The sequence below is a fragment of the Nothobranchius furzeri genome, chromosome 16 (assembly GCF_043380555.1).
Source record: "Nothobranchius furzeri strain GRZ-AD chromosome 16, NfurGRZ-RIMD1, whole genome shotgun sequence".
In the NCBI taxonomy this organism is placed as follows: Eukaryota; Metazoa; Chordata; class Actinopteri; order Cyprinodontiformes; family Nothobranchiidae; genus Nothobranchius; species Nothobranchius furzeri.
Window position 1 is genome coordinate 42,325,118 of NC_091756.1, and position 123,354 is coordinate 42,448,471.

General features: G+C 42.4%; 2 protein-coding genes and 2 long non-coding RNA genes across 5 annotated transcripts; 1 reads left to right on the forward strand and 3 right to left on the reverse strand.

The window, feature by feature from the left end:
- Nucleotides 1-11,027: 11,027 nt before the first annotated feature.
- On the reverse strand, nucleotides 11,028-12,320 carry LOC107387791 (uncharacterized). Its single transcript, XR_001573245.3, has 2 exons — nucleotides 12,029-12,320; nucleotides 11,028-11,566 (listed from the first exon to the last, which is right to left on the reverse strand). It is a non-coding gene; the product is annotated as an uncharacterized lncRNA (long non-coding RNA).
- An 11,091-nt stretch (nucleotides 12,321-23,411) lies between these two features.
- LOC139063427 (uncharacterized) lies at nucleotides 23,412-24,145 on the reverse strand. The gene is made up of 3 exons (XR_011516786.1): nucleotides 23,857-24,145; nucleotides 23,713-23,782; nucleotides 23,412-23,594 (listed from the first exon to the last, which is right to left on the reverse strand). It is a non-coding gene; the product is annotated as an uncharacterized lncRNA (long non-coding RNA).
- A 28,498-nt stretch (nucleotides 24,146-52,643) lies between these two features.
- oat (ornithine aminotransferase) lies at nucleotides 52,644-72,023 on the reverse strand. 2 transcript variants are annotated; one of them, XM_015962973.3, is made up of 10 exons: nucleotides 71,816-72,023; nucleotides 65,702-65,929; nucleotides 65,399-65,623; nucleotides 65,215-65,310; nucleotides 64,959-65,086; nucleotides 61,921-62,043; nucleotides 56,559-56,687; nucleotides 56,344-56,457; nucleotides 55,548-55,692; nucleotides 52,644-53,674 (listed from the first exon to the last, which is right to left on the reverse strand). In XM_015962973.3, exons 2-10 carry the CDS (start codon nucleotides 65,910-65,912, stop codon nucleotides 53,514-53,516), a joined length of 1,332 nt encoding a protein of 443 aa, XP_015818459.2. In that variant the 5' UTR covers nucleotides 65,913-65,929; nucleotides 71,816-72,023; the 3' UTR covers nucleotides 52,644-53,513. The 2 variants fall into 2 exon arrangements, with proteins under 2 accessions (XP_015818459.2, XP_054605235.1); XM_054749260.2 differs by having other exon boundaries at nucleotides 71,784-71,819.
- A 1,996-nt stretch (nucleotides 72,024-74,019) lies between these two features.
- On the forward strand, nucleotides 74,020-119,236 carry lhpp (phospholysine phosphohistidine inorganic pyrophosphate phosphatase). Its single transcript, XM_015962972.3, has 7 exons — nucleotides 74,020-74,365; nucleotides 74,551-74,738; nucleotides 75,009-75,162; nucleotides 75,273-75,336; nucleotides 75,427-75,519; nucleotides 78,599-78,690; nucleotides 118,825-119,236. The coding sequence occupies exons 1-7, from the start codon at nucleotides 74,214-74,216 to the stop codon at nucleotides 118,919-118,921; spliced, it is 840 nt and encodes a 279-aa protein (XP_015818458.3). The 5' UTR covers nucleotides 74,020-74,213; the 3' UTR covers nucleotides 118,922-119,236.
- Nucleotides 119,237-123,354: the final 4,118 nt, after the last annotated feature.

Here is a 123,354-nt window from a genome sequence, read left to right on the forward strand (position 1 = left end):
GGCGGTGACTGGAACTTTTGAGGTGAGGACTGGAACACTTGAGACTGGAACTTTTGAGACCGGGGTGGGGACTGGAACACTTGTGGAAACTGAAACACTTGTGGGGAAACTGGAGACAGGAACACTTGTTGGAACAGGAACACTTGTGGGGAGACTGGAGACAGAAACGCTTGTGGGAACAGGAACACTTGTGGGGAGACTGGAGACAGGAATGCTTGTGGGAACAGGAACACTTGTGGGGAGACTGGAGACAGGAACGCTTGTGGGAACAGGAACGCTTGTGGGGAGACTTGAGACAGGAACTCTTGTGGGAACAGGAACGCTTGTGGGAACAGGAACGCTTGTGGGGAGACTTGAGACAGGAACACTTGTGGGAACAGGAATGCTTGTGGGGAGACTTGAGACTTGGGAGACTGGAACACTTGAGACTTGGGTGTTTAGAACACTTGTGGGGACTGGAAGACTTGTGGGAACACTTGTGGGAACTGGAAGACTTGTGGGAAGACTTGTGGGAACACTTGTGGGAACTGGAAGACTTGTGGGAAGACTTGTGGGAACACTTGTGGGAACTGGAAGACTTGTGGGAACACTTGTGGGAACTGGAAGACTTGTGGGGACACTTGTCGGACCTGGAAGACTTGTGGGAACACTTGTGGGAACTGGCACATGACCTGGGAGGAATAGACTTAAAGGACTACCAACATAGGACACATAATGGACGCAGACAAAGGACACATGAGGGCGCTATGAGACACAAAAGGGGAATCTATAGAGGGATGGAGGACATAAGGAGACACATGGGGAAGACACAGACGCAGACCATGACACCACCGCTGGAGCAGGATGAGGTGCGACCTCCGGGACCACCGCTGGGACAGGATGCGGTGCGGGTGGGTGGAGTTTGGACGGAGTTTGCTGGCGACGTACCGGCGTCGTCGTCGGGTGGAGGTTGAGATGGTGTCTACAGGAACAGGCAGGGGGGCTGCCAGAGATTTGGGCCCCGTGAAAAAATATCAAGTTGGGCCCCCTGGGGGCTCGTCCATAGCTGGAGCTGGGGTTCCACCCTCCCAGATTTGAAGGGAGAAAAAAATATAATATACATGCTTTATATTAGTGTTTCAGTTTTGCTTAATTATGTACGTCTACATGAATTCTTACTTATTTACATATCATTTTCACCAGCAGTCTCTCATTAAACGGTGAATTTCCTTCAACAGAATGAGCAATATCACTGCTGGAAAAAGCAGGAAATGCACATGCTATAAAGGTGTTAATCTCCTTTTCCCTATTACTCCCTTAAAATTTGTGTATTTATTCTAAGATTTTATTTGATGATAAAATTCAAGTTTGGATATCTAATTAAATTTCCATGTTGTGTCAACGATTTACATAACTTCATTTTCAGCTGTCTTTCCTCTTGAAATCAAGTGTTTCTGTATGACTGATAAAAATTAAGGATTCACTGCTGACAAGGTGACTTCTTTGTTTTTTTTAACCCAGTCATTAAAATTAATGCACAACAGGGAAAATGCAGCACAGACTCCTGCAGGATATTAGTTGTAGTTCTTCATCATCAATACTAGATTTCATATTTTATTGTGTTAAATGTTATATTAAGTTTATTTATTACAATTATTAATAGCTTTTTTTCACTTTTGCTCTCTGATTAATTATTTGGAAATGACTAATTTTTGGTTTGTGTTCTAAACGCTACATAAACAAATTACATCTTGCAAAACCTCCCATAATTCAGTCAGATTCAAAACATTTCATTTCAAGGTATTTAGTAGATGAAGAGGTTTTTTTTTCTTGTACGGTGCCTTCAAAAAGGTGCTTCACAGTAATAATCTCACAGTAATTTATGTTACATTAACAGACTAAATAACAATGCTTCAACCTGCCCAGCATCAAAAACAATCTATTAATTTTTACTGATTGATATTTATAATTATCATTATGTGGACAAACAATGTGTTTATCACCAAAAATAGCCTTTTTATATTCCTTTGTAATAGTACTGATACAGAAGAGAGCCTTAAGTGATTCCCACAGACCCCCTTAAATGAGGCTGCTAGCTAACATGCCACATTGCTCAACTTCAGGTTCATTGGGTTGTGAGGGGACACCTGCTGACATATCATCAGCTGCTGGTTCTGGTAGGGACAAGGACAACAACCCATTTACCACAATTAGATGAAACATAGTTCCTCTCACTGTGGATATCAGAGCTAGCAAACAGGTTGAATTTAACCACTCACTAACTAAACCCATCTTTCTTTGAGAAAAACTGTGTGACATACTGACGCCCTCTCTTCTGCCTGTCCTCTTTCTCCTTTCATTCCTTCCTTTTCTGTGACCCAGACTTTGTTTTTGCAGACATATTTTTACTGCAGCCTTGACACACTCTGCTGTCTGACTGCAAGCCTCGCGTGCTACGCGCCCCTCGGCCAGGTGGACTTTACCATTTTATGCCGTTGGGGGGGGGATTAATTAGTCAAAATAAAGTAGGGACCTCTGAATGAATATACACTTCATAAAGCTAAAAGATTGTTTGTTTAATGTCTTAAATGAGAAAAAATACTGCAAAGTAAAGTACTTGTGATTTTTAAACTTAATTTTTTTATTCGACTTTGAAACTTTTTTGGGCCCCGACAGCTGTGGGCCCTTAGAATCTTCCTAATCTTTCACCGCTTTACGGCGCCCCTGGGAACAGGGGAAAAGGAAAGGAAACCGGATATAATGGGAGCAGGAGAGTAATGATGACTCGGGACAGACAGAGTAGATATGGACAAGGTGACTTGGTGTCCCGGGGGTGTGGAGTCTGAGGTATGAGCAGGAGATGAGCAACGGCCAAAGGTCTCCTGCAGATGCCTGGCAAACTCCCAGAAGGACACCGATCCGGACGGACGTACAGAGATATAGTCCATAGCCCACACCAAGGCGTTACCACCCAGATTCGATATCATAAAGGAGACTTTGTCATGATCCGAAGAAGCCAGGTCCAAGTAACGAGTGCAGGCCTCGATATAAGTCCAGCAAGTCTCTGGGTCTCCACAGTATCTGTAGTGGAGAGTTGTTGGTGTAGTCCAGGATTCTGCTGGATCCATGACAGGTCAGATGAAAAGTTGAAAAAAGAATAAACTCCCAAGTACTGTGTCGGCGTCAGGTCTAATTTTTGGCCAGATTATTCTGTCACGATCAGAACTCAGAAGACCTGTGAAGACACCAAACACAGTAAAAAGTAGATAAAAAGTCTTTTATTTGAAGTGGAGGTGGGCAAGGCTGAGGCAGGGTCAGGAGGAAGCATGGCTCAAAACCATCAACATGTAAATATTGGACAATGGGTTTCCGTAGGCTCCAATAACACGTTTTTGAAGAAAAATGGGAGGTGGTTACCACCGCCATTTTGACCGTGTCACAGGTTCCGTCAAGCCCAGACAATTCCACAAAAGGGAAGAGAGGTGGAGCTGAGGGTGGGGCTGTAAGGCTGGGATCAACTGACGACACCCGATTGAACTAGCTACAAGCTAACCTGAAGCTAACCCAAAGCTAACACGGAGGTGGGAGCTAAGCTAACGGAGGTAGCAACCTAGCTACAATCGGAGTTAACTGTGCACAACACCAGAGCTTCTGAGTCAGGGGTACGCTGGGCTGACCGCTGGATAAAACCGGGTGGAACACAGAGGTCTCCCGAAAGCTGCTGAAAGCCGGCAGCCCACGCAGCAGACAGAAGCCGCGATCAGACAGAGATGCGCCGAGCTGCGGGGAGGGGAGAACCGGGTGGAAAACCTCGGTCCCCCGAGAGCTCCACAAGCCGATAGTCAGAACCCAGCTCCACCAACATGTTATATTTCAACCCATTTTCTAAAGTGCAGCATTATGTTAAATGCACTGGGTTTTACCCTATTACATTTAAATTTCACGGTTAAACAGTACATGTTAAAATCTAAGCTCAGCAGTGACCTAAAATAAATAAATATAATTTTACTTACCGAAAAAAATGAAGTGGAGACTCCTTGGACGCTCTATCAGTGCAATTAATGCCACAGCAAGTCATTTTGTCCAACAATTGCACAAAAAATATCCAAAAAATGATACACAAACACAGAGACTCAAAATCCCTGAACAGTTTCCAAGCCAGACCGAGGCTCTACTGAGGCCTTTCCATGTAGCTAGCTCTGTGGTCACGTGGGTCTGATGCTCATTAATTATACAGAATTTTAGGCTTTTAATACTCAAACAGAAGAGTGAGAAAAAAATTGAGAGGGTGCTCGCTGCAGAACTACAAAGGCGGAGCTGCACCATAAGGTGGAGCTGCACCAGAGTCAGCCCCGCCCATTCACGCAAACTCAGCCTAGCCCACTGACTTCCGTTTTTGTTTTTCAACTTTATCGCAAACTAACCTGACTCTCATGAATTACGGCTGTTACTAGTTTACAGTCGTTAATGCTATGTTCTATGCTTCAATTAAACAAGATAAATATAACTTGCTACATGACAAAGTCTGAATATATCCCGAAATGAAAAGGTTTCTTTTAGCGAATATCTGCCCACAGCCGCTCCAACAAAAGTCCTGTAAAACAACTTTTGACATTATTATGTGAGTTCTGGTAGTCCAGTGGCAAGATTGTTTGACTTAAGTTTTGCTTTCCCCTCAGCTGATGCTGGTTCGGTTCTCGGTGGGGTCGGCAACAATCTATTTTGCCAGCTGAAACATTTAATTTGTTCATATTTTAGTTGTAATGTTCATTTTCAGCAAAATATTTATGTCTCTACAAGTTCTTTGAATTTGGTCGTTCCTAAACAGCATTTTAGTTGAAACTCTGCTCACAAATGGACTCACACTGGCTAAATAAACGAATGAATAAATAAAAAAACACATTAGTCATTATATGTTAAACGGCATACCAATAAATTGTTGTAAACATAGTACTGGCAAGTATGTCAACCTGACACCATAACCACTACACCACCACATCTTATAATACTTGTGTGGCGTTGCATGTTATTGTGCCATCCAGTGTGTCTTTGTAGACGGGATGTATGATTTTTCTGGCGGTGTCTCAGTAGAAGTCATTTCAGAAATAATTTGTCAGAAAATTCACAGAATATCCAGATTTGAGAACCAAGACCAGACCCGCTTCGGGGGAGGAGACCAAATTGAAGCTGAGATGGGAAGAAACTGCATGAATGAGGCCAAAAATGGCTTTGGCGTGTTTCGTATGAGGAAATGACAATATAACATGATTAAAAGTTCCAAAAGTTAGATTTTTAATTATATGGAACCTTTACAAAAACTGTTCAATTCACTTCTCAACTCCGTCCCCAATCCTGCATTTTTTAGCTATAACACCCTCTTTGGTTCCAGAATGCTATAAAGTCTGACAACTGGAAGGAATTGGACTGACTCTGATAGAATGGGCGGGGCTGATTCTGGAATGGGTGGGGCTGACTCTGGTGCAGCTCCACCTTCTGGTGCAGCTCCGCCTTTGTGGTTCTGCAGCGAGCACCACTTGAAAAAATTCACCCCCCTCAGAGTTGTCATGAGTGTAAACTAGATCATTTAAACAAAAAACATGTTTTGGTACCAGGCTGTAAACATGTTTATTGTGAAATTGGTATTTTTAACATGGGAGCCAATGAGGATTTGCTCGCTTCTGACACCAGCCCCCAGCAGATGAGGGTGGAACTGCAATTTTTGGTACTTCCGGGTTGGCCTCAATTTTTGAGCCGCATTGTGGGGGCTTGGTCTAGAAGCAGACTGTTGTTCATCATTGATTGTTTTTGTGGACCCCCCCCCCCCGCCCCCCCCCCACACACACACACACACCCCCACACCACCCCCCACCACCCTTGTCTCTTCCTGTCTCTTTCGCCTCTGTCTCCGTGTCTGATCGGAATTACAAAGCATTCAAAAAACTATAACAATAAAGTTTTAAGTATCAGGCGTGACATTAAAAGCAGAAGCTTTGATGCTCCACCTGAGAGTAAATCTGTAAGGCTTGTCACCAGCATTCAGACATTAATTCTGTTTGCTTCACAGCCAGACAGGACACGGTAAAAAATAATAATAATAAAGAAGCTAATGCAGCAGGTAGGTGTAGGAGACTATTTTCATGTTCAGCCTGCATGAAAAACTCACCGTCACCGATTCTAATCAGAAATTAGCATCAAACTGGTTTTTCAGTGAATCAGACCTTTAAAGTTCATCACACAGCCGGCAGCTTCCACATTTATATGCAGCATCTTATGCATTTCTTTTTTCATTGGAACTTAAATGCATCTGACAGCACAATCGCCGCTGCCTCAATTTGTATGTTGCACATGATGTTTCAGTTCTCCTCTCGCTGAGGTCTCCTCAGAGAGTCAGTTCTTTATATGGAGCATATAGGCCGGCTGCTATTATGATCCAGCTCAAGTGCATTATGGCCCAGAGCTGTTTGAAAGGGAGTCTTACTTTATCTGCAGCAAATTACATTGACACTCATCCAGTTTCTGAAAGCAGCCAAGATTGCCTGAAGAGGTTTTTAATTATGTTTTATCTCTACACTGCATAACAACAACCTTTTGGGGGGGGGGGGGGGGGTGTAAAAATCAATGTAGCAGTATTTTGTATAATCATCTATTTTAATTTGTTGTCAGGCAGTCTTTAGTTACTGATACATTGATTTCAGTGAAAAAATAATCATATTTAAAATTACTGCTCATAAATTAGAGGGACGTTTTGGTCATTTTGAATGAAGATGAAATGAATGAAAAGCTTTATTTGTCCCAAGGAAGGGAAATTAGAGTTTCAGTACACACAATTCAGAGGTCAGACATACTGGGCAAGACACATGACAAGAATTGGTGACTGTGGTCGTTCGCAACCACAGGGGCGACGGTGGCACGGGAGTTAAGTGCTCGCCTTGCAATCGGAAGGTCGCAGGTTCGAGACCCGCTCAGTCTGTCGCTGTCGTTGTGTCCTTGGGCAAGACACTTAACCCATATTGCCTGCTGGTGGTGGTCGGAGGGACTGGTGGCGCCAGTGCTCAGCAGCCTCGCCTCTGTCAATGCGCCCCAGGGCAGCTGTGGCTACATTGTAGCTCATCCCCACTAGTGTGTGAATGTGTGTGTGAATGGGTGAATAACTGATTGTGTTGTAAAGCACCTTGGGGGGTTCCAGGACTCTAGAAGGCGCTATATCAAATACAGGCCATTTGCAACCGAGTTGCGCTACCTTAATAGAGAGAGAAAAGGATAACATGAGGAATGGATTCGGGAGGAGAGGAAAAAAAAGGCACTTCACAGCTGCTCTCCCCCCAGGAGGGCAGCTTTGCTCTGCGAAAAAAAAACACCTCAACAGATAAGCAACAGATAACACAACACAACATTACAATAGGAAGGCAGGGGGGGGGGGGGGGGGGGGGGTTCACTGCATCTGTCTGCATTTCAACCTTTGTGGGGGTTGTTGTTGTTGGCATCTTGAAGGCTGCCTTGGTGTCAGATTTGGATAACAAGACTTTGTTTGGGTCAGGCAGAGATAATTTTCCTCTCTGCCTTCAGTCTGTAACTGGTCATTCCAGTCCTTCAGTGAAGCCAATTTAGGTCTTAAACATCTCCACACGACCTGGTGACCCTCTCCGAGATGACATCCATTTTGCGCACTAACACCGGTAATGCAGCTAGGACATTGTCCAGTTTACGATTCACCTCGAGTAACGTCCCAGTCTGTGAGGTCTCCGCCCGGGCAATGCTTCCCGTGGGTGCGGGTCGCCCTCCAATCGCTCTCGTCTTCCCAAATTTCCAGAAATCCAGATATCCTCCCACACCAATCAGAAGAAATCCAGTGATCATCAGGCCAAATATCCACATATCTTCGACGTCCTCAATGGACAGCTGAGAGAGACATACAATCCTCCACACCTTCCAGGAATCAAGCGCATATCCCGCTGCGTGTGTCCCTTGCGGGCAAGTGGGAGCCCCCTCCTCTGTTCTCATCGTGGACAAGACTTATCAATCTCGTTGAATGACCAATTAATTAAATCCATTTCTAAAAAATAGGGATTTCCAGAAGAAATGCAGAGAAGTGCTCTGTAGGCAGGCAGGACGAAGAGCCTTGGGAAAAAAGATAAGGGAGCAAAAACAGAAGTGTCTGTACTCTGCGAGTGACGGAAAAAGAAGCTTCCTTTTCAGTTGGACCACTCCTCCTTATCACCTGCCTGATTCCACTCGCAGCAACAGGCTCTCGCTTATCTTTGTGCTTCTTATGACTTTGTTTATTAACCCCATTGTTTCTGGCATGCGAGAGCTTGCAACAGTATCATTTGATTAGCTAAAATTTAGTGCATTCAAATCAGCTCTAACCTAAATTAGATGAAAACAACTCTGATCTTCTGATTTTGCAACAATTCATTAATGTGTTATTTCAAAAAAACTTCAGTGGGTATTTTAGCAAAAATTTGTCCTGTTGGACTTGAACCCTGCATGATATTGGATTTTCATTGTTGTTTTGGTGTCTTTCTGAGTAAAAGTTTGAAATGCTTCCAATCTTAACCCCTATAGAAAACGTCCGGATCAGCCTATGTTCATCTAATCACATTTACATGTAGTGCTGTGCTTCTCTGCCCACATAAATATCACCAGCAGCTAAATGTTGCACTTCAAAAGCATCCAGGGTTTAGAAATGTCTTCATTTTCCTGCATAAATAACTTTGTAATGCAAACGTTTTTTAAATAACACCAATATTAACCACTGTGAAATTTAGAAGATTAGGCTGTAAAATGGCTACATTTTGCAGATGCTTTTATCATAAGGGATTTTCAGTTAATCTATGCCTATTTTTGGCCTGGGGAGGAAAACAAAGTCCTTGGAGAAAACCCATGCATGCATGGGGAAAACATGGTAATTCCATGCAGAGCACCAGGAGTCAAACCTGTGGTTTTTCCCATTGCACCACCACTGACGATCCATTTATATTGTAGCGAGCGTGCACTTTTAGTGGTTCCATTAGAACCTTAGAATACGCTGCTTTTTCAGGGTAATGAGGCCGCAGGCAAGTTTTATTGTTCAGACCCTGCTTTGGACTCCCTAATTAGAACTTGTTTTCTATTTTAAGGTGGAATGGAGATTGCCGTACTTGTTCTTCTGTGACAACACACTTTCCTTTTAATTTCCCGTTATTTAATGGTTTTAAATACTAGGGCGGAAGTTCACTGGAGGCCTTCCAGCTGACTATTATTTGGGTCCTATCAGGATTAATTTGCACCTCTGTCAGCATATGTGGGCGATGGAAACTAGAAAATGATTCCTCTTAGTTGATCAGGCTAACATGGATTTATCAATTAATCTAATTAATCCACCCTTTGAAATGGTTCCTTCCCACGCTAAACAGAGACTTTTTCAGACGTGCAGAACAGAGCCTGTTTGAACCAGCTAACCATTATGGTTTATAACCCTTAGGATGTCCCGCTGCACGAGGGAGGAGGAGAGACTAGCTCCCATTACCTAAGGTATCTTTTCTTAATCTGTCACAACCTGAAACAAGTCCTGAAGCACAGGAACAAGCAATTTAAGGTGGCTTACCTTTTGCTACCAGATCTGGTCGGGGCTCCCACTCAAAAGCTAAAAGAGACCTTTGGACCTTTTGAATTGAGAACGAGGATTATTTTTCCAAAAACTTTATTTCAAAATTTAAAAAATACAAAAAAGAGTAAATCTAAGATTAACAAATCCCCTTAGGAGGATGCTCCTTCTAAAAATCTTCCTGAGAATAACTGCTCTTTCTTCCTGCAACTGTCGCTGCTACTTCGTCGACTTGTGTCAACTCTAACTGTCGCACTCTCCATCTCTCTAACTGCCCTTTATATATCATTCTAAAAACCAAGCAAAACATTTTCCATAGTGAAGCAATATCTCAACCAGTCTTGAGACAGCCAAACAATGTAATTATTTGTCAGTTACATACATCTTTTTATCACAAGATGGCAAAACAATGTGATTATTTGTCAGTTACATATCTCAGTCAAACACAAGACAGCCAAACCCATATGATCGTTATATTTGTAAGCTGGTTTCAGCTCCACCCAAAGTCCACAGCTCCCCCACGGAGGACTTTCACATCCTGAGATGTCTCTTCAGTTGGCCTTCTTCTGTCCCGCATCCTGTGCAACTTCCTTTTCAGTTGGACCACTCCTCCTTATCACCTGTCTGATTCCACTCGCAGCAACAGGCTCTCGCTTATCTTTGAGCTTCTTATGACTTCGTTTATTGCCCCCATTGTTTCTGGCATGCGAGAGCTTGCAACAGTATCATTTGATTAGCTAAAATTTAGTGAATTCAAATCAGCCCTAACCTAAATTAGATGAAAACAACTCTGATCTTCTGATTTTGCAACATTTCATTAATGTGTTATTTAAAAAAAAACTTCAGTGGGTATTTTAGCAAAAATTAGTCCTGTTGGACTTGACCCCTGCATGATATTGGATTTTCATTGTTGTTTTTGTCGTAATATATTTGCAGTAATTTATTTGCTGTGATCTTTGGACTCCATTTTTTATCTTCTTTGCCAGATTCTTTGGACCCCATGACTTTATGTCTTGCTTTGTTAGTTCTCTAGGAACTTGTCTTTTTGTCTGATCATTAAAAAAGTTTCACTTTTTCCATAGTTTGCTGTGTTTGGATCTGTACTTTGAGTTTCAGTTACACATTTTGTAGCTGGTGGTTATTAATATGCTCGTAAATAGTGTGTAATGTGAAACTAACAGCAATGTAATGGTTTGTTTAATAAAAATTATATGAACTGCTAAGAAGTTTTGAAGATGGGAGCAGATTTAAGACTGCAGAATAAAATTTGGTCTTGGCCACATTTGAACCAACTGTTTTAAAATAAACTCTGTTTCTCTTAACAAAAACCAACCAAAACACTTTCTCAAACCAGCAAGAGTAACAAGAACATTATAATAGTGCACATTTCAAGTCAATTTAATCTTAAAGTTTACTGCTGCCACAAGCAAAAACCTTTTGAAAGTTAATAGAGACAAGGTGAGAGATATTGAATTTAATGGTTTTATCAAAAACACAAAGTGTTGAAAAACGAGACAGTAAATGATCTCTAGCACTGACGCAATCCTGTGTTTTAAAAGCCCATCAGGGTGTAAATGTTTACGCAGACAAGTTGCAGAGGTAAATTATTTTCTTTGTGACAAGATAAGTGAAGCTCATGAAAGGAAAAGAGACCACTGCAAAGAGAAGAGGGGAAAAATAAAACCAGAAAGTGCAGAAATACTAGGAAATCAGAGCAAGATTGAAGAAAGACCCGAACAAAAGAAAGGCATAAGTGTGACAAGCGTTGGCAGTCTTATGGAACCAGTCGCAGCACGGCTCCTGCTCTCAGCAGCACAGTGACGGCATTGTCCATCGTTCACATCCTGACAAAGCTGGGGTCCTTTATAGTCCACGCCATCCCTCCACCCCCTCCCCACCAGGGAGGGATGTTGGACTAATGCTGCCCACACAGAGTCGGCAAATTTCTCTTCTTTTTCTCTTCAGGGACCCTTTGTGTTTCTTCTAGCCCCATGACACCTTCTGCTAAAAAGAAAGAGATAAGCATAAGCCATGACGACTTTTTCTCTGCTTGAACAATAAACAAGCTTACATTTGCTCTGAATGGTACAAAAGGACAGAATGCACAAGGGTAGAGGTGTGATTTCTTTTTAAATACATATATGAATCAGAAGATTTCATGTTTTTTTTTCATTGTGAATGTTTGCATTTAATCGCAGCAGATCAGCATTCACCTTGCCTTTCACCAAACTGTTCCCCACCAAGCTGAAAGTCCCCTCCAAATACAATGTATGTCGTGTCACTAAAAATTTTTATCTAACAAGATGCAAGCGTGTTTTAAAAAGCCAATCGTCCTTCCCTATCTCAGCCTTTAGCTCGCACACCTCTGTGTTAAATCGATAAATAAAGGAGGCGAGGAGGAAATTTAGCTTAAATTCCAGAGATTAGCTTTTACTGGGAAAATGTCAAGGTGGATAACATTACCTGCTATCTATCAAACTTGGCAGCCAGTGAATTTGCTATAAATGGGTGGATGCGAAGAAAAGGCAAGAGAAAAAAGGCTTTCCTCAGCACGGTCACTTTGGTGCTTTGGTGTTGTCCCCAGCTCTCTGTGTGTGCTCTGATTCAACACAGCAACACGAAAAATGAGCTGCATGAGGAACAATAGTGAGGTTGTTTCTAAATCTATTTTGTTATGTGAGTGCATGCACAAGTTCCTGAGCAGCGACTTTCAGGGCTTCCGAGGAGAAGTAAGCTTTTACATCATGCATTTGGCGGCAGATGCACACAATGATTATTTTAAAGAGGATATTCACTGATTTTTACTTGTTATTTTTTAAATTATGATCAGTCACTCTGAGATTCACATGCAGGCTGAATGTGAAAATATTTCCTGCTTAATCACTAAGAGAAAATAAACAGGGACAAACAGGAATTGCAGTCTGTGCCTGAAACAAGCCGTTAGAAAAGTCCCAGTTTGTGACCAGGGTGTCACGTTGATGGGCAGGAGAATTGAACCCAAGATGCAGAAACACCAGATCACGCAGACAGGAGCGGAGGTAAAGAAATAAATGCTTTATTCTTGTAAGGTGAGGCTTAACCCACCGATTAAAAACTAAAAAAACTGAAGTCTCAAAAACAGGACTCAAGACAAAAACATGGGAGGACACAGAACAGCTCAGACAAATACAATGGACCAACAAATACTGAAGGACAAGACAAGGCCTATATACACAGAGAGGAGCAATTAGGGAAACAGGCAGCAGGTGTGTGGAGTGAAGGCTGGAGGGAAAGCAGGTGCATACAATTATCTAAATGGGGAACAAAACCAGAGGAGGGCAGATAAACCTAAAACTATAAAACACAGAAAACTAAACTTAGGGACTGAGGACCAATATAAACAACCAATAACTAGAGGGGTGAGGGCTGAGGAGAATAATGGGACACAAGAGGAAAACCTGGAGTGGGAACTGGAGGGGCTGGGGAACAAAGGGACACAGAACATGACACAGGGCCGGATTATCCAATGGGCGTGGGCCCAGGTGGCCACACCCACTAGGGGCCAATGTGAGCAGTCCGAGGGGAAATAAAGGAGGTCTAACAGATAAACATTTGCAAAACATTAATTACACTACAACTACTCAGCTACTGAGCACGACAAACACACACACACACACACACACACACACACACACACACACACTTATTTTACACTCCACTCTTTGTCTAAGTTCATGCGCCTCTCTCACGCCTGCTCCGGCGTCTCCTCTTTGAGGACGGACAGTTGAGTTAAAGCACTCCAGCTATGCGTCCTTTGCCCAGCCACAGTAACATTCAAGTTGTGCCAAAGAAAAAGAAAATCATTACATTGTTTCATTTGAGAGGGAGTTAGTGCAAAAAACTTGATAAACATATTTTGTACCAACAAAAAACTAATATTAAGAAATGTCTCCTTAAAGCACATCTTAGAGGTCCAATCTTAATTATAAAATTAAACCAACCTGTAATATGATGGTTAAATTATTGATGCAACATTAAAGGAATTAGATACTGTCGAATGTGCAGTCTCTGCAAAAGGCTTTCAGTGCAACAAACCCTCAAACATTTAAGACAATATCAGGATTTTTGTGGAAAGTGTTAGTCTTTTAACTTCTTTTTTGTTTTACTTTCTGTTTTTTCGGACTCTGTAAATTATCAGTGTCAGGTTGGGGAAAAAATGTTATTGTTGCTGTATATATATATATATATATATATATATATATATATATATATATATATATATATATATTGCAATCTACAATATCTTAAAAAACTTGAAGAAGATTTGCATGAAAAAAATCACCGTAGAAGATGCTGTTTAATTATCAGTAAGTTAAACATTTAATGTGCTCATAAGACATTAAAATGGTCTTAGATATTTTGTAAAGTGTGTAAAATGAACTTATATATGTGAAATATTTAATCTGACACATTTGCAGACAAGCAAAGCACATCACCTTCATGTATAATTAAGTACAATGATTCTTTCACTACTCTAGTCTCTGATCATTTGACATCTGTTCACTTGGTGAGGGTGATAGTGAGGGTGCTTATTCGTGAAATTTTCTAAAGCAGCAAAAAAAGTTTAAAGCCGTTAGCCAGTTGTCCAAACTGGTCAAAGTCTGACAGGAAAAAGAGAAAATGTAGGCCTTTAATTAAACCGATCATGCAGAAAAATAAGAAAAATATGGAAAGAGACCAATATCAGGCACTTAGCAGCTATGTGAGACAGTCTGTCATAGCCTGAGCTGTTTTTTTATTCCCCACTGGAAACACAGAAATGAGATAAGCTTTCCCCTTCCCCTTCAAAAAATGTACAAACAGAGAGAAGATGTCAGGTTATGCAAAGTCTGTGCCAGAAGTTGGCAGTCATCTCTATCACCAATTGCAGCTGTCATGGTGGCAGGAGGGAGGAAGCTGTTCCAGGTACACTACAGTCCTGTAATTTCGTCATCGAACTTCATCAGTTTTCAGATTACAGCATGACTGCAGCAGCCTGACCCACATCTGCAAACTCACTGTTAGGGAATTGGAAATTCTAGTGCGTAATTTAAACATTGCTCTTCATCTACAGTCATTGTGTTGAAAAACAACAAAATAATGACGTTCGTTTGGACCGTCAGGTCTCCTAAAACAGTAAAAGCCACTGACAAGTCTATGTTTGCTGGAAAGCCACCAAACACATTTCATTCCACCTTCTGCCACATAAAATCCTCCATCTGACACGCTGCGATGAGAGGAAGGGAGATTCAGCGTTTGTCACCAAACCACACCAGGGGCATACTAATATCAGCTCAGTCCAGCATCTCTGCACGCTTGGAGGGATAGGCTTGATTATGAAACATTACAGAGCCTCCCAGGCTGCTGACAAAAAACGCTGAACTCTGAGTCCCAAAGGTGGCTGGCCGCTTGTTTCAGCCTCTTCGCTGTCTGATTGCTTGTTATTCTGCCTGAGAACCTTGTGAGTGGAATGGTGCTTCTCTCATTTAGGTGATTTTAAATGCCAAGCTGTGTATCATTTAGAGATGGTCAATTTTCATCTGCTGGCTCTGTGTAAGGTACGTCAGACTGACTGATGGGAAAAATGTACAACCATTTATGCTTTTAAAGAGCAAGTCACCCCCAAATCAACTTTTTTTTCTGAAAAACTGTATAAATGCATGTCTAATCGTGCTGCAGACACGTGTAGTCAATAGTTTAGCACTTTAGTGCATTTAAGTTAAAAATAAAATTTTCTGCCTAAAACTGTCAGTGTTTGTCGCAGGAGGTTTGGACCCAAAATGCAGAAATCCAGAACACACAGGCAGGAGCGGTTGAAAAAAAAACTAAAATCTTTTATTTAGGAAGATAACCAAAAATCCAAAGGGGTGGAGGCCAAAACCTAATAACTAAACTCAGGCAAAAAAAAAAAAAAACTAACAAAAGCTCACTTAATGAGCAGAGACCTAGAGACGAGTAGGGAGGGCCAAAACAACGCTGACATAAGACAATGGACCGACAACAGACAGAGACGCAGACAGGGTTATATACACTGGGGCATGATGGGAGGCAGATAGGCTGCAGGTGTGTGGGGAGAGAAACCAAGTGAAAGCAATTAACTAATCAGGGAGGAAACTAACATGACCTAAGAGTTACCCCTTCTTTCCACCAGAACCGTCAGCAGAGCGAGTCGGCCTCGTCTCAGGAGCAGCATGTCGCGGCCCTTAAGCGCCGGTTCTATTTTCTACGCGCGATGCCTCTGAAACGGGTCAAGTTTGACATTTTTGGGGAAGGAAAGACAGGAAATCGGACGTGGAAATGGAGCGAAGCTTCTCAAGATTTTCAGAATAAAGAAATGTACTGCCTTCCGGTTGCTTTACTTTAAAAAAAAAGTTACTAACTGTGCGGCCTCGTGAGAAGTTATCACCTAGCTAGCGGTCTCCTTTGTTTTTCAGGTCCGTATTGGCGGTTATAAAACGGACAGAACATAAAAAACAAACCTTTTGGAGCCATGTTGTAGTTTCCTCCTGCTTGTTGTTGTGTTTACTGACGAAGTCACCCGTGTGACTTTGTGCTTTGTCAGTGACAGCTGCTCCCCTGCTGCTTCGCGTCTCGTGGGAAGGGCCAAGCAGCGGCTTATGCGAGCAAGACGTGCTGCTGCAGTAACGTGCTGCTGACGGCTCCGGTGAAAAGAAGGGGTAAAACCTAAAGACAAGAAGAGCAGCAAATATACAGTAACTAGTATTCTAAGGGGAAGGAAAACTACAAACACCGGTGGGAGAACACACTAAAGAGACTAATAAAAATGAAAAGCTGAACCTATAAAAACTGCGGAGGGGTGACTGGGGGAGACCGAAGGAACACAGGACCTGGGAGGGATAATCTGGAGGGCTGCAAACATAAACCTATAAACACATGGATCTAACTAAACCTAAAAGACAGAGGGCAAAATAAACCACTAATAACCAGATAGGTGAGGACAACTAACCTAAAGACAACTAGGAAAACCAGGGAGTGACTAGGAGGACACAAGAGGAGAGCCTGGAGTGGGAATAGGAGGGGGCTGGGGAACAAAGGGACACAGAACATGACAGTGTTGTGCCGTTGTCAGGTAAAAACTCTGCACTGCATTCGAATTTAAATCTGCCCTCGCTATTGGCTAAGAGGTACCCTAGGACGTTAGCTGGTACCATAGGATGTCACAATGTTGTTGTGAGCCTGTGTGTGTGTGTGTATTTGTTAGCGGCTCTGGCCTGTCGGTCTGCTAGGCAAGAGCATTTGTTGCATTTTTCAAACAGGAAGTGGGAGTGGAGTAATACTCTGGTAGGGGGTGACTTGCTCTTTAAATTCTATCCACATTCTTTTCTTTACCCTTTGCCTCAATGTATCCTGACACTGCGCTACCCGTCGTAACAAATTTACTTCACTGAGCCTTTGCACAGATGCTATTTCAGCTAAAATTTGTTATCATCCATTCTTCAAAACAAGCTCTTGCGTTTTTAAAGATTTAAAGACAGAGTTCACATTTTTTCTACACATTTGCTGATGACAGGATTTAGAATCTTATGTCCTGATATTCGGACATCTTGCCTCTGATTGGCTAACAGCAACACGACTCTACCACTGTCCTGTTTTGATTCTGTCTTTTGTTTATGGTTTTGTCTTTGTCTTGTGCGTCTGGTATCTGCCCTGGGGGAGGGGGGGGGGGGGGGGTTGTACTGTCATGTTCTGTGACTCTTTGTTCCCCAGCCCCTCCTGTTCCACTTCAGGTTTTCCTCTTGTGTCCCATTATTATCCCCAGCCCTCTGTAGACTTCCCTCAGGTGTCCTTCTAATCATCCTCCATTCCTAGTCAATCTTATTTTAGTCTTCCTCATCCATCTAGTTATTTGTTTCTTTTTTGCCCTCAGTCTTTAGGTTTAGTTTTGTGTTTATAGGTTTAGGTTTATCTGCCCTCTGGTCAAGCTCTTTCCCTTCACATTTTGTTAATTGATTCCACCAGTTTCTCCTCAGCTCACACTCCTCACACCTGTCACCAGTTTCCCTGATTACCTCCCTCCTGTTTATAAGCCTTGTCTTGTCACTCAGTGTTTGTTGGGTCATTGTCTTATGTGTTGCGTTGTTCGTTCCCCTCTCGAGTCTCTCCGAGTCCATGCTCATGTGTGAGCTTAGTTAATTTTGAGTTTCAAGTTTTTGAGTCTTAGTCTTATTTTGTGCTTGGGATTTTTTCAGCACAGCCTCCTGAAATAAAGGAATTGTTTTTTCTTAAAACCTCTCCAGCCGTTGAGTCGTTCTGGGTACTTCTGCATCCTGGGTCTAACTTCCTCTCCTAAACGTGACAACCACTTATTTTGTTTTCTTTGCAACGCTGATTTTTTTTTTAATCTTCACAAATAACGCAAGCCTGATGGAGTTCTGCTGTGTGGTAGAGTTGCTAATGCTTAGCGTCTACTAGCCGAGATGTGCTCTGCTGTTTCCTGGACACTAAACCAGCAACAGTCTTCACCACTGTGACCCAATTTGTGAGTTCACGAACATTCATGAACTTAGACTGAAGTTTGTTGTCACTGAACCAGCGTCTCGGTACAACAAGATGAGTTTCAGAACAACCCGTCCAAGATTTGACATACAACAACATAACATGACATAATATAACAGAATAAGGGTGACCTGTGGGCAGGCACCTTTATGACGCCAGTGATGAAAGGGAGTCTGATGTGCTTGTTACTTTGCTGAAGTTTGCACCTCCCTGGGGCTTTTTGACCCTAATGGGCATCCATTGTGAAGGTCTTACTCCAACACAAAAATAATGCTTGCTTGCAACGATTTAGGCATCTACTATCCCATATCGTCAGGAAAAATACACACTGTCACTTTAAAGCACAGCAGTAACCTTCCCGAAGCTCAGGGATTTTTCCAATAGACTCTGACAGCTCCATAAATTTCCAATGTAACAAATAATTGCCCACTCCAATCAGCAAAAACCCAGAAATCATAGATCTAGAGCTACATGAGAGAAACTATAAGTGAGACTAGATGGAAGTGGTAAAGGCCCTTGTTTTCTTACAAAATGAGTGAATACTTCTTGGTGTGTCTCCCTCCTTAATAAGCAAAAAACTGAAGAGTGACAAATAACAGGTGATATGAATGTGCTCCAGTCAAACAATCACTGGCAACATTTGTTCAAATGTGTGTACAGAATTTCACATATTTGATTGTTCTGCCAAACTGACGGGGGAGAATCTGCTGTCATGTCAACTGCTCTTTAAATTATTTGTGTGTGTGTGTGTGTGTGTGAGAGAGAGAGAGAGAGAGAGAGAGAGCTTGCTCCTACCTCCCATGTGTCAATAGGGACTTTGAGAAAAAAAGCATCTTCCTTTTAATTAAAGCATCACCTTTAGGTTGTGTTTTAGCTATCCATGTCATTGCCTGTAAGCCCTGACAAATGTATGCTGGTGAAAACATTTTACTAGTACTACACCTAACTAGATTTATGAAGTAATATCACACCTACCAGTGCAGGAATACACTGGTTCAGTGCTAACTTGGTGTTAAGTTAATCTTCAATGCTGTAATTGTTATATAACTGTTTCTATTTTATTCTGACCTTTTTTTGTGCAGAGAGAGTAATCCCCCTTGTAAAACCAAGAAGTTTAATTGAAATGATTCATTTCTATTTTTCCAATTATCATTGAGAACCTTTGGGTTTGAATTTAAATGCAAGCGAGATCACAGATACAAGCAGCCAAAATGAGTTTTGTCTGCAGGGTGTCTGGGCTCTCCCTTAGAAATAGGGTGAGAAGCTCGATCATCCGGGAGGGGCTCGGAGTAGACCCGCTGCTCCTCCACATCGAGAGGAGCCAGTTGAGGTGGTTTTGGGCATCTGGTCAGAATGCCTCCTGGATACCTGCCTGGTGAGGTTTTCTGGGCACATTCAACTGGGAGAAGTCCTAAAGGAAGACCCAGGACACGGTGGAAGTACTATGTCTCTCACCTGGCCAGGGAACGCCTTGGGATTCCCCCTGAGAAGCTGGTCCAAGTGGCTGGGGAGAGAGAAGTCTGGGCCTCTCGCCTTAGGCTACTGCCCCCGCGACCCGACTTCGGATAGGCGGATAAAAATGGGTGGGTGGATGGATGGATATATATAGATATGTGTGTGTATATATATATATATATATATATATATATATATATATATATATATATATATATATATATATATATATATATATTATAATTTTATATTATATTATAATATATTTAAACAATATGGTTTAAGATGCTTTACAAAATGTGCAGCAGTTTTCTATTTTTGTTAATAATTTTTTTTATTTCGTAATCTCACTCTTTAAAAGACCAAATGTGCCGGTTTATCTTCCCATCCAAACACAGTCATTAAATCCTCTGTGCTTACTGTGAGCAGATTTATTAAACGAAATTTGACGTTCCTCATTAGCAGCTAATTATCCCAGACAATGAACAGGAGCAACATTACAGACTCATTTCACCTCGGGCTGGTGATGAGTGGAGTTTATTCACCCTTGGGCCAACAGCAGCATTTTCCACACAGTGCTGCAATGTGTCAGCTTCAATAGAATTTACACTGTGAGTTATCACACTAATTTAATGCGCCTTTGATGAAAGAATCAGCCCAGACATAATGTTTGCAGGGCTCGGCTTGCCGTATAGATGCTGCTGCATCCCACATATGAGTGCAGCTTGAAGTCCTGATTTGTTTTTGATGACTTTGAGAGCTTTTGCAGCAGCTTGCCTATTATGAGGCTGTTTTCTTGTCAGAGCAGCGTAACAGTGTAGGTCACCTGTCTTCTGTCTCTGCTTACTCACAAACCCGTTTTCCCTTTTGCTTCTACGCTGCAAAGAATGGTGCACCAAAAGTAAAGTAATACAATAAACAGGAGAACTAATTTTTCATCACGTTTATTTAGCAACATCCATGCAGCTAGTTTTATTTACAGTCATGGTCCCTTAACGGTGGAGTCCATTGCATCACCTCCCACTGCTGAACCAACAAATCCCACATTAATCTCATTGCACCTCTCTGCTTCTTCATCATGTAAATTTGTATCTAAACCTTTTACGGTCTTTCCGCGCACCATAGCTGAAGATTTTTACAGCCCGTCTTTACAAGTCTTTACAATCCAGTAGAAGCTGAGACCCACGTTCCTCCAACATCACCTCCTGGACCCACGTTCCTCCATCATCACCTCCTGCTTCCTGCTGATTCCTTCTCTTCCCTTACCTTAGCTCCCACTCTGTAAACAGTGAGGCTTTGTCTGCAGCGGTTGTGGTCAGTCTGTCAAAGTAAAGTCCTGACAAAGCACCAGTTTTTATAAGGACTCAACTGAGTCAGTGGACGGCTACTTCGGTTGACCTTTGGAGACCGGAAAACCTGGAACTGACACTGTCTGCAGATTATGTGTCCTCCCACAAGCGCTCTGATCACGGAAATACTTTAAAGCCACAAGTTGAGGCATGTGCTCATTTTGCTGTGGTTCCTCTGTTGTGATTGGTGCATGTGAGCACATACTTCCCACTGCAGCGGGAGCTCCTTCAACTAAAATCAGTGGAAATTTGACCCAAAATGACCTCAATCAAGGTTAGATTCAAGAAAGAGGAAAAATATGGAGAGAAAATAACTAATTTAAACATTCTGCTTGGAGCTGAGGCATGATACTGCAGCACATTTAAATGGAAAAGCGCTGATACACATGGCATTTATAACAAAGAGCCTGGTATTAACATCTGTGTCTTAAAATCTTACATTTTCACACTTGTAATTCCAAAATTAACCCATTAAACATTGACAAGCATTTCAAATCATTGACAAAACTATGCCAAATGCTGAAATTGTTGAGTTATGATAAATTCAAGCTATTAAAAATTCTCCATGGCCACACTCTTTTGTCATGGTCTGTGTCTGTGTCTCCCTCATGTGTCTCCTTGTGTGCTCCATTTCCCCCTAAGAATCCCCCTTATGTTCTCTTTGTGTTCCTCATGTGTCCCTTGGTCTTCAGCCCTCCAGATATCTCTCCCAGGTCCTGTGTTCCTTTAGTCTTCTCCAGTCACCCCTCTGCAGTTTTTATAGTTTCAGCTTTTCATTTTATTAGTCTCTTTAGTGTGTTTTTTTCCCACCGGTGCTTGTAGTTTTCCTTCCCCTTAGAATATTAGTTATGTGGTTGCTTTTCTGGTCTTTAGGTTTTACTGGTCTTAGGTTTTACTCTTAGGTCATGTTAGTTTTCTCCCTGATTAGTTAATTGCTTTCACCTGGTTCTCCCTCCACACACCTGCAGCCCATCTGTCTCCCATCATGCCCCAGTGTATATAAGCCCTGTCTTTGTCTCAATGTCTTGTCAGTCCATGGTGTTGTTCTCAGTGTTGTTTTGTGCTCTATGTGAGCCTTTGTGTCTCGTCACCAGGATTTGTGCTCTAAGTGAGCTTTTGGTTCTAGTCTCCAGGTTTTGTGCTCTATGTGAGCTTTCGGTCTCCTGTGGTTCAGGACTTTGTTTTTTGGCTTCCTGTCCTTTTTTTGGGGGGGGGGGGGGGGATTTTTCGTTCATCATCTTAAATAAAGGGATTAACTTTTAAACCACTCCTGCCTCGTGTCATCTGGGGTATTCTGCATCTTGGGTCCTAACAACCTCCTAACCTACAACGTGACAAGTTTACATGATCTCTGCTGAGAATCTTTATAGCAAGGGTGCCCAATCCTGGTCCTGGAGGGCTGGTATCCAGCATGTTTTAGTGGTTTCTCTGCTCCAACATGCTTGATTCAGTGGTTGAATTACCTGTGCAGCATCTTGTCAGTCTCCACAGAAGTTTGTTAAAGAAGTGGTAATGCCCCCCTCAGAGTCTTACTCCACCCACGTATCAATTTTAAAAACTGCAACATTAGTAGGCGTTGCCTGGAGGACCGAGAGGGCGGAGCCACGGCAGTGACGAAGACGATGGCTAACTAGACGATGCTAGCTCCCTTCACTCTGAGCAGTTAGTAGAAGTGGAGGATGTTTCTTCCCCTCCTTACCCAGACACTCGAGAAGAAAGGGACCAAGTCTATTTGGAGGAGACAAGCGGACCTGAGCCTTATTGTTTTGAGCTTGTGAGTTGCCTGAAACTAGCGGAACCGACCCAACAGAATCAGCTCTGAATGGTAAGTAGCCGTTAGCCATAGCATTGGATTAGCTGCAGGGTTTGGCTCCACGACCCTAGAGCTAGTATTCAGCATGTTTTAGAGGTTTATCTGCTTCAACACACCTGGTTTTAATCAGCAACAAATAGCTGAGCTGCTTAACAGCTAATCTAACCTGTTAAAGCAGGAAACCCACTGAAACTTGCTGGATTGCAGCTCTCCAGGAGCCCTGGGCTCAAGTTACAGTCTGCTGCATAGAAAGTTATGAAACTACCCCATGAGAAAATTATTCTGTAATGTGTTCAGCCCACTAAAACTGCCCTGATTTCATTATTTATTTACTGATACTAGCTGCTCTTTTGGTTGTAGGTGATCCTCTGGTGTCTGCAGCTGGTCTCCTCTGCTGGTGTCGTCAGGATCAGGAGCTTCCAGAAGAATGTGCCTTTCAATGACTCTTTCCCCCTTATTTGTTACATTAATTAAATAAATCTCAATTTATATATTTCCTGTTTTTGTTCATGTCCATAAATACTTAAACATGCTTGAAATTAAAACGAGCTTTTAACAGTGAGGTGCTAGTTTAATTTATCACAATAGAGCTAGTTAAACATGCAACAATGTGATAATTCAATTAATTTAATTTATAAATATCCATTAAAATATCAAAACAGGAATCAAAATGAGACATTTGGCAGCACAAAAAACTTGTCAAACACAATATTTATTATAATAATTGTAGGCAGACAGGAGACAGAGCTGATGGAGGTTCTCAGTCATCGAAGGATGGCTGAAGGCTTTCCAGGAACAGGAGATGTGGTGTTGTCTCTTCTCTCTCCATTCTGCCAGATGAGCTGATAGGTTACAGGTGTTTGAGGACAACCTCATGCTGTCACAACCAGATAACAGGAGTTATCAGGTGATCAGCCAGGCTAATGATGAGATGCAGAAAGAAAACAAATCCAGGACAGTGTACAGTAATAACAATAATATGTGGTGTTGCTCACCTTATGTGCTCTTATAGAGTATTTACGTGTGCCTGCCTCATGGTGTAGAGTCCATATTTTGCTGAGTGTCCTGCAATAATGCAGGTTATTAGTTAATTTACGTTTGATAGCAAAAACAAAATATTTAATGTAAAAGTTATTTACCAGGTGAATCAGCTCACACGTCACCACCAAGTGTCATAGGGCCAGAATCAGTAGCCTCCTTCATGATGTCATGATGTAATCACATACTTATTTAATTGTTAATATCTTAAGAATTCTGAAATGTTTTAATTTGTTTTTTACCTTGAACAGTTCACTGAGCTTGCACTGTCACTGAGGTGGAAGCTGGAATCAACAGCAGACACCTCACATCTTGGTCTTTTCAGGGGTGTGGACGCTGCTCTGGGACTTTCTGGAAGATTAATTTCCGTCATGGTCCCTGTGTCACAAGACACACTGAGGGTGTGAGCTCTATTCTGGGAGGCAATGTAAAAAACAAAGAAGTAGCACATTTATAAATGTTTAAAAGAGCATAAAATCACGTGTAACAATAATCTGTAAAACAAATTAAAACAAGAAGGTAATAATAAAATGCTTACATAGAAGATTATTAAAAATAATTCACCTTTGCTATGCTGGTAAGGCTTTACATCAGCCTGGACAAGTGCATTCTGACAGCCAGTGTCTTGGGTAGATTTAGCCTGAAAAAAAAAATAGAAGCACATTGTTGTTGGAGTTTATAAAGTCAGATAATGTACAAAAGAAACATATAGGCGCTTTATAACATTCCTAGTGTTTTATCGTTATTATAACGTAAAAGTCAGTCACATATGATGTGGAGAGCCTGAAATGCGACCTCCTGAACAGAATTCCTCACGGAACCAGGTCACAAGCTGGATTTCACGCTGTAATGCTGTCTGTCAGCTAGTGCTGCATTAGTTAGAGCCACTGTTGCAGAATTACCGACTGACACAAAAACAACCCGAATTTTCTCCGAGCCTGACAGTAATAGTCATGTGGACCTTTTCGTCGGCCAGGGCTTCGAGATATGTTCCGATTCACCGCTGATTCTAACCTTACATCCCGTTCCACATTTTGTGAACTTGACAAATCTGCCCGAAGGCAGCGCAGGCTGATATTAGCTAAATGGAGTGAACCACGTCTCTCAAACTTTGCATTTAGGTAGGGAATTGTCTTTTGAATTGTCTTTTGTTAAAACTTTTATTTAGCTTACTCACCTCAGACTGGAGCCCGCCATGGTGGGGGAGCAGAGTCGGTGGGCTGCATCTAAATCGCGGAAGAGCCACGGTGGGCACAGCCTCCCTCTTCAAATGGACACGTGCAGAATCGCGGGTAAAATGCTGGTTGGAAACTACAGCACCAGGTGGGAGCTGAATGTTTTCCAGACACCGATTGCGCGCAACCACTGGCGCCTAATTTCTAAGTCCAGCAGAAAGGAGTGCAACCCCACAGAGCCACCGCAACCACACTACACTACACCTTCTCACCATACTAACACGATATGGAGCACTAAACCCGAACAACTTTCCTAATTACATTAACAGCCAAACACTAACTAAATTACACTATCCAACATTCAAGCTAACACTAAATAAGTATGTATAACACTAAACGCTACGCTAAAGACTAGGATATGCTAATGCTATATACTAATACTGAACTACGGCTATCCATCCTACACTCGCTTGCAAATCCAACTCCCAACTCGCCACAAGGCGTGGCCGAGACTCTCGTTGCTTTTATAACTTTGACACAGAGCTGCTACGTAGTACTCTACTGGTTTACGTAGTATCTTACTCTTTAGCCATTGGCTAGAATTTATTCAAAATGACTCAAATCCTATGTTTTAAGCTGAAGGTGGCGCTATACTGTGGTATTTAGGCAGAATTTTTAATTTTTGTAGAAAATGCACCGAAATGCTAAAATAATGAATACACACATTTAAAACACTATTAGACACTCATTTATACAGTTCATCAGCAAAAAAAAGTTAATTTAGATGTTACTTGCTCTTTAATCGCCTGCTGACTGAAATCATGAGTGTTGAAGCAGGGTTAAACTAAGGCCCTGTCCACACGTAGCCGAGGATCTGCCACACAAAAATGGCAGTGCCTGGCCCGGGTTCGGGGGCCTCAGGTAGACCTTGGCTCCTCTGCCGTTCCATCACAGGGGAGGGGGAGGTCCAGGAGGGGGAGGACCCAACCTTACCTGGATGTCCCATGTCTTATATATTCTGGAAGTTGTGCAAATGCAGGGGTGGGCATAGATATTCTGCTGGGATGGGGCTGGGTTGATGCCCTCGGACTCAGTGAGGCTCTGTAATGCTGCTGCTTTGGGCCCTGGCAGGATGGGCTGGGGTCTCCATGCCCTGGGTGGCAGTTTGACAACAGAGGTGCCTATTGGGGCCAGTAGGGGAGCTGGCTCCCTGGAGGGCTAAGCCCAACCAGCCATTCCTCCCCATCCCCGCATATTTCTCTCCTCCTGCTCCCTCACATCATCACACAAACATACGCATAGGACCTTGGGGGGTGGGTAAGTCAGGGAGTGCGGGTATGGACCCCATTTCCGCATTCCTGTGGCAACCTGCCCCCCAATTTTATTTGCACCTTATACACTTCCACTGACGACATTCCACACAAACACACACTTAGGGCCTTGGGAGTGAGCACATTCAACGGCATTTGGCAGGGGGATATTTCAGCCTCCTCCCGAGTGCCGGTGCCCACTTCCAGTTTTAAGCCGCACTTAGACACTGATGGCTGAGGGTGTAAGTGGGGTGGTGTGGTGGCATCAGCTGGTATATGCCAGATGATGCCCGCACTGCCCACTCACCACAGCCATGGAATACACCTCATGATCACACAACACTATATTGGAGCAGGCGGAGGGAGACTAGGGGTCTTAGCCACCTCTGTTGTTGCTAGGCTTCCTGGGGCTGGAGGCTAGGAGGGAGATATGGCCATCTGGTTGGGGTCTGGGGTGGTGGGTTGCTGTGCTCAGCGTTGGGCGGGGGAGCCTGCTCATCAGCACCCCAGCAGAAAGGGTCAAACTCTGGTTACCGGTGATGGTTGTACCCAATGTGCAGCAGTACCGGGACCAGAGTGAATAGGGTGTGTATGGGGAGCATGAGTGGGTGTCCGGCGTGCATTTTTGTAAGTCTTGGGTTGTATGTGCATGTGTGAGCATGAGGGAGGGAGCGTGTGACTGTGTTTGTGTATGACTGTATATGTCAGGTGGGGCCTTTGGGTCCTCCCCTCTCCTGGAACTTCTCTTGATGATATAGATCTTTGTCCCCCCTCCCCCTGCCACACCTGGTGTGGGGGCTTGTGCCTTGGTCTGCCTGAGTGTTCGTGGCAACCGGGTCTGGGGGTTTAAAATTTTGGCATCTGCCTGATAGATCCCGGTGGCTGCCTGGTGGGGTCTGGGTCCCTGGGCTCTGCTGGGTCCCCGGCGGGGGTGGTCGCCCCTGGGTCCCGGGTTGCTGGGTCCCGGGCTCGGCCGGCTAGGGGGTGGGAGGCTGCGGGCGGGCCTGTAGGCTTGCCGCTGATATCTCCAGGGACTCTGCCGGCTGCTGGTTGTGGCCCCCCGGGGCGATCCTCTGTGCCTCTCGAGGGGGGCGGGGGCCTTCCTGGTTGCAGTCTCCTTGGGGTTCCTGCGTTCTGGGGCAGCGCCTGGATCTCTGGGACTTGGAGCTCCCCCCGTCTCCTGCGCATCTTTAGGGGGCGGATCTGTGGTCCCTCACACTCTCTGTTGGACTCTATAGAGAAACCTTAAATAAACAAGCTCGTGTACACACACAGGTGCTCATATGGTGCTCTCAAAAGTATGGGCTTGGGCACGTTAAACACAGGTCTTAAGACTATGGTGGGCACTTAATGCATTGTGAGTTATTATCATGATTCTTCAGTTAAGCAATGTTGATTATATATATTTTTTTTCATCAAGTTGACGCAGTGATATGTAGATCTTGTTGTATTGTTGTTGTGTCCCTTTTTTGTGTCCTTTTGTTTTTTTGTCTTTTTCTGCAGGTCTAGAAGCAGACTCTTGTTCATTATTGTTTATTTTTGTGGAACCCCCCTCCTCTCCCCACCTTTTCTTTTCCTTTCACCTCTGTCTCCGTGTCTGGTCGGAATTACAAAGCATTCAACAATAATAAAGTTTTAAGTATCAGGCGTGACATTAAAAGCAAACGCTTTGATGCTCCACCTGAGAATAAATCTGTAAGGCTTGTCACCAGCATTCAGACATCAATTCTGCTTGCTTCACAGCCAGACAGGACACGGTAAAAAAAAAAAAAAAAAAAAAAAAAGGATTTTTTTTCACACGAAAATGGATCTTTTTTAAAAACTCATCATCCCCCCACCCCCCACCCCCCTTGAGTGCTCATGCATCTTCTCCATGAGCTTGTCTGGGACACAGAGGGATGTTACATGTCCTGCGGGTTCACTTAGAGCCTGGATCCATCCTGACCTCGGTGTCTGACCTCTTCACCTCGTCTCCTGTCCAGGCTTGATGCACTGCAGTGGTTCTCTGCATCAGTCACAGGCTGTGCGCTCAGGCCCTTGCGCTTTGCTGCAGGTGTGTTGACGTAGGATTAGGTTAGAGGACCTGTGTGTCACGGTGTAGGAGGTGGAGACGATGGACCATGTGTGGTTGAGCTGAGCAGGAGGTAAAAATGCAGGCTTCAGAAAAGTAAAAATGGTTTAATGGCAGGATGGGATGAACAGGACACCGACCAACAACAACAACAACAAACTGACAAAGGACAGGGGCAAAACAGGTGGTTTAAATACAGAGGGCTAATTAGGGAAACATGGGCAGGTAAACGAGGGACAGGTGAGAACAATAAGGGCAATCACGGCAGGAGAGGAACACAGTCAGGTTGGGCAGGGGCAGATTGTGACAATACTCCCCCCTTAAGGGCGGATACCAGACGCCCACAAGGCTATACAAGAGGAGACAGGGACTTGACATGACTGGAACAGGGACTTGACATGACTGGAACAGGGACTTGACATGACTGGAACAGGGACTTGACATGACTGGAACCGGGACTTGACATGACTGGAACCGGGACTTGACATGACTGGAACCGGGACTTGACATGACTGGAACCGGGACTTGACATGACTGGAACCGGGACTTGACATGACTGGAACCGGGACTTGACATGACTGGAACCGGGACTTGACATGACTGGAACCGGGACTTGACATGACTGGAACAGGGACTTGACATGACTGGAACCGGGACTTGACATGACTGGAACAGGGACTTGACATGACTGGAACAGGGACTTGACATGACTGGAACAGGGACTTGACATGACTGGAACAGGGACTTGACATGACTGGAACAGGGACTTGACATGACTGGAACAGGGACTTGACATGACTGGAACAGGGACTGGAGCAGGCGTGAGACCCAGGCAGAGGCTGCAGCAGCACAAGACCTGCAGGCATAAGCCCCACAGCGTGGACCAGGAAGTGGACGAACGGCAGGAGCGATGCGAGGGAACCCAGCTCGGCGGCAGGTGCTCGACAACCGGTCAGAGCAGGTACACGGCACGATTAGCTGGGTCTCAGGCAGAGGCTTGGGTGCAGGGAAGCAGGAGAAGAGCGGGGAGACCAACCCTACCACCCCGGAGAATGATGGCATGCGTAGGGGGTGTAACTCCTTCAGAGCTCCAGGATCCGCAGCTTCCATGAGACAAACGGGACGGGGGCAGAAAGCAGGAGAGGAGAAGGGCTCGACCACCGCAGGAAACGAACTGGATGCGCCGAAACCCACCCAGAGGCTTGACCACCCCGGAGAACAGGTAGGATGCGCCAACACCCTGGGCCAGAATCTCCTTCTGCTAAAGGACAAAAAACAAAAATAAATCCTCCAGGGAGATTTAGAAATGCTCACCACAGGTCCCGGTTTGGTCAGTTCATTCTGTCACGGTGTAGGAGGTGGAGACGATGGACCATGTGTGGTTGACCTGAGCAGGAGGTAAAAATGCAGGCTTCAGAAAAGTAAAAATGGTTTAATGGCAGGATGGGATGAACAGGACACCGACCAACAACAACAACAACAAACTGACAAAGGACAGGGGCAAAACAGGTGGTTTAAATACAGAGGGCTAATTAGGGAAACATGGGCAGGTAAACGAGGGACAGGTGAGAACAATAAGGGCAATCACGGCAGGAGAGGAACACAGTCAGGTTGGGCAGGGGCAGATTGTGACACTGTGTCGATGTTGTTATTGATTTTAGCCAAGTTCTGAGCCGACTGACCCACAGCAGCTTTGTGGTTTTTCATCAGCTCATTTATGTCCTCCTGGTCCTCCTCTATCCTGGACTGCATCTCATCGATCTCCACCTCCATGTGCAGCCTGGCCTGCTCCAACATCTGGATGGTTCCAGCCTGCAAAACGGCTCTTTCGTTTTGGCACGGCAGAAGTACAAGTCCTTCTTTAGAGTCTTATTGACCTTTTTGAAGAAGTTTCACAGAGTCAACCATACTCTCCCTTGGAACTGGGGGCTGCAACAGTGTGGCAAGGTGGAGCAAGTAACTTGCTTTCGCCTGTCAGTTTTCCTTTCCTGCATACGGAGAGTATGGAAGCTACACACAGTCTCATTCATGGTTAGCGGTATTTGCAGTTAATGTGGGATTTTCTTCAGAGTAGTAGAGCATGAAGTTGCACACTTAACAACTTGTGTTGAAACCAAGCACTGTAACAGTCAGGTGAGACATGTTATACCACTTGTTGTTGAGAGGTAAATGGTGTTTGATGTAACGTGATGAAGGAGCAATTACCATTATATACCAGTATTTAACCTCTTTCCACAGTTGCCTCTGACAGTGCTCGGGTGCATGAGACAGCCTCAAGGTCATGCATTTGCTTCTAAACTGTTTACTTTCCAGCAAGAGAAGAAAGAAGATAAAAAGACTCTTTTCTTTTATTAAATCAAAGAACTCTCTTTTTAATAAAGCTAATCAAAACAACTGTTAGTCAATAATACAATGTGACCGATCTGTGAAATCACAATGTTATGATTAATATGTTTTAATAAGTAATATGACTTAATCTAGTTCACTAGACACACTGACACACGTAATGAAAACAATCGCATGACACATTGCTGTACTGATCCAATCAGAACCTTCCTAGTCTGAAGCGTGGCAGTCTCTGTGGTGTTTATAAATCTGCCAGCTTTGATTCGACCAGAATTCAAAACATCCAGATTAATAAAACCAGTTCCAACGCCATCTTAGTTCAGTTCTCAAGATCTCACTGCAGTTCACCGCATGCTAAGCGAAGTATCGGACCGGCCATCTGTACTTCCCTTTTTAAGCTGAGAACCACCAAGCTGGAAAAGTCTGTTGCATTTTACCAACAAAGCAACGGTTCCTTTCAGAATAAAAGCTGAACTCACTGACCCAAGGAGGATCCCCTTTTGACTCTGTGAACCACCTGTCGCTTTTTACCTGGAGACAATCCAAGGACTAGTTTGTCGTGCTGTGACGCTGTACCACTGGCTCCAGTACCGAGAGGAGGGTCCGTGGACCTGACGTTCTGGATCCGTGACGGAGGTCTCATTCTAAGGGTATGTGTGGATGCGACAATATGGCGTCTCATGTGTTTTTGACTACTCTGGTCAACTCTGATCATAGTTAGGCGCAAAAACAGACTTGCTTCCCCGGATACGAGAGTTCTGAATAACACTCATTCACACACAACATCCACCTCACACCTCATTCAACAGATACATCCATCATTAGTAGAGTTAGTCTTGCTAAATTGTTTAAAATTTAGTAATAAATCATCTTAAACATTTGAAGGACTCTCTCTCTCTCTTGTCTCTCAGTTAATACAAAGTTTTATCTAATCCCTGCATTAAAAAGTTCCAATCTTCTGGTTAACAACTCAATGGTCCACAAGAGGGATTTCATACTCGATATGCAATCTTAATGTCTCACGGTCCTTAATTAAATGTACATTAATTTCATTACATTGATGAGGGCGCGTTTCAACCTAAAGTGAGTGTGTTTGGTCAGCTTCCTCCCTTAGTGGTCAACGCCACTGCACCCGTATTACTCCTCTCCCCCCAAATGGGACGTGCCCAGCCCCCAGTAGGGAAAATCGACAAAAAGGCGAGCGGGACCAACCCGGCCTCAAGTCTTTATTTAGCAGAACAATATCTGACCATACACTGACTCACTTTGATTAGGTGCAAAAGAAAAACAGACTTACTGATCGTCTTCTCCCCGGGACGTGTGGATCAATCCAAGCCAAACATTTATGTTTACGTTTATGTATTTAGCAGACGCTTTTGTCCAAAGCGACTTACAAGTGATAATCGGCATGTTGCCCTTGAGGCTAACAATGCTGCGTAGGAGAGGACATGCTGGGAAACAACGCCCAAGCAGCTGGCCCGTGGGACAATGGAAGCCCCGGGACTTTAAAGTCGGCGCCATCGCAGCCCTTCAACGACATCCCTCAGCAGCCCATCTACGCCAAGTCACGGCACACAAAACTGAACCCTGAACTGAACCACACACAGAAGAGAAGTCAGTAGGTTTTTTTACGCTGTGAGGAGACTGTCATGTTGTGGGTAATGTGCTTCACGCAGGACATGAAGAATCACACGAAAAGAGGTAAGTAAAAATACAAGTGTTTTATTTTAAAAGAGAAAAGAAACTAGAACTAAGGGTGCTGCTTCTGAAAACAGAAACAGGATGGAACCGGAACCTATGAAGACAAGACGAGCAAGGCCAGAACCAGGAGAATATGAATCCGTATCTGAAAGTTCTTACGGTCCGAAGCCAGGATTTGAGCGGAGGCGAACTGGGAGAGGCTGGAACGGGTGAGGTGGTTCTGAGCGTGGGCAGGCAGGCAGGTGTGGAGAAAGGAGGCCAGAGGATCCTTGAATGGCGGGACGTGAGACAACTCCAGGCAAGGTAGGTGGTGCAGAACAGGATGCTAGGACAGGATACACAAAAATCATTAGACCAGGATCACAGGAACCAAAGACAGATTCTAGGCTAGATGCTACCCATATGAGAGTATCAACCGGCACTAGGGTTGAGTCACACCACTCCTTAAATCCTCTGAACCTCCGATTAGTGGAAACTCCCAACAGCTGTGATGGATGCCACGCCCACCTGCAAACACAGAGCTGACACACCTCACCAGTAGGCAAACCGTGACAGAGACAGCGGGGAGAGAGACTAGCTCAGAACCTGTTTAGACCCTGTTCCAATCAACTTTCTGGCGCATTCTCTCTCTTCAGCTGGTTTTGTTGAAACACAGGCAGACAAGGACAAAGAACAATCCATCACTGTCCACACTTAACCAATCACACTGTTTTCTATCTAAGGCGTGACCTTCTCAAAAGGAAGTCTCAAGTTACAGGGGTGGCTGCTAGCTTCCCTGTTGCTAAGTAGAGCCTTCCCAACCCTCATGCTTATCAGGCCACATACCACAGCTATGAGGAAAGGAGAAAGCCCTCTGTGGCTTACGTATTAACAGATGATTACTTAAAAAGGAACATTTAAGACAGTAATACATTAAAAATCTCCAACAACTATGTTGATGATTTTTAATGGCAGACCATCACAGTTCAAATGAACTAATAAACTAAGCTTAACTATTTTTATTTTTTTAACAGGAAAATAAGATTGAATTCCTCTACCTAGCTATTAGGAGGAACAGAACTACAGATGTAAGCTGACAAGTACATTTAAATGTTTTTTTATTTAGCTATCACTACTCTATCTTTGACAGATGTGTTGGATTTGGAGGTTGGATGTTGGCAGGAATCTTCAGCTTTATGATTCAGATTTCCAATTTTGGGAGGTATTCTTATTAATGTTCTACCCATTGGAACTTGGAAAATCCCATTTCTGAGTACAAAAATATAAAAATAGTATAAATGTAGACTGTGAGGAACTTGCTTCAATAACTTTAGGAATTTAAAAAGTTAGTCTGATAGAGCCTGCTGATTTATTTTTAAACGTTAAAACGTATCCTAGAAAAAATAATGTTACTAGATTTATTTGTACATATTTTTACCTCCTTTTTCACCTCATGTCAGTGCAGCCGAGGACAGCTGTGGCTACCACATTTCAAACACAAAGGCAATTCAAAGTGCTTTACAGAAGTAAGAACAGCAAACACAATAAATCAAAGAAATAAAGTCATTAGTTTTTCTATTATTAGTTTTTCTATGAGAAGTTTTAACATGTAACTTTTTTAACTCCTAAAGTTACTGAAGCAAGTTCCTCCCAGTCTATTATTTGTGATGGTTTTATTTTCTTGTACTCAGAGATGTAGATATTCATTTCAGATTCAACAGATAGAAGTCATAGTCAAAAGGCTGAGCAGTTAAAGTGCAGAAGGTGCAGCAGAAGCAACATTCATTCAAAGGCTGATGAAAACATGAAGGTTTTTAATTTTGATTTAAAAGTTACTTGAGTTGTGGCACATTTGAGGTCACGAGGAAGCTGATTCCATCTGCAGCATAGTAGCTAAAAGCAGCTTCACCCTGTTTGGTTCTGACCTGAAGATCTACCAGCCGACTGTTTCCTAAGGATCCAAGTGCCATGCTGGGCGTATATACAGGAAGGTGGTCCTACATGTATTCTGGCCCCATGCCATTGAGTGATTTATAAACTAGCAAAAGCACTTTGAATTCGATTATGTAGTTTACTGGTCAACTGTGTAGAGATCTAAGAACAGGAGTGATGTGCTCGGTTCTTTTGGTTCTTGTTAAGACCCTAGCAGCAGCATTCTGAATAAGCTGCATTTGTTTTTCAGCTGTTTTGAGAGGACCAGTCAAAAGACTATTGCAATAGTCCAGCCTGCTGGAGATGAACGCATGAATGCGTTTCTCTAGGTCTTGTCTAGAAATGAGACCTCTGAGTCGTGCTATTTGATGGAGATGATAAAACGCTGATCTAATTATAGCCTTAATGTGACCAATATGAATGTGTGTGAGTGAATGGATGACTGATGTTGTAAAGCGCCTTGGGGGGTAGTAGGACTCTGACCCTTTTGGTTGAAATCTTCTAAGCATTCTTGTTTTATTTAAAGCAGTAAGACTGTTTTTATAAATTTGCCATCTGAATCTGTAATTTTTTTTTTTTTTTGGAAAATTTGTGATGACTTTTGGACAACTTTCTGAACTTGATAGATTAGATTAAGTTCATTTTAATTTGAGTAAAAGATCAAATAAATCCGTGGCTGATTTGGAGTTGTATTTTTCCAAGAAATTAACTGAAAATATTTTATTCAAGAAGTCAAATCAGGTGCATTTGGAGAGAAACCACCTGTTGCCTCCCACAGCCAGAGGATTTGTGTTTTGGAAATTAAAAGCTTGCAACATCTATATGTGAATAAACCTAAAGAGCATTGCATTTAAAACCTTTTCTCGCTATGTTGCCCTTTGGGAAGATTTATTGACACTGAATGCTTGTGTAAGATCAGGAAAATAAACCAAGTAACGATGTGAAAATAAAATATAAAATGATTTTTCTGCAAGCACTTGCAAAAATCACTTGTCTTTGTGGCTCAAGTCGGAAGGGATGGACACGTCCTTCTGAGGACCTTGCAGGTGTTGATCATTTATGCATCCCTTCAGATGTGAAGAGACACGTTGTGTAGGACAAAAAAAGGCTCCTTAAGGATCATGTGTTGCTGGCACTTTAGGATGTGCATGTAATTTATCGATGCATCCTGATTCATAAACCTAATGCAGAAGGACCATTAACCTGAGTCATGACAGGCAGGTCCTGTAGTTTCCAGTGATTCATTTGTGGCGCTACGGAGAAAAAAAAAGAAATTGCTTTCCCTATTCTACTCTGCATCAGTCATCATTCCCAGGCCGGCACGTTGCACTCCACACATCTAATGGATACAGAGATTATAAATTCGTAGTGGCCTTAAATGCAACTTTACCTGAATAAAATTCCAGGCGCAGTACTTTGATTACATCCTTGCTGAGTGCCACAATCTGATTTCTGCATGATGCAAGACACGAATGAAAATGGGCTCTCTGAGTTAGAGGCAAGCGGGCAGCGAGAGAGCAGGGTCAGGCGGATGAGTGACACGTTTAAAGGAAAGCAGACAGCAAGAAAAGGACCAAAAATAAAGAGAAAATATGGAAGAAAGAGCCAAACAAAAGAAGCCATTAAGTCCAAGTGAGCCTATATTGACCTTCTCGGTGTGAGGAATTGTGATGGAACACACAGCAGGCTTAGAATCACACACTCCTATAAACCAGGCTGGCACCCAGGGTGTGAGAAGGATAAGCAGGAGCATCTTTAGCTTTTGGCTAAGGGAGTCAAAAGCCTCACCAGAGCCTTGACCTCACTTTTCCCAGATCCTCACAGAGCCTGTCACTCCCCTGCCAAAACTGGAGCTGATTTGTGGAATAGTGTGTGGCTACCCATGATGGTGGAGCAGGATGCAGGTCCCAGCACAGAGCGAGATCAAAGTATGCACGTTACTCAGTGTCACCTGGTAATAACTCTCATTTCTCCTGCCAAACTGGATTCCTGTCATATTTCACAAGCAAACTCTGGCTCATCTCTTAGCTCACCCTCATATAAAATAATGACCTGTTCAGGCCCGGGCTGAGTTGTTTTGATCTGATCTGTAGCACGGCCAGTGTGACTGGTTAAACCGTAAATAAACATTTGGTCATTGGAGAGTTGAAAGCGAGTAACCAGATAAAGAGATTATCTTTGTTTTTCCTGAATTATTTTGGGGAAATGGGCTAAATATGTGGTGGTGGTGGTGGTAAAGACCACAAGGACCAGAATATCACTCATCAATGTTGGGGGTTGGTTTAGAAAGATGGCCGCGGGTAGGATGGCTGCTTGATAGCCAGGCTCTCACATCGCTTCAGCCTTTTTATGCTTTTGGGTCACTTTCAAGCTTTTTTTTTCATTGCTCTCAGAGTTTACAACATTTTTAAACAATATAAGTGTGGATAAGATGCCAAACTACAAGAAAAGCACCACAGGGGCGCCACTGCAGCAGACACTGTTTAAGGCTACCGCTAATGCTATCCCCAAAACGGCCCAGCAGACGGCCCGACAGACGACTTCGCCACGGAACCGGATGCCAGAATAATGCAGCTCCTTGAGAAGCTGGCTGCGGACCAGTCAAAGATTTTGGAGGATCAAACGAAGAATTTCGCCGATATCAGGAGCCAACTGGTGGAGACGCGGATAGAGGTCTCAGCCTTGGAAGAGAAGCTAGCTGACGTGCTAACACGGGGTAAACAGTGCGGAGGCTCACTTAGACGCGCTGGAGGAAACGAAGAAACAGCGGGGAGAATCCCCCCTGGTGACAGCGACTGATGTTGAAGCTCTAATGTTGAAGCTGGCAGGGTTGGAGGATAGAGAAAGGCGCCTAAATCTCCGTATCTTCGGCTTTCCCGTGAAGGCAGAGGGCAAGGATGCTATTTCCTTTAATTTAATGACAAATTGCACACTCAGAAAATGTTAGTTAAAAAAGAGATCAATGATATTTTAAGGCGCCAATCTGGATTTACTATGCACAAGACAAGACATGTATATTACTTTCAGTCAGCAAGGCCAAGCCACCTCTTGGCTCTCATACTCAAATCTGATGAGTACATCTCTGATATTTTTTGTGTTAGAACAGCAGATGGTACCATCCAGACTGACGCTAAAGCTGTTAATTCCACATTTGCCTCCTTTTATCAATCATCATATTGCTCAGAAGAGTCTTTTGTTCAGCCTGCGTGTGACTGCTTTCTTAATACAGCAAATTTACCCTGTCTTATCCCCAAATTCCACTACCTCCGCTCCGGTCCGCCCCCGCCTTCCGCCCCCACCTTCCGCAGCCGCTCGCTTCCGAACTCAATTTTTACTGGTACCCGCTCTACAACGGCTCCGCTCCGGTGCGGAGACCTGAGGGGGGCAAACAAGCATGCGCAGGATTTTCGAGATCTTGCGATACAGTCCGAGCAATAAACGCGGAAGTTAGATCCAAACACCCGTTGTGTGGGAGAAGCATCGGCATGAACTGTTTAAGCTGCCCATCATTTGTGTTGAGAGATCAGCAGTGTTTGGATCAACAAAGTGTGACTACTTTGATAGTAGAAACTGTATTTATGGCTTACTTTTGTGCATTTAAACTTCAGCCGCCATTGATAGTTGTTAAAAGTTGTTAAACCTGTGCATATGAAACAAAAAACGCCTTTTGTTTAATCAATCAATCAATCAAATTTTATTTCTAAAGCGCTTTTCAAACAAAGTGTTATTCAAAGTGCTTTACAAAATGACCCCAGATTCCCATAACAGGTTAAAAACATTAACAAACATATGCAATCACACGCACACACACAGACTCACACACACACACGAGTAAAAATTATATTAGGCTGAGTCCAGATGAGCCAAGTATGGTAACGCAAGGAAACGCCATCAGAGGAGCCGTCTGTCCCGGCAGCATCAGGTCTTCCACACTAACTCAGGGCGCTCAGTGGAGGGGGAGCATAGACCCCCACCTATAGAGCGCCCAGGAAGCTACAGTCGACCACCGCTCCCAGGGCAGAGGGCCCCCACAGAGGAAACATGAGTAAAAATGTAATAAAAGAGCTAATATAAATGACAACAATTAGAAAATAAGTAATAAATAAAATCATATAGACAGTAAAATAATAATTTAAATAATAAAACTGTGCTAAAATATAATCATATAGAACATGCAAAGCAAGTAATAAAATATAATCATGTAAAACGAGAAATAAAACTGTAGTAAATATTTAGATAAAAGCTAACCTAAAAAGATGGGTCTTGAGTCTTGACTTAAAAACATGAACGTTCTCTGAGGCCCTGAGGTCCTCTGGCAGATTGTTCCAGAGGCGAGGGCCATAACACTGGAAGGACGCCTCGCCGTGAGTTTGTGTCCTGACTTTAGGGATGACCAGGAGACGCCTGCCAGAGGAGCGCAGAGTCTGCGAGGGTTCATATTGTAAAAGCAGTTCTGATAGATAAGAAGGCCCAAGACCGTTAAGACACTTAAAAACCATTAGAAGAACCTTAAAATTGATCCTGAAACATACGGGGAGCCAATGCAATGATTCTAAAACTGAAGTCATGTGCTGCCGCCTCCTGGTCTTCATCAGGACACGTGCTGCCGAATTTTGTAAAATTTGTAAGCCTGAGATGCTCTTTTTGGGAAGACCAGAAAGCAGGGCATTGCAGTATCCTACTGGTGATAAAAGCATGCATCAACGTCTCCGTATTGGCCTGAGAGAGAATGGGGCGGACTCTGGCGATGTTCTTTAGATGATAAAAACCTATTTTTGTGATATTTTTAATGTGTGGGATAAAAGTCAGCTCAGAGTCAAAAATCACACCCAGGTTCTTCACTTGTGAGGATGGATTAAAAGACAGAGATTGTAATTTCGGTAAAAGCTTCTCTCTCTGGGCCTCAGGACCAATGACTAAAACTTCAGTTTTGTCCTGGTTGAGCTGGAGAAAGTTCTCTGCCATCCAGGATTCGATGTCTAAAATACAGTTAAAAAGTGCATCCATTGACCGAGAGTCATCCGGAGACACGGAGATGTACAACTGTGTATCATCAGCATAACTGTGAAAGTTGACCCCGTGTCTCCTGATGACTCCGCCAAGAGGGAGCATATAAAGATTAAAAAGCACTGGGCCTAAAATTTATCGATTTATTGTGAAAAACGGAAGTTGTGCTTGCTCCTTTTCCTGTTGGGCTGTTGTGATTTCTGTCCATTTACTGCGGAGGTGCTCCGGCGTCCGGCGAAAATAGGATCGATTCTATTTTTGCCGGACGCCGGAACAGAGGGCGGCGCACGGCGCCGCACTGCCGGAGCACGGCCGCAGTAGTGGAATTGCTCTGATTGACTACAACGGGACCGATTTTGCTCCGGCGTTCGTGTCGGAGCAGAGCGGAGCGGAGGTAGTGGAATTTGGGGGTTACAGAGGACGAATCTGCCGACCTGGAGCTGGCCATTAGCCTACAGGAGTGTGAATTAGCACTAAAGGCAATGAACAAGGGGAAAATCCCCCGGGCCTGACGGGATACCCCCAGAGGTGTATCTGACATTTTGGCCCCTTTTAGGCCCTCTAATGTTGAATATGATTCAGTTTTCAATCTCAGCAGGTCATTTTCACCGTGATGTAAACGCTGCATTGATTTCATTACTACTTAAGAAAGGTAAAGATCCGATGGAATATTCCAGCTACAGACCCATCTCACTGTTGAACGCAGACGTAAAAATGTATGCTAAAGCGCTAGCCACGTGAATGCAAAAGTGCGTAAAAAAACTGGTGCATTGCGACCAAACAGGGTTTATTCCCTCAAGAGTGGCCTCAGATAATGTGCGGAGGTTATTACATGTAATAGATAAAGTTCAAGACGTGAACGGACATGCGGCTGTGTTATCTCTGGATGCTATGAAAGCATTTGACCGCCTTGAGTGGCCTTTCCTTTGGTCTTTGCTCAAGCACATGGGTTTTGGCCCCTCTTACATCACTATGATTAAGGTTCTCTATAAAAGCCCGTCGGCTGCAGTAGTGACTGGTAGGATGTGCTCTTCTCCGTTTCCGGTTTCAAGGGGCTCCAGACAAGGATGTCCCTTAAGCCCTTTGCTCTTTGCTTTGTCTATGGAGCCCCTTGCTCAGGTTTTACGATTATCAAATTCTTTTTCACCGATTTCTATTAATAATACCCAACATCAAGTATCTTTATATGCTGATGACCTCCTGTTGTATATTGATAACCCAGTCAACTGCATGCACAATATTTTATCTATCTTTAGTAAATATGGTGAAGTCTCCGGCTTCAAAATCAACTGGCAAAAATCGGCCTTGATGTGGCTAAGCGGAGCCCCAGATGTTGCTCTGGCTCCCCTTGCGGTTCCAGTGGTGGAACACTTCACTTATCTGGGCATAGAGATTTATCCATCAATCTCAAACATCATAAAATACAACTCTGACAAAACATTAACGAAGGTGATCTTGGATTTGGATAAATGGGCTAAATTTAAAAATTCACTGCGCAGCCGAGTCTCAGTCATTAAAATGAGTTTCTTGCCACGGGTAAACATCATCAGCTCGATGATCCCACTACCTCCTCCCCGGCAATATTGGGCCAAACTACGAGCGGCTATCACTAAATATGTATGGAACGGCAAAAGACCTCGGATTAAGATTCAGACGATGCAGCGTGAAAGGAAAGATGGAGGACTATCTCTCCCAGACTTTAAATTATACAACTGGGCTTTTACGCTTAGACCACTGTCGGTCTGGTTTCAACCGGATGTTAAAGTATCCTGGCGGGCGCTGGAAGAAAGCTTGGTGAGCCCCCATTCTCTCCATCATATCCTAAATTTGTACCCAATGGGCTCCCGATTAAACACTTATGGCCAGATTATCACATGTTTGCTAAAGGTCTGGGAGATTGCTGGGAAGCTTTGCGGTGGGCTCTTCCCATGGGACCCTGGGATCCCACTTTTTGGTAAGAAAAGACTGCAAATAGATAAGCAACCACTGAGATGTATGGCTTGGGAGGAAAGGGGAATCTCTTTTCTTGGAGATATATTCGGAGCTGACGGGCTATTGTCTTTTACTGGGCTCTGTGCTCAGTTCAATCTTCCTCGTACAACATTTTACTTTTATTTACAATTACGATCGGTTCTCAAAGCGCTTGAGGCTCCCCTGCAGGGGTCATTGCCCTCTCTACCGGTCAAAAACTACAATGCACACAAACAAAAGTGGTTGCCTATGCGTCCAAGCTCTACAAAGTTTAATTACATTCCCTTTACAGACCTTTGGCATTGGAATCCCTATGGAAGACCGATTTTAGTTATCTTAATCCTGATTTAGATTGGTGCAGGCTATGGGAGAGTGTCGGCCTGTCCTCCAGAAATCCTGACAATCAACAAATCCACTACAACTTTATACACCGGCTTTATCTTACTCCTAAAAACTTGCATGCGATGAAAATTATTAGAGATCCCAATTGCAAACTCTGTAATTTAGATAAAGTAGGCACGTTTAAACATATGTTTTGGGAGTGCCCCCCAGTCATGGATTTCTGGAGACAGGTCGCGGGTAGGCTGTCATCCTTGTTGGGTTGCTCAGTGCCATCCCTGGCGGGGGTACTCATCCTAAATGATTTTTCACAAATCAAGCTGAAAGTGGTGGTATAGAGGGTGCTGTTGGCTGGGCTTACAGCAGCAAAGAAAATGGTGGCCACACGCTGGAAACCACCACATTGCCTTTCTGTGTATGCCTGGACGACATTGTTTTTGGACATAGCATATTTGGAACTTTCTGTAGCAAGAGTGCACAGGGCCGGGAGCACTACAGTAGAGGCCTGGAGAACTGTTATTGATCACCTCCGGACAAATTGTAAGAATCAGTGTGCAGCAACCGAGGCTCTGGACTGATTTTTTTTTCTTTTTCGGGAGGGGGGTGGGGGTTGGTTTGGGTCATTTTTGTCCCATATCTCTGTTTACTTGAATAAGCGGGTGCAGCTATCAATGTATCTTTATATAGGTGGGATGTAATATGTTATGTATGTGATAGGGACAGATAAATATATGTATGTGTTATTGTTATCTTTGTTCTGTGGTTCTGATTTAAAAGAAAATTTAAAAAAAGTTTATCAAAAAAAAAACAATGTTGGGTGTTTGAAAATTAACTGTGCTTATAATGATTGAACATTTCCTTGTTGCAAAAGTGCAATCAATATGAAGTGTTTCACATAAAATGTGCACAACATCAGACTAATTACATTGGATTTTGTTGATCAATAATTGCATGTTTTTAATTTTCAGCAAATGCATGAAGCCTTGTTTTTTTGCAGTTTTGCTCCCTCAAAATCTGCAGCTTCATTGTGAAAAGGCTTTAGGAAAAAAGCTTTTGTTTTGTTTACTATGACAAATTGGATGAGCTGCGTTTGTTTTGTCAGAAATCTGTAAATTTCAATTCAATTCAATTCAAGTTTATTCATATAGCGCCAAATCACGACAAGAGTCGTCTCAAGGCACTTCACATAATAAACATTCCAATTCAGGTCAGTTCATTAAGCCAATCAGAAATAATGTTTCCTATACAGGTGCTGGCCAGTAAATTAGAATATCATCAAAAGGTTGAAAATATTTCAGTAATTCCATTCAAAACGTGAAACTTGTACATTATATTCATGCAATGCACACAGACCAATGTATTTCCAATGTTTATTACGTTTAATTTTGATATTTATAGGTGACAACTAATGAAAACTCCAAATTTGGTATCTCAAAAAATTAGAATATTCTAAAGGCCAATGAAAAAATGTTTGTTTCTCTAATGTTGGCCAACTGAAAAGAATGAACATGAAAAGAATGTGCATGTATAGCACTCAATACTTAGTCGGGGCTCCTTTTGCCTCAATAACTGCAGTAATGCGGCGTGGCATGGACTCGATCAGTCTGTGGCACTGCTCAGGTGTTATGAGAGCCCAGGTTGCTCTGATAGTCGTCTTCAGCTCCTCTGCATTGTTGGGTCTAGCGTATTGCATCCTCCGCTTCACAATACCCCATAGATTTTCTATGGGGTTAAGGTCAGGCGAGTTTGCTGGCCAATCAAGGACAGGGATACCATGGTCCTTGAACCAGGTGCTGGTGGTTTTGGCACTGTGTGCAGGTGCCAAGTCCTGTTGAAAGGTGAAGTCTGCATCCCCATAAAGTTGGTCAGCAGCAGGAAGCATGAAGTGCTCTAAAACTTCCTGGTAGACGGCTGCATTGACCCTGGACCTCAGGAAACAGAGTGGGCCAACACCGGCAGATGACATGGCACCCCACACCATCACTGACGGTGGAAACTTTACACTGGACCTCATGCAACGTGGATTCTGTGCTTCTCCGCTCTTCCTCCAGACTCTGGGTCCTTGATTTCCAAAGGAAATGCAGAACTTGCTTTCATCAGAAAACATAACTTTGGACCACTCAGCATCAGTCCAGTCCTTTTTGTCCTTGGCCCAGGCGAGACGCTTCTTGCGCTGTTTCATGTTCAAGAGTGGCTTGACACACGGAATGCGACACCTGAATCCCATGTCTTTCATGAGTCTCCTCGTGGTGGTTCTTGAAGCGCTGACTCCAGCTGCAGTCCACTCTTTGTGGATCTCCCCCACATTTTTGAATGGGTTTGTCGTCACAATTCTCTGCAGGGTGCGGTTATCCCTAGAGCTTGTACACTTTTTTCTACCACATTTTTTCCGTCCCTTCGCCTGTCTGTTAATGTGCTTGGACACAGAGCTCTGCGAACAGCCAGCTTCTTTAGCAATCACCTTTTGTGTCTTGCCCTCCTTGTGCAAGGTGTCAATGATTGTCTTTTGGACAGCTGTTAAGTCAGAAGTCTTCCCCATGATTGTGGTGCCTTCAAAACAAGACTGAGGGACCTTTTAAAGGCCTTTGCAGGTGTTTTGAGTAAATCAGCTGATTAGAGTGGCAGCAGGTGTCTTCTATATTCAGCCTTTTCAGAATATTCTAATTTTTTGAGATACCAAATTTGGAGTTTTCATTAGTTGTCACTTATGAATATCAAATTTAAATGTAATGAACATTGGAAATACATTGGTCTGTGTGCATTGCATGAATATAATGTACAAGTTTCACGTTTTGAATGGAATTACTGAAATATTTTCAACCTTTTGATGATATTCTAATTTACTGGCCAGCACCTGTATAAGGAACCCAGCAAATTACATCTTTACAGCAATCCTCATACTAAGCAAGCATAAAGTGACAGTGGAGAGGAAAACTCCCTTTTAACAGGAAGAAACCTCCAGAGAATCCTGGCTCAGTATAAGCAGCCATCCTCCACGACTCACTGGGGATCGAGAAGACAGAGCAAGCACACACACACACACACACACACACACACACACACACACACACACACACACACACACACACACACACACACACACACACACACACACACACACACACACACACACTACAACACACACACACACAAGCACACACACACATACACACACAAAGACAAGTAATGTGTCAATAGTTATATTGTGATGTCTTAGTAAATATTCTATTTGGTGAAAGATAAACTTTATTGTATTTATCCTAGTGGATCTATAATTAAACGGATAAACTAGTAGTAGCACATCCAACGTCAAGGAAAGCAAAAAGTTATTATCAGGAGAGGGAGAATGTTTTAGTGGGTAGCAGCAGTGTGCTAGACAATAGCCCCCTCCATGAGGCCACCACAGCTCAGCAGAACATCGTTGTAGCTTCTTATGGGGAGAAAAACACTTAGAGAGAAAATAAAGTTAACAGCTGAAATTGCAGGAAATAATACAGTTAAAGAGAAGATTGTAGAAAAAAGTAGTAGAGTGTGAAAAGTGGTCACTGTATCCTCCAGCAGTCTAAGCCTATAGCAGCATAACTACAGAGATAACTCTGGATAACCTAGCCTTTTAGATGGAGGCATGTTGGAGGCAGGGCAAGGGAGAGCCGTCTTTACCGACTGTACACTCCACCTCCCTGTACTCCCCCACTTGTCCAGATTTAGGCTAACATCAGATTTTAACCATAGGCCCTATCAAATAAAAATGTTTTAAGCCTATTCTTAAAAGTAGACAAAGTGTCTGCCTCACGGACTAAGGCTGGGAGCTGGTTCCACGGGAGAGGAGCCTGATAACTAGAAGATCTGCCTCCCATCCTAATTTTAGATATTCTGGGAACCACCAGTAGACCTGCAGTCTGAGAGCGAAGTGCTCGGTTAGGAACATATGGAACAATCAGATCACTGATGTATGATGGAGCTTGATTATTAAGAGCTTTATATGTGAGAAGAAGGATTTTAAAATATATTCTGAATTTAACAGGTAGCCGATGTAGGGAAGCTAAGACAGGAGAGATATGATTAGGTTCATCAGGGTTAATAGATAAATACAACTGAGTATCGTCAGCATAACAGTGGAAGTTTATCCCATGCTGTCTAATGATTTTACCAATTGGGAGCATATATATAGTAAAAAGAATTGGTCCAAGCACTGATCCCTGTGGTACTCCGCAAGTAACCCTGGAGTATGAAGACGATTTGTCTTGTACATTTACAAAATGAAATCTATCAGACAGGTAGGATTTAAACCAGCCTAACGCTGTTCCTTTGATCCCTACAACATGTTCAAGTCTTTCTAAAAGAACAGTGTGATCAACTGTGTCAAAGGCAGCACTGAGATCTAACAAGACTAGAACAGACACAAGATTCTTACCTGAGGCCATGAGAATGTCATTTGTAACTCTCACTAATGCAGTTTCAGTGTTGTGATACTCTCTAAGACCAGACTGAAATTCCTCAAACAGAGCATTAGTGTTTAAATGCTCACATACTTGGATGGCCACTATTTTCTCCAGGACTTTGGATAAAAATGGAAGGTTAGATATTGGTCTATAATCATTGGGTCATCTGGATCCAGAGAAGGCTTCTTAAGTGAAGGTTTGATTACAGCAACCTTAAAATCTTGTGGGACATGCCCATTTACAAAGGATAGATTAATTATATCTAGAATGGGGGCAGTAACCAAAGGAAATGCTTCTTTAAATAATTTGGTTGGGATTGGATCCAAAATGCAAGTTGAAGGTTTAGATGAAGCTAATATTTTTGATAACTCTGAAAGCTCAACTGGATCAAAACGGTTCAAGCACAGATGAGGTTCTACAGTCACCTCTGATGCTGCCTCACTTACTGAGGAAGAAGAAATCGCATTAGGGAGGATGCTAAAGATTTTGTTTCTAATAGAATTAATTTAACTTGTAAAAAATCCCATGAAGTCATTGCTGCTGAGGGCTAAGGGAATAGATGGGTCAGAGCTATGATTCTGTGTAAGTTTACCAACTGTACTGAAATGAAATTTAGGATTATGCTTATTCTCCTCAATTAGTGCTGAGAAATAAGCAGTTCTAGTTTGTCGAAGCTTATTTTTATAAAGCACAAGACTATTTTTCCAGGATAGGTAGGCCTCCTCATGGTGCGTAGAGCGCCATGTTCTCTTCAATTTCCTAGAGTTTTGTTTTAAGGCTCGTAAATGAGAATTAAACCAGGGAGCCAACTGCCTGTCCCTAATTACCTTCTTTTTTAAAGGGGCAACATCATCTAATGCCACACGTAAAGAGGAATTAACATGATGAACTAAGGCATCAATTTGTGAGGGGGTAGAACTGAAAATATTGCCCTCTGCTACATGCCTCTGAGATGCTGAGGACAGTAAAGATGGAACAGTTGATTTAAAAGATGCAACTGCGTTGTCAGATAGAGACCGACTATAGTGAAATTTACTTTCATGTCTCGAGAACTCAGTTATAACAAACGCAAAGGTTATCAGAAAGTGGTCCGAGAGGACTGGATTATGTGGAAAGATTGTTATTTCCTCACACTCTATGCCATAAGTCAGCACAAGGTCCAATGTATGATGGCAGGAGTGGGTGGAGCTATGTATTCTTTGAGTAAAACCAATGGAGTCTAAGATATTACTAAAGGCTACATTGAGGCTATCATGTTTGTAGCTACGGTTTCGCCGACAGCTGCCGGCTTCTTCAGGCTGACGCTGATGGTGGCGCGTCACTTCCTTCTCCGTTTATCTGCGGGCAGCAGAGGACGTTGTCGCCCTCTACTGCCCGCTCTCCCCTCTCCGACGATGCAGTCCCATGCGTGGTCCAGCGTGTAAACTCCGTCGTCCCTGTTCATGGTCCCACATCCACGTCTCCTTATCTCTATTGCTTCCTTGATCCATCTTTTGTATTTTTGTTGTTCAGTGGTTATGATCCGTGTGCTGTCCCAGTCCATTATATGGTTTTCTCTTAAGCAATGATCTGTTACGGCTGACTTTTTTATTGTACTTTCTGCTTCTTCTTTTGCTGCTCTTGTGTGTTTACGATTTGCCTCTTTCTCGCACTCCTTTCTGTGTTCTATTGTCCGTGTATTGAGTTGGCGTCCGGTTTCTCCTATGTATGTTTTATTGCATATTTTGCATGGGATTTCGTAGATGACTCCACATTTTTGTCCAGCTGATATTTTGTCTTTTGGGTGTACTAATCTGTTTCTAACTGTTGTGTATGGCTTTGTTGGTGTGTTTATGTTGTGTTTTTTCATTGTTGCTCTTATTTTTTCCGTTATGCCTCTGATGTATGGTAGGGTTATCACTGGTTTTGGTTCTTGTCTTTCTGGGTTTCTGGTTCTTTTTTTGGGTTGTTCTTTGCTTTCTGTTTTTGTTTGTTGTTTTCCTTTGTTTATTGCCCATGTCGGGTATGCGCAGGTCTTTAAAGCGTGTTGTATGTGTTTGTCCTCTTGTTTACGGTCTCTCTCTTCTGTTATTATGTTTGCTCGGTGATATAATGTTCTGATTACTGACATTTTGTGTATGGTGGGGTGTTCTGATGTCCATAATAAATATTGGTCTGTGTGTGTTGGTTTCCTGTATGTGTTTACGTTTAGGGTCCCGTCGGTCTGCCTGGTGATTTTCATGTCCATAAATGCTATGCTGCCTTCTGTTTCTAACTCATAAGTGAATTTTATGTTGCCCGTGTCGTCAATATTGTTTAAGTGTTGTGTTAGTGTTTCTGTTTGACCTTTTGGTATGATTTCCAGTATGTCGTCTACGTAGCGTTTCCATAGTTTTATTTTGCAGTTTGGGGTGGCGGTGGCTATGGCTTTTTGTTCCAGGTCTTCCATGAAAAACTCGCACAGGGTGGCTGATAACGGGTTACCCATGGCGAAGCCTTCCAGTTGTTTGTATATTGTGTTGTCGTATGTGAAGTAAGTGGAGTTAGCTACCAGTCCTATCAGTTGTGCTATGTCATCTGCTGTGAGGTTTGTCCTTTTGTGTAAAGTTTTGTCTTGTCTGATTCTGTTAACTACTATGTCTATGGTTTTTTGGGTTGGTGTTTTTGTGAACAGAGATGTGACGTCATGTGAGATGAGTATGTCGTTGTCTTCTATTGTAATTTCCTTTAGTTCTTTTGCCAATTCTATGCTATTTTTGCAGTGTTGGTCTGTATTTCCTAATAACGGGCTGATGATTCTGCTGATATCTTTTGCCATGTTGTATGTTGGTGTACCTATGCTGTCAACTATTGGTCTAAGTGGGGTGTTTTGTTTATGTATTTTTGGTGTTCCATATATTCTTGGTGTTATGTTTGCTGTGGGAATCCAGTGTTTGTACATTTTTTCTGTTATTTTGCCTTTTTCGTGCAGTGGCTTCAGTAATTTTTTCATGTTTTTCTTAATGTTTTCTGTTGGATCTTTTTTAAGTATTTCATATGTATTTTTGTCTTCTAGCATCTGTTTCATCTGTTGTTTATATTTTTCTCTGTCCATAACTACTGTGGTTCTTCCTTTATCTGCCGGTAGAATAATTATCTGTTCATTTTTGGATAAAGCTGTCATGGCTGATTGTTCTTCTTTTGTAATATTGCTGTGTTGAATTTGGCTGTTTTTTAATATCCCAACTACGTTATTTCTGAGTTCTGCTTTCTTTCCCTCATCTGTGATCTGTTGACATGCTAGTTCTGTTGCTACAATAAATTCATCATATGGTATTTCTTTTGGTGTGACTGCAAAGTTTAAACCTTTCTTTAATTTTACACGCTGGACCACGCATGGGACTGCATCGTCGGAGAGGGGAGAGCGGGCAGTAGAGGGCGACAACGTCCTCTGCTGCCCGCAGATAAACGGAGAAGGAAGTGATGCGCCACCATCAGCGTCAGCCTGAAGAAGCCGGCAGCTGTCGGCGAAACCGTAGCTACAAACAGGTAAACAAAACTGTTTCTGTGTTTAAAAAAGAACGAAAGCATGGATTTACAAAGACACAGCAAGAACACACCTAAGATGATTGAGGCTATCATTTTCAATGTCCACATGAATATTAAAATCCCCCACTACAATGACCTTATCAGTATTTAGCACCAGATCATATAAAAAATTAGAGATCTGATCTAAAAACTCAGAGTAATGGCCTGGTGGACAATATAAAATTACAAACAAGAGTGGTTTTACAGTTTTGCAATCTGGATTAGGAAAACTAAGAATAAGATGTTCAAACGAACTGTAACTATTAATCGGTAAGGGACTGATTAATAAGTCCGAATGAAAAATGGTTGCCACTCCTCCTCCTCGCCCTGTACTTCGAGCAATATGATGATTTAAATAATTTGAAGGAGTCGACTCATTTAAGCTAACATAGTCCTCTTGCTGCAGCCAGGATTCTGTGAGAGAGAGCAAAGAGATCTGACTATCACAAATCAAGTCATTAACTAACAAAGTCTTAGAAAAAATGGATCTAATGTTCAACAACCCACGTTTAATTTTTCTAGTTTTCTGCTCAGTTGAGTTTGTTCTAATATTTATGAGATTTCCATGATTTGCTTTATTAAGCCTGATATTTAATCTGTGTGATTTTGGCCGTGGGCAAGACACTGTCTCTATGGGGTACTGGGTGGGTAACAGTACAGAAGCTGCAGAGGGGTGTGTTAAACTACGACTCTGCTTCCTGGTCTGGACCCTGGGTAGTCATGGAGGACTAATAAAACTGGCCATGTTCCTTGAAAGAAGAGCTGCTCCATCCAAAGAGGGATGGATGCCGTCTCTCCGCATCAGACCAGGTTTTCCCCAAAAAGTTTTCCAATAAAAGCTGTTAAAGAGTGAATTCACGATACAGAACAAGCTAAGTTTTGAACACAAACACAGTCACAGAACACTTCCTCCCTCAGCAGATATCTTCCCTTTTTTCACTAAAAAAGCTGCTCTTGTGATCAAATCAACACAACATTTAGGTTAAGTAACAGTTATATAAAGACTTACAGTATGTATAGGTGTCTGTATCTAAAACTGTGCAGCAGCCCTGGTAATTTTATTTTTATTGTGTGTAGGTGAGCCCTGTGGGCATAAAAGTCAGAAATATCATCAAAATGTTGTCCTCGGGATATGAGAAGTGTCAAAACTGTCAGCTGTCAGTTCCACAGTGTAGCGAAGAAATTCCTACATTTAATTAGAAACCATAAAATGTGAAATATCACCAAATATGAAATATCACCTTATTGGATCTTTAAGCAAATTTTATCAGAAGATTGGATATTTTAATTGCAGGGATTGAGCAACACTCCATATTAACTTCAAGAAAAGAGAGTGAGTCAAGTCTTAAAAGTTTAAATATTTATTACTAAAGAAATTAAAACTAGACTAACTTCGGCACTAGGTGTATGGTGTAACTAAGGTGAGGTAAGACTTAGAATGGTGTATGTGTGAATGTTGTTCAGAACCAGCAAATCCGGAGAAACGATTAGTTCTGATGGGAGTGAAGGTGATGTCTTCGCGCTAAGCTTTGATTCGGAGATTCATAAACACATACGACGCCATTCTGTCGGTCTACGTACCCTTGGCAGAAGTCCCCGTCTAGATCAGGAGGTGTGGAGGTCCAGCTTGGAACTTTTCTGGAGCCGAAGCCTTTAGAACAGCCGCGGACGCCGACCAGTCCAGTCTTTGAGATACTTCCGGCATCTAACAAGACCCAAAACGGGGTCGTGATGGTTCAGCTTTTATTCTGAAAGAAACCGTTGCAGCAGATGGAACGGCAACAGATTTTATCCAGCTTGTCGTTGGTTCTTTTGGCTGAAAAGGAAAGTTATGGATTGGCCACTCCGACAACTTCTCTAGAATGCTTTGAACTGGCGTTAAAGATGGCGTGGGCATAGTTTTATACTTCGGATGTTTTGGTTTATGGTCGAATGAAAAGATGACAGATTTACCAAACACCACCAAAACTACTCCTCCGTCAGATCTGGAAGATTCTGATTGGATCAGTAAAAGCAATGTGTCATGTCTTAACGCTACGTGTGATCAGTCTCTAGTGGAAACATTTAAAGTTATATTTCTTATTATATTCTATAGGATTGTAATAAAGTAATTAATATTTTCATTTCACAAATTGATTCACATTTTATTATCTAACACTTTGTTTGATTAGCTTATTAAAAATAGAGTTCTTTGATTTATTAAAAAGAAAGAGTCCTTTGTCTTCATTCTTCTCTTGGGCTGGAAAGAAAAGCAGTTTAGAAGCAAATGCATGACCTCGAGCAATATCTCATGCAGATTAGTTCTTGCTGAGGAGAGAGGGGAAATGACTTTTAGGTGGAAAACAGTCATTTCATTCCGTTACAATAGCTCCTCGGGTGCAGGAATATATCTAACAGCAGGGATCTTCTGTTTACTCGAGCGCTATTGGGTCTGTATCTGAATCCCAATAAGAACGTTCTCCAAAAGACAGGAGGATAATGATTTTGGTGTTAAGGTAACACATTGGTAATTTAAATTCTGCCTTTAGGTCAAACTTGAGAAATTTTATGTATTTTTGACCAATCAGTGTCTCCTGATGGTGACCCAGAACTACTGGTCTGATCATCATCTCAGAAGTATTTATTGTTGGTGTGAAAACATGAACTTGAGATGCTATTCATGCATTCATTTCCCCTTGCACATTTCCTATTTTAACAAAAGCAAAAAAAAAAAAAAACTCTTGACTGTCTTCAGTTGGTCTAAAGCTCGCAAACTTAACTTCTTGATTCCCATAATTAGTTTTTAAGGTTCAAATCTGCAGTCAGGTGAATTCAGGCTCTACTATAAACCTTTTTTTGTAACTGGGACGGCTCCACGCTTGCAGTAGGGGCACAGCACCACCTAGTGCTTCCAATAAAATCAACCTTGAAACATCACTCAAAAGTCTTATGAAAACAGGTCATGTTTCTTGTACACTTTATGGTCTGAGCGCTAAAGCTCAAATGGTCGTTTTAAGTAACAGATTACGCTTCCTGATACATCACTTTACTTTTGTTTCTCAATAAATAAAATAAAATAGGAATCAAAAGTAGATGTGGACTCAAATAATTTATTTGAAAATCAATGATTTTTCTTACAGTTTCAAGCATCTTTCAAAAGACGATTTTTACATCCATATTGTACATACAGCAGACACTTATCATTCAGCTAGCCCTAGCTAGCACAATACTGTCTCCTTTTTAAAGTGAACATTTCTTCAGAATAAAGTTTAAGGACTAAAATGTTGGTTTTGTTTTCAGTAGTAACAAACAGCGTAACTTACTCTGGATTACAGAAACAGATAATATATAGGTTTGGATTTAAATTCAAACAAGTTTTCTAAAGTGGCTAAATCGAAGTGCAAATGCACACGTTAAAAGAAAATATAGATTTAATTTTCACAACTAAAGAATTTTGACTGGACTCTCTGGTCTTCTGTGTAACATGTTTGATCCTTAAAAATGCTGGTGCAGTCCAACAGTCCCTCCTGCTGCAGTAAACTGGACTTGTAAATCATTTATAATATAAATTTGGTAGATTAAGACCTGGAGATAAAAACCTTCAAACTGTATTTCCTTCTCCTTCCTACTTAAGATGTTTGATTGTTTCCAATGAAGAATGCGCAATTGAACAAAAACCAACCATTATAAATCAAAAAAGTAAACTTAACTCTCAAAAAATACAATCTTAAGCACTTTCCAGTCCTTCTTCAGGTGACCTATTGGCACCCTCTTCCGTAAACCAGTTTTCTGTGCAAAAGGTTTTTTTTTAAACAAACACTCTCTGTGTGCATAAACAACAGATTCCTACTGAAAACCTCTTCCTGCTGCCTTTGAAGTATGAACTAAAATGGAATAAAAGCATCTAAAACAGATCGATGAGCCTTAGATTGGGATTACGCGGATTATGTGGATGTGTGTTTAAAAGGACATGATGGTTCTCTGGATGATGTCGATACACTCGTGCATCTCATGCTCTTTGATGACGAGAGGAGGGGCCAGTCGAATGATGTCGCCGTGGGTGGGTTTGGCCAGCAGTCCGTTGTCACGGAGACGTAAGCACACCTTCCAGGCATCATAGTCTGAATACAGAAGTGTTTAAACACAAGTCAGAAAACTTCTAAGTCAAGTCACACAAAATACTGAAATTTTATTCTTAAATTAGCTGCTTGTAGAGGCCATATCATGAAAAATCCACTTTTTGGAGCTTTTTAGCATGTAATATTGTTGTTTTCTCACGAAATTTACTCCCAAACCCGTTTTTGGCTGCATTCAATATGAGGATTGCTGTAAAGTCACTGACACTAGTCAGTGACTCGATGTAATCTGCTGGGTTACTTATATAGGAAACTTTTTACTGATATTCTGATCTTAGTAAAAAATCTAAAACATATATAACATTTATTCCTGCTTTCCTAATTTATTAAATTATTTTCATGGGTTATTTTGCTCATGAAAACTAAGTTGTTATGGCTGGTGCCATTTATGTTTTTGTTTCATTTCTTAAGCTTGGTTTATGCTTGATGCATTTACTTTCCATTTGGTGATGCGGCTCGTGGTTGGAACGCGCTTCACAACTTGCAGCGTTTATGGTTCATGCGGCTCGTCTCTGCGGTGAGCCAATATTCTCCCAAACTGTAGGGGGCAGCATGGAGCTCTACGGCATGCATCCAACACTACACCATAGTAGAAGTAAAAATTACTGTTGTTTACAACATGGCATTCCAGCATTTTTTAACAGCGTCCTCGTCTTTTCCGACAGCGCGAGCTATTTCTCTCCAAGAATTATTAAGAACATGTTGATCACGGGGATCTCTGAGAGCTGAATCATACAAATGTCTGTATTTACGAACCTCTGCCATACTAGTTCTTGCCAGTACGCCTTGTTTTTCTGTGTTCGACCGTCCGCATGGCTAAAAAATTTCCTAGGTGCGCGGTGCGGAGGCCAGCTGGAGGGGTGTGGTTGTTAAAATGACGCAATTTTGCCGCACGGAGCCGTGCGAACCTCGCGGACGCATCAAGCACAAACCAGCTTTTACTCCTCTGTTTTATCCCTCTTGTGTGAGAGGAGCTGTTTTGCAGCACCTGGCTTCTCCCACACCTGTTCGGCCCCACCCTGAAGTCCCAGCTGGTGGCAATGACAATCAGCAGTTGAATGAGGACTCACTGCATAAAAGCCGCCCAGCCCTCATCATCAGGGAGCAACAGGCTGGACATGTGGTCTCTGTCCTGTTGGCGCCTCTGTGTGCTTTTGTTTTAATCTCTTTTAGCCAATTTGTGTTTTTTATGTGCAGGGGTTTCCCTGATTTGGACATTAATGTTCTTGTTTGTGCAAAGGGTTCCCTGATTTGTGGGTATATTGGCAAAGTCGAGTTTATTTTATTTTACTATTTTAGTTGCCGCCAATTAGTCCAGTTGTGTTTATTTTTCCTTGGTGTAAATAAATCTGTTAACTTTTAAATACCCCAGCATGTGTCCTCCTTGTTACACCAGGCCCACTAGACAGCCTGGATCATAACATAAGTTTTCTTCACTAGTGAATAAATGCAGGTAAAATGATGCTTTGCTGCGTTTTTATTTATTTTTATTTTTTTTATAATATTAAAATAAGGTTGGAGCAATAATCTGATTTTAATTTAATTCCACAATAAGATAATTTTAAATTAGATATTATAGAAAACGGGGATGGCTTTCCATCAAATTTAAAAGCTGTCCCTCATCATTTTTAAGTCAGGCAGGATGAGCGAGCGACTTTCAAGTGCATCGGGAGCTACTGGTAGCTCGTGAGCGACGTGTTCGGAGACCCCTGTTTTAGCACATACTGACTCAAGAAAATGATATAAAAATATGAAAAAGTTGCATTGCATGCCTTTAAACAGTTATAAGGACAACTATAAACTACTGAGAATATTTATAATGAGCAAAAATCCACAATCTGTTTCAGTCGGTCTTTACCTTTGGTTTCCTTGATGACGACTGCATTGAGGAGGCCCTTCCCTCTAACGGTCGTCACAATGTCTTTGGGAAGTTTGTTCAGCTCAGATCGTAACTTCTCTCCCATCCTTTCAGCATTTTCTGCAAGCTTCTCCTTCTCAAGCACCTGTGCTTGAAAACAAGGGGCTTAATAAATCTATTTTCCTAGTTGTTCAGCAAAGTGTCCTTAGCTGCTGGATTATTTTAGGTTTTAAAGGCAAATTAAACAAATTTTCTCACATTAAAGTATCTTTCCGGAGTTTTTCCCTTTCAGAAATGATTTATGATTTATCAGAAATCCGTAAAAGTGATTGTCTCATCATGTCATGTGATAAAATGTAAGCAATACGTTTTTTTTTATTTTGCTAAGCACGCCCCCTGGCCCGAAGTGCTCCGTGCAATAGGAAACTAAAGCCTACAGAACTAACCAATAGCGTTAGACCACCGCTTACACGCTTCAAATTTAAGGAGTATCTCGGCTGATGCAGAGTTGATGAACTTTTCACAGACAAGTAAGTCTCTAAAATATAAATATGAAAACACAACATGACATGAGAATAATACTTGTAAAACAACATGTTTTAATTCTGTTTATCAGCTACAGAAGGACATAAAAAAACGAAAGGAGAAATTATTTGTGCGATATGCTTGTCAGCCACTAGATGGTGCCATTGGATAAGATAAATACTTCGGAAAGAGACTTTAATTCAAAATGCATGAACACAAAGACTCCTTAAGGTGGTTAAGTAGAATGACAAGGCTGCCCTTAAGCACTGACCTCCAGTGATGCAATAGCAACCTGACAGGCTACAGGGTTTCCTCCATATGTGGATCCGTGTTCCCCAGGCTTGATGGTCAACATTATTTCATCATCACACAGCACGGCAGACACCTGGGGGAAATTAACACAGATTGTAATCTGATATCCAGTAATAATGATCTTTAGATCCACGGGATAAACACTTAGTAGTCAATAGGAGTACAAATGCTCACAGGGTAGGTTCCTCCAGAGAGAGCTTTACCCAGAATCACCACATCTGGGCGGACTCCCTCGTGGTCCACAGCCAGACGACGACCAGTGCGGGCCAGGCCTGTTTGCACCTCATCTGCAATCCACAACACCTGGATGGACCACAAAGACAGAGTCATCACTTCAGCTCAGTTTTCTTCATATTGTCACCTCTGCACTTTACACTGAAAGGGAACCAAGAAGTCACTTTGAGTAACTTTGACAACAGCCTAGAATACGACTTGTTCAGTGATTCTACAATGCAGCACCTATTACTCTATTAATACTAATAACTCTTTTAAGGCAGAGAAACTCATTAAAACTCAAAAAACTTCAACATGCAAAGAAAAACTGTCTCTAAATAGAATAGAATAGACTTTATTGACACTCCCAGAAAACGTACAGCCACCAAGTTCTCACCAACAATATTGACTTTTTCAGAGAAGAACATTCTGTAACAAATGACTAACTGCACAGCTTAAATGTTAGCTGTGGGCCAGTTTTTGAACATCTTATGTAACTTCTGAGATTCATTTACTTGCTCTGTGAAAAAACTGTCTCTTTGTGTGAAGGTTCTTGTTTATGTTTATGTTTATGTATTTAGCAGACACTTTTGCCCAAAGCGACTTACAAGTGATAATCGGCATGTTGCCCTTGAGGCTAACAACAACAATAACAACTAGGGTTGTCACGGTAACCGGTGTAGTGGTAAACCCTGGTAAAAAAGTGGACAATGATAATAACTGTCTTGTTTTAAAAAAAAAATATTATCTCGGTGGGTTTACCGTGGCTGCGGTGTAGGCGCGGTGACCCTTACCAGCCACCGTATCATCTGCTGAAGTTGCCGGTGGCACATGCGCACGGCACAAGCTAAAGCTGATATAATGGCCATAGGAGGAGACGGCAGCGCTCAGGACATTTATTATCCCTCAAAGAAGACAAAGTGGGAAGTACGGGCATCTTTTGGATATTTGAAGAATGCCAAGGGACAGTTGATAGAAGACGGCTATCCTGTTTGCAGCACGTGCAGAAAAAGTGTCTGTGAAAGGCAGCAACACTTCAAATCTCATGACACATCTGCGTGACCATCACCCACAACTCTACAGTCAACGCAGGGCAAGCTAACGTTAGTGTTTTAGCTAAAATGCGTGATCCGAGGATTTGGGTTGAGGGAGAATGCAACGAGTCGCTATATGAAGCAGCCACAGCGCCGCTACCTGCATATAAACCGTGTCGCGGACACCCCCATGTTGAAATGAAGCTATGCATTACGGGGCTCCCAGGGGCAGATAAGAGTTGGTCTCTCTCTGAGAATAATTATGAATTTAACAATGATTACTGCCAGATGATATTTTCCCACATCTGCAAAGCTCACTGGAAGGACACAAACCAAGGACAATATTTTCATGATATAGGGTTTATTACTCAAGTAAGGGTAAAAAAAAGTATCTGATTAGAAGGCTACTTGAGTACTGAGTATCATCTGGTCTAATATTTTTAAAATGATGACATCAAACAGACAAAAAATAAGAAGTTATGGGCAAATATTGGTGTTTTAAAGACTAAAGGGGAAAAATGTAAACAAATAAACAACATAATTACAAAATAACACATTTTAGGCTAAATTTAGACACAAACTGAGGACAATATTTCCTGATATACAGGGTTTATTTAGTTGTCTGAAAATGTGACACGTTTAAAAAAGTACCACGATAATACCGAAAACCGTGGCAATTTTGTTGACAATAACCGCGAGATTACATTTTCACACCGTGACAACCCTAATAACAACAACAACAAACGGTTTCCAATCAGTCGTAGGTAGCAGTGAGGCAGCATGATGAATCATAGAGAGGAGGGAACAAGGAGTGGACAGTAGAGAGGGGGACAGGTGAAGGGAGGCTGCTACAGCCAGGTCCATAAATATTGGGTGTAGCAGAAATCCACATTTTATATCCCCAGGTTAACTATGTTTGGATTTACACGGAGAAGAACAATAATATTTTCACACAAAGGTTTCTTTCACACTTAGCAGAAAAAAGGGGGAATTTGAAAATGACCTACAATCGTTCCAAGGTACCATTTTCAAACATCTGGCTAACTCCTACATTTTCTCCCAGGAACGTACATTTTACCAAGTGACTTGTTAAGCCGGACATTATCAGGACTTGGTCTGTCTTACCTCAACCTGCCAATAACTGACTCTCCCCCAAGGCCAGGTGCTCGTAAAACTTCTCAAGAGTCATTCTGGAAGATTTCAGGATTTAGCCTTTATCAAAACCCTGGTATTTTTATTTATAATCAAAGAAGGTGTTTAGGTTGTTTACCCATAAAATAGAAATCAAGGTGATCTAAGTTAAAATCTTATCAGTTACAAACCTAACTGCTTGTTGTGTGCTTTTTCTTTTATGTTAAACCTCTGCCAATTTTTGTCTCTCCAGTTAAAATTCATGCTAATGGCAAAATTGTTCAGTTTTAAGACATGAATTTTATTCTTTCCCGTTTAAAGTAATACTCTGATGCTAAAGTAATACTTTTGAGGCTTTATATGAATAACTGTTAAATTGAGATCATGGACTTTCCATCTTTGAGAAGGTAGTTTATTTGAAAGAGCCACAGTGCCATCCAGTGTCCAGTGGTTAATGAGTGAAATACATGCGGGTGTGACCCAGAAGGTTATAAAGCCACAGAGCAAACCTCGTGCTGGCAGAGAAAGAACAAATAAGAAAGATGCCTTAAGTGAACCTCTGCTGGGCTATTCATCTGGGCTCAGCAACAGCAGAACCCGGCGCTTTACAGTTGTCAAGTAATTAGCTCTCAAAAGTTACGGTAAAAGTTAGAAGCAACACCGTTTGTTTTGTTTATGTTTATGTATTTATGTATTTAGCAGACGCTTTTGTCCAAAGCGACTTACAAGTGATAATCGGCATATTACCCTTGAGGCTAACAGCAACAATAACAACAACATTGACATCAGTCATGAAGAGTAGGGAACAAGGAGTGGACAGTAGAGAGGGGGGATGGGTGCAAGCAAGGAGCTAGTTAAGAAGATGCTCTCTGAAGAGCAGGGTCTTCAGGAGTTTCTTGAAAATTGAAAAGGAAGCCGCAGTTCTGGTAGTGCTTGGAAGGTCATTCCACATTTGTGGAACAATGCATGAGAAAAGTCTGGATTGTCCTGAGCGTGGTGTAGGCACTGCTAGCCGACGATCCTGTGATGACCGGAGCGGCCGGGCCGAGACGTAAGCCTTTGCAAGAGGATTCAGGTAGATGGGAGCCGTACCATCTCGGACTTTGTATGCTAGTGTCAGCAATTTCAATGTGATGCGTGCTGCTAGCGGTAGCCAGTGGAGCTCAATGAACAGAGGGGTGACGTGTGCTCTTTTTGGCTGGTTGAAGACCAGATGCGCCGCTGCGTTCTGGACCATTTGAAGAGGTCTCACAGTACTGCCTGGAAGACCAGTTAGAAGGGCATTGCAGTAATCGAGGTGGGAGATGACAGTAGATTGCACCAGGAGATGGGTGGCATGTTGTGTTAGGTATGGTCTGATCGTTCGTATGTTATACAGCGCAAAGCGGCATGAACGAGACACAGAGGCAACATGATCTTTAAAGCGCAGGTGTTCATCAATCACAACACCCAGATTTCGAACTGCCTTTGAAGGAGCCAGAGATAGGAAGTAATTTTGGATTGAGATGTTGTGCTGTATGGATGGTTTTGCTGGGATGACAAGTAGCTCAGTTTTAGAGAGGTTGAGCTGGAGATGGTGGGATTTCATCCATTTTTGATATGTCAGAGAGAAAGTTTGATATTCGTGCAGAGACAGTGTGGTCGTCCGGTGGAAATGACAGATAGACCTGGGTGTCATCTGCATAGCAGAGGTAGGAGAAGCCATGTGATCGAATGATCTCACCCAGTGAGGTGGTGTATATGGCAAAGAGAAGAGGTCCTAGTACTGAGCCCTGGGGGACTCCTGTGGCAAGATGGTGCACGGTAGAGGATTGTCCAAGCCAAGATACACTGAATGATCGTCCTGTGAGGTACGATTCAAACCAGGTGTGTGCATTCTCTGTGATGCCCATGGTAGAGAGTGTGGACAAAAGGAAGCCATGGTTGACTGTGTCAAATGCTGCCGATAAGTCAAGCAGGATACGCACTGAGGATTTGCCTGTCGCTCTAGCTTCTTTTAAGGATTCCGTCACTGCTAACAGAGCAGTTTCAGTGGAGTGGCCCTTTTTGAACCCAGATTGGTAAGGGTCAAGCAGACAGTTTTGTGAGAGGTATTATGTGATCTGCTTGAAAGCCACCCTTTGAATGATTTTGGACAGAAAAGGGAGGAGAGAGATAGGTCGGTAGTTCTCCACATGATTTGGAGGAAGAGATGGGTTTTTTAGCAGCGGTTTAACCTGAGCATACTTGAGAGAGGTGGGAAATGTACCGGATGTCAGTGAAGCATTGATCGATTGTGTGACTGCTGCAGCTACTGTAGGAGCAATGACTTGGAGCAGCAGCACCTGCCTGCTTCTCACGCACCGGCACCCATTAGCTCAGTTGAGGTCTGTGTGGTTTATAAATGCGCCTATATAAACAAATTCTTAAACTGCTGATTGAAACATGTGCCCCTTTCTAATATGCCATTTTATGTCCACTTTGATATGTCAGAAACCATTTGTTCGTTCTCATGAAAACGGCAGCATTCTATTTTTCTGTGAATAAATTCACTCTGCAGTTAAAAAAAATTCAGCATTCTTTGCTGGGGTTTTTTTTAACTGGAGTGCGTATTTTCAGAGCGGCAGATAAAATTTAAAAACGCTATATTAATTGGGGGAGTTTATTTAATCTGCCGCTCTGAAAATGCGCTCTGCAGTTAGAAAATTAGAATGCCGCTTTTTTTTCTAATTGCACAAGAGCGCATTTTCAGAGCAGATTAAATTTACAAACGCATCCAATTAATATAGTGTTCGTAAATTTCATCTGCCGCTCGAAAAATACGCTCTGTTAGAAAAAAAAAGCTGCATTGAATGCTATTTTTCTTTCTTTTCTTTTTTTTTTTTTTTTTACTGCAGAATGCTGCTCACAGATAATTAGAATGCTGAGCATTCTATCGTGCTAAAACATTATGAAAGGTTAAAAAAAAGTTGGGCTTGGGTTGGGCCAGAGAATCCTGAAAACCTTTTCGGACTGGGTCGGGCTGGGGCTCCACCACCTCGGGCCGGGCCGGACACAGGCTCAGATTTTAGGCCCGTGCAGAGCTCTACCCCACACACAGGAGGCACAGAAGCAAAATGTTCCGCTTGCAATCAATAATAAATATTTTTATACTGTCATACACATGCATCATGACTCACATTGTATTTTGTGCAAAGTTGTCTGACTTTAGTCAGGTAGCCCTGGTCGGGCACCACCACTCCAGCTTCTCCCTGGATGGGCTCCACCATGAAAGCTGCTACGTTTGGGTCCTGGAGGGCTTTCTGAATGATCGGAAAGAATATAACAAGAGGTCAGTTTTACCCAAAGGTAAAAGGAATTTCATCAAAATGAACAGAAATTAACTTTTTCATTTGCAGAAACGCATTACATCTGTCTGGCCTCCAAACAAGAAAAGCAAGGATCTACAACATGCAACCAAGTAAGTAGCCATAATAAGTGCTTTCCTCTTGGCTGGAGAAAAAGTCATGCAGAAGACGAGACTTTCTGCACTTTCACTCTGACTAAAGTTCATCTTCCTTGAATCATAAATTATTTTTTAAAACGTGATAACTGCATAAGTGTCATATAATCATATCTTGTTAAATCCCAAAGTGTTGGAATAATGTGTGCTTTAATCAATGATGTGTTAAAATGAATATTTTTCCTGCAATGATTCATTTCAGATCTTAAACTTACACCAGCTGTTATGTGAAACTATCAGCGATGAAAGCCTAAACCATTACCTCTGAGCCTCACCCATTTACTGAGGCTTGGCCAGCTTATTACAGACCTGACTATAAGCCTGCACTACTCATACTTAGCTTTGAGTAGTACTAATTAGAGACACTGGTCTATGCTATTATTGTAACATGTTTAAAAAGCTCCTGCTATTAAATGAAACCTAACTTTGAATTACATTTTATATTAGGGCTGCAACAAACGATTATTTGGATTATTAATGAATCGGATGGGGTCTCAACTAATAGATCAATCGGAATGAATGGAAATTTTAAAAACTGCTAGGGACATTTTTTCTCTCCTTCCTTTACTTTAACAACAGAACATGATTAGAAAACAGTTCAATAGCGTGCAAAACAACACGCTATACCTAAATATATCCATAGTTAAATTATGATCAGAAAAAATGTATGTATTTCATTAACATGTTCAGTAGTAAGTGTAGTGTCATGAATGTCCTGTTTTTGACCTGCTGCTGCTGCTGCTGCGTCTGCTCGAGTAGAGACATAAAGTCTCTGACAGGCTAATCTACATGAGATAGTGGCCAAGGTCTTTCATGCACTCTGCTCATCTGAACTGCTTCACCTCTGTTACAGCTCAAGATGAAGAACTCTTTTGATGAACACATAATCAACAACTTTGTTATTACCAATAATAATGTGAGCCCAATGTTCAATCTGTGAAATGACAATGTTATTACTTGATATTATAATCCTGTGATCAGTAGTATTTTACAAGCAATTATAATCCTGGACATTTGCACTAGACACTGATGACACGTAATGCTAAAGTCACACGACACATTTCCTTTTGTCTGATCCAATCAGAACCTTCGTTTCTGATGCGAGGCGTGGTTTTCTGTGGTGTTTGTATAAACCCTCTTTTGCATGTCAAATTCTGATTCGCCGGTAAACCAAAATATGACTATTATAAAAACTATTCCACGCACCCTTTTCTTTAGTTCAAGGCGTTCTAAAGAAGTCTCGGACAGGCCATCCGGACTTCCTCTTCAGCCATAAAGAACCTCGACAAGCTGGATAAAATCTGTTGCAAGTTACACCTGACCTCAACGGTTCCTTCAGAATAAAAGCTGAACCTCAAGACCCCTTCAGGGTCTCACTGACGCCAATGAACCTGTCATGACCTGGAAGCATTCCAAGACTAGTTTGGTCGGCACCGCTGCTTTTCTACCAGCTTCGGCTGCAAGGAGGGTCCAAGAGGACCTCGACATTCTGGATCTAACGGAGACTTCCCCTGGGGTACGTAGACCGACACATGGCATTTCATGTGTGTTATAAATCTCCGACTAAAGTTTAGAGCAAAACATTCACTCCCACTCAGAACTAAATGCTTCTCCGGATCCTAAGGTTCTGATAACCACATTCCACACATACATCATTCATCTCACATCTCACTCCACCTTAGTTCCATCAGTACACAGAGTGTTTAAGTTAGTCTTGTTTAAATTGTGTAGAAATAAATTTCTTAACTATTATAAACTTGACTCTCTCTCTCTTTCCTCAGAGTTAATACGAAGTGTCAAGTAATCCCTGCAATAAAAAGTCCTGATCTTCTGGTTAAAATATTCAAAGATCCATCAGATTGATATTTCATGTTCCTATGGAAACTCACATCTTATGGTTCATAAGTAAGATGTAAAATACCCATCCTTTACATAAGCTACTGGAAATGCTAATAACATTTCATTTCTACTGCTAAAAATGCAACGATGACATGTCTATTATGTACAGGTTGGCAATAATCCAGTTTAAATTAAGTTCACAGATGGATGAGTTTGTGAATTACATGCTACAGTGGCTTGCCATAATCCTACAGCAGTGTTGAGCCATGTAGACTCGAAGCAGCACCTGACTGCTCCGGTTCTGCTCCGTAGCGCTGCAGACAGCTAAGAATAAACAGGATAATGATGGAATTTTCTTCCACTTGTAAAGTTTAGACATTCTTAGTTTCACGACCATCGTACTTTTTCAGAACCCCACTTGATCGTGAGCCTGCTACTAGCTAGCATTAGCTAATCTGAACGTAGTGGCACTTTTTGATCCCAAACATTGGACCGTTTCTGCCTTTGTGTTTTTGCTGGTTTCTCTGTTTTCCTCCACAGCACCTATAGCACACTGTGGGCCAGTAAAAGGCATCTTCCTTACACAATAACAAGCAACTTTTGTCACAAATACACATTTATGAAGATGATGAAATGCGTTGCCAACACAATTCTCTATCGATTTTTATTGATTTTATGGATTCGTTGTTGCAGCCCTATTTCATTTACTTAGTGGAGTAATTTAAGCATGACGTTGATTATCTGACTGTTTGACATCCAGTAACTAAATCTCCTTTTGACAGCTTACTAAACCTTTCCACACAGTCTAAAAGCACTCTTTCTATGTGCCGTATTTCATTTACATAACAGTTGACTTCAGCAGGACAAACGTTGTACCTCCAGAGCAGGAATGTCATTGAATGGGACCAGCTCAAAGCCGGGCATGAATGGCCCAAAACCCTCATAACTGCTGGGATCAGTGGAGCTGGAGATGGCTGCCATGGTGCGGCCCCAGAAGTTTCCATCTAAATAGCACCATGAGGAAACAATCAGACCATTTTTATATTCTGCTGTTACTTTCCTAACGCGTGTGTTTTATTTATATATGAATAAAAAAAACTTTTTTATTAGTTTCTGTAAAACAGTGACTTACTTGCAAAAATAATTTTTGCCTGATTCTTTGGAACCCCCTTTACGTTGTAGGCCCACTTCCTGGCCAGCTTACAGGCAGTCTCACCACCTTCAACCCCTGATTTGTAAGAAAGTAACAGAAAATTCAATAAATCGGCTCAGGATAACCTCAGAATATTCTTCAATAGGTCAGAAACAGTGATCACCTGTGTTCATGGGTAAAACTTTGTCATAACCAAACAGGTTGGTGATGTACTCCTCGTACGCTCCCAGCACATCGTTGTAGAAGGCTCTGGAGGTCAGGGTGAGTTTAGAGGCCTGCTCTGTGAGGGCGGCAATGATCTTAGGGTGGCAGTGTCCCTGGTTTACTGCACTGTAAGCGCTGAGGAAGTCATAATACCGGCTCCCTTCAACATCCCACACATAGATCCCTGGAGTTGAGAGAAAACCAGGTTAAACGTCAGACACAATTTTAGCGTTTATTTTCTGCATTAATGTTCTCTCCTTACCCTCCCCTCGCTCCAAGGCCACAGGCAGGGGGTGGTAGTTATGAGCTCCATACTTGTCCTCGCGGGCGTAGATCTCCTCTGGGGTGAACTGACGTTCCGCCCTTGCCTTGGAAGAAAGAGCAGATGCAGGACGAGGTCCAGAGTGGATGCTTCGACGGAAAAAGGGAGCAGCACGACCCAGGACGCGGCTCAATTGAATAATTCCCTTCATGATGAAAGTTGTATCTGCTACATGGTTGAGCACAAAAATACACCAGAAAGGTTCCAATGATGACCAGTTTGTTATTAAATACAGTTATAAGAACCAAGAGTGACTTATACAACCAAAACAAGTTTTATAACATTTTAGATTTTAAAACTATAACCATTACAAAAACCGGTTCCTATTGTTTTTGCAAACGATTCCCTCATCAATTCTAGTCAGCGCAAATGACGTTGTAAACAGGGCAACTAACTGTTAATACTTGCAAAGTGGATATTTTATCAAAAGGAGGAAAAATGCGAACATGCAAAAGCATTTGCGCACAAAATATGTGATAACTTAAAGTGAATGTCTTGTTTGACCTGCTCTGGACTAGTGAATTTCAGCGCAGCAGCAACGGTGACGTTTGCACGTCCTCTTCTGTTAATACTGCAGGTAACTAATCAACTAACACTGCCTATCACAAGGCTTCCCCCAGAATCCTTCTGTGTGACATGTCCCAACATGGTTATACGAATCAGTAGGTTTTAATAATCCTTTAGAGAACGTATTAGAACGCTCTGGTAGAACACAATAAATCACCCTCTGCATGTGTTACTCACTTTTGGATATTTTTCACAGGGAAAACGTTCCCTATCTTTTATTGCTTCTGCTCCTAATACAGTTTGCAGCTAGTTGTGAGAATCAAGTTTCCCCAAACAAAACCACATCACAGTGGAAACACTTGACACAGCATCGTGGCCCCACCATGAATTAAATATAAGACTAGAATACTTTGCAGGGTTGTGCTAACAGGTATAACACAGAACTTCACTACAACTCAGATTATAATGTGTGCGTGTGTGTGTGTGTGTGTGTGTGTGTGTGTGTGTGTGTGTGTGTGTGTGTGTGTATGTGTGTGTGTGTGTGTATGTGTGTGTGTGTGTGTGTGTGTGTGTGTGTGTGTGTCGGTGGTCTTTATGTTTTTAATTGTTTTATGAGTGTTGTTAAGCTGTTACATGCTTATTTTCATACTTTCTGCTCTTGCTGCTGCCTCTTGGACAGCTGATTTTGCCGAGTAGCTGTAAGTTTTAAGAAGATACGTTCATGGTGGTCACGTGACCCTAAAGTTAACGTTGTAAAACATTTGTCACAAATACACATTTAGCTCTCATATTACACATCAAGGAAAAAACATCACGTATGTAATTTAAAACAAATATTACCATGTTTGCCCCGTTATCATTTTCATAAAGAGGACAGCATGTTAATTATATGGGTCAATCCCAGACAAAAGCTGATATATAATTATACTTATTCAGGGTATATACAGCAATCCTTAAGTAAAATTTACTACTTTTTAATACTTTTTTTACTACCTTCAGAATTTTTTTAAAACCATCACAACACTAAATTGCAAGTGTTAATCAGCGACCTATTTACACATATTTTAACATACAAAAAGAATAGACGTAGCGACTCACTGATGTTGACAACGTATTGCACATATTTATTTTACTTAGAAAATAAGCCAGGCACTTCTGTTCAGCGGTTCAGTTGACCACGAGGCCTGAAATGATGCAGAACGAAAACTGAATATGACGTCATCATTATGTGACCGGATATGCTAAAGTAGGGCTGCTCGATTATGGCAAAAACAATAATCACGATTATTGTGACTGAAATTGAGATCTCGATTATTTAAGACGATTTTTCAATTTATGTAGATTTTTATTTTATTTTTTTTTTATTCAGTCATAAAATTGATCAGGGCGCAATCAGGACAAATATAAATAAGAAACAAGATGATCACCAAAATAACTCCTGATTCCCAGTATAAAAAGACCAATATACTTACAGCTCATAGTTTATGACCCAAGGGCTATAGACCTTGGTTTAACTAATTTAAGTCTAACCAGTACAGACCCAAATACCAATATCTTGCAAATACTGACAGCAAGAATTATACTGTGGCATTTATAACAAATACATGCAAATTGCTGTTCACTAAATGTTGCATAGCATTTATTGAGTCATGTCAAGGTGCTGTAGGAGAGTGCACTAGCACCATGTCCCCAGAGAGATTAGTTATTTATCAGCATGAGGAACTTATTTCTACCTTATTTATAAACTATTTATTTACAGGTCCATCAGTTAATGTAATAATTGTCCCAACCACAGCTGCACCCCCACCCCCAACCCGGTCTCACAGCAATCAGGGGCAAGCTGCACGTGTGTTTAGAGTGCCGCACACGCACATTTAGCCGTTTTTATCGGCTCAGGAGTCCGCAGGTGCGGTGTATGTGTCACTCACTCTGGTTACTCCAACAGGGAGCCGGCTCCGAGAGCTGTATTAAGCGACTGACACATCACTACATCATTCCCTTTCCTAATGTCCTGAAGAACGGTCGGGAGCGCAGGCGGAGTGTTAAGCTAACCTGCAGGAAATGTCGACGACAGTTATCCAGAAAGTAGCTAAGGGTTACCAGAGATGTTTCTGAGGTGTTCGCTAGGTACTTTTAAGATTTAAAAAGTCAAGAAGGGGGTCTGAGAAGCTGTTAGAAATAGCGTCAAAGTCGCTAAGTTGGCAACACTGGGAGGAGCGCTTCATTTGCAACTCAAGGCAGCGCAAGTGGGAGGAGCAAATAATCGGCTTGTTTTGTTTTTATAATCGTTCAAAACATTTCATTCGGAATATATTTCTATGTCGATGTTCAGAATACGACATCTGATAGTCTGAAAAAAAAGTAATACCTAATTTGGAAAAAATAATACCTCTGAGACCAAATTTAACACTTTTAATGGCCTTAAATTTGACTGTTTTTATTTATCACTTTTTAATACTTTTTAAAACCCCGCGGACACCCTGTTATTAGTAATGCTGACATCAGGAGCAACATCAGTGGAATGAAAAGCTCCTGGATGCAAATGAAGATTAAATACAAAAAGGTGTTAAAACGCAAATCCAATTACAACTCTTTTCAAGTTTAAACTTCACATTTATTAATAATTTAGCCATCAAAATCAAAGCTGCAGCTGCAGCAACCGCTGTGGGCCAGCGGTGGTCCCAATTCACCACTTCATAGTTGTCAGCAACTGACAAGGAAAAGGGGATGTAACATGCCTCGTCCAATCATATTCACCAAGCTTCATCAAGTCTTGCTGCTAGCCCGCCATTGAGCAGGTTTGCAACACTGCAGCATGTGTTACCATGGTGAATGGGAGGGGCTTCAGGCTAGCCACGATCGTGGGATTGAATCTGGGGAAATAAAACCAGTATTTTCAAAGAGAGACTTATTTTTGGGATTAGCTTGCTTTGTGGAATACCCCCCAGTTTAAATAAAGGTAAAACTACGAAGGAGGATTGGGGCTACTGAAAAGAAAGGGAATTCTGACTTTTTCCTCAGAAATCTGACTTTAATAATTCTGAGAAAAATAAGTCAGAACTCTGAGATTAAAGTCTGAATTCTGAGATTAAAGTCAGATTTCTGAGAAAAAATTAAGAATCCTCTTTATTTTCTTTTTTTCTCGCTCTCTTTTCAATTATCTTCTGTCTAAAACAATAATAAAAGGCTGGAGCTAACAATTCTCACAATTTTTGCTAAGTCAGATAAGATAACTTCCAACAAGCAGTAGACTGTAGTACACTGATCCAAGCAATCTAGAAATATAAATAAACATGTAATATGGTAATAAACATGGTAATAAAAATGGTAATAAAAGCTTGTTATTTCTTTTTTGAGAATACAGGAAGAGATTTAAAAATAACAGGCTAATTCGTAAATGGACTGTATTTGATATGGTGCCTTCTAGAGTTCTACAACCCACCAAGGTGCTTTATGTCACGAAACAGGGTTTGTAGGACCCAAAATGCAGGAACCCAAGATGACACAAGACAGGTGATAATATAAAGAAAAATCCTTTATTTTGAAGGAAGAGTCCAAAAATCAAATAAATCCATAAGGGGCTGGAAGCCAAAAATCCAATATGTCCCAGATCAAAACTAGAGACAAAACACTGGAGACTAGAGACGACCGAGATCCAAAATACTGGAGACTAGAGAAGACTGACAGAATACCACAATGGACCGACAAGACAATGAGAAACAGACAGAGCTTTATAGACTGGGGCATAATGGGAGGCAGATGAGCTGTAGGTGTGTGGGGAGATAACCAGGTGAAGGCAATAACTAATCAGGGAGGAGGAGCAGGAAGGAGCAGGGGAGGACACCGGACCTGACTGGGGAAGGACACACACACACACACAGCTGGAGAAGGACACACACACACCTAGCTGAGAAGGACATACACACACACACGCACACACAAAGCTGAAATAATAGACCTATAGAAATATGGTGGGGAGACCAAGAGAACATGAAGAAAACCAGGAGGGAGCTGGGGACAAAAAGGCTGGAGCTACAACTGGAGGGGCTGGGGATGACCTGAAGGGCTACAAACAGAAGACACATAAATGAGACGCAGACAAAGGACACATGAGGGCGCTATGAGACACAGAAGGGAATCTAGAGAGGGATGGAGAAACATCAGGAGACACATGAAGGAAGACACAGACGCAGACCATGACACTTTATAATACAATCAGTCATGTTCTGGGGAAAAGTGACTGTTGTCATACAGGGGGGGGGGGGGGGGGGGTAATTTGGCAAATTTCTTAAATTCTTGCTGGATTATTTTTCTTAATTCCCTATATTTTTATGCCTGTTAAGTCTTCATTTGTTCTGAACCCGTCTTGTCTAGATATACTTTAACGCCACATCAAATAAATGTTTCAGCTAATAACTCAGAAAAAGCATGGCCAGCTTTTATTTAAATGTAAACAATGAGTAATAAACATTCAAATCTATCATTCCAATCAAAGGGGTTTAGTTTTTTGAAGCCAAATGTAATTAATAAATATGTAATTCAGTTTCATTTATTTTTTTTTATTGTTTTTATTTTATTTCATTTTATTTTTTTTTTGCATTTGCACCATATTATAAAGACAAATGATCTGAATAATGTCTAACAACTATTTCTTTAAAAAAGCTGAGCTGGAGCCTAATAAACAACTGCGCAGCCACCTGGTACTCCACAGAGCACAAAGGCTTTACAGGTCTGCTGAAGCACATTTCTCTTTCACATGAATCACAATGGAGCAGCAGAAACACACTGAACGTAAGCCAACAAGATAAACCCACAGCTGCGTGATGTTCCAGACTTTTCTGTTTGAACACAGTACAAAATTAATAATAAACCCGTTTTTCTTTTTCAAACATGTAACAGCTCATATAAACTAGTATTCAACTTTATTTTTGTTTGAACTGAAGTTGTGTTATTCAGTGGTTATTACTTACTCATTAAAAGTTTTGAAACGTATTATTTGCTCAAAGAACATACAAGTTAGCCAGTGCTTGCTGATAAATTATCTGTATCAGTGACTCAACAGAACCTTAAACGGGAAACAGGACTTTTGCCAGAGACTCATCCCTCAAACCTTGACAGCTGATAGGTCGTAGAGGAGCTGCCTCCATCGCACACCCACAGACCTCAGCAGGCGGCTAAATAAAGAACTTTAGCTTGATTCGGTTCCTGGAGGTAAGGCAGCTCTACGGAGTAACCTGGTGTTACATAACAGAACATCTCCCTGTCTTAATAAAAGCTACTCGCTGTAATATAGCACTCGAATACGGTATTTACGACCCGTCCCTTATCAATAAATACAAAACCGTCCTTCTTCAAAAAGTAACAAGCACTGAAAGATGAATACTAACCAAACACAAAGGACTCGCCTAGCTTAAAAAGCTATGCTGTCAGTTATTTTCCATTGCACTCAGCGAATTATTAATTCACATTTTATCAAGAAAAAAGTAAAGAAAAACAAAGATAATTCAAACAATACCAGAAATAAGGGAAGTGTAGCTCAGGTAGTACCTTAAGAGTGAAGTTGGTCCCGGTCTGGATTCAATTTAATGCGTTCCGGTGAAGATTATCAGCTGTGTTCAGATCGTGGCGGCGGCGTTTCTGTACGTACTGACGTCAGAAAAGACGCCTCCATGCTGCAATCCTGTCTGATGATTACGATGACGAAATCCTTGCCAGAATCAGAATCCCTAAAACATGCACTTCACGATTTAGCATCATCATTTAAACCACTTCAAGAAAGCAGTGACGGTAACGTTAGCGAGCTGTTACTGATGCAGCCATAAGTTTTATGTCTTCCATTGGACCACACGTGTCTGTATGGAGCCATTAAGATGCTTCAAAAATAACTTTAAAATTATGAACCTAAATGTGCTAAATGTTTTAACACCCCTTTTACAATTGGTAGAAAACATGAATCAAGCATGAACAAGTAGCAAATATATTATAAAGCTGAGAAATAAATTATTCGAGCAAAAAGTGTCCAAAAAATACGCAGAAAAGACATAACGATTAAATGAAATGACCACGTAGTTATTTTGTATTTATCCCCCACCCCCAGGATATTTATGGGAATTTCATATGTTCTCATGAGATTTTTTTGTTTTTACTTTAAAATTAAACTATCACTGTTTATTCTCCTTTTGCTTTTACTTAATAGTTTTTACTTCTATCATTCCAAATGATAATGCTCTTTCCAAGTACATCTTCTCCATTCAAGAACAGTGAGTTAATAAGATTGAGGCATTTAAAATTCGTGGATTGCCAACAAAAAGTTCATTTTATTTCTAGGAAATGTTATAAACTGAGCAAAATGATACAAAACTATCCTGTTGCAGCCATGAGAAGAACTGTCTGAGTTCTTTAAATGTACTAAAGTTTCTTCAGTGCTTTTCTTTGTATCTTTGGTTTCATCAAAGTCAAAACAGTGATACAATAGTACAATCTCTTCTGCCAAGATAAATAAAAGGCGATAACATCTTTGGTCACTCCTGTTATTGCTGTTACATTGTCAGCCTTTTTAAATGGCCGATTTTGACAATGGTTAAACAAAAGCAACATTGAAATTAGTCAACATGAAACCACAAAGCTGAAGGGGTTTGGACAATAAATTGTTACTTTTGTAATTTGTTTATATGTTTATTTAAGGAACCCCATTTCTTCCTGGGGTCCGCATCATTAAAAAACATTTACAATAGTACATATACAGTGTAAGAAAAATAACATACAAAACATTTAAACAAACATATCCATTAATAAGAAAATTCAGCAAAGATAAAAGCCATTCAAATGCCCCCCCCCCCCCCCCCCGGCCAGTTAATAACCATTGAAAGGTAATTAAAGACCCACATCAGTCATTTTGTTTGAAATTGTTATGTATGACCAAAGTCTTAAGAATTTTTTTTGAATCTGCCATGATCATTTATTAATGCCACTCCTGGAGGCAGGATATTCCAATATGAAACAGCTCTGTAAATGACTGTTCTCTTGAGGGCATTCGTTTTTGGCTATGGAAGGGCAAAGGTTACTTGGGAGGCTTTCCTTGTGTTAAAACCATGTCTCTTACATGTGGGTAGCAACTTTGTGAACAAACTAAAAGGTTTATGTGATATCCAAGTTTTCTGCAAAGAGATAATCAGGCTACAGGCTAATCTGTCATTTACCTTAATCCAGGACAACCTGGATAATAATAACAAAGTTTCCAAATAGTACATTTTCATCTAGAAGAAGGAGAGTTCGATTCTAGTTTCACAGTAGTAGCCTTTTCCTATGTATTTCCTAGAACTTTGTTTTTCAGTAGGATAAAGGAAAAGCAGAGGTTTTCCACTTTTTTCAATCGCTTCTAAACTTAAGGACCTGAGGCACTCTGCTTATAATTTAAGAAGAAAAACAAAAACAGGAGAGAAGGGGACTGTAGTGTGAAGGTTGTCAGTTTTAGATCAGCTATTTGCTTAAATATTTACTGTGAAAGCAAATGTGACTGAGAACTAGATGAACTAATTGAATACAAAAAGATAAGCAATAATTGAAATGGAAAAGCAGGTTCAACTCCTCGGTGCACTGGAAATAAATAGTTTAAGTGCAATTATACAAGTCATTTATGTAATTTATTGGAATATAAAAAAAAATTCACAGCTGTAATTTCAATATGTAATTAACAACATAATCTAACAATATTCAATGTTTAATAAAATGGTATTCACTGTACGCGTATAAATTAACAGTTTTTAGTCTTTTATGTTTAACTTTCACAATATTTCTGTAGATATTTACAGTTCTTATATTCAATCCCCTTTTAATTAACATAAATCCTTATTACCCCAAATCTGCTCAAATATTTACAAATGTTGCATTTATTTTATGGCACCATCGTGACTCCTTACAATATTAGGTCGCTTCACTTTGGCGCATGCGTAGCAAACGTTTCGCTATGGCTGCCACAGGCTGGCCAGGCTTTGCAAAGAGTTTGAAAGGTGTCATTTTGGACTTGTGCGGAGTTTTGTATGACAGCGGAGAGGGCGACGGAGTTGCCATTCCTGGATCTATCGAAGCTGTAAAAAAGTAAGTGAAAGTATCGCGATGTTTGGGGCATTATTTGGTTCCTACAAGTACAGGAACTCACAAAGTCTGGAAGAAAGTTTTCATTCATTTCATTCAGAAGATATTTCTTTATGCAGGCATGCGTACAAGAACACGCGATATTTAAGTGAATGATGTACAAATTGTTCATGTGTTTGAAATTGCAGGCTCAAAGCATCTGATCTGCAGCTGCGCTTCTGCACCAACGAGACGCAGGCGACCAGAGAGAAGTTTGTTGCCAAATTGCAAAGACTGGGCTTTGACATTTCTGTGTCTGAGGTTTTCCCTCCTGCGCCCGCAGCCATTGCTGTTGTCAAGCAGAGAGGTTTACGGCCTCACCTGCTGGTGCATGATGGTAATGCGTTTCTCTTTTTAAAATCCTAAATCCAGCCCTAAATGTATACCATTAGCAATTTAGCAGCACTTTAATGTGTTGCACCAGTTTTTCAGAGCCCTTGTTAACTGCTCCTACTTACTGGATTTAAAATTCATTTAATCAATACCTTGTGATTTACCAAACACCTGTAAACATTCAGCATGGAAATAGCTGCAAATTGCAACAAATAAACACAAATAAAACACGTTTCCAGATTCCACTTAAATGTGAAACTACTTTTTTTTCCAGGACTTCTTCAGGAGTTTGATGGTGTTGACCAGACCAACCCAAACTGTGTAATCATTGGAGACGCAGCTGAACATTTTTCCTACCAGAACCTAAATGAGGCATTCAGGGTCCTCATTGGCCTGGAGAATCCAGTGCTGTTCTCTCTTGGTCAAGGGTATTCGTGTTTATATACAATTTTTGTTGTAATAAAAATAATATTTCCCTAATGGAATTTCAGCTAATGGAATTTCAGCTAAACATTCCCAATCTTCTCCTCTGTTTTAGGAGGTATTACAAAGAGACCGATGGGCTGAAATTAGATGTTGGTGCTTACATGAAAGCTCTTGAGGTATGTTACGTGTATCATCACACAATGGGAATTGGTTGACAGTAAATAACTACTTTTGTCTAAACTTATTTTAAAAATTGTCTTCTCCAGTATGCTTGTGATTTAAAGGCAGAGGTAATCGGGAAGCCCTCTCTGACTTTTTTTCAAAGTGTCCTGAATGACATGGGACTTAAACCACATGAGGTATGTAACTTAAAATCATACAACATGTACCCAAAGCACCAATTTGGTTTAAGAATGGAGCTGTGAAAATGTATCAGTCAGTTATTTGGTTTGGGCTGAAATAAATTAAAATACGTAAAAGAGTCAGTCTCAGCTCCCTGGAAAAGTTCTGCTATTGTAGTTTTCCCCAGGGACGTGTCCCGGGAGTGACCTGGAGTAACACCTGCCACACTTGAAATCTGATTGGTCATCTGAGGTTCCACCCTCCTGAGTTCCATTTAATTGAGTTTACAATGTCCACAAAAGGCTTGGGTTTTCAAACTCTAAACAGTAGATGTCAGCATGTGCCTTTAACACTGGTTCAAGCCCCAAGCCAACAAAACATTTCTGTACTATTTTTATTCTTTATTGTTTTTTATATTGACATAAATAGTATTTAGAATTCCGGTCCCACTCCAGTTGGTGCTGGTAATGCACCAAGAAGTGGCTTGCTAGCCACCACTAAACGGCTCAAAGTAGAAGAAAGAATCGGTCACGACACAAGGTGGAGCTCACAATTTCACTAGAACGAAGCAAACAAATGTTTTTGTGAGGGGTGACCATAAGTGCCAGCCATGCATAACACGCCTATCTCCTGCATTAGCTTCTGGTAGAAAACAGATGGTGAAACTCTAGGATTTGAAAATCCTGACAGATCTACGTCATGCTGTCACTTAACATTCATGGATTCACCCATCTTGGCTTAAGACGGGGAAGGCTGTTGTTGGTTTAGCGTCCAGAAAACAGCAGAGAACGTCTTGGTTAGTAGAAGCTAACCGTTAGCAGTAGCAACTCCTCAACATGGCAGACCCCCTTCAGGCTTGTGTTATTTGTGGAGATAAAACATCACCATTACAGCGCAAACAGAGTCAGTGATAGAGTCATGTTGATGTTAGCCAATCAGAGGAGAGATGTCCAATTATCAGAAAATAAGATTCCAAATCCTACTGTCTCAAGCTAGGTTCTGATTTGGCTCACTTCTAGTCTCTTAAACAGGCGCACCAGAGCTTTGTTTCCCCAGCGTACAACTTACAAGGCATTCATTCCTACTAGAGACCACTGAAAATGTATTAAAAGTAAAGTTGATCTTTTAAAAAAACTCATGTTAATTTTCTTTATATTCCTGATGTAATCTATGTATGTACTCAAATTTCCAAACATTATTTTCACAAGTTTGATGCTAAGAATCATGAATTTTATATTATACTACTGTGTATTCATTGAGCCGAATGCCACTTTGAACATGTCACAGCTGAGACACCAGTCAATACAACAGACTGTTGATAAGGAAATTGAACAGGAGAGGTGTGATGAAAACAGTACCAAACATCATTGTAGACTTCAGAAGGATTAAAGATGAGGCCCACCTACATCTTCACATTGAAGGTGTTAAGGTGGAATAAATGGAAAGCTTTAAGTTCCTGGATGTCTACATAACAAAGCATCTAACATGGCATGCTAACGCCTCTGACACAGTGGGAAAACCAGACTATTTTCATGCTCAGTCTACATGAAAAATTAATAACATAATTCGGTCAGCATACTTCCATCTACTTTCAATAAACCGTCTCCGCCCCTCCCTGACCCCTCACACTGACGCCATTCTCGTCCACAGCCTCGTCACCTCCCGTCTCGACTATTGCAATTCACTTCTTTATGGTCTCCCCAACAAACTCCTTCATAAACTGCAACTGGTCAAGAATTCAGCAGCCCGTATTATCACCAGAACCCCTTCCTTTCACCACATCACCCCGGTTCTCCAACAGCTTCACTGGCTCCCAGTTAAATTCAGGTCCATCTTCAAAATTCTCCTCCATACCTTCAAAGCAATCCACAACCTCTCCCCTCCATATATCTCAGACCGTATAAGTATTCACACCCCATCCCGTTCTCTCAGATCTTCTTCCTCCATCCATCTTGCCATTCCTTCTGCCCGTCTCGCTACCATGGGGAGCAGAGCTTTCAGCCGCTCTGCTCCCCGTCTCTGGAACTCACTTCCCCCAGACATCAGGAACATTGACAGTTTTACCCTTTTCAAAACAAAACTCAAAACACATATGTTTAAATCTGCCTACAACCTCTGATTTTATTGAACTGTTTTTCTCTTAGTTTTTTTTTTCTTGTTTGGGTTTTATTATTGTTTTATTGTATTTTATTAAGTGTTTTCTGTCAAGTGACCATGGGTGTTCTGAAAGGCGCTTTTAAATAAAATGTATTATTATTATTATTATAAAAACTCAGAGTAACTGATTATAATCAGAAATAATAATTGAAAAATGTTTTTTTAGTGAAGTCAACCTTTAAAATCATCAAAAATATAAAGTAAACTGGATGGTTTTCATATTTAGTCCTAATTTTATGATTAGTTTGTTACTCTTTTAAGATCAAATTTAATTAATTTGAAGCTCTTAATAACATTATTTAATTTAAACAGGGAAGTCAATCTGAGAAAAATAAACGTTGAATGTGGAGTTTAAAGTGCCTCAAACAGCAGCAGGTACTTACTCACCAACATTTTTCTGAAACATTCCTGTCTTGAGAACATCCTGCTACCCTCTAGGACCTTTTTGTTCTTTTATGTGTTGAAATTCCCATCTGGTTCACTCCAACTCCTCCTCGTTGACAGCTGCCATTACTTTCATTCCTGTCAGAAAGTCGTGTGAATAATTCCTCAAATAGACATCTCCTTCACGATGTGACATTCTACACGGCACACTCTGCTGATGCCGAACCACTCCAACCAGACTTTCTCCCAACATTGTGTGCCGGTTTAGAACAAGTAATGGTCCAGTCAAATTAAACCTGCCACTCTTTCCTCTGTACTAAAGTGTTGATGAAGTCCATCATTCACTGGACACTTTAAAAACATTAGTTACTGGTGTTATTCACTGGTAACGATTGGTAGCCTGGCCTGCCAGACTCGTCCTCTGTTTAATTCTGCACAGCTGGCAGGCCAGGCTAAACGTTTGGTACACCCAGTTCAACCAGCAGAGGAAGTGTTCTATTTTTAGCCCTCCCAGGTTCTTAGTGTTCTTTCTGTGTCCTTGTTCCATAATTTCAGACTCTGATGATTGGCGATGATCTCGTAAATGACGTGGGAGGAGCTCAGTATTGTGGCATGAAAGGTGTGCAAGTCAGGACTGGTAAATACAGGTGAGTGAAGTCCCAGATCCATAAAACGTCTCCTTTTTGGCTCAAAATGACCTTAAGTGAATAAATATGTCAAATGTCCACTTGACTTTTAGCTTATCTGGTGTCATCTGTTCTTCCATGGACTTGAAATGTTTGCCTTTTTATTCTGGAAGTATCATTTTCAAAGATAATTTTCATCACCACAAGAGGGCACCCTTAAAGCATATTTCCACATTCAAGCTTCCTCCACAAAACTTCCTGTGAACTCACCGCCCCATTCTTAAATCTTTCAGATTTGTTTGTTTGTTTGAGACTCTGCCAAAAATAGCTTTTTCCTCTCTACACATGGGTCACAGGGTTGGAGTCACCAAAGAATTTATGCCGTAGAATCTGGAGATTAGTGGGATATCCTCTTTGGTGTCGTTACAGAGAAAATATGGGCATTTTTTCAAAGGTACTATGTGGTTCTGATGGTTTGGCACAAACAGAAACATTATGGAACTATACATGAAGGCATATATACAGCATTTATGAAGTACACAAGGTCACATATGCTGTTTTTAAACCCTTTAAAGTGCATTTTCTAATTAATCTGGAGCAACAAGACTTATAGTAATGAATTATGGTTAATTGTTTGATTCAGACATCCCCGTTTTATTAGAACAAAGTGGTTGACTTTAAAGGGTAAAAGCACCTTTTCCTTTGGAGTTTTTGAGTACATTTAGAAAGTATTCATTGGTAAAAAATCAGGAATCCAAAACATTTTTATTTTCTAATTGAGGTGGAAATATCATCATGAAACCACAATAGAATAAATGTTATAGATTTAGCTGTAATCCCGTATCCAGACTACAGTTACTACTACAGTACACACATCATTACTTTCATTGGCTCAGAAAACCACCCACTGGCCACTTTATTAGGCACACCTCTTTGTTAACACATCTAGTCAACTCGTATTTAGGCATCTACGTGAGATGATAAAGACAAGCTGAGCATCAGGGGGAGGAGATTTAAGTGATTTTGAACGTGGCATGGTTATTGGTACCAGACCTGCAAAACACCATCACTGAACCACAACGTGTTGAACTTTGAAGCAGAATTAAGACAGTTCTGAAGGCAAAAGGAGGTCGAATCCAGTACAAACAATGCCAGTTAAGTGGCCAGTGAGAGTAAATACCCCTAAGTATGATTGTACTTAGAATGGAGCAGAAACAACCGTTGCTTTTGCATGAAGCAGACACTGAGCCAGAAGGGTTTGGCTCCTTAACGACCCAAATCCAGCAGACCAACATAAATCATTTGGCCTGAGTACAGCATGCACAACACCTCATGATTATGAAGTATGCTTAATTTGTTTGTTCTCAGTCTAAACTGGACCAAAATCACATAGCAGCAGCTTAATCAAACCTGGCCGTGAATTCTGGGCCCAAAGGGAGTCACAGCTGGAGCAGAGCAGAGTGTTCCTCACCCTCATCTTCCTAAGTCAGATGGCAACGTTTGTTTTGTTCTGTGGAGGTGTGGACCAGACGGACTGTACTGCATGACCTGCTGAAAAAATGTCACGTAGGTTTAGGTCACATGACTTGGGTTGACACGGAGTAATCTGCTTTGAGCATCAGTCTTGCTGAATCCTGCAGTCCGTCAACCAAACCACTCCCCTGTTGGTGCTGTTATTCTTCTTTATGACAAACACACAGGCGTGTGTGTGTGTGTTTACCCACTCTGATGTGCTGTTTAGTGCATGTAGCCAACATGTTGGTGCATGATGGGGTTACCTCTGTGCCACCTTCATACAGGAAACCAGGCTGTTTTTATGCAAATTCTCCATGGAGTTAGCTTGACCCATGTGGTTTGTGTTACTCGGCTGGGCTTTGGTGTGCTGATGCTCTGACACACTTAGCTAAACACGGGGCGAGGCAGATTAAATTATACCGCTGCTCAACCTTATTTTGTTTCATTCTGAGACGAAAGCAGCTGGAATAGCATTGAATAGTAAAAGAACACATGTGCAATCAGTGTCGTTTTGTGTTACAGCTGTGGTGATTTAGTGCCCTAGAAGTGTGCTGCTAACCAGAACTATCATTCAAATCCCCTCCACTCACACAAAAGTCTGTTTGTTTCTTCTAAAATGTTTTACTGGTCTTGAGTTTGCCTTTGCCTGTTCATGTGTGAATGTGTGTCCGTTCTGTTGGACGGATTTTAATAAAACTCTATGGATATACGTCTACTCAACACAAGATGGTGGCCACAGCTAATCAAAAGTAGCAAACATGAAAAACGACTACAACTCAACTGATTGTTCAGCGTGAGATATTGGAGGTGTGGTGTGAGAGCGTGTGAAGAGGGTCAAATGCGTGTGAGCATGACAGTTGGCAGCCCTGATGGATTTCCTCCAACAGACTCACTAGTTTCACTCCAGGGGCACTGGGAAAAGCACCCCTGAACTGCAGCTAAACAGCCAATCACATGTGGTTGCTAGGGAGAACCAGAGAATTCTGGCCCATTCAGCATCTGTGAACTGACAGCTCCTCATACAGAAAACAACCAGCTAGCATGCTAGAAAGTGCTGGATCTCATTTTCACTCTTTTACTTCCTCACTCACACACTCACTGTTGGTCTAATATGCAGCTGAAATCATAACTGTTGCTGTAAATAGTGTTTGTTACTGTTTTATGGGAGTATGTTAAATAAAACAGCATATCTAATTCGATTTCTATTCCCTGTTTCTGCCGTCTACTGGTCAAGATGAGAATTGCCTTTTGAGATGCCCAGCTTTGAGCAGATGGTTGAAACACTGAATTATTGACTGTTGCTCTTAAAGGCTCTCACAGGTTTGTGTATTTATTTGAGAATTATTACAATTATAGTCAACTTTATCTACAGATGAGAAAACTGACTTTCTGTAACACTGCTTACTTGAAGGAGGGAAATTAATGATTGTATTGGAATTGTAGTTATTTTTTAAACTGTTGATTTTAATGCTTATTATGGACTGAGACGGGAAATATTTCACATATATGCTTATGTATTTAGCAGACGCTTTTGTCATAAGCGACTTATAAGTGATAATCGGCATATTGCCCTTGAGGCTAACAACAACAATAACAACTACAACTTGACATCAATCATGGAGAGTAGGGAACAAGGAGTGGACAGTAGAGAGGGGGGACGGGTGCAGGGAGGGGTGCTAGTTTAGAAGATGCTCTCTGAAGAGCAGGGTCTTCAGGAGTTTCTTGAGAATTGAAAAGGAAGCTCCTGTTCTGGTAGTGCTTGGAAGGTCATTCCACATTTGTGGAACGATGCATGAGAAGAGTCTGGATTGTCCTGAGCGTGGTGTAGGCACTGCTATCCGACGATCCTGTGATGACCGGAGTGGCTGGGCCGAGACGTAAGCCTTTGCAAGAGGATTCAGGTAGATGGGAGCAGTACCATCTCGGACTTTGTATGCTAGTGTTAGCAATTTGAATGTGATGCGTGCTGCTAGCGGTAGCCATTGGAGCTCAATGAACAGAGGAGTGACGTGTGCTCTTTTTGGCTGATTGAAGACCAGACGCGCCGCTGCGTTCTGGACCATTTGAAGAGGTCTCACAGTACAGGCTGGAAGACCAGTTAGAAGGGCATTGTAGTATCGAGGTGGCAGATGACAGTAGATTGCACCAGGAGCTGGGTGGCATGTTGTGTTAGGTATGGTCTGATCTTTCGTATGTTATACAGCGCAAAGCGGCATGAACGAGCAACAGAGGCAACATGATCTTTAAAGCTCAGGTGTTCATCAATCACAATACCCAGATTTCGAACTGCCTTTGAAGGAGCCAGAGATAGGAATCACATATAGCCACTCCCAAGATTTTTTTCACCAGCCGCCACTGACAGCATTAGACTTTAATCTGCTCCTCTGTAGCCGACCTACTATGACTCTGACATCTGGAGCAACAGAGACTTATTTTTGTATTTTGTTAATGTTTTTTATGCTTGCAACCAGGAATGAGAAGGGAAAAACAGCATTCTTGAACCGTTAAACAGAGTCAGCTAGTTATATTTACAATCACTCACAAGACCCGTAGAGTACACACAGAGTCTGGGGGAAAAAAGAAGAGTATCTGTGACATTTTACTGTGTTTCAGTGGGACCTTAAATTTTCCTCGAGACGTGAGATTAAACATTGTTTAGCCAAAAAGCCCAAGTGAACCCTGGCCTGCTTTGAGTAGCTATAAACCCTCAGTCAGATCTGTGAAAACACAGCTGTTTCCAAGTCAACCAGATGCTGTACAGGCCTCCAGTTCCCATCAGGCTCGGGGAGGAAAAAAAAGGGATGGCTTCAAATTCCCCCAGACACGGTGACAAGACATAAAAAAAGGCGTGCATCAGACAAATTGTAGGCTTTTATTAAAGCTAATCTGTCGGATTGAAAAACTTTCCCTGACTGCTTTCTTATGATGCTCGTTGCTGTTTTTTAGTGAAGGTGATTAAAGGGGAGTGTTTACAATGAAGTGACATGCCTGTTTTTGTCTTTCTGTGAATTTCTCTGGATAGGAGTCAGAAACTTGCTTTTCTGTAACACGATGCAGATTAGATCATGTCAAGACAAAATGACTTAGTGCAGATTAAACCATTACGCTACAGCCGTGCTCAAAGTCAAGTAAAAACAACTCAAAGATTTATGTGATCACAAAGTTAAAATCACCACGGTAGATAACTTTATGGTTGCTGTTGATTAAATTCAAGAGAGGACCAAGCAGCTTGAGATCACGGGTCTCAGAAGCAATGACTGTTGGACCAAAGGCCCAGTACAGGCATGATTGTAATAGAGCAGCTCTGCAAGCACTCAACTTCCCCTGCTTCTTTAAATAATGAGCTAAAGTTGGTGTGTTTGAGGGGAGCCAGGGATCCCTGTGCTCTAATGTAGACCAGGTTTTCAAAACTGAGGCCTACCAGGAAAAAGTGGCTGGAAATTAGACGGGGTGTGTGGAAACCTGGCTGCTGAGTTAATCAGCTGCATGGGAACGACCTGCCAAATGCAGAGCTCCACTTCAACCTTTGTTCAGCCTTTCTTTATGCTTGCAGTGGTGTGTTTGAGGGGCCGTTGGAACATTCAGCTACAAGAGTCCTTGATGTCTGCTAAATGTTTCGCATAGAAGGTTTTGGTACCCAGAACATAACCATCGTCAAGGTTGAACACAACACTGTTCTGGGATTATTTTAGAAGAAAAAAATAAAAATAATGAAGATGGACATTAAAACTGCACTGAAATACTGTTTTGGGGGCATTTTGAGTCTAAATTTAAACACCAGATTGAGTTGAATTAATCATGTTAGTAGTTACTGACTGCCAGCTAACAAAAGATCCTACTGGTTATTTGCGATGTTTTACCACTAAAAAGTAAATGCAAGTAATATAAATGCATCTAGTGAGTACAGTAAGGTCAGCAATGTGATAACGTGAAGGCTGCAAACACCTGCTGGAGCTGCAGCAGACGCCGAACCAAAGCAGTGAAGCTGCAGGCCCAACAACTGTAGTAGTGAGCCAAAACAAAAGATTATAACCAAGAGCCCCAAACAGAAACTGAGGTTGGATGATTATGGCCAAAATGTGGGACTTTTGTATTTGCTCATTTATGTTTTAACAAAATATCTGGATGGATTTGAATAAAACTCTCAAAAAGTCCTCCTAGGATGTTCATCTACAACTGATTAAACTTTTGGAGTCACCCCAATTCAAGATGGCCGTTACAGCTAATCTACTTAAAAAACACAGAAATGGCTACAGTTCAACCTGTTTCACAGCTAAAATGTTGATAGCTGACAATCATTCCCTACTCAGAATGCAAACAGAAAGAATCTACTTGTGCAACATTATGTGAGATTGTGAATATGACAATAATTCTGTCCTGTAATTCAGTTTTTACATTATTTTTTTATTTGTACAAGGGAGTCCTGGCCAAGAGGCAGCAAAACAGTTACAAAAGTAAAGAAATTCAATTGCATACACATCATGAAAAACAATTACAATGTAAAGAGTTCAACTGGAAAGCTGTCACTCTGGACATGAAAGCATTTAGTGAAATTAATTAAGTTAAGTTCCAATCTTTTTAAAGCTTGTTCCTTTTAGAAAGAGCTGACTGATCGAAAGCTCTTTTTCACAGATTTGAATGCTCAAACGGGACCTCCAGCTTTAGGTGATTATTTGAGCGCAGACAGTAAGATCCAGTACTCCTCCATGTGATGAAATCATGATCGTTTAAAATGTTTAAAGAGATCTTCCACCTCTGGGTGAGATTTTGTTTGTTGCCATGTTCCCCAGAGTTAGATAAGAGAGAAAAAACATTTTGTAACCAGCGCAGTCATTCTCCTAATCTGGCAGTATTCTGTTAGCTTTAGCTTAGCATGAACAATGTAAGGGAATGGTAACAGCTAGCAGCTAAAAAATTTCTCAATAATGATCCTAATTTTTCTTGATGACCTCAATAATCATATCAAGTGTAAATGAAAATGATAAGTAACATGAAGAAATTACAGAAACGATTTAGACTTGGGACTAAATTACAACAAGCCAATGCTGCAAGGCGCGAGAACACAACGCAGCTGCCACAAAAGACACCTACTTCTGTAGACACAAATGCATGAGCTACACTTAGTTTCTTGTGCCACAGTTTGGTTATGCTACATTCCTAATGCAAGAAAATGGTTCTTTCTCGTTTAGCAAAGGGTTGTGAAAACACACAGCAATATGATGTTGCAAAGAATTCTATCTAATGTGGAACAAAGAAGATAAAAGCTTGCTGCCCTAAAACTTGGTTTATGCTTGACGCATTTACTTTCCCCTTGGTGATGCGGCTCGCAGATGGAACGCGCTTCACAACTTGCAGCTTTTATAGTTCAAGCGGCTTGTCTCTGCGGTGAGCCAATATTCTCCCAAACTGTAGGGGGCAGCATGGAGCTCTACGGCATGCATCCAACACTACACCATAGTAGAAGTAAAAATTACTGTTGTTTACAACATGGCATTCTAGCATTTTTAACAGCGTCCTCGTCTTTTCCGACAGTGCGAGTTATTTCTCTCCGAGAATTATTAACAACATGTTGATCACGGTGATCTCTGAGAGCTGAATCATACAAATGTCTGTATTTACGAACCTCTGCCATACTAGTTCTTGCCAGTCCACCATGTTTTTCCACGTCCGACCGTCTGCGTGGTTAGAAAATTTCCTAGGTGCGCGGTGCGGAAAGTTTGGGCCGTGCGGAGGCGCGGTGGAGGGGCGTGGTTGTTAAAATGACGCAATTTTGCCGCGCGGAGCAGTGCGAATCTCGCAGACGCGTCAAGCATAATCCAAGCTTAAGAAGTTCCTCAACAACACCAGTGGAGAAAATAAATCAATGTCTGGTTTGCATGGAGCATGTCAGATCAGAGGACTACAGCGAAAAAATTGGATAATTATTGAGTAATTTTAATGACTTTGTCACACAAAATGCTAGCTGTTACCATTCACTTACATTGTTTATGCAAAGCTAAAGCTAAATGAATACTGCCAGATCAGAGGAATTACCGCGCTAGTTATAAAATGCCTTTAAACCTCTTATAGGGAGCCTAAGTCACGCCCATCTACTTCCGAAGCATGGTTTCCCTGAAGAATGAAAAATCAAATGCAAGTTAATGGGGCTAAAAACGCTATTTTCTAATTGTTTTGTGTCATGGATTTCACATATGATGTCCGTGACTTTTAAAGACCCATTTTGATACCAAGAAAGCACTTATTTATGAATGGGGGGATACATTATTTTCGGTTTTGTGTGAAAATAAGTCCAGGACTACAAATATGCATCACCAAAGTGACATAATCGAACCAGACACGGAGAAAAACAGAATGAAAATGGCTGTAAGTTCAGCAAACTTCAAATCCTTCGTTCAGAAGGAAAGAACCACCCAAAATCTGGCCATGTGGTAAGTAGCAGCTATGCTAGGAGAGAAGAGATTATGTGGTGATGTCAAATATGCGACATACCAACATCTCGTTTGTAGTCATGCTAATTACGAACTTTTACAATCTGATAAATCTCAAAGTACGTGACTGGCGTGGTCGAAACACACATTAGTTTTCATTTAAATTGCAGTACAACATATGTGCAATCCAGGGCGGAAGGCAAAGTGGATTAGAAAATAGCTCTTTTAGACCCGTTGACTTGCATTTGTTTTTTCGTTGTTCTGGGGACCCATGAGCCGACCGGAAAGGGATCAGACTTAGTGTGGGATGTGAGGAATATGGCAACAGACTAAATTTCACTTGGGGGTGAAATATCCCTTTAAGATCTTCATTTTTCTGCCCTATGGCTTCTTGTCTGATTTGAGTGAAGGTCTCCCACTGTCTGTGACCTCAGTTGGTCCCTACTCTTTGTTGCTGTTCCCTTATCTTGGCAGCTGGGCAGCTTTGAAGCTTCAGTAAAGCATCTTCACATCACCCTGCCCTTTTATGCACCGGCTGTAAAGGGGGTTTATCGCTGCTCCTGTGTGTGAAAATGAAACACTAATTTGCATAAATTCTTAGAGGTTGCACACGTTTTCCTGTGAAGAAGTTGTGTTAGTGGTGCACCAGATCCTCGGTGAGTTACAGGAGGATCTGAAGTCTGAATCTGGCGAAGAGTGCAGAGCAAACATTTTCACTCAACAGCAGCTAACATCCATCAGCTGTACTGTAACAGCCCCCCCCCCCCCCCCCAATTTTTTATTTTTTTTATTATTATTTCCACAGATGAACTAACATAAAAATGTGTAGTTAGTATTTCACGGTTTGATTAGGTAAACACCTCATTTGTTGGTTAATTTATTCATAACGTTGGTTAATAAAATTTATTTCAATTAGATTTGTAAACTGTGATTTTGATGTATTTTTAATGAGGCTCTAAAATTTAAAAATATTTTTCATTCATAAATGTGCTAGCATACCGATGCATTTCTCTCCCTTTTCCTACAACTAATTGTGATTGTCTATCACTTCGACCTACAGTAAAGTCACTTTTTTGCCCATAGAAGCTCAGTTTTGTATCCATGATTTTTTTTTACCTAACATCAAGACTTTACTTAAGTCTTAGTGTTCAAAGAAAACATGGGATTTAAATGATGCATGTGGTTGGATTATTCACCTTCCAGCTTATAAGTGAAGGCTCTTTTTGTTTTTTACTATTTTGCAATCAAACAACACAACAGTATCATTGAATGGTTTGAGTCAATAAATTCCTTGAGCGTGGGATCCATAGGCAGATTGGTGCTGTGTCTGCAGGCGTTGTACCGGTCTGTCGTGGTGAAGAGAGAGCTGAGCCAAAAGGCATAGTTCTCGATTTACCGATCAGTCTATGTTCCTACCCTCACCTATGGTCACGAGCTTTGGGTAGTGACCGAAAGAACGAGATTGCGGATACAAGCGGCTGAAGTGACTTTTCTCCGCAGGGTGTCTGGGCTCTAAGGGTGAGAAGCTCGGTCATCCGGGAGGGGCTCGGAGTAGATCTGCTGCTCGTCCACGTCGAGAGGAGCCAGTTGAGGTGGCTCAGACATCTGGTCTTGATGCCTCCTGGACGTCTCTCTGGTGAGGTTTTCCAGGCACGTCCAACTGGGAAGAAATCCAAGGGAGAACCTGAGACACGCTGGAAGTACTATGTCTCTCGGCTGGCCAGGGAACGCCTTGGGATTCCCCCCAGAAGAGCTGGCCCAAGTAGCTGGGGAGAGGGAAGTCTGGGCGTCTCGGCTTAGGCTGCTGCCCCTGCGACCCATCTCTGGATAAGCGGCTGAAAATGGATGGGTGGAGGGAAATTCTTCGATTTACTTTTTTATGGATTTGAAGTTTTGTTAAATGTGCACACCACAGTCTGAACACATGTTACCTGCGCACTACGTGGTAATCTATGTGCTGTGGAGGAAAATGGAAACCAGACACACAACCCATTCTAAAAGGCAGAAACGGTCCAAAGGTTGGGATCAAAAGTGAAACTACAAGCAGATTTGCTAATGTTAGCACATAGCACGCTCACGATCAATCAGCAGTTTCAGCAGCGTGTGGCTCCCATTTGTTCCCAACCCATAACAGAGCCACCTCTGTGCCTTATCAGGCCTTTTCCTTGGTTCTGGGCTAATTCTGAAAGAAAACACAGGTTAGATGTCAGTTACTTTTTAACTCCTGTTAATAATGTTTCATTTTTTTCTCTCTTTTCATTTTTATTTGAGTTCAACAAACATGTTTTGTACTTCACAGTTACTACATACAGCCTAGACTCTAAGAGTAGACACTTTAGGGATGTATTATAAAATTCAGAGGCTAACTCACACCTTATCAATGAAGCTGTTGTATTTCTGTAAAATACACTCAAACACACACAGGCATGCACGAATGCAGTTTTTGGGAATGAATAACTTCAGTTAGAACATAACTCTCGCCAGACAGTCGCCATGCAAATCTTCAAAGCTATCAGTGTAACTGCTCAGTACTGCTCCTGTAATCAGTCATCAGAACCAGCAGGACTGTAAAGGATGTGGAATGAGAGCACAAAGGGCATCACTCACTGTTGCCATGCATCCCTGAAATGTGACTTAGCTGATAGTATGGAAGATATTTGGCAGCTCTTGTTCTTTTCTGAGAGAAAGGACATCAAAAGGTTTCAGAAACTTAAGACAGTCAAATGTTTTCTGATGTCCTGTCTGAACTAAACCCTGCAGTTGGAGCTTTGTGAGTGTCCCAGAATGCAGATGGTATTGTGCTGGTTTTCACAAGCCTTCATGCACTTAAATGTCATAACTTTAGCAACAATTAAAGTAAAAAAGGAAAACTATAGATGGCTTCATGAACAATAGAGAAAGAGTTTGTTCTATAACAGCATGAGGGTCAGATTCAGGTTTTTGAGTGTCCTTCAAGTTTGGATTGTTCTGCCTCAACACACTTGACTCAATAGCTGCCATCAAATTTCCATCACATAGATATTTCCATTGAATATTCAAGTTATTTACAAGCAAAAGCATCACCAGTAGCAGCCAAATGTAGCTCTTCCAGTGCATCCAAGGGTCAAGTGTCATTTATTCTAAACATAATCTCAAATGTTCAAGTTGAAAAAATAGATATATTGTTTGCGTGAGTTGCGGTGAATTATTTGAGACTGAAGCTGTTTTTAAGATGCTTCATTTGCAGCCATCTGAAATAAGCTAGCTTAAACAGGCGTGACCCGCCCATCCAAAAGAATACACCTTCACACAACTCTAATCTCCAAAATGTCAGTGGCCATACAAACATTACTTTATAAACTGAGCATCAAACAGTTTTTTAAACGTGTAGTTCACTGAAAACCGTTTTCAATGATTATTTCTGATCAGTCACTCTGAGTTTTTCATGCAGGCTGAACATGAAAATAGTCTCCTACACCTATCTCCTGCATTGACTTCTGAAAATACAGGGAGTGCAGAATTATTAGGCAAATGAGTATTTTGTCCACATCATCCTCTTCATGCATGTTGTCTTACTCTAAGCTGTATAGGCTTGAAAGCCTACTACCAATTAAGCATATTAGGTGATGTGCATCTCTGTAATGAGAAGGGGTGTGGTCTAATGACATCAACACCCTATATCAGGTGTGCATAATTATTAGGCAACTTCCTTTCCTTTGACAAAATGGGTCAAAAGAAGGACTTGACAGGCTCAGAAAAGTCAAAAATAGTGAGATGTCTTGCAGAGGGATGCAGCAGTCTTAAAATTGCAAAGCTTCTGAAGCGTGATCATCGAACAATCAAGCGCTTCATTCAAAATAGTCAATAGGGCCGCAAGAAGCGTGTGGACAAACCAAGGCGCAAAATAACTGCCCATGAACTGAGAAAAGTCAAGCGTGCAACTGCCAAGATGCCACTTGCCACCAGTTTGGCCATATTTCAGAGCTGCAACATCACTGGAGTGCCCAAAAGCACAAGGTGTGCAATTCTCAGAGACATGGCCAAGGTAAGAAAGGCTGAAAGACGACCACCACTGAACAAGACACACAAGCTGAAACGTCAAGACTGGGCCAAGAATTATCTCAAGACTGGTTTTTCTAAGGTTTTATGGACTGATGAAATGAGAGTGAGTCTCGATGGGCCAGATGGATGGGCCCGTGGCTGGATTGGTAAAGGGCAGAGAGCTCTAGTCCGACTCAGACGCCAGCAAGGTGGAGGCGGAGTACTGGTTTGGGCTGGTATCATCAAAGATGAGCTTGTGGGGCCTTTTCGGGCTGAGCTCAACTACCATTCCTACTGCCAGTTTCTGGAAGACCCCTTCTTCAAGCAGTGGTACAGGAAAAAGTCTGCATCCTTCAAGAAAAACATGATTTTCATGCAGGACAATGCTCCATCACACGCGTCCAAGTACTCCACAGCGTGGCTGGCAAGAAAGAGTATAAAAGAAGAAAAACTAATGACATGGCCTCCTTGTTCACCTGATCTGAACCCCATTGAGAACCTGTGGTCCATCATCAAATGTGAGATTTACAAGGAGGGAAAACAGTACACCTCTCTGAACAGTGTCTGGGAGGCTGTGGTTGCTGCTGCACGCAATGTTGATGGTGAACAGATCAAAACACTGACAGAATCCATGGATGGCAGGCTTTTGAGTGTCCTTGCAAAGAAAGGTGGCTATACTGGTTGCTGATTTGTTTTTGTATTGTTTTTGAATGTCAGAAATGTATATTTGTGAATATGGAGATGTTCTATTGGTTTCACTGGTAAAAATAAATAATTGAAATGGGTATATATTTGTTTTTTGTTAAGTTGCCTAATAATTATGCACAGTAATAGTCACCTGCACACACAGATATCCCCCTAAAATAGCTAAAACTAAAAACAAACTAAAAACAAACTACTTCCAAAAACATTCAACTTTGATATTAATGAGTTTTTTGGGTTCATTGAGAACATGGTTGTTGTTCAATAATAAAATTATTCCTCAGAAATACAACTTGCCTAATAATTCTGCACTCCCTGTAGATGATGAACCTCTAGGATGTGAAAAGCCTGACAGATCTATGTCACACTGTCTCTTAGCTGTGAAGCAACTGCAGCTTGTTCGGAATGCTGCTGCTAGAGTCTTAACAAGAACCAAGAGAACGGAGCACATCACTCATATTCTTAGATCCCTACACTGGTTACCAGTAAACTACAGAATAGATTTCAAAGTGCTCCTAGTAGTTTATAATTCACTCAATGGCATGGGACCAAAATACGTGTCCGATCTCATTCCTGTATATACACCCAATAGGACTCTGAGATCCCTTGGAAACAATCAGCTGGTAGAGCCACGGGTCAGAACCAAACATGGCGGAGATGCATTTAGTTACTATGCTGCTCACATATGGAATCAGCTTCCCCATGACCTCAGATCTGCCCCAACCCTGTTAACTAAAAACCCTAATGTACTCATCAGCCTTTCAATGAGTTCTTTCGTATGCTGCATCATCTCCACTGTAATCTGCGCCACAACTCCGTCTTCCCCTTTAGCTCCTAACTGTAATTCTATCTGAGTGTATTTTAATTTGTGTTTTTATGTGTTTTCATATCATGTCCTGATAAACGTAAAGCACATTTAATTGCCTCTGTGTTTGAAATGTGCTCTATAAATAAAGCTGCCTTGCCTTAACGTTAATGGACTCGCCCATCTTGACTCACAAAGAGGAAGGCTGTTGTTGGTTTAGCGTCCAAAATGAGCAGAGAACGTCTCGACTTGTAAAAGCTAACCGTTAGCATTAGTAGCTCCACCGCACCGCAGAAGCTCCTCTAGACTTATGTAATTTGTGGAGATAAAACATCCACGTTGCAAGTCAGTGGTAGAGTCATCTGAAGCTCATCAGTGATGTGGCTCACTTCCTGGTAATGGTGCACCAGTAGAACTCTATTTCTCTAAACTGCGGCCATTCAGGAAATGGGTAAGTTTTAGATAGCTTGTATCTTTTACAAAGAAACACACTGCAGAACATCTGAAACATCCCTTAATGGATAACAGAGTCCATGTAAATATGAAATAAGTTTCTCCCAGTGCAGACCTGCTATCAGCTGATCAAAACTAGAACGAGAAAGCTCTAATGTCATTGTACAACAGGACATGCTTTAGGCACAACGAAATTGCAAATTTCTGCAATTTGCATTCCTCCCTCTGAAACACCCAGAAGCATCTACCCTTAACTGCCAGTCTGATACAGGCGGATTGTGTCTACATTGTTGTCGACAAGCTGAATGAACACACAGTTTAAACTGAAGAGATTCAAGTATGTGGGATCCAGGAAGCTGCTGCTCCTCTCACCTGACATAAACAGCCTATTAGATCTCCTCTCTGGTGAATCATTGGACAGAACATAAGACAGCAGTGATTACGGACGGGCTTTGTTCTGTGCAGATCTGTGACACCGAACCTCAGCAGGGTGGCAATGGCAACTGTGCAAGGCTGTGGCTGCAGTTTAGTCTTCCCTTTACAAGCTGAGAACTGCCCCTGGCTTTGCTCTCAGGTTCATACTGTATTTCAGCCGAGCTTATCTTTCAGTCCTCTCTCTGGTGTCCTGCACCATCAATGGCTATGATAACATGCATGGTTTCAGGTGTACGCCTGTCCATAACGGAGGGAGAGTTACCTGCTGCATTTGCTTTTTCTGTTTTTATGCATTTTCCACCTGAACGATTCATCCCTCTGAGGCCTTTTAATTCTCTCGTGTGGAACTGGCTTTAACGTGCAGTCATGCCTTTGCAGGTTCTATCTGAGTCACACTTTTAACCACACATTTGCTTAGTGTTGATGTTTGTGAAGCCTTTTCCTCTTTGTAGGCAAAAATGCAAGCCTGCCCTGTTATACCGTCTAGCAGAGCAGCACAGTCCCACACCCTGTCCTCCTAACCGCTGTGAGCACATCGGTTCTGTCTGTGTTGGAAGGAAGTAGTTATCTCTGAGGCACTCATCTCTGTTCAGGCTGTGAACTTGTCAAATGTTTGGCAACTTAACAGCCATAACGTCTCGGAATGTGCCGTATCTGCTGTCACACACTTTCAAAACTATCCTGGAAACATATTAGGTGGACAACATTGGAACTGAAGTGTCGTCCACAGGGGCCCCTTTTGTGTTCAAAACTGCCTGGAGGATGATTCGTTCTGCACTTTTGTTTTTGTTCTCTTGCAAACATTATTATGACAAATTGTGCTTATAATTAGATATTTTTAAAGACAAGAACATACAAACAAGAACTGAGCTACACCTGCATCTTCTTTGTCTGACAGCAGCTGGTTGCTGGTAAATAATTTGCAAGGTAAATGTGTATATAAACATGTTACACTGTGTTTCTATTCTTGCTTTGCTGGATTTCCCTCTTACAGATAACAAAAGCTTTTTTTTCTGTATTCCATTCCTGAATGCATGTCCAGATCATATCTTTTGGTTTCCTGAGACGAATACCATCTTTGTTTTTGCCACAGAATTACACAAGTTAGGATGCTCACTATTGACTAAACCCCTTAAGTGCATAAGAGTTAGGAGAAAAGAAATGAAATTACTGTTTGTTCCTTACATGTGGTGGCGCCAGTGTTCATCAGTGCGCCCCAGAGCAGCTGTAGCTCACCATCACCAGCCTGTGAATGTGTGTGTGAATGTGTGTGTATGTGAATGGGTGGATGACTGATTGTGTTGTGAAATGCCTTGGGGGGTTGTAGAACCTTAAGAAGTTGCCATAAATACAGGCCATTTACCATCACACACACCCCCCCACCCCCCCACCCCCCCGGCCAGCCCACATAGGTGTCAATAAAAAGCGGCCCTGATGGTCACAAACTGCCTGTAAAAATGTTTAAATGAATGCTTTTTTAAAAGAGATACAGGCATTAGGCTTAAGATAAAAAGGACAATAAACATTAACATTTCAATGCTGTTTTATGCAGAATACAAACAAATAAGCATGAAGATCAAATACATTTTTATTAGTAAATTAAAATTTATTTAGGCAATATTATTTATCTACTTGTTAGTATGTTCTATAGTAATTTGTACTTTTAGCCACAGGTCTTTCAGTTGCTTAAAAGATAAATGAAACTAGCTAAGTTAGCATATGATTCCTGAAAGCCAGTTCACTAAACAAAAAAAAATATTTTTTTTTTTACCTGGATATGGTTGCTTCTCAGCCTTAAATAATAACGTTGGCGACGGAGATTAAGCAGGTCGTCGTCGTCGTCGTCTTCCTCCGCTTATCCGGGTCCGGGTCGCGGGGGCAGCATCCCAACTAGGGAGCTCCAGGCCGTCCTCTCCCCGGCCTTGTCCACCAGCTCCTCCGGCAGGACCCCAAGGCGTTCCCGGACCAGATTGGAGATGTAACTTCTCCAACGTGTCCTGGGTCGACCCGGGGGCCTTCTGCCGGCAGGACATGCCCGAAACACCTCCCCAGGGAGGCGTCCAGGAGGCATCCTGACCAGATGCCCAAACCACCTCAACTGGCTCCTTTCGATCCGGAGGAGCAGCGGTTCTACTCCGAGTCCCTCCCGAATGTCCGAGCTCCTCACCCTATCTCTAAGGCTGAGCCCGGCCACCCTACGGAGGAAACTCATTTCGGCCGCTTGTATCCGCGATCTCGTTCTTTCGGTCATTACCCAAAGCTCATGACCATAGGTGAGGATTGGGACGTAGATCGACCGGTAAATCGAGAGCCTGGCTTTCTGGCTCAGCTCCCTCTTCCCCACGACAGATCGGCTCAGCGTCCGCATCACTGCAGACGCCGAACCAATCCGCCTGTCGATCTCCCGATCCCTCCTACCCTCACTCGTGAACAAGACCCCGAGATACTTAAACTCCTCCACTTGAGGTAGGACCTCTCCCCCGACCCGGAGGTGGCAAGCCACCCTTTTCCGGTCGAGAACCATGGTCTCAGATTTGGAGGTGCTGATCCTCATCCCAGCCGCTTCACATTCGGCCGCGAACCTACCCAGCAAGAGCTGAAGGTCAGAGCTGGATGAAGCTAGGAGGACCACATCATCCGCAAAAAGCAGAGACGAGATTCTCCTGCCACCAAACTCGACACACTCAACACCACGGCTGCGTCTAGAAATTCTGTCCATAAATGTGATGAACAGAACCGGTGACAAAGGGCAGCCCTGGCGGAGTCCAACCCTCACTGGGAACAGGTCCGACTTACTACCGGCTATGCGGACCAAACTCACGCTCCTCTGGTAAAGGGACTGAATGGCCCTTAACAGAAATCCACCCACCCCATACTCCTGGAGCGTCCCCCACAGGGTGCCCCTGGGGACACGGTCATAAGCCTTCTCCAAATCCACAAAGCACATGTGGATTGGTTGGGCAAACTCCCATGCCCCCTCCATCACCCTTGCAAGGGTATAGAGCTGGTCCACAGTTCCACGGCCAGGACGAAAACCACATTGCTCCTCCTCTATCTGAGATTCAACTATCGATCGGACCCTCCTCTCCAGTACCTTGGAGTAGACCTTTCCAGGGAGGCTGAGGAGTGTGATCCCCCTATAGTTGGAACACACCCTCAGGTCACCCTTCTTAAAGATGGGGACCACCACCCTGGTCTGCCACTCCCTAGGAACTGCCCCCGATGACCACGCAATGTTGTAGAGACGTGTCAACCATGACAGCCCTACAACATCCATAGCCTTGAGATACCCAGGACGAACCTCATCCGCCCCCGGGGCTCCGCCGCTGTGTAGTTGTTTGACTACCTCAGCAACTTCTGCCCCCGAGATCGGACAGTCCATCCCCAGGCCTCCCAGCTCTAGTTCCTCCTCGGAATGCGCATTGGTGGGATTGAGGAGCTCCTCAAAGTATTCCTTCCACCGTCCGACTATAGCCTCAGTTGACGTCAGCAGCTCCCCATCCCCACTGTAAACAGTGTGAGCGAGTTGCTGCCTTCCTCTCCTGAGGCGCCGGACAGTTTGCCAGAACCTCTTTGGAGCCGATCGATAGTCTTTCTCCATGGCCTCACCAAACTCCTCCCACGCCCGAGATTTTGCCTCGGCAACTGCCACTGCTGCACCCCGCTTGGCTATCCGGTACCTGTCTGCTGCCTCCGGAGACCCACAGACCAGCCACGCCATGTAGGCCTCCTTCTTCAGCCTGACGGCTCCCCGAACCTCTGGTGTCCACCAGCGGGTACGGGGGTTGCCACCACGACTGGCACCGGCCACCTTACGACCACAGCTAGCAACAGCCGCCTCGACAATCGCAGAGTGGAACAAGGCCCACTCGGACTCAATGTCCCCCACTGCTCTCGGGACGTGGTCAAAGCTCTGCCGGAGGTGGGAGTTGAAGACCGTCTTGACAGGTTCTTCTGCCAGGCGTTCCCAGCAGACCCTCACTATGCGTTTGGGTCTGCCAGGTCTACGCGGCATGTTCCCTTGCCATCTGATCCAACTCACCACCAGGTGGTGATCAGTTGACAGCTCCGCCCCTCTCTTCACTCGGGTGTCCAAAACATACGGTCGCAGGTCAGATGATACGACTACAAAATCTATCATCGACCTGTGACCTAGGCTGCCCTGGTACCAAGTGTACCGGTGGGCATCCTTATGTTCGAACATGGTGTTCGTTATGGCCAAACTGCGGCTAGCACAGAAGTCCAATAACAAAACACCGCTCGAGTTCTGATCAGGTGGGCCGTTCCTCCCAATCACACCCCTCCAGGTCAAGCTGTCATTGCCCACGTGAGCATTGAAGTCCCCCAGCAGGACAATGGAGTCCCCTGATGGAGCACTATCTAGCACTCGTCCCAGGGACTCCAAAAAGGGTGGGTACTCTGAACTGATATTTGGCCCATACGCACAAACAACAGTCAGGACCCGTTCCCCGACCCGAAGGCGCAAGGAAGCTACCCTCTTGTCCCCCGGGGTAAACCCCAACACACAGGCAGAGAGTCTCGGGGCTAACACAAAGCCAACCCCAGCCCTCCGCCTCTCACCCGGAGCAACTCCAGCAAAGTAGAGTGTCCAACCCCTCTCCAGGTCTCGGGTTCCAGAGCCAATGCAATGTGTCGAGGTGAGTCCGACTATATCTAGCCGGTACCGCTCAACCTCTGCCACAAGCTCCGGCTCCTTCCCCGCCAGCGAGGTGACGTTCCATGTCCCAAAAACTAGTTTCCTTGTCCGGGGATTGGACCGCCAAGGCTCCCGCCTTGGTCTGCCACCCGATTCACATTGCACCGGACCCTTCATGTTCCTCCTGCGGGTGGTGGGTCCACAGTTGGACGAGCCCATGTATCCGGTTCGGGCTGGGCCCGGCCGGGCCCCATGGGCGAAAGCCCGGCCACCAGGCGCTCGCTCACGGGCCCCAACCTCAGGCCTGGCTCCAGGGTGGGACCCCGGTAACCCTCCGGGCCGGGTACTCCGACTCTTCGTTTTCACCACCATGAAAGATCCTTCGAACCGTTCTTTGTCTCACCCTTCACCTAAGACCAATTTGTCATGGGAGACCCTACCAGGGGCACTAAGTGCCCCAGGCAACATAGCTCCTAGGATCATTAGGGCACTCAAACTCCTCCACCACGATAAGGTGACGGTTCAAGGAGGAGGATTAAGCAGGTCATTAACTAAACGGTACCTCTGTTGTTTTTTTCCTTTTATATGTTTTAGTTAATGATTAAGCAGGTCATTAACTAAAACATATAAAAGGAAAAAACAACAGATTTCTATTTTCCCAGGCTTGTTAGCCTGTTTGCTGCTGTCATAGCAACTGGACCTGGGGGCGGGAATAAAACGAGGCTAGTACTGTCCGAATTCAGAGCCGCTGACTTCCGGTTTTAGCAGTCTTGCAAGGACCCGGCCTTGCTAGACCGGCGAGGACCCGTACTCACAAGCATCCTTCCTCTGGATTCGGACACACCCTCTCTCTCTCTCTCTCTCTCTCTGTCTGTCTCTCTCTCTCTGTCTGTCTCTCTCTCTCTCTCTCTCTCTCTCTCTCTCTCTCTCTGTGTGTGTGTGTGTGTGCGTGTGCGTGTGCGTGTGTGTGTGTGTGTGTGTAAGTAAAACTACTACAACCTTTTTAAGTTGACCCCATTCAGGATATCCATCACAGCTTAGGCAATATCCATTCCTTCAACTAACAGGTCTTATTTTCTCCACATTGTGACTTGTAAAGCAGTGTGTATTAATGAAGGCTGCATTCCAGTCCTGCTGCCTGGCCAGTTGTTTTATAAAACCAATAATAGGCTTCATTTGAACAGAACGCAGCCCTCTTTAATACCCCTGTGCTTATCTTACAGTTTCATTCACAATGTCTGCTTTGAAACTGACCTATGCCCAGACCTATGCCTATAATCATTTTTTTAATTATTTATTTTTTAATACAATATTTTAAAGAAAATAAAGTCAGTTTTCTGTCTGTTGCCCAGTAGATTCCCATTTTGTAGCAGCCAAACCTCATCATCCTAATTCGCTTTCCCCTGTCAATATCCAAGCGTATGTGGCTAATGTAGCCTGTACAATAAAACGACACAATGCACATATTTGCACAGTTGCACATAACATGTCTAATGTGTGGACAACAGCCCCCGACTTTGCAAAAATAAGTCTGCAAAGAAAGTTTTCCTTTATCAAAAAAGTACGGGTTCAACTAAAACTCGCTCACAATCTGTAGATTTACACTCGGCATGTTATCTTCAGTTTGCTATTGGTGACGTTAACGATGTTAATGACATACGGGGATGTTTTAGAATCTTTAAGCTCTTCTTTTGAACACACGTTAACAATGACAGGATGATGGGTTTTTTGGTATGCAAGAATGTCTCGACTCCTGTTGTTAAAGGAAATGATTAATTACACAAGCGCTTCCTGCCATTAGGGCCCTTTTTTACGCTAATCTACAATTTCTTTTCCTGACCCAGAAATACTGCTGGCTTTCATATTTTATAATAAATGTATCATGCAAACCATGCAGGTCTTTGAGAATCGGACACCTTTTGCACCAGTAGTTATTTTTGGAAATACAGGCTTAAATATGGGCAAACTGCACCAGCATAACTGGGCTTTTCCACCAACTGGGTACGCATCGCGTGATGTCCACTAAGCGTGTGCTCAGCATTTTGCCGCTGATGTAGTGGATGGGTGCGTTTTCACTGACTGCAAAGCATGTTTTGGAAGTGTAGGTATGAGTTGATTACAATTCGAGTCTATTTTTTACGTGCTAAACTCCACAGTTCAGATATGGCCAGACAGGAAGTCATACACAAAAACAGTGTATCCAGAAACTTTCAAAATAAAAGTCGCGTGCAGATTTCCAGTTGCCTAACTAGTAAAAAAAAAAAAAAAAAAAGGTACATTGTTTCCTGTGAAACCTCTGTAGCTGAGGTAAACAGAACAGAAAATGAAACAAAGACCTTTTTGGAGACATCCTACCCTCTTTCTCTATGCTTGTTATCGTGTGAACTCCTGAAATCACGCGTGGTGTTGCATTTCTCTTGTGATTTCATGACTGGTGAGACCTGCTGTCTGGAATTGTTTGCTGCTGTTTTGCATCTGGAATGCTCCCGGTTGGAAGGGAGTTCTTGGGTAAAATGTGTCTATTATATTAAGTCCTGCTTATGCATCCAGTGGGAAGCCTGGGTAAGGATCATTTCCTCGATCAGACCTTCCAGCTCATTTTACCGGATCTTTGAGAAGTACGCATCACCGGGCCAGCCCAACAGGACCTCCTTTCGAGCTATTTCAGAGACCAGCAGAGCATCTGCATTGTACTCGCCGGATATAGCCTGTAGAGGCGCTGGGTGGGACTTGTGATAAACTAATGCTGATTGGTAGTAACTTAGTGGGAAATTCCTGAAGACGTCACCAAAGAACTAGTGACTGTAAAACTGGAAGAGTTGCTGGTGAAGCGTAATGGAAGAAAAAGAACAATAAGCAGCATTGGTGCTGCTTTAAAACCACTCTTTCTAAACCACCAAAGCCGAAAAAAGTGTCAGAATTTTGCCTGCTTCATGGTCTCCTACAGAGTGTTATTTACGACACAGAGCCGCGCTCCCAGTCCTCCAAATGGGTCAAATTTCGACATTCTTTGACAGAATAAAACTTTTAATGCAATTAATGTCTGTGGATGCCTTTTGGTGCTGTGCAGTGATGTCACTCATAGCTGAAATGGTCACAATATGCTGAAGTGTGGGCGATTTGACTCAGGCATTGTATTTTCCCTGTCACCTTCCCCCTACCAGAAATTTCCCAGAACTTATAGTGAAAAAACACGGCTATCAACTGAGGGTGCTTTGTTGGCAGAGCAGAATGAGGCACAAATGTTCCTTTGCAAGAGCTTTGGGGAAATAGATGAATGTGCAAAACCCTAATTTGCACCTGTAAGTGTAGGGCAATCCTTCTATGAATTTAGGTCCCCACCTTTTGATTGATGTGCTGTAGCGGAAGCATGAGGAGGTCATAACGACGAAACCCTAATGGTGTGCCCATACCTGGACCTCCATCCTGCACCACCCTGGGGTGACTGTTTCCTCTGCCTGCAGGTTCCTCTAGAGCCTGCTGTGTGTTTGAAGTCAATGAGATATTAATAATTAGCCTAAGCCCCTTTTCACTGTGAGACTAGACTCCCACGACACAACAAAAGAACCGACTGAGGTCCTCTGCGGTACTTTTCCACCCATGTCACTGAAAGAAAATAAAGCGTGAGTGAGAGAGAATGAAAGCACCGAGGCCCACAGATGGCAGGCTGAAACATGGCACTGCTTAGTTGTTTGAATGGAGATGCTGTCTCACCTATTACCGATTGACAAGCTTCATTAAAGGGGAGCAACGGGTCTTTTAATAGTTTCTGCATGTGTGTGTGTGTGCATGACTGCACGCTAAAATGTGACTCAGCATTATCGTGTCACCATCACAACACTCACACAAACAGATATGCACAAATAACTGCTTAACAAGCCATCAGCAGCACAGCTAATTTTAACATGCTGATGAAAAGAATGTGGTTATATCTGGGTCACATGAAGCTTTGCATACTGAGCAAACCCTTTACAGCTGTGAAATGGTGAAAGGAAGTTGTTTTTGAACGATTTAGGACAAATTATTCACTGTTTTGTTTGAAAATGTTTTTAAAGGGTATAAAAATCTGCTTTGAGGGATTCAAAGTGATTAGTTTGTTGTTGGAAAGTTTCCCCGTGGTGGGTTTTGACAGTTGTCTCTGTCCTTCTCACATACAAACATACACTCACAGGAGGTTTTCAGACAGGATGAGGGATCGTTCTGCACACAGGGAATCCCCTCGGTGTCCAGCTTGCCTGAGGAGAACGGTTAATCTGTGCAAAGTGTGAAAACCGATTGTGCAGCTGTTTGCAGATTGTGAGTCAACATTACACAACCTTTGTACGATGAAGTGATAGCGTGGTGTAAAAAGTCTCCAAGGCTATCTGTCCCTTCTGTTGCCACAATATGCTTGTAACACGGTGTTTTGGTTGGGCCGTTTCTCTTTAGGAGCTGCAGCTGTATTATTTTACGGCTCTTATCTTGTGTCGTTTTTAATAGCCGATGAAAAGTGAAGCTTGAGTTGATGGAATCATCTCCTTTTTCTCTTTGACACGCTTTTTATTTTTAAAGGATCTCCATACAAAATCAGGCATTCCTTTAACCTGTTTTATTTATCCCAGAGAAAGTCAGACTGTGATCACGCTCTCACCCTCGAGGCCAGGACTCCTGCAATGTTGCCAAGCAGAGAGAAAGACGAGCAGCTGCACACCTTCGCCCATGCAGCCCTCGGGGGTTGGAGCAAGAAGCTTTGTCTCATGTTGGCAACTTATGTCACCAGAAAGCTTTGGGTGAACACAAAGCCTATCATCAAATCCTCTTCCCTTTTAGGTTGTGGTTGCAGTGTGAAAATATCGCCCTTCCCTTTTCTGTTTTACTGACTCACTAGCTAGGTATGGAAAAAACCGCACAATAAATCAGATTGAGGGACGGCATGTCCATGCTTCAAGGCCAACTGCATCTCACGTTTCTAAATATTTATGTTGGTGTAGTTTTTGTTTATTTGAGGCAGGACAAGTAGCATTAAAGTAACAATAGTTTCATGTTAAGTTGTGTTTGTCTGCGTCAGGTCCTTGATGTTCAGCTTTTCTTGTTTTAGACCTGTTTTTGGTGCAGTTGGCATGTGTTTTCTACATGCCGTTGCATTTTGAAACACACTTGTGAAATGCTTTTTCTTTAACTTATGCATGTGTAGTTTAGACATAAACAAGCTGCCCTTTTTTACTGTTTGTTCCGTGTGAAATTTAAAGAAACTACCGATTGCTTCATTTGTGTTTTTGTTTTTTTAGTCAGATAGGAACCATGACACACAACGCCGTTGTTTGTCAGTGCAAGGGCAGTCCGACAGGCCCACAGAGGCTGACGGAGACATGCCAAACTTTTTAACTACGTCAAAAGTGATAGAGACCAACTTGTGATTGGTCAGAACACCGCTCCTTTTTATTTCATCAACGGCACCGCCATTGCCCCCTCAAAAAATAAAAAGATATTAGCAGCAGGCATGGAGCAGATTGAAGAGCCCCTTATAGAAAAAGTTTAAAAATATGAATGTTTATTCACCCAAAGGAGTGCAAAGCATTTAATTTGTGGACGGAAATTACGAGAAATGTAGGTTTAGAGGTGATGATCGCATGAAGAGCTGCGATGGACTGGCTCTTTGTCCAGGGTGTACCCCGCCTACTTGCCCGTTGACTGCTGGAGATAGGCACCCCCCCACCCCCCACCCCCACGAACAAATTTGTTCATGTTAAAAAGTCTTTGAAATACATAAACATGATAAATAAACAATAATGGACCGGATACATGACTGTAATGGTGGCAGGAACCCCCAGAAAAGTCCTATGCCCTGTGTTGTCCTAGAAGGGAAATGCTTTGCATAACTCCCCAGGTCACCAAGAAGTCAGACGGGAAAACATCAGTGCATGTGCACGACTCCACAGCGAATCACAGCAAACTCCAGCCCCACCCTGCCGACCCTTAGCAGCCGAAGCAGCTGCTGCAAACCCAGGTTTGGGTCCCTGAGAATTCTGTTTACAAGGCAAGCAGAGATTAAAGGCCTCACCTTCCTGCGTTCTGTGGAGCTGCCATAGTTGGTCATGCCAAGGCAAGTCTTATAGCGAAACACCAAACAAAGTTAGAAAAAAACACCATTTAAAGTCAGGGACAACAAAAGACATTTGGACGTAGAAAACAGCAACTGCTGTTTAGCGCTCTCTCGTTTCCTCTGGAAATACGGATTTCCGGTTCCGACAGAAGCGTCTCAGGGAAGATACCCGAGGGAAGGGGGGAGTGTAACCTAGCTTGTTCTGTAGATTTGCTAGAGCAGCTTTAATGTAGCCTAGTGAACTAGACCAAATTCTTGCTTTGCAAATAATACATTTATTTAGTCTGGCTTGCCAGGCCAGCTTTAATGCATATAGACCACATTTACTGAAAACAAAATACAAGTCAATGCAACCTCTAAAGTAAACAATGGGCCTGTCAAAGAGGCAGAGGTCATGAAAATTGACACATAATAGGATTAATCTGCATGTATTCCATTTCTCCATTGGATTAAAGCAAAGATGCCATCTTTTGCTTTAAAACCAGAATTTCTTTCACATTAATATTTTAGCAACTTGTTGTACGATGCAGGGAAAAAAGTATGTATAATATATAAGTTAGGTCAAAAAGCAGTTTTTAATAAGTTAGTGTAATTTTACAATTGAGCAATGAATAGTTTAGCACATTGTGGTGAAATATTAGAGCCTGGAGGTCAGATCTAGTGGTTACTTGTCCTGATTACAGGTTTATATATGATTGAATGTTTATAATCAGCAGCAGGAAAAAAGCACGTAAACACTACAGCTTTATTCATGAAAAACGGGAGATTATTGAGTTCTGTTAATAAAAACATGCTAATAGGTCTTCATGATGCTGTCATGGTGGTATGGTTCTGTAAATCTGTAAAGTCGCGTAAACAACAAATCTAGAGAATCATCAAGTAAACACATCAATACCATTACTTACCTTTTTCATAAACACACTAAAGAGATCAGGCTTAGAGTGTGTTTCACATCCAGCGTGACCCAGAAGCAGACTTTAAACACGCTCTGACACAACGCGCCCTACAGTTCACTCTGTGATCTCTTTGCTTTGTTAGATCATCAACGCGCTCAGATCCTTTATGGTTTAACATCGCTCACCCACTCACCGTATATTCAGCATCGTAATATTGAGCTCCAGTTAGCTTTCATGCTAATAAGAGACCCAGATGCACACAGTTCTACATTTGGCTTTTCTCTTTGTTCCTTTTTGTACATCAACACATTTATTAACCCTGTCATTCTCTTTGGATCCTCCAAATTAGATGGCATTGAAAAATTAAAGCCTCGTTTTCTCAGAATGTTGTGATTGTCAGAGTTTTTGGTTACACTGAGCTTACCATGCTTTAGGGGTGTCCTGATAGGCTTCTCTGGAAATCACCAATCAATAACCCTTTTTATTGGGAGTACTGGCATTTAAGGGTCTTGTTTCAGCATGCTACTTTTGATGCAAAAAGTGTTATTGCAATTGCCTGGAGGCTGTTATTTTGGGCAACCAAAACGGGGTTAATAATAATCAGGGAGAGAACTGTTTGGATCAGGAGTTGTCTTGTCATGACGCAGTTAAACAGCCTTAAATCTGCCTTTGAAATACATGTTTACCGTTCTAAAATTAGGCCTTTTTACTGTTTTGGATTTTCAAGTTTGCATCTTAAAACCTTAAAACCTTTCCAAGTCATGCACTGATGGCTTTTTTATATCTCATCTTGAACCGTGTTTTACATCTGCTCATACATCTGCTGAGTCAGCCAAAACAACGGAGAGGTTAAGAGAGAGAAGTATCACTTGAAAGTAGACATATGTTACATGATGTTGCATGTTCTTGTGTGTTAGGCAGTAACTTATGGGAAGGCTTGGGGTTTTTCACCCTGCAGTCAGTTACCTTAATCATACATCAGAGCAGAACAATAAGAAGATGCTTTTCCATCATAAAGGTAAAAGATCCCATCTACGTTTATTTCTTTGAATCCACGATTTACATCGGATTTTCTCAAGAGTTTCCAATTTCATATCTTACGAGTCAGATTTACCCACCAAACCTATTTATATGTAGGTGTTTTATCTACTTTTCTGTATTCGTCTCATTTGAGATTTTGTAAAATTATAAATTCAAACTAGTCAGATCTCTTTTCTTTTAATGATGAAATATCATCAACAAACAATTCATCAGTCAAGAAGAAAAGAGGTAAAGTCACATTTCTGATCATACTAGTTTCTCATTGCACAGAAGTTCAGTCTGATTTATTCTATTTTTACACCAAAACCCATCCATCCATTTTCCGTACCAACTTTACCAACTGTTCAGGATTGCTGAGAGCCGGTTCCTGACTCCTGGGATAATTTGGCAAAAGTGGTTTAGAACCTAAACAGGTCCCTGGTTCATCACTAATATAACTAGTATCATCTCAAAGTACTAGTATCATCTCAAAGTTCTACAGGTTTGCTGTTGAGAGCTTGCTGTCGAGCTGCATCACAGTTTGGTATGGAAGCTGCTCTGCCAGCAGCCGTAAATCACTACAGAGGGTGGTGAAAGCAGCAGAGCACATCACTGGCACAAGGCTTCCTGCCATTCAGGACATTTATCCCCAGCGATGCCTCCGGAAAGCACACAGCATCATCAAGGACCACAGCCACCCAGCGCATCAGCTGTTCTCCTCATTACCATCTGGCAGGCGTTACAGGAGTCTGTCTGCTCAGACTACGAGACTTAAAAACAGTTTCTACCACCAAGCCATACGACACCTCAACCATTAAACTTAAACACACACTTAAACACACACACAACACAGGATACAGATGTTACCCTGCAGCTCCACAAGTAAAATTTAATCTGCACTGGTTACTTCATTTTAATGTTACTACTCACTTTTTAGATATATTTATATTTAGTCATCTATACTTACTTATCTATTTAGTAAGCTTTTACTTTTAGCATGACTCTCTAATATTTTTGCTTTTACTGTATTATACCCTGTTCTTTTTTTCTATTGTATTATGCTGCTGAGAGACCGCTGCTCGTCAAACACATTTCATTGCAATGTTGACCCTGTGCTAACTTGCATATGACAAATAAAACTAAACTAAACTAAACAGTGTCTCTGCAAGACAACAGTAAATAACATGCATGGACAGACCTGGGGCAGAGTTGGTGTATGCGCCTTAAAGTAAATAAAGAGAGGTTTGATTGTATTTGTTGATGTTCGAAATGTTGTTTGTTTATTTTGCTGCAATCTTGATATGTGGGTCAATCAAGTGGGAGCGGAAATCCTTTAAATCTCTCATCAGTTCCACCTAGGAAACAAGTGACTGTCAGGGAGATGGGGCGACGCACTATTTGTTGACCGCATAACAGATCACTGAAAATAAAGTGAATCCATGATGCTTCTGTTGACAATGTGAACGATACAACTCAGAAGTTCAAGTATTAAAATTAACTCACCAAGAACCAAAAGGATCTCAGTCGGTTATTGTTCAGCGCGTCACAACTGGATCCTATCTCAAACAAAGCGGCAGCTGGGTTACGTTTCCGGGAGTCGCAGGAACAGTTAGTGGCAATAACATACACGATTTTGATCTAAAAACCAGAGTACACGGAGAAAACCCTGGCATGCTTCAGTAAGAACGAAACTATAGTGCTCTCAACCAAATGGTAAACAGTTCAAATTCAATTCAATTCAATTGTATTCAAAGATACTTTATTAATCCCAGAGGGAAATTTGAGAAAATGTGGCTATGTTGGAGCTGCTTTTCAGTAGAAACTCAACTTCAATTTTTGTAATCATTTTCAAAATGTTATGCTATGATCACAGTGACTGATTGTGTCGTGAAGCGCCTTGGGGGGTTGTAGAACCCTAGAAGGCACTTTACAATACAGGCCAGAGGCCACAGTGCTTCGCCTAAATGACCCACACCTGTATTATGTCTTCAGAGTCAGAGGACTCCAAAGTGCTTTACACTACAGTTCATTCACACACACATTCACACACTGATGGTGATGGGCTACATTGTAGCCACAGCTGCCCTGGGTCTCACTGACAGAGGCGAGGCTTCCACCACTCGTCCCTCCGAACACCACCAGCAAGTAAGGTGGACTAAGTGCCTTGCCCTAGGACACAACAGGTCATCTATCACTACCACTGCTTCTCTAGTCTTAAACCTGTGGTGATTTAATCAATTTCTGTAAAAGCCATTTTCCCTTTCAAAATTGTAGCAATAGTGTTGAGCTGAATATTTTTGGTCACCTCTTACCTCATAGCTGTCCTTGTCTTCACATAAAGGTACTACCGTCAGTCTCAGAGGCCCGGCCTACCTCTTTTATGTGTATTGATATTGCTCTGACCTGAAGGACGCACAGTGAGCCGCAGATCACCTCACTGGTAACACTAGATGCTTTGTGTTGAATTTTGCATGGTCACATTGACCTGGTTGCTCCTCCATTATTCATGGAAGTGATAGGAAAGTAGCAAAACGAATACACACAGTCATGCGTGAGTATCTTAAAGATTGAAGCAATGGGTGATTTAAAAGCCTTTGAAAGAACAACAGGTAGGAGAGATGCTGTGTTTGGATTCATCCTGAAACGTAAGAGTCATGAGAATAACTTGCTTGTGAGTTCATGCCTGTGTGCGTGTGTGAACCCTATCAGTCCTCAGGCAGAAAAGGGTGTAGGAGTAATCCAGCAAAGGAGACATAACACCCCAACCATTAGCGGAGCAGCTCACATAACCCAAGCCCTGGCAGCTGACAGACATGCGTAAACACATGGCACCTACTTCCCCCGTATTTAGTGTGGCTGCAGTGCTCAACACCTCTGTTCACCCTCCACACCCTCCAGGCCTCCTCTTTCTGTCGCTACACTTGGGCGGCTCACAAATATTTGCCATGGTCTTCCGCAAAGCTCTCAGGAGGCAGGATTAATGGTGGTGTGTGCTGCACACCCAAGGCCAGACAAAGAGTCCCCATCTGGAGCTCCAGTCCGTGACTGAGAAACAGAGGCAGCCCACAGAGTTTGGTCTAGGCAGCCTCTGCAAGAGGGGGAAGAGGGGATCTATAGGCTCCGGTACATAAATGAGCTGGACTCCAGGGTAGTCCTGTGTATGAATGAAGGAGGCGTCCATGTCTTTTGATGTGATAGGGAGGGAAAGGGTCCTGCGTGCCGGCCCGGGCCTGGTGCCACACCAAATGGATTACATTTCCCCTACCAGCTGATTAAACAGCCATATCTGCATCCATCAATGGGCCCTGAGCCAAACAAAGACAACAGTCAGGGGTGGCTGGCCCCATTTTAAATGGCTTTCTCACCATTTAGGAACACAAGTAGAAAAGAAAATATAAATGCAATTTTAGCAGTGCTTTTTTAAATTTAATATTTCATCTATTAGTTATTCCCCAGTGCTGTTTTTCCATAAAATTTTCTTATACTTGGCTGTCTCATCATAATTATTCATAATAATATTTAAAAATAAGTCATAAGAAATAACTCCAAAAGATAGCTTTGAGAGTCATTGGTTAGCAAATTAACTAAACAAATAGGACTCTGTGGGGTGGTAAAAAAAGAAGATAATAAAATGACTTTCAGTTTTCTGGAGAAATCAGATCCAGGAGAGAATTCCCAATGTCATTCTCTCTAGCAACACCCCCCCAGCTCTTCCCAGGAAATCCCAAGGTGTTTCCAGATCAGAGAGCATGACTAAACCTTTCCATGTGTCATGCATCTGCCCTGAGGCCTGGTCCCAGTGGGACATGCTTCCAGAGGGAGGCCACTGGGCAGGAAGCATCCTAATCAGACACCTGAACCTCCTCAGCTAAGTCACTTCAGGCAGAAGTTTTTTTTATCTACTTGTTGCTAGGATCTTATTCTTTAACTCCTCAACCTAATCTCATTGTCTTTGGTTTGGGTCAAAATGTAGATGGACAAATAAATCAAGAGCTTTTTCCTCTTCACAGACTGAAGCAAGGCCCCCGTTATGATGCTTGGATAAAACCCTGATATTTTGGTCCATCTCCTGCTCCATATTACTAAAACTCCTGAACCAAATATTTGGACCCAACCGGATGAGAAAAGTACTTGCTACCATTCTGGGCGGAGCTTTTTAGCCACGGTCTTTCTGAGACATTAGCCGGGATTCCACTGTAGGAGTTCAGGGGAAATTTTGAAGAGGTAGAAAATTGACCAGTAGATATGATGGCTTGGCATATCGCAACTGCTTTGGCAGTGAAGGGTGTCTCTGATCAGCGTCAAACAGTGTTCGCAAAGATTAATTACATTAAACGTTTTATTTTCTGTAAGTATGATGTAATTTAATTGAGTTGGAGGACTGGGAGAAAAGCCGTGTGATGTAAATTGTGGCATTCAATGACCAGAAGAATCTCTGTGAGACAACAAAACCCCATAAATTACATCGTCGTGGGACGAATTCTGCTGGGTTTTTGGTGTTGGAGTTTAGAAACTGCGATTTTAAAGCAGCACGACTGGCGCTTATTCACTTTTGCTTCCATTCTGCTTCACCAAAAACCCTATTTTACTAATGCCGGTTGTTTTGGACGTGTCTGCTAATGTAATGTAAGTTACAACCAATCAGCATGAGTTAACCAAAGGTTCCACTCAGTGACTCTACTGGGCCATTTCGAGTATCTACCCCAACTCAGGTACTCCGTGAGTTTCTGAAAACGGTCCTTTCAGTTGGCCACTGAAGTGGAGATACGCACTTGCCAGTCCCAGGAAATTTTCCCTGAAGTTCCGATAGTGGGAAACATGCCTAATGTTTTGTGGGATGGAGAGCATTGGGCATGTTGCAAAAAAGATTGTTCATAAGCAACGGATTCATCAGAGAAATTGCCTGCCAATAATGAAACACAGTGGAGGCTGTATAGTTTTGTGGGCCTTCTTTGCAGCCTCTAGGAAGCTTCATGTTTCCATCCACCCATCCATTTTTGGCCGCTTATCTGGGGTCGGGTTGTGGGGGCAGCAGCCTAAGCAGGGAGGCCCAGACTTCCCTCTTCCCAGCCACTTGGGCCAGCTCCTCAGGGAGAATCCCAAGACGTTCCCTGGACAGCTGTGAGACACCCGCGCCAGCGAGACCTGGGTCTTCCTTTAGGTCTTCTCCCAGTTGGACGTGCCTGGAAAACCTCACCAGAGAGGCTTCCAGGAAGCATTCCAAACCACCTCAACTGGCTCCCCTCGATGTGGAGGAGCAGCGGGTCTACCTCGAGCCCCTCCCGGATGACCGAGCTTCTCACCCTATCTCTCAGGGAGAGCCCAGCCACCCTGCGGAGAAAACTAATTTTGTCCGCTTGTATCCAGTTTCATTGTTTTGGTCACCACAGTGACTACAGTAAATCAAGAGCTTCGCCTTCCAGCTCAGCTCTCTCTTCACCACGACAGATCGGTACAACGCCCACATCACTGCAGCACTAATCCACCTGTCGATCTCACGCTCCATCTTTCCCTCACTCATGAACAAGACCCAGAGAGACTTAAACTCCTCCAATTGAGGCATTTTCCTGACCTGGGGAAGGAGCTGATTCTCATCCCTGCTGCACACTGCTGCGAACCGCTCTAGCGAGAGTCGGAGATCATGTTCTGATGAAGCCAACAGGACCACATAATCTGCAAAAAGCAGCTTAATATTTATCACAAGAAAGATGGAACTGAAACTGTAGTTATGTTTACTGCCTCATTGAGCTACAAACCTTTGCTATGACAACACAAAGGGATGGCATTTTACTGCATCCTTTAGCTTGTGTTGGACCACAACTTTGACTTCCATGATGTTTTTGTTTTGACTGAGGGTGAGTTTTTGTTGAAGAAAATAACTCACTCAACTTGACTAGGTCTTTATTTGTATAGTGCCTTGCAGGTATAAAAATGAAACCAAGCTGCTTTACAGACACAATAAAACAAGAACAAATAAGTAAAACATAATAAAACTTGGTTAAAACCAAGTAAAAACTGAAAACCAGAAGTGAACACCAAATCATAAGCATAGGTTTTCAGCCTAGCTTTAAAAACCGCCATGAATGTGGAAGCCCTTATGAACCATGGAAGCTCATTCCAGAGCCTCGGGCCTGCCACGAAGAAAGCTCTTCTCCTCTCATCCGTAAGAGTGTTGTAGGCACTGAGAACTGTAGAAGGTTCTCTGAGTGAAACGTCCATACTGAGTTATGTGGCTGTAATGGAGTTGTCAAGTAGGACGTGGCCAACTCATGCAGTGATTTAAAAACCAATAGAACAATTTCAATTCTCAAGGCAACATGCAGCTAATGTAATGAAGACAAAATCAGAGTAAGATGATGAAACTTCCTTTTACCGTCTAGAAATCTGGCTGCAGTTTTTTTCACAAGTTGTAACCTCGCTAAGATGAATGAATGAGTGGAGAATGATATTCTCATGGCCTCAGATAAGAATCTTGTGTCTGTTCTAGTCTTGTTAGATCTCAGTGCTGCCTTTGACACAGTTGATCACAACGTTCTTTTAGAAAGGCTTGAACATGTTGTAGGGATCAAAGGAACAGCGCTAGACTGGTTTAAATCCTACCTGTCTGATAGATTTCATTTTGTAAATGTACATGACAAATCTTCTTAATACTCCAGGGTTACTTGTGGAGTACCACAGGGTTCAGTGCTTGGACCAATTCTTTTTACTATGCTTCCAGTTGGTAAAATCATTAGACAGCATGGGATAAACTTCCACTGTTATGATGACGATACTCAGTTATACCTATCCATTAACCCTGATGAACCTAATCGGTTAGTTAGTTTACAGGCTTCTCTTGAAGACATAAAAAAATTGGATGACTCAAAACTTTTTAGTTTTTAAATCGAGACTGAAGTCATCTTTGGACCTGAAATTCGGAAAAGGAAATTGCTTAGTCAATCACCTGAGCTGAATGGCATTAAATTAATCTCCGAGAACAAAGTAAGGAACCTTGGTGTTATCTTCGACCAGGACATGCCATTCAAATCCCACGTTTAACAGGTTTGTAGGATTTTCATCTGGAGACATAGGGTAAATTTCCACAGTTACACTGATGATACACAGTTGTACATCTCTGTGTCTCCTGATGACACACGGCCAACGGATGCACTTTTTAATTGCATTTTAGACATCAAATCCTGGATGGCAGAGAACTTTCTCCAGCTCAACCAGGAAAAAACTGAAGTTCTAGTTATCGGTCCTGAGACCCAGAGAGAGAAACCTTTACCAAAATTACAATCACTGTGTCTTAACCCATCTTCACAAGTGAAGAACCGGGGTGTCACCTTTGACTCTGAGCTGACTTTTATCCATCGTATTAAAAATATCACCAAAATAGGTTTTTATCATCTAAAGAACATCGCCAGAGTCCGCCCCATTTTCTCTCGGGCCAATACGGAGACGCTGATGCATGCTTTTATCACCAGTAGGATAGACTATTGCAATGCCCTGCTTTCTGGTCTTCCTGAAAAGAGGATTTCAGGTTTACAACTATTACAAAACTCAGCAGCACGTGTCCTGACGAAGACCAGGAGGCGGGAGCACATCACTCCAGTTTTAGAATCACTGCATTGGCTCCCCGTATGCTTCAGGATCGATTTAAAAATACTTTTAATGGTTTTTAAGTGTCTTAACAGTCTTGGGCTCTCTTATCTTTCAGAACTACTTATACCATATGAACCCACGCGGTCTCTGTGCTCCTCTGGCAGCCGTCTCCTTGCCATCCTTAAAGTCAGGACACATATTCACGGCGAGGCGTAGTTGAGGCCCCCACCTGTGTCTTCTGGAGTTTCTGGCAAAGTACATCAGGCTGAATTGTGTTAAATGCACTGGAGAAATAAAAAAACATGGCCCTCACAGTGCTGCCTGCTTTGTCCAGATGACAGTGGATTGGTTGAAGCAGCTGGATGATGGCGTCTTCAACTCCAACTCCATGGCGAATGCCATAAGCAAACTGCAGCGAGTCCTGATATGTCCTAGTTTGCTTATTCAGGTGGACCAACAGGAGTCTCCCCAGGACATTCATGATGTGAGATGTCAGGGCAACCGGTCTGTAGTCGTCAATGATGAGTGAGTTTTCTTTGGAACTGGAACAAGGCAGGATGTCTTCCACAGGACTGGAACCTTCTCCTGGGCCAGGTTGAGGTTGAAGAGGTGCTGCTGAATCCCACAGAGCTGCTCTGCACAGGCCTTCAGTACCCTGCGGCTGACACCACCTGGACCTGCAGCCTTGTTCCTGTACAGTCTCTCCAGCTACCGCTTCACCTGACTTCTAGAGACAGATAGGTGGGAGGGGGAGGTAAATGGGGCAGCAGCATCTCCTGACTTGGTTGAAGACAGATTTATAGAACCAGAAGAGTCCATGACTGCTTTAGAGGACAAAAGAGCTGGCGTGTGACAGGATGTTGGATCAGAGGAGGATGGGATGTCTGATTGGCTGGGGACAGGTGAGGAGGATGCTGGGTTTGTTCCTGAACTGAACCTATTAAAGAACTTGTTCAGTCATTGGCTGTGTCCAGGCTGCCATCTGTGCAATCCTTCCTCTGCTTGAAGCCTGTGATCTTCTTCATCCCTGACCAGACATCTCTGATATTGTTCCTCTGTAGTTTGTTCTCCAGCTTCTTCTTGTATGCCTCCTTGCTGTCTCTGATCTTGATCTTCAGTTGCTTCTGTATACTTCTCAATAATTTCCTGTCTCCCTCCTTGAAGGCTCTTTTTTCTCATTTAGCAGATTCTTCAGTTCACTGGTGATCCAGGGTTTGTTATTAGCGAAGCATCTCACTGTTCTGGTGGGTATGATGTTGTCCACACAGAAGTTTATATAGTCAGTGACACACCCAGTCATGGCATTGATGTCCTCTTCATATCCTTGGCAGAGAGTCATCCAATCTGTGGTCTCAAATCACACCTGCAGGGCTTCTTCAGCATCCTGTGACCATTTTCTCACAGTTCTTCTTGTCACAGGTTGCCTCTGAACAAGTGGTTTGTATTTTGAGCAGAGAAAAACAAGATTGTGATCTGATTGTCCCAGAGGAGGTCTTGTTTTGGACATGTATGCGTTCTTTACATTTGCATAACACAAATGTCTTGTTTTCTCTGGTGGAGCAGCTGACAAACTGTTGAAATGTTGGAAGTGCAGCATAGAGCTAGGCATGATTAAAATCACCGGATATAGCCACACATGCATTGGGGTGCTGGGTTTGTAGCTTAGCGACAACAGAACTGATGGCATCACATGCATTTTCAGCAATGGCTGAAGGCGGAATATAAACGGTTGCCAAGACAACACTGGTGGACTGTCTTGGCAAATAATACGGGCCACAATTTACTGCCAAGAGTTCAACATCTGGGCTGCAGAGACGACGTTTCACTGAAACGTGACCTGGATGGCACCATCTGTTGTTGACAAGCACTGCCACTCCACCTCCTTTTCTTTTCCCGCTCCTCTTCAGATCTCTGTATGCTCGTACAGTCAGGAATCCTGGCAGAGAGACGCTGTAATCTGGGATATGGTCCTGCAGCCACGTCTCAGTGAAACACATAACACTGCACTGCCGAAACTCTGGCTGAGTCCTTGAAAGGGCTTGGAGTTCCTCCATCTTGTTGGCCAGTGATCTCACATTGCCCATTATGATCGATGGAAGAGATGGTTTGAATTTCCTCTTTCTCTGTCTCTGTTTTGCTCCCGCTGTGTATCCATGCTTCTTGCATTTTAGCTCATTTGGGATATGTGGCTTCAGTTGAGGTATTATTTCAGCCTTTCCAATGTTAATCAGCTGCTCCTGATTGTAAACCAGCTTGTTGCCATGGTTACGCATCATGACAAATGCTCAAAAAGTGAAAAAATAGCAGTAAAAATCATCCAAGCTTCACAGCACCAGAAACAGAAAAGTAAAATGTCCACAAAAATACAGTTTTTCTTGAGAAACTAGAAGAAAAAATGTCCCAAGAAAAGGCAAAACTTACATATAGTCAACAGAGCTACTCCAACATGCAGCCACCCAGAACAGCGCAGTTCCGGAATGATGGGAGGGTATGTGGGTATGCGGGGCCTTTTTAATTTGTTAAGCACTTTGAGTTGCATATATTGCATGATTAAGTGCTATATATAAATAAACTTTGATTGATTGATTATTTGATTGATTGATTGATTGATTGATTGATTGATTTCTTTTTTCTACCTTCGGAACATCGCTAAGATTAGAAGCATCCTTTCCAGGAGTGATGCTGAAAAACTAGTTCAAACATTTATTACAGCAAGACTGGATTACTGTAATTCATTACTCTCAGGAAGTCCACAGAATGTAGTTAAAAGTCTTCAGTTTGTCCAAAATGCAGCAGCTAGAGTTCTGATGAGAATTAAAAAGAGAGATTATATCTCTCCTGTCTTAGCTTCCCTACTAAGAGAGGAGGCTGCCTGTTAAATTCAGAATAGATTTTAAGATCCTCCTTCTCACATATATAGCTCTCAATAATCATGCTCCATCATACATCAGTGATATGATTGTTCCATATGTTCCTAACCGAGCACTTTTCTCTCAGACTGCAGGTTTACAGGTGGTTCCCAGAACAGGGGCGTGACCAGGGAGTGGCCTGGGGTAGCACATGCCACCCTTGGAATCTGATTGGCCACCCCAGGTGCCACCACACTAATTTACCTTTAAATAGGCTTTTCACTGTCCACAAAAGGCTTGCGGGTAAAACAAAAAAAGCATAACCATTGGTGCCACCCATGCACAAAGTTGTGCCTCACCTGGGAATCCTCATTTTAAAAGATCTGGACACGCCACTGTCCCAGAAAAATAGGATGGGAGGCAGATCTTTTAGCTGTCAGGCTCCTCTCTTGTGGAACCAACTCCCAGTTTTAGTCCAAGGCAGACACCTTGTCTACTTTTAAGACTAGGCTTAAAACATTTTTATTTGATAGGGCCTATGGTTAAAATTTGATGTTAGCCCAGATCTGGACAAGTGGGGGAGTACAGGGAGGTGGAGTGTACAGTCGGTAAAGACAGCTCTCCCTTGCCCTGCCTCCAATATGCCTCCATCTAAAAGGCTAGGTTATCCAGAGTTATCTCTGTAGTTATGCTGCTATAGGCTTAGACTACTGGAGGACATACTGACCACTTTCCACACTCAACTACTTTCTTCTACAATTTGCTCTTTAACTGTATTATTTCCTGCTATTTCAGCTGTTAACTTTATTTTTTCTCTAAGTGTATTTCTCCCCATAAGAAGCTACAATGGTGTTCTGCTGAGCTGTGGTGCCCTCATGGAGGGGGCCATCGTCTTAAACACTGTTGCTAACTATTTAATCATTCTCCCTCTCTTGATAATAACATTTTACTTGACATTGAATGTGCTACTACTAGTTTACCTGTTTAATTACAGATTCACTAGGATAAATACAATAAAGTTTATCTCTTACCAAATAGAATATTTACTAAGAAATCACAATGTAACCATAGAAACATTACTCAGGATATGTGTTGTGTGGGTGGATGTGTGTTTGTGTGTGGGTGGGCTGGTGTTGGTGTTGGTGTTGGTGTATGTGTGTGTCTGCTCTGTCTTCTCAATCCCCAGTGAGTCGTGGTGGATGGCTGCTTATACTGAGCCAGGATCCTCTGGAGGATTCTTCCTGTTAAAAGCGAGTTTTCCTCTTCACTGTCGCTAAATGCTTGCTTAGTAGGAGGATTGCTGTAAAGCTTATGCAATTTGCTGGGTTCCATTAATAGGAAACTTTTTTCTGATTGGCTTAATGAACTGACCTGTATTGGAATGTTTACTATGTGAAGTGCCTTGAGACGACTCTTGTCGTGATTTGGCGCTATATAAATAAACTTGAATTGAACTGAAGTGAATTAAGGTACCCTGGATCAGCCCAAATAAAATCGTGTTACAGTAGTTGAGGTGAGCTGTAATAAATGCATGAACTACTGCCTCAGACAAGGATAGTTTCACCTTAGCCAAACGCTGCAGATGATTAAAAGAGTAAGAAACAACTCTATTTAAGTGGCCATCAAACCAGAGTGTGTTACCCAACTTCACTCCAAGGTTTACTACAGATACCTTTACCTAGAAGGAGGCGTCAATGTGACCATTTGGCCCAAATAATATGGCCTCTGTCGTACCGTCTTTAAAATGAGCAAAAATAGGCAATTGTGATTAAAAAAATGTTAAGAAAGAGAGAGAGTGAACAGGAAAGAGGGAAATCAGTGGATCCTGGGGAAGGTGGAATAGGTAGGGAGAGCAGAATAAAGAGAGTGGTGAAGGAGGTCGTACAAATCCACCTTGAACAAGTGAGTCTTCAGCTGCTTTTTAAAGGAGACCACTGAGTCCACTGATCTCAGGCTCAGGGGGAGAGAGTTCCAGAGTCTGGGGGCCACAGCAGCAAATGATCTGTCATTTGCTGTCTTGCAGCTTCATGTGCAGCCGAATCATTTATCTGACATTAGCACCAGGGTATTGTGTTTCCATCAGTGTCGACTGGAGCTCGAGCCAATAAAAAACCCCAACTGCTGCTGGGTCAATTGATCTGCACCGAATGCTAATTAAACACTTTCCCATTGCACTGAAAAGCCAGTTGTTAGTGGGTGTTAGCTGCTTTTCTGACCTCTTTTAAAACGACCTATCTGTCACTTCACTAAAAGGCACAGACAGACAAATCGGTGTGTAATTATGTTTGGAGGAAACTTCCTTATTTCTCATTGGTTTTTTGCTTTTTAAAACTCTTTACAGTTTTCATTGATTTAATTTTTAACTGAACATTTCCATTTCAGTTGCATGAATATGCCAATAGAAACTCGATGTTGCAGCTGGCGATGAAAGAAAACAACGTGCACGGCTCTGCACTTGTGTTTGGCAAGCAGCTGCACCGATACCTTTAGCTGTGGGGATAGCAACTCAGCAACAACATAACTTATTGACAAACTTCAGACTTTTTGCATTGCTGTTCATTTGGAGAGAACACACCTCCACTTTTTTTTATTGACAAATGTTAATTCAAAAACCCAGTGAGACAGTTTGTGCTGCAACTCTGCTGCATCTAAATGCTATTTCCTGTTTATTGCCTCTTGAACCTTGTGTTTTTCCTTCTTATCCTGCAGGCCAAGTGATGAGAAGCACCCTACAGTAACCGCTGATGGCACTGTGGACAACCTGGCTCAGGCTGTGGACATGATTCTCAAGCAGAGAGGCTTTTGAATTAAACCGAAGTGGAGCCCGAGCAGCCTCCACCAGTTCTGACGAGTATTTCCCAGTAGTATTAAAATGTAGCTTGTTAAAATGTTGCTTCACATTGGGAGTGGACACTTGTGCTGAGCTAACTCAAGAAAAATGTCAAAGCAATACAGGATATGTTGTGTCAACTCTCACAGCTCACCGTGCTCTCAGATGTGGGAAAGGATCAGCCATCTGCTGCCCCACGTAGTGTCACACTAGCTCCAGTGAATTCCCTCCTGAGAGTTGCGAATGCTTCAGAGCTGCACCGTGCATTTGTCGCCGTGCAATTGGCATAGACGGGATACCTCAAACTGACACGAATGTGCCTGTAACCAGCTGCTGATTGACAGTTAGATGATGAAAGTAATGCTGTGTGTGTTCAGACTCTGCTACTGTTACACTGCCTAGGAAGCTTCTGGGCACGAGTGCAGCCACACTGCAGAGTCGTGCACAAAATTAATCTGATGTCATTTAATCAATTTTCAAGTGTAAGAAAGCTAATACAACGTATATTTGATGGTTATGAATAAATATGTGTAAATGTGCGGGATCATCTTGTCATTGTTTCACTCAAAGCCTTAAATTTTCAACTCGACGGGGCAGAATGCAGCCTTGGCTCTGGCTTAAACTGGATATCATACCAGAGCAGCTTTTGTTTTACAATAACAAACCTCTAGAAATGGGAAGTGAGTTTTTCAGAGAGACAATAATAGCAGAATGCAAGCCCATTTGATGACTTCTGCAGCCGCCTCAGCTCACGTTTCCCACTCTGTAAACAGAAGCCAAAGCAGATTCCCCATCATCAGAGTAAAGAATAGCACATCTAGAACTGCCTATCTGTGTTATTTTCACATCCAGCCACTTCTGCTGAGGATTGTTGGGTGTTGGAACATTGGTTCATCGCGTCTCTGAGCCCGCTGGATCATGGAGGCCCTTTTTTTTTTTAAGTGGGCCATAAAACAAACGATTCTCAATCACTGCCCCCAAGGTTTCAGTGTGCCAGATGCGGTGAGCAGGAACAAAACCCCGCTGCCAAATGATTCAGCAAGGCCTTTCTGGTTCAGTTCACCATCAGCTGACACACAAGCTTTGAGTGTTATTGGACAATTAGAGGTAATAAAATGCTACAGTGTTATGAAACTTTCTGATCTGGTTGAATCGCTCCAAGTTCCCATTTAATAAATATTAATATACGCAACAAAGCGTCAGCAGCTGCTACTCTTACTTTCAACAGTCTACACATTGTCTGAATCAATGTTTTGTCGGTTTCCTTACTGCCCATTGGCCTTGTGTTGAGCCATGACACTTCTGTTTGACTGCTCTTCGATGAATTCACTTTAGCTTAATATTTTCTCTTCCCGGTTTATGGAAGTGTGGGATCTGTGGGACCTGGGACATTTTTCAACACCTCCTCCTGGCAAGTACACCATATTTCAGCATTAAGTACAAACAAGTCGCACGACCCAGAGCTGGCTGGTTGTTACCCACGCCTCTGAGGTCGTCCACCCGTTTCACACGGGTTACAGATTAGCAAACATTTACCTGCAGCATAGTCAGGCTGCCATGTTGGGTAAACAGTGACATGTTCCACCTGGAGTTCAGCGTATTGATTATTTCACTGCTGAGCTCCATAACCATTTGGATAATAAAGATGACCTCATTTTGGGAGATGTGTCTGGGCATGTCTGACCTCGCTGCCACTGGATCGACACACTGCTGGTGAAGCTTTGAGCAGCTGAGGCAGTTGTTCAAGGTTATTTATGCATCTTGGATTGCATTATTTATGCTTTCTTTCTTGTTTGTAGTTGTGTTGAGAACTTGGATTGAATTAGCAGCCTTGTTGAGCAATATGAAGTGAAAAAGTTCAAGTGATGTAACAGTACTCTGCCTTTATCTAAGTTTATAAATGGATTTCAGCAAAATATTCAAAATGGGGCCTTGCATCAGGGTTTTGGACTGTTTTTACGCCCGTTTCCACATGTTTGGAGGCTCAACAATCATAATAAAAATGCAGTTTTTCCATCAAATGATCTTCATATCAATTCAGGTTGATTTGAGGCAGATGCATGTCTGTTTGTGTCACAAGAGCATGCTGCGACTATCCATTTGAGTGTCCCACCCTTTTTTTTTACCTTCTCTTTTTCTATAACCACTGTTCAGATGGCCTCATTTCTATATTTCTGTCAGCTGACACATCAAGGATGTGAACCCTTGGAGTTTGTCTGCTGGGACCACCGGGAGCATTTCTTCCTGTTTTAAAGACCCCTCTGAAACTTTACATTTGTATTGGAAGTCTAAAACTATATTTTTATTCTATACTCACTGAGCACTCTATTTAAAAAACAACACAAATAGTTATTCAGCCAAACCAGTTGCAGTAAGTAACTCGGACATCTACATGAGCTGAAGACAGCCTGCTGATTTTCAAATAAGGCATCAGAACATGGGATGGTTGTTGGTGCTTGACGAACTGTAGTATTTTACAAACTGCTGACCCACTGGGAATTTCTTCCACAACCATCTCCAGGATTTATAAGAAATATCAAGTGAGCAGCAGCTTTGTGAATCAAAAATCTCTTGATGTCAGAGGTCAATAGAAGACAGGCTGATAAAGGAAATATCCACAGGTTATAACCAAAGTCTGCAGAATAGCATCTTTGCACCACAGCATGGTGAACCTTGAATCAGATGGACTCCTGCAGCAGAAGACCATACCAAGTGTCACTGCTGTCAGCTGAGAACAGGATCACCAGAACTGGACCATGAGAAACAAGAAAGGGTTTCCTGGTCTGATGAGTCAGGATTTCAGCAGCAACATTTAGATCAGGGGTGTCAAACTCATTTTAGCTCAGGGGCCACATTGCGAGAAATCTAGTCCCAAGTGGGCCGGACCGGTAAATTAAAATCAACTTCAGATTGTTTTCTTTGTTTTAATACAATCAATATAAAACAAGGCTGGAGCCTGAGGACAGTGTATCCAAAATAGTACAAGTACAACACCTGAGTGTACTTGAAAATGTAAAAAAAATAAAAAATAAATAAAAGCATTCCTTAGTGATTCAAAGAGCTTACAGATCACATGGCTAGATCAGTTTCATGTAGCACTTCAAATATATTTGACTCATTTTACTTTACATCTTTTAGCTTTCACCGGCACATCAACATCAGACAGCCTGAGTGGCGGCCAACTTCAGGATGTGATTCAAGTTCCTGTGTGAGCCTTGAGCGCAGCTTTGTTTTATTTATACTCATTACAGAGAAAACTTGCTCACAAAGATAAGTTTAGTTTCACTCTACATTGTAAAGTATGAAAATAAAGTTTACACAACCATCTCGTGGGCCGGATTCGGCCCGCGGGCCGCATATTTGACACCCCTAATTTAGATGGTCGGGTCAGAATCTGGTGTCACCAACATGAAAGCATGGATCCATCCTACCTTGTATCAACACTTCAGGCTACTGCTGGTGTGATTAAAATGCTCTTGTCCCACTTTGGACCTTTAGTACTACCTGAGCCTGGTTCAAACACCACAGCCAGCCTGAGTATTGTTGCTGACCATGTCCATCTCTTTATGACCACATGGACCCATCTTCTGACGGCTACTTCCATTAGGATACTGCATCATGTCACAAAGCTCAGATCGTCTCTCACTGGTGTCTATAACATGATGATGAGTTCACAGTACTCTTGACGACCTCCAATTACCAGATCTCAGTCCTGTCGAGAACCTTTGGGATGTAGTGGTATACGAGGTTCACATCAAAACTGCACATGGACCAGAGCGTTTAAAACTTTTTTGTTCAATCCATGACATGAAGAATTAAGTTTGCCCCAACAGCAAAAGGGGGTCCCACTCACTACTAATAAGGTGTACCTAATGAAGTGGCCTGTACGTGCATATTTTCAGACTGATTAAGTTGAGTCAAAATGAGATTTTCCAGAATGATGCTATTGAGACCATAACATGCATCTTTGCAGAATTTCCTTAGCACCCACTGACATATATACATGTTTGTATGTCATCTGTTTGGGCTAGACTCGTCTTACACATGTAGGCGCTCCGAAAACACACCTGCATTTACCCACCTAAACAACTCCCAGCTGTGTGCTACCCTGAACTTTCATCTCCGCTCATTTGGTTCTTCCTGTTTGACAGGAAACATCAGATCAGCTGACCAGACGACGCTGCACACCTGCAGCACTGAATGCGCCGTTATCCGTGGAAGCACGCACTTGTTTTTATTACAGGCAGTCGTCCCCCCGTCCCCCCCTCCCTTCTTCATGTGGAGCGTAGCTCCAAGCAGACAGGCCCTCTTGCTTGCCAAGCCTCGTGGTTTCCTAACATTTCATCACTCTCTTTTTCTCCTTGAGGGCAGCCATGCCAACAGCTCTCGTAGGTGAGATTTTTAAAGCC

What these genes read in the sequence shown, in the direction of transcription:
- oat (XM_015962973.3), bottom strand. Translation starts at nt 65,912, where the DNA reads ATGAAGGGAATTATTCAATTGAGCCGCGTCCTGGGTCGTGCTGCTCCC. An exon ending in GGCAAAAATTATTTTTGCAA is followed by an intron (nt 65,087 to 65,214) that starts GTAAGTCACTGT and finishes GGTGCTATTTAG; the next exon opens with ATGGAAACTTCTGGGGCCGC. An exon ending in AACTTTGCACAAAATACAAT is followed by an intron (nt 56,688 to 61,920) that starts GTGAGTCATGAT and finishes TGGTCCATCCAG; the next exon opens with GTGTTGTGGATTGCAGATGA.
- lhpp (XM_015962972.3), top strand. Translation starts at nt 74,214, where the DNA reads ATGCGTAGCAAACGTTTCGCTATGGCTGCCACAGGCTGGCCAGGCTTT. An exon ending in TCTATCGAAGCTGTAAAAAA is followed by an intron (nt 74,366 to 74,550) that starts GTAAGTGAAAGT and finishes TTGAAATTGCAG; the next exon opens with GCTCAAAGCATCTGATCTGC. An exon ending in TGGGACTTAAACCACATGAG is followed by an intron (nt 75,520 to 78,598) that starts GTATGTAACTTA and finishes CCATAATTTCAG; the next exon opens with ACTCTGATGATTGGCGATGA.